This window comes from Neomonachus schauinslandi, chromosome 2 (genome assembly GCF_002201575.2).
Source record: "Neomonachus schauinslandi chromosome 2, ASM220157v2, whole genome shotgun sequence".
Lineage (NCBI taxonomy): Eukaryota > Metazoa > Chordata > Mammalia > Carnivora > Phocidae > Neomonachus > Neomonachus schauinslandi.
This window is the reverse complement of record NC_058404.1, coordinates 92,136,606-92,280,784: the sequence shown is the minus strand read 5'-3', so window position 1 is coordinate 92,280,784 and position 144,179 is coordinate 92,136,606.

Here is a 144,179-nt window from a genome sequence, read left to right as displayed (position 1 = left end):
GTCTAAAGATTCCATTAACTGGATTGCTCTTGTGTCTCTTTCCGTTGTCTAATATTTCTTTTGCTTTTTAGTGATATTTTCTTGACTTACAATATCAATAATTATATTTTTTTGTTTTTTGTTTTGTTGTTTTTTTAAGTTGTATACTTGGAATTGTATGTGAAAAAAAATTGTAGTAAAATTTGGTGAATAAAATGATGTTACCTTCCTTCAGAAGTCTTTTGTTGGCTTTCTGCAGGTGGCCATAGCCACAAGCAATCCCAGATAAACATAGTACATTTTTCTGAGAATGAGATCATTTGAACTGGGCTTCCATTCCTATTTGAATTCGACTGTTTTCTGTTCAACTTTATTCCTGGATGGTAAACTTGAAATATGCCGATCTACCAAGGGCTCATTTTATCTGATAATATTTAACTATCATCAAATCTCTCTTTAAAAAAAAAAAAAAAAAGTTTTATTTGTAGGCTTACCTCCCTGGGTTTTCTTTATCTTCTATACATTTGCTCTCTAATATTATAAAACAGACGTTGCAAAAGTTGACCTCCCACACCCAATTTAATAGTTTTCTCAAGGAGAGCTTTGGTTCATATTATGGTCTCCATTAGAAGGTCCCTCAGTGTTCCAGCCTCTTTGGTAAACAACATTTAAAAATTTTTTTATTAAGTGATAAAATAATCAAATTCTTTGATAAATGCTTTAAATATTTAGATTAACTTGGAGAGGATGGATATTTTGGCATTGCTTCATTTCCCATTTGAGATGTAATAGTATAACAGGTAAGTTGCATCCCTGTATTTGCCATGTCAAAAGACATATTTTTTAAAAAGTGGTATATGATGAGTTCACTATTATTTATGTTTTAGGACTCATACATAAAGATAATTATTCTGCTTCAAATCCAAAACCTGAAATGGACTAAATATGATGAATATCTACCTAAATATCATTGGGATATACATATAATCATTTATGCCTTTAATAATCCTCATAGATAGGATTTATGAGAAATACTAAGAGATATATAAAGTCCCCATTAGTGTCCATGCATTTAAAGTGATAATTGCTTGGTTGTGCTGTTTTTAATTTAATAATACAGATTTGGGCATTTTCTTCTTCCAAAGTCCAAAAACTAAGACAAATTTTTTATGTCCACCAAACTGAATAAACATGTAAGTCTTAGAGCTAGAAGTTTTATTACAAATATCCATTTGTCTGCTTTAATAGAAAACTTCCCCTTGACACTAAAGGGAGTGAAGAGTATAAACTTCTGATAACTTAGTGTCAGGGAAACTTACACAATTAAAAAAAAAAAATAGACCTGAGCCACTGAAGCTGCTAACAAGATGCCGGCAGCTACGGGTCACTACAGACAGTACCAGCCAGCTGCTTACACCGCAGAAAGATGGGCTTTGCGATGGGCTGCTCAGGGGGGCATGGCAGCCAGGGCGCTCTTCCGCATCTTTTCCTGTTTCCTGATCGGAAGGCAGGGTCAGGAGCTGATGGGCGGCATTGGGAAACCGTGATGCAGACTAATGGCACCTTTGGCACGTTCTGGCCATCAGGCTGGGCATCTGATGCTAATCAGGACAGTGATTGCCCATTACAGCTACTCCTTCCCATCAGTCCCAGCCCATGTACTATTATAAAACAAAAGTCTTTTAGAAAGTTTTCTTTCTAAAAAGAAATTTAGACAGTTACTTGTTATGACATATAATATAGCTACCTTAAAAAGGTAGACAAAAGTGATGTGCCTAAATTAAGCAGAAGTAAATAATAAAAATGAGAGCAGAAGTCATGAAATTTGAAAAAGGAAAACAATTTTAAAAATCCATAAAGCAAAAAGTCGGTTCCTTGAAAAAATGAATATAATTGATAAAAAATTCTAGCTAAACTAACCAAGAAAAAAAGAGAAGACAAAATTTATCAATATCAGAAATGAAAGATAAGTCATAATTATTGATCCCACAGGCCTTAAAAGGCTAACAAAGAAATACCATGAACAACCCTATGCACACAAATTTGATAAGATGAAATAAACTAATTTCTTAAAATACACAATCTATTAAAACTCAAGCAAGGAGAAATAAATTATCTCAGTAAGCCTACAAGTATTAAAGAAATTGCATCAATAATGTATAATCTTTAAAAAAAGATAGCCTAGATAGTTTCACTAGTGCATTCTATAAAACTTTGAAGAAAAAAAATCATACCAATTATCTATAATTCCTTCTGGAAAATAAAATCAGAGTAAATACTTCCTAAATCTTTCTATGAAGCCAGCCTAGGCATTTACACAATTGATTTGAAAATGTATGACCTTTAAAAACCTTCACACATAAAAGTTTATAGCATTTTTCTTCATAATTAACAAAAATGAGAAGCAACCAAGAAGTCCTTCAGTAGGTGAATGGATAAACAAACTGTGGTATATACATACAATGAAATATTATTTAACATTTTTTTTTTAAAAAGACCTAACAAGCAACAGAAAGACATGAATATGTATGTATAGTATGATACATACATTTTTTTTTTCTGTCGGCTAAGAAGTTTTTGAAACAATGATGCCCCAGTAACAATAAACATATTCATTTCTTAGTTTTTTTTTTCTAATCCTTTTCTAAAATAAAAAAAAAAAAAAAAAAAGAGGATTCCCTTGGAGAAATTATTGATTCTAGAACGCAATCAAGGAACAAGAAATATACAAGATGAGACTGGAGTATCTTAAAGCGTCAGAAAGCAAAGTGCTTAAAACCAACTTACCAATGAACAAATTTACATGGGAGTATGTCAAAGTGGTAAGAGCCAAATGAAAGTGGCCCCAAAGCCTAAAGTTGAAATTTAAGCAAGAAAATAAAAAACGAACTATTGGATTGTAACCCAAAGCATAAAATACATGTCCTTTAGTACATGCTGTTATAAATAAATGATTGAATGAATCACTAAATGAGGGCGAGGAAATAAATATCCTATTCAGAATTCTAAATTAATTATGTGGAGACCATCCTAATTGCAGGAGAGCATAAGAACCCACTCTTTTTTTAAAGATTTTATTTATTTATTTGAGAAAGAGAGAGTGAGAGAGAGAGAAAACACAAGTGGAAGAGCAGAGGGAGAGAGAGAAGCAGACTCCTCACCGAGTAGGGATCCCAATGCAGGGTTGATCCCAGGACCCCGAGATCATGATCCAAGCCAAAGGTAAATGCCTAACCGACTGAGCCACCCAGGTGCCTCAAGAACCCACTCTTTAGTGTGTCTTGACTTCCTTCCACAAAGTACGGTACAAAAAAGGAAAAAATAATATACAGTAATCAGGAGAGCCAATGTTACTCCTTTTGAATGTGTTATTATATAAATTAAGTACAAAGCAAGAAATACACTACTTTACTGGGGATAAAGGATAGGATATGCAATCAGGAATTTGAAAACTTCAATGGCAGAATGTCTTAGTCTTTTTGATAATCTTTGCTAATAAACAGTGACACAACATGGTATGTATTTAACTGACTTAAATTAGTTTTCATTAAATGAACAATAATTATTTGAAGTAAATCATAAAAACTCATGTTTCAGAATTAAAATAATTTGAAATTCACAAAGCCTCTCATAAAAAAAAAGAACTGATGACTTGGAGAAGAAATTAAAAAATGGAAAACAAATCTTGCAAGAATCAAGTTTTCTGCATATTAAATTAAATTTGAAAGTTTTAACAATAACAATTCAAATTAGAAACCCCATGTTGCTGACAAGACACCTTCCTTGAGCAAACTTTAGTCAGGTTTCTCTGAGTGGCCTTCTCAACTAGGCTTCTACATTTGAACTTCTGTGTTCATCTTTGCTTCACCCAATTTTAACAAAATTTCTGCTGAACAACTTAGGAAGAATCCCCACCCTCGGTATCTGATCAAAATATCAGATATTTCGATGTTCTCCACTCTTAGTATCTGATTAACTTGGCCAGCTTCCAGCATAAGTTCTTTCAAGTAGTGTTGTCCCAGTCCCACCTTACTTACCCCTGATGTTTCCCCTTAGTAATTTCTGAACACTGACCCTGCTCCTTGACTATAAATCCCCACTCAGCCTTGCTGTATTTGAAATTGAGTGTGGCCCTCTACTAATATCTCTCTTATCCTTATAGCAGTAGTTCTGAATAAATAGTCCTGGTTTTACTGCTTTAATTACTGTCCAGATATGGTTTCCCCTTGGTAATGCCAACAAAGAGAAAATTGATATGTTTCTGACTAAAAACATATAATACAAAAGTTCTAATTACACCTAGAATAGATAACCTAAAACTATAGACAATCTGAGAAAGCAAAAAAGCACCATGTGGTTTGTTTTTGTTGTGGTGGTTGCTGTTGTATTTTTAAAATATATATCCGGAGAAACTTGCTTCACTAAAGCAAAATATGAAAGTCTGGAATATGAAATCTAGGTATTAAAAACAATTTCATACCAAACTTGAAGACAGACCTTATAAGAAGTCATTGAAGCCCCCCCCCCAAAAAAAAATGAAGCAAGTAATTCCTCTACTACAGTGTTTCTCAAGGAATGGACATAGACATCTCTATGTTTGACCCACCCAGAATAGCCATTTGACAGAAGAATTTCTGGACTCCCCCCTAATCAAATGATTCAGAACAGCAGAGGGCATTCTTTTTTACCTGGGTTGAGAACCACCTTTGAAGGGCCACCAAATTGTGAACCTAAATAAATACTCCGTAAATTCCACGACTATTATTATAAAACAGAGGTGGCCTTGAAATAGGGATTTTTGTAAAGAATAAAATGTTTAACTAACTATACTGATTAAATTCATACACTAATTATTATTCAGCTTTTTATTTAAAATTTTTTGTATAAGTACACAATTTAAGTGGAAATTTCCTAAATCTGATAGAGTGATCTATCCTTCATTTTGATACTTCTTGGCTCTTCTTATCCTTTTTTTTCTATAGTAACTATCTATCATACTTTCATGCACTAATAATAGCAATTGAAGACATTTAGGTTTTGAAGCAGTAGCTGTAATTATATTACTTTTCCTATAAATAACATAGGGATTGATGCTTTTATGATGAAAATGAACCCAAGTGATTGAATATTTATGAATTAGAATCTTTTTGGAAGAGAATATGACAGCATTGAAAACACGCAATTACCAGAAATACCTACAGTGATTAAAATGTTAATTAATGACAGTTTCTTTTATTAGCATAAACAAAATCATACTACATATAGGAAAAATGAAATTCTCTTATAATTTTTAACACTGAAATTTATTCAATCATTGAAGAAAATGTACTTTCAAATCAGCTATGTCAAGAAAGTGAAATAATCTGTTTTAATTTCCTTCTGGACATCAAGTAACATAAAACTCACCATCTAATGCTCACATAATAGGCTTACCTAAACACCCACAAATTATGATAAAACATTTTAAAGCTACTGAAAAGTTGACTGTTGTTATTCCCCTCCATTAAAACCAAAATACTTTGGAATAATTTAACAGTATCATGTAATATGAATACTAAATTTACTCTAAGAATTTGCATGAAAATCAATCTTCTAAACTAGAAAATATTTTTGTTCCAAATAATTCAATATACTAACTCAATATAATTCCCTATTTATTTTCATTGTTTCTTGAGTAATGATTTTCTTTCTCTTTCTGCTTATTCAGTCACAACTGAAGATTTTAATGTTTTGAACACTCAAGTATTTCTTTAATTTATCTCAAAATCAGGGGGATTGATAGTTGAGAGTATAGGTTTCATTATTCTAATATTTTATTATATGTGTGTTTCTCTTTAGGATAGAATAACTTTGATATAGTGGTGTTTTATTTGAACCTTATAAACCCAAAATGCTATGGGCATATCTGGTATAAAACATTCATGGTTCGGGTGCCTGGGTGGCTCAGTTGGTTAAAGCAACTGCCTTCGGCTCAGGTCATGATCCTGGAGTCCCTGGATCGAGTCCGGCATCGGGCTCCCTGCTCGGCGGGGAGTCTGCTTCTCCCTCTGACCCTCCCCCCTCTCATGTGCTCTCTCTCATTCTCTCTCTCTGAAATAAATAAATAAAATATTTAAAAAAAAAACATTCATGGTTCAATAATGATGATAAATTTGACAAGGTGCTTGTTTGTTTAGTAGAAGAGATTTCTTGATACTTTTCTTCTGGAATCTTGTGTTACTATAGTATAGTTACTTCATGGATTGAGAATCATCATATATACGTTTATATATCACTGTCCTTCATACTGAAATGTCAGATCCTGATATATAATTAGTCTATTTTAAAATCTAACATGTCTTCATTTCTATTCTTTTTCAGTTTATATTTCAGTGTTCATCAGAAATAATTCCTGACACACATCCTCAAACTCTTTACTTTTACCATAGCCTACCAGATTTTCTAGCTACTGTCATCACCTCCTCTCTTCTCTTTTCTTTTTTTACTTCACTGCAGAGATAATGGTTTCATTGCTTTTATTCAAATCAACCAAAGACTCTTAAAAACAATGTATTTGTCCTTGATCTTCCTTCTGTGTGGAAAACCTGTTTCCTGGTTTGTTCACTCATCTCCTTCAGATCTCTGATCATATGTCCCCTTTAAAAGTGAGGCTTTCTGTGACAATATTATTCTTTTAAAATAACCCCACTCAACATTCTGTCTTTGCTGGCTACCTTATTTTTCTCCAAAGCCCTTATCACCATCTGTCTTACTATTTATTCTTATTCCTACTATTTCTTCTCAATAATGTTTATATTATTTGCCCTCTTCTGTGTAAATATAAGCAGTCAGGAGCAAGTAGACTGTGTTTTGTTTTTTTTGTTTTTGTTTTTTTTTTCCACTAGTTAAACTATAATACATTGTTTGCACTCAAAAAATATTTGTTGAATGGATTAACAAAGATTTCCATTCCATTCATTAGCAGTTTTCCCTCATAGGGTAAAATGACTACATGATTACTATCAAGTTATTTTATACAAAAAAAAAAAATCTTTTCTGGTCTTCCTCTGTTTTTCAATAGTGAAGTACTCTATTGTTTCAACAATAAACTATTTGAAACATTAGCTGAAACCACAAACATATTTAGCCTCTTTGAGTCTGATTCTTCTCATTGATGTGATAAAAGAACTAGGTACTCCTTCAATTTACATGCATACTAAATAGTACTAAATAATATTTTTAAAAGGTGGTACTTTTTTTGTAGGACAAATTTGATGAATAAAATGCATGAAAATCTTGATATTCACTAATATCAGCTTAGATTCCACTTCTTCAAAGGGCTTTTCCTCAGTCTCAAAGCTTTGTTTTCTACAACAATCTCATGTATCCTTTAACCAACTTTCAATTTACTTTTCTTTATCTTTTTTTAGATATCAGTATTCTTTCAGAGCAAGAGGCATCAATTATGTTAGCTATTTAATCATTAGCACCTTTCACAAAGCACAGGATATAGTAGAAACTCAATAAGTATGTCTTATTAATAGCTGACATTTATTAAGCGTTTTCTGTTGGGCAGACACTATTCTAATTGTGTTACATATACAAATTCATTTAACACTCATAAGACCCTACAAGTTTGTTGTTGGATCGGCAAGGGATTTGATAAACTTTTGAATTTATGAAATAGGTTGAGAACAAAATTATTTAATGGGAGAAAATGGAAAATTTAAGGTTGAGAGATGAACGCAGTAGACCAGAAAGCAAGAGAGGCTTTGAAACTCACTGTTAAAATAGGAAATTTAACTTAAAGAAAAAAATAGGATAATAAGTTAAGAAGACTTTTGTTTGTTTGGGTTTGTATGGAGATACAGAATTAGCTAAGGAAAAAGCAGTTTCTCCATGAAGGAGAACTAAAAGAAGTTCAGTACAGTTATGATGGTTTCCAATAATTAAATATATATGAAAATTCTTCATTATCACTCTAGAGTTAAATAAAATAAAATTTGAACTATTTCACAATTGTTATACGTTAACACCACAGTGAAATTCCTGATAGTTTAATAATTACTTGAAATTCACCACACCTAGTAAAATTGTGTAACTAAAATCTATTGCACAGTTGGTGGGTATTTTGATTTTTATAGTCTTTACAGCTAGTGCCCAGAGAAGTCAAATTTTTTAACTGAGGTCATATGATTTTATACAGCTGGGACTTGAAATCTTATCCATCTGATTTCCAATTCTGTGTCTATTAACATTCTATTAGGTCTTATCTTTTTTTTTTTTTTTTTTTTTTGGAGGGACGCTGGGGGCATTGGGCAGAGAGAATCCCAAGCAGGCTTCACACTGGGTTGGATGCACAGTTTGAGTCAGGGTTCCATCTCAGAACCCTGAGATCATGACCTGAGACAAAATTAAGAGTCGGTCGCTTGACCGACGGAAGACCGAGGCACCTCAGGTCTTGTCCATTTTAAACAACAGATTCTATATTGATTGATTGCTTGATTGACTGATTTTTGTGTTTTGTGCTTTTTTTGTTTTGGAGGGGTTTTTTGTGTGTTTTGTGTTTTTGTTTTTGTTTTGTCTGAGAAAAATCTTAAAAGGAAACCAAGTAAGTGAAAGAGCTAAAAGATCATTTACTACTTTTGGAGCTCCTTAATGGAATCCCTAAGTAGGGATACCTGGGTGGTGCAGTTGGTTAAGCAACTAACTCTTGGTTTCAGTTCAGGTTGTAATCTCAGGGCCATGATCTCAAGGTCATGATCTCAGGGTTCTGAGATCGAGCCCAGCAATGGTCTCTGGGCTCAGTGCAAAGTCCTCTTGAGATTCTCTCTCCCTCTTCTGCTCCCCCTGCTGTGTGCTCTCCCTCTAAAAGAAATAAATAAACCTTAAAAAGACGAAGAAGAGGAAGGAGAAGAAGAAGGAGAAAGAAGAAGAAGAAAAAGAAGAAGAAGAAGAAGGAGGAGGAGGGAAGAAGCAGCAGCAGCAGCCCCTAGGACACCTGAGTGGCTCAGTAGGTTAAGCGTCTGCCTTCGGCTGGAGTAGTGATCCCAGGGTGCTGGGATCAAGTCTCCTATCCGGCTCCTTGCTCAGCAGGGAGTCTGCTTCTCCCTCTGCCTGCCACTCCCCCTGCTTGTGCTCTCTCTCTCTGGCAAATAAATTAATAAAATCTTAAAAAAAAAAAAGAATCTCTAAGCTATTATACTTCCTTTCTTATAAAAGCTCATCTTACTAAAAGACTCAATCCAAAAACAATTCTTAAAAACTGGAAAGTGTCATGTGAACCTAAATAAAAATGCTGTGATTACTTTAGGATAAAAGCATAAGTACTATGATATTAATTAAACAAAACTTGATATTCAATAAACTACATATATTTTATGTACAGCATATACAGAATCAGCTAAACAATAGCTTCACTACTCCTAGACTTTCATTCTGACACTTTCCAGAAAAGCATTCTCTGAAAACCACTATAATGAAAGTGACTGCTGAATATTCCCCAGCAGCAGTGTGCTTGAGTTGGCTCCTGTCTGTCCCCTGCACGCAAGAGGCGTTGTGTGCCTATCTTCTCTGCTCTGCATTTAGTGGCATTACATTGGTAGGGAGAAATCAGCCACCACAGGAGAAATTACATCATGAAAATGGAAAATCCTACAAACCATTACTGTTTTCACAGAGTACCAGTTAACAGTTGCCAGCACACCAATGCACGCTGATACATTCATAAAAAAAAAAAAAAAGGCGGGGGGGCGCCTGGGTGGCTCAGTCGTTAAGCGTCTGCCTTCAGCTCAGGTCATGATCCCGGGGTCCTGGGATCAAACCCCGCATCGGGCTCCCTTCTCGGCGGGAAGCCGGCTTCTCCCTCTGCCACTCCCCCTGCTTGTGTTCCCTCTCTCACTGTGTCTCTCTCTTCAAATAAATAAATAAAATCTTTAAAAAAAAAAAAAAAGAAGGGTGGAGAAACAGTGGTATATTAAGTTACTTTATCTCAATTTAGAATATTTCATTTTTTTTTTACCTTGAAACATTTTAATTCCAGTATAGTTAACAGTGTATATTACATTCAAGGGTACACTATAGTAATTCAACAATTCCATACGAGAGTATCTTACTTTAGAAACACCTCCTTGACATGTGAAAAAAGTCCTGATGTGGGACATTGCCATTGCATACAGGTTTGTGACAATGGACTAATTGGATTCAGCATTTATTTATATAAATCAAAAAGTTTTTGGTTCTAAAAGCATAGTATACTTTATGAACTGATATGAAATGAGTGTTACATTTCATTTTCACTAACTTTTCAAAGTGATTGATGTAGAATTTTAATGTGTTAATTTACAGAATGAATTCATATTCAAATAGGTATGCTTGTTAAAAAAGTGAAATGGTATCAAGGTAATTTAAATGATGCCTGAAATAACACTAGACAATCTGAATTATTGGTCTGAATAATATTTGATTTTTCATTGATTTTTGCATTTGTTAAGAAGCCGAAATATTCAAGAGCAAAAATAATCAGACACAATTTAAAGAGCAATTGGTAAAAATAGGTATATGCTTGTGATTGAGAGTCAAGGAATATGAACCTATATGTTAAATCCTCACTTTCTGTTATTTCAATAAGCACCATTCAAACTTCAAGCTATCTAACTTTCAGCAATATAATAAATTAAAACTCTATATTTAAATCTTGAATCCAGCAGATCTTGTAGAAATGTGTCAACATTCTATTCATACTTCTAGGCTAAGATTTAGGTGTCAGGGTGAGAGTTTAATGTAAGTATTATTTCATTGTCTTCACTCAACTTAGTAAAGTACCAATAAATTTTTACCTTCAATAAAAGCTAACAAATTTGAACTTTTAGTGTATGTCAGGTATTCTTCTAAGCTTTTTCATATATTATGACATTTAATACAAATAGTTCCTCAGTTTTTTGGTGGAAGGACTGTGACACAGAGTTTACATTGCTAGTAGCTGAGAGAACTAAAGTTTTAACTGAAGTAATAGGATTATAATGTGCTTTGTTTTAACTCCTACACCATACTGCTCATCAAGTCATGTGCCATTTCACTTATTTGAAAGATGTGACAATGAATAGCATGTGTATAATGTAAAGCTATATATTTATTATCAAATTAATTAGGAATAAATAAAATGCCTGTTTTTAACATTAATGAACTTATTAGGAATAAATTCGTCTGGTAACTAATATTAAAGAATTTATTTTTAAGTAATTTTAAACTTCAACTTTTTACTTGCAAATTTTAAAAGTTAGCTTTTTCCGGGTGCCTGGGTGGCTCAGTCCGTAAAGCCTCTGCTTTCGGCTCAGGTCATGATGGTCCTGGGATCTAGCCCCACGTCGTCGGGTTCCCTGCTCAGTGGGAAGCCTGCTTCTCTCTCCCTCTCCCACTCCCCCTGCTTGTGTTCCCTCTCTAGCTGTCTCTCTCTCTATCAAATAAATAAATAAAATCTAAAAAAAAAAAATTAGCTTTTTAGAACAGGGATTATACACTGTGATCCCAAACTGAATGAAGTATTCCTTGCTGTGAAGAACATTGCTCAGGCACAAGGAAGAGGACAGCATGTTACCCAGAGGTATTGCACTTGAACCTACTTATACCAACTGGCTGGCGCTTTGGATTTCCACATGTTGGAAAGGATGAAAGTAAGTTTCATACAGATAGAAGTACATTAAAAGTTTTCATTTAAGAGGGAAAATGTAAATCAATGGCTTATTGGCCAAAGGATCTAAGGTAGGACTGGCTCCACAGTATCCACTCTATCCCCCCTTTCTTATTTATTGGGTATCTACATGTGAATAAGTTGTTATTACAATTCGGAATGTTTATGTTTTCTGACATTTAGCCAGACCTTGCAGCTTGGAATTTCTCTCTCTGATTGCTTCTGAGAAATTATGCCCTTAGCCAAGCATACGGTCTTCCAGATAGCCAGGGAAATTTGTGATTTTATGTTTAAACCTGGTTTCTTAAAATGTGCTCTTGGATCATTGTAGCTTATTGTTCAGCCAGTATTTGGCCAGAGGTTTTTTTGCTTAAATCCCTTATGCCAGCAATATTTTATCTTTTGTTGATAGGTGTGTGTGCAGCTTGGGTAATGCTTTCAAGTTGCCCCCTGTTCTTCTTTGATTGTTCCTGAATAGTTTCAGTCTAGTGCAAACAGAGGATTCCCAAACTCAAGGTTGAATGTAGACCCAGAAGCATTCTCCATGGATGTCTCTTCCCCTGGTTGTCTCTGTTAAACTTCTAGATGTAATGCTTTTATTTGTTCTCCACCAATGTCTCCATTCTTTTCAATAATGCTCTTAGGCATGGAATTCTTCAAGCTGTGGTCCATATAAAGTCAATCTCCTCTAATATGGCTATGCAGCTTCTTGTCCTTATGGCCAGCCTCCCACATTAGGTAGAATCTCTGCACCATTTCACCTAGAATGGAAGCATTGCCTTAGGAACAGCAGGCTAACGTACTGGACAAAGATCGTCCCTGCCTCTGCTCCAGCCCATTTGCAGAGCAGAATTTCCATACTAAGAGGGGCAAGCTGACAAGACCAAAGAACTTATGCACCATTTCCCTCTCCCTTTGCCCTTAGGTGTACAGGTTTCAGCTGGGAAAGGGAGCCTGGGTCTTTTCAATTGTACCTGCATGGAACGGAACTTCTCCAACACAGGCCTTGTTTGGGATTGGAAACTTTTCACCTGCCCTTACTGAGTGAAACTATAGTCCTAGAAGAAGAGCTACTGGTGGGTAGAGGGAGCTCTGGTTTTCTTATCATCCCACCTAGAATATAGCACAGGAGTAGTTTCCATAATATGGAACTAGAAGTGTGGCAGAAGAGAGTATTTAATCTTTAATTACACACTTGCACATGGATTAAAAATAATACTGGATTTAAATTTTGATGACTTAAATCCCTGTTCTCATTGTGGTCAGAACACATCATTTAAATCTCCAGGCTTCAATTGTTAAAATGGGAAAAGAAAAAATTAGATATGAATAACTTTTAATATTACAGATCTAACTACAAATTCTATCATTTTTAGTTTCATAAGCCTCTACTCTATTTCAAATTCATTCATTTACTCATTTACTCATTCATTTATCCAACAGATTTTGACAAAGTTTCTGCTATGACCAGAGCACAGCTACAAACACATTTCAACAACCATTACAAGAAATTACCTTTAGCTTCTGGATTATAATTTTAAATGCATAATGAAGCATACACTTAAACTCAAATTATACTATTTAGGTTGGTCAAACATATCTTCAAAATAAAGAACACTAACAGAATAAAATGGAGTTAAGAGAAGGAAAGAATCAGGCAATTTAAATACTAAGATTTCCAGATATCTCACTAAACCCCTGCAAACTGAACATGTTAATTTATCAATTATTTATTCATTTGATTGAACTGCTGAATTATATTAGACTATAATTTACATATTGAAAGTCCTTTCACAGTAAGATTCTTGAAGATTATGAAATCCATTATTGTGTATAAATGCATATTGAGAAGATTTCGATTATACTAAAAATAAAAACTATTTGACCCTCAAAAATTCAAAGTGTTCTTATGATATTTTGCAGATTGAGTCCCCATATAAAATTCAGTACTTTTTATCTGAGTTTTTTTTTTTTTTTTTTTTTATTCATGAGAGACAGAGCGAGAGAGAAAGGCAGAGGGAGAAGCAGGCTCCCAAGGAGCAGGGAGCCCGATGCGGGACTCGATCCCAGGACCCTGAGATCATGACCTGAGCCGAAGGCAGATGCTTAACCATCTGAGCCACCCAGGCGCCCTGAGTTTTTTTTTTTAAAGATTTTATTTATTTATTTGACAGAGAGAGAGAGAGTGAGAGAGCACAAGCAGGGGGGAGAGGCAAAGGGAGAGGGAAAAGCGTGCTCTCTGCAGAGCAAAGAACCTGACACGGGGCTCTATCCCAGGACCCTGGGATCATGACTTGAGAGAAGGCAGACACTTAACCAACTGAGCAACCCAGGCACCCCATTTATCTGAGTTTTAATATACAGCTTCAGATATATCATATGTTTTTTCCAGTATCTCCATTGTGTGTTGCTGCTGAAGACTAAAGCTACTTTGGACCCAATGGGCTGGTCTTACATATCTGCTATTGTTTTGAAAGTTTCAAAATGTTTTAAGATTAATTTACATTTACAATTTTATTTTAGGAAAATATTCTATAACTCAAATATCTCATTTGCCTTAAGTTAGAAGAATAAATGGTCTATGATTAAAAAACAAACTGAAAAATTATAAACTTCTACGATAGATTCAGTTAGTATGTATGCTATAGACATAAAGTTAAGACTCTGCCCACTCCCATGAGGGGCTTTCAATAATAAAGACAGTCATATGAGCATAAATATATAAGTCAAATAAAATAGCCCAAACGGGAATTTTTTTCTAATGGAAATACCAAGATTTGGGAAAAAAAAAAATATATATATATTTAAAGATTTTATTTATTTAACAGAAAGAGACACAGAGAGAGAGGGAACACAAGCAGGGGGAGTGGGAGAGGGAGAAGCAGGCTTCCCGTGGAGCAGGGAGCCCAATGTGGGGCTCGATCCCAGGACCCTGGGATCATGACCTGGGTGGAAGGCAGACACTTAACGACTGAGCCACCCAGGCGCTCCTGGGAAAAATAATTCTTGCTGTTTAATAGTTATATACTCATTCAATTCAACAAATAATGGGAAGCCCATTTCGTGCCAGGCACTTTACTCAGAAGCTGAAGATGACCTTAAAATTATTAGTTTATGGGGCGCCTGGGTGGCTCAGTTGGTTAAACGACTGCCTTCGGCTCAGGTCATGATCCTGGAGTCCCGGGATCGAGTCCCGCATCGGGCTCCCTGCTCGGCGGGGAGTCTGCTTCTCCCTCTGCTTGTGCTCTCTCTCTCTGACAAATAAGTAAATAAAATCTTAAAAATTTTTTTTTTAAAAATTGTTAGTTTATTGTGAAACATAAAAATTTGAAATCTTAAAGAGTAATATCTGATGATGCATTAATATAAAATGTGCTCATGCAACTTAGAAGATGTAACATTTAAACTATATTTGGAAGGATGAATTGGAAGATCTCAAGTAGTGAACAAATTGGGATGTGTATTCAAAGAATGGTGCTAACATTTGCAAAGTGTGCATAAGCTTTTTAAGGCAATTAAAAGAAAACTTGGCCTTATTCTGTAGAATATTATAGGTCATTGTTAATAATTATCGGACAAATCATTTAAATTGGCTAACAATAGGCTCAGACAGTTTTCTTTCTTCCTTTTTTTAAAGATAGCAAGCAAGAAACAATTTTAAATTTACTTTAGCCCTTGATAGATTAAGCTGTTGTGTGCAAATTTTCCTTGTTTTATTTGGCAAACAAAAACAAAATATTGCTTTAATAACTTTAAAATAGCGAAATAGCCTGTTTTATTATCTATTTATTAACAGAATGAAGGAAAACATATCATCATTTTAATTAATGTAGAAAGGGCATTTGACAAAATCTAATGATAAAATACTTAATGATAAAATGATAAATTTTAATGATGAAATACTCAACAAACTAGAAGGAAATAATCTCAATATAATAAAAGCTATATAGGAAAAACCACACATAGTCAATGGTGAAAAAGTGAAAAATTTTCCTCTAATATCAGAAGCAAGACAATAGGGGTGTCTGGGTGGCTCAGTTGGTTAAGTGTCCAACACTTGGTTTCAGCTCAGGTCATGATCTCAGGGTTGTGAGATCAAGCCCGGTGTTGGGCTCCTCATTCAGCAGGGAGTCTGTTTGAGATTCTTTCCACCTCCCTCCTCTTCCCCCTGTATATCTCTCCCCCTACTCATCTCCCCACTGCTCGCATGCTCTCTCTCTCTCTAAAATAAATAAAATCTTTAAAATAAAAAAAAAAAAGAAACAAGACAAGGGTGCCCACTTTCTCATTTGTATTTAACATAGTACTAGGATCCTATGCACTAAACACTATGCACAAGAGTTTAAAGGCAACCCATGAAATTGGAGAAAACACTTGTAAATCCTATATCTGATAAGTCTTCATATCCAGAATGTATAAAGTACCTCTACAACTCAATAACAACAAATTAACCTGATTTAAAAATAGGGAAAGAAAAAAAATAAAATAAAATAAAAGCAAGCAAAGAACTTGAACAGTTATCTCTCAAAGAAAGATAATGCAAATGACTAATAAGCACATGAAAAGATGCTCAACATTACCGACCATTAGGGAAATGCAAATCAAAACCACAATGAGATACCATTTCACACCCATTAGGATGGTTATTATAAAACAAAACAAGGGGTTCCTGGGTAGCTCAGTTGGTTAAGCTTCTGCTTTCGGGTCTGGTCATAATCCCAGGGTCCTGGGATGGAGTCCAGCATTGGGCTCTGTGCTGGGCAGGGAGTGCTTCTCCCTCTCCCTCTGACCCTCCCCCCTGCTTGTACTCTCTCTCTCTTTCTCTCTCTCTCTCTCTGAAATGAATAAATTAAATAAAAAATATCTTAAAAATAAATAAAAACAAAACAAAATAAGCAAATAAAAAAGAAAACAAGTGTTGACAAAGATGTAGAGAAATTAGAACCCATGTGTATTGCTGATGGGAATGTAAAACAAAGCAGCTACTATGGAAAACATGGCAATGCCTTAAAAATTCAGTACAGAGTTGTCATAAGGCCCTGCAATTCTAATTCTGGTATGTACCCAAAAGTATCAGAAGCAGGCACTCAAACAGCTGTTTGTATACCCACTTTTATAGCAACATTATTCACAATATCAAAAAGGAGAAAGCAAATCAATTGTCCCTCAATGAATGGATGGATAAAATGTGATCTATACATACAATGGAATATTATTCAACATTAAAAAGGAAGAAAATTCTGACACATTCTGCAACATGGATAAACCTTGAAGACATCATGCTAAGTTAAATAAGCCTGTCACAAAAGGACAAACACCACATTATTTCACTTACGTGGAATACCTAGAGTAGTCAAAGCACTGTCAGAATGGTGGTTGTCAGGGACCGGGGAGAGGAAGCTATGGGGAATTAGTGTTCAATGGGTACACAGTTTCAATTTGGGAAAATGAAAACATTCTGAAAATGGATGGTAGTGATGTTTGCAGGACAATGTGAATGCACTTAATCCCACAAAACTGTACACTGAAAATGGTTAATATGACGTATTTTATGTTATGTATATTTTACCACACTAAAACAAATAAAAAAAATAACAAAACCCAGGTGCCTCCGTCGGTTAAATATCAGATTCTTAGTTTTGGCTCAGGTCATGATCTCAGGGTCAAGGCATCGAGCCTTGCGTTGGGCTCTGTGCTGGGCATGGAGCTTGTTTAAGATGCTCTCTTTCCCTCTGCCCCAGCTCACTCTTTCTCTCTCTCTCTCTCACACACACACACATAAGTAAGTAAATAGATAAAAGATATCCATGGTTTTATTTTCTGCCATTTCTGTTACTTGTGGCCAACTGCAATCTGGAAGTAGATGGTTCTCCTTCTGATGTATTGTCAGGTCAACAGTAGCCTAACCTATGTCATAACCTAGGCTTATATCATTCACCTCACTTCATCTCATTATGTAGACATTTTATCATCTCACATCATCACAAGAAGGGTGAGTGTAGTACAATATTTTTGAGAGAGAGACCACATTCACAAAATTTTATTACAGTATATTGTTATAATTGTTTCATTATTAGTTATTATTGTTAATTTTTTACTGTGCCTAATTTATAAATTAAACTTTATCGCAGATATGTATCTATATATATAAAACATAGTATATATATATATATGGTTTGGTACTATTTGTGGTTTCAGTCATCCATGCCCTGGGGATCTTGGAATGTATCCAGCATTGATAAGGGAGGAGGGATCTACTCCACCTCTAGTTTATTAGCCAATCTCCATGACTACATTCAATTTTAAAAGATCACATTTTATAGTTTCCATTTTCTAAGTAATAAGGAAATGCTTTTTAGCTGAATTTGTAGCAAACCAATAAAAATATAACTCCAAGGGGTGCCTGGGTGGCTCAGTCAGTTAAGCATCTGCTTTCGGTTCAAGCCATGATCCTGGGGTCCTGTGACTGAGCCCCACATCTGGCTCCCTGCTCAGCGGGGAGTCTGCTTCTCCCTCTCCCTCTCCCTCTGCTGCTCCCCCTGCTTCTTCTCGTGCATGTTCTCTCTCTCTCTTTCAAATAAATAAATAAAATCTTTAAATACATATATCTCCCCAGTATTTTGTTGAACATTCTAAAATCCGTTCCAGGTAGTATTAACTCTACATTTGAACTTGACTAGTTATAAGTGTATTTTCAACTGTATGCAAATATTTCCTGGTAGCGATTTGCAGTATTTATCAGTAACCTCTACTCACAAATACTAAAATTAAAGGCTTTTAAATATTTTGAGATTCCATAAAAATTATTTCTGTCTGAATTCTAAATGCAAATACATTATACCATGATTTGTGTTCAGAAGTTCATCTAGGTGCAACTTAATAAAACTAATAAAGAGTGTCTATTCTTTTACCACTCAAATATGGAAAACATCATGCCAGAAAAAATATCCCAAAGGAGTGATTATCACATGATAACCATATCCTCTCATCTGGCTTACTGCTAATTAAATTAATTAATTAAGTGGTCTTCCCCAAGTGGACTTGATTTAATGTGCCACATGTAATTAGCAGCTTAGGAAATGGAAATGAGATGATTTGTTCATGGTTATACAAAGCCATGATCCAGAGGACTTTCTGATAATATAAGTGGAGAGAGATTTTGTTGTTGTTGTTTTTTTAAATAAAAGTGCTCATTGTTGGAAAAAGATAGCACTGGAAGATAATTATTTTTGGCCAGGGTCTACTAAACAGATATAATTGATATTTGTATAAAGCTGCTTGATGCAATAGAAGCTGTTTGGGAATATAAGATGGAATTTGTATATTAATATTGATGAAATATATTTTACCTATTAACAGGTAGTATAACTTGATGTTTAAGAGAGCTGATTCTGGAGCCACACCTCCTAGGTTAGAATTTCAGCTCTGCCATGCAATGGCTGGACAATCTTTGGAAATGTACATCATCCACACAAGACTAAGTCTCTGCAAATATGGATAATAATAATGCCTAAATACTAGGGTTATGAAAGATTAAATGAGTTATTACAGATAAAACAGTAAGAACAGTGCCTGGCACATAGTATATATTAATGATTTTTATTATTATTTATATCATCCTATTTATTGAATTACATATATGTATATAGAAAATAAGTCATTGATGCTTACATCAAACTGTTGATTCATAATAAGATGAATACATATCAGGAAAGATAGAAAGCAGAAAATAGAAATTTGCCACCCAATATCTAGAAAAAACTAACCACAGTACTTATCTACTTTTATTAAACACCTTGAAATTATTTCTTCTTTAAAATAGAATAGGACTGCCTGGGTGGCTCAGTTAGTTAAGTGTCTGTCAGGTCATGAGCTCAGGGTCCTGGGTTCGAGCCCCATTTGGAGGGAGCGTCCAGCAGGGAGTCTGCTTCTCTCTCCCCCTCTGCCCCTCCCTCCCACATGTGCACACTGCTCTCAAATAAATAAATAAAATCTTTATAGAAATAACAAAAAAGTAAAAAATAAAATAGAATATATAAAAAATAATAAAGTGTGAATTTTCTTACTATTCTTACTATTCGCATTAACTGAATTGGACCATGTATATATAAGATAAAATCAATGCTGTAAATAAGTCAAACCATATTGTTAGCAATCTCTAATGAACACATTTCACATTTTAATGTATCCATTAGTTTAAGAAGGCACTGTGGGGCGCCTGGGTACCTCATTCAGTTAAGCATCCAGCTCTCAATTTTAGGTTCAGGTCATGATCTCAGTGTCCCCAGATCGAGTCCTACAGCAGGCTTCATGCTGGGAGTAGAGCCTGCTTAATATTCTCTGTCTCCTTCTCCCTCTGCTCCTCTCCCTGCTGGCTCACTCTCTCTTTCTCAATCTGTCTCAAAAAAAAAAAAAAAAAGCATTTAATAAGTTTAAATGTTTTAGTTTATATTCCTTTCTTGTGCACATAGATGGATACACTCAATACAAAAATACAACAATTATCTCAACTTATTCTCAAGTGTAGCTATGTTTCTGTCCTTTGTAACTTTATATTTTAAACTGGTCTGCAACATATCTCTCTCTTTCTACCATCAGCACAGTCTACCATCTCCATTTCTTATCTGATAGCCTTCGCACTTGGTCCTTTGTCGCCCTCATTCCTTCAACATTTCTATTTCTAGTTTGTGGAAATTCTATTTGCTGGTCAACCTATTATCTTATCGTCATCAATTCTAGTCCATTCTAATGATATCTTTGCCTCACAGATATGGAAATTTTATTATTGTATTATGTATTGCATTGTAATTTGCATTTATGAATTACAGTGTTTTGTCTCTAATGTATCTTTTTCTTCAATGGCCCAAATTTATTTTTTTTAAGGTTTATTTATTTATTTTAGAGAGAGAAAGAAGGAGCGAGAACATGAACAGGTGGGGCAGAGGGAGAAGGACAGAGAATCTCAAGCAGACTCTGTGCTGAGCTGGGAGCATGCTGCAGGGCTCGATTTCACGGACCTTGAGATCATGACCTGAGCCAACCGAGAGTCCAGTGTTTAATCAACTGCACAGTCCAGGGGCCCCTGGCCTAGATTTATTTTTTTCATGTTGTTTAAACTTCTACATTTTCAAATGTGTTATTTCCCTAAATTATGAAATCACTAAATGCATACACAAGTGAAAAATTTAGAAAAGCACAAACAGATGAAGCTTACATATATTTCTAGCATTGAACCCAAAGATATTTTTATTAACATTGGTATATGTAAATACCTACATATATAACATATGCTGATATTTTTATATATGTAATTCATATTATTAAATTTATATTTGTATATTAAGTACATATATAAAATTGGCATATACATAACATTGGCATTTTATATATGTGTATGCTATATAACTACATAGTGGAATATATATATTGTGACTATATATATATATACATACATATATATAGTGACTATGTATGTGTGTGTATATATGTATACATACACACACACACACACACACACAAATTACTCCCATCTTAAGTATTCATAATGACAAAAATCTTCTTGAAGCTTCAGCCTGATTTTCCTCACTTTGGTCATTACATGGGCTAAGAGATCTTAGTACTGGTAGATGTTAATGATCAAGGCAGAAAAGCTGGGATTTTAAAAAGGGGTGAAAGGGTATATGGTATAAACTCCAACTACCTTCTATTTCTCTTAGTACATAGTGGCCAAACTTTGTAATTTCTCTCTGAAAAACAGGGCTGTTAAATAGGCATGCAGTTTGGGCGCCTGGGTGGCTCAGTTGGTTAAGCGACTGCCTTCGGCTCAGGTCATGATCCCGGAGTCCCGGGATCGAGTCCCACAATGGGCTCCCTGCTCAGCAGGGAGTCTGCTTCTCCCTCTGACCCTCCTCCCTCTCATGCTCTCTGTCTCTCATTGTCTCTCTCGCAAATAAATAAAATTAAAAAAAAAAAAAATAGGCACACAGTTTATACTTTCCTAAAGCATGACTTATTTAATATAAAATTATTTCATCTCTTTATTTCAGTATGCTTAGAATATTATTTTTACTCCCTTTAGCCAATAAAGTATGTCTACATATAGTATATATGTAAAGAGGTATCACACTGCATTTAAAACATTGTTTTAAAACTGCCTCTTAATATAAAATCAAGTATAGATAATTCTCTATGCCATCAGTTAACAACATACAGTTACACGGTGTACAAATATATAGTAATTATATGCCATTAATGTTAATGATGTCATATTATTTTAGTTTCATGTCTTTATGAGTTTTAATAGTTTTACTTTTTATGAGTGGCATGATAAATATCATTACTCAATTTCCAACCAACCATGCTTTCTTTATTTCTGAAATAACACCTAATATTTTATTATGTATTATTCAAATACTTCACTGTTGTTATTGTTTGGGTAGTACTTATCTAAACTACATTAATCCTCAGTATTTTCTAATAACTTTCTTTTTTTTTAAAGATTTTATTTATTTACTTGACAGAGAGACACAGAGAGAGAGGGAACACAAGCAGGGGGGAGTGGGAGAGGGAGAAGCAGGCTTCCCTCTGAACAGGGAGCCCAATGTGGGGCTCGATCCCAGGACCCTGGGATCATGACCTGAGCCGAAGGCAGACACTTAACGACTGAGCCACCCAGGCGCTCCAATAACTTTCATTTTTAATAAGCTTTTCATAATGTCCAATATTTATCACAGATAGATAGATTAAAATATTTTAATTAATTTTCCTTAGGATTTTTTTTTTCCCTTAGGATTTTAAGACTTCAAAAAGAAACATGCAAGTCTGTGGGGACTTTTCTTTTTTAAAATTCTTTGGCAATACCAAAACTTTAATTCATGAAGAATCTTCTAGGTAAATTTTCTATATCCTTGAATCATATCTGCTCATGTATGATTTTCTGGAAACTACATATTTAATAATATCTTCAAACATGTTGAAATGCAGAAGTACATATATGTATTAAACAAGATGTTCTCACTTATTCCATTGGTTATACCAGCTGCTGTTTTATTCATTTTGATGATTTTTTTAAAGAACATTCTAGAAGATATTTATCAACTAAATTGTTTTTATTTTACTATTTCTTCCTTTTGATTTTCTTAGATTCTGTTGATGTTCTTCTAACAATTATATTGCACTTTTATACTATTTATATTTCCTGTTGAAAGGTAAACCATTTAATTATTCTATGAATATAGTTTTGGCTGCATCCCATATATTTTAATGCAACTATTTTTTAATAACATTTATACTTATAATACTTAATTTCAAAATGGCCTGCAACTGGAATTTTAATATTTTCTTTAACTCAAGCTATATTAATCTAATATATTTTCTTTAATTCTAAGCAGACAGAATCTCTTTATTTTCAGTTTAATATCCAGCTTTATTGAATTGTTGCCCAGCAACATGACCTATAATCTCTATGATGTTTTTGAAATCTGTTCAAATTTTTTTGAGAATTATAATAGGTGGCCATTAAAGAAAGGATCTTGTATAATTGAAAAACTAAAGGATTATATTCTCTGCATTGATGGAAGATAAGATGCAAAGTAAAGGAAACATTATCATCAGCATTCATAAATCCAGTAATTTACCATCCAGTTATACCTACAAAAGAAAAATTGACAGTACACATTAGCATTGGAATATTTAATCTGTCTCATTTACTCACACATCAATTTGGCAAAACATTAAAATAATACAGAGAAGTGGATAATACAATTAATATTATTGACTTCATCTATATCAATGTTGTATATCAAAATTACTTGTTAGTTAACTTCTTATCTTTCACCTCTTATTTAAGTCTTTGCTTTCAACAATTTGAAACCATTTACTAACAACAATAAAGTTTAATGTTTATAAATCTAATATCTGTTCTAGACTATGTTCTTGAATTAATAAATGCTGTGTTTTTCTTCTTAGTTGGGTTACAGAATCGTTCCAAAGATCTCATTTTCTTTTTTGTTCCTGGTATTGTTTTTGTACCATTTACTAATGTTTGAGCCATCTTTCTTATTTGTTTACTACCAACACTGTGAAATAATATTCTTTTACGTCTTCTCTGTTCTTTGGAAGACTTTTCACACATTTCTTATAGCTCTATAGCTGAGATAATTATTTACATAGATCTGGGTTTTTTTATTTTGTTTGTTTTGTGGGGTTTTGTTGTTGTTGTTGTTGTTGCTGTTTGCTAATTTGTTTGACACCCTGGGGAATTTGGGAGAGATCTGGGATTTTCAGTAATTCCAAAAAGAGGTATTTGTTTCTAACAATTTTGTTTTGTTTTTCTGTCTTTTGTTTGATTGTTCAAGCCACCATACTCGGGCCACCTTTCAATATCTGTTACTGCTCAACCCTCTTCTATGACAAGTGCATTGTGGAACTTGGTCTGAAATGTTTTCTAGTCCCACTCTTAACTCTCTCCAGACACTCCCAAGTCATGGAATATAGATACAAATCTTTTTGTATCCCCCCAAACTACTTTATCAAGGAGCTATTTCTGAGCCATTATTGTATTATTTATCTGTGGTCCTGCACTGTATCCGACAAAGTTTATGACAACGAATGATAGTTTTCTCTAATGCTGCACATTCAATGCAAGGTTCCTCCAGTTTAATATTTCTCTCTATTGTTGAAAGCAGAGGTTAGGTGGTGTCCTCAAAATATGAGCCTCAAAAGTTCCGTTTCCCTCAGGTTCATGCTAAAAATATGCAAGCCCTTTGTTTTGAACAGTTGCTATGAAGCAACATTATTGATGACTTTCCTGCCAGAGTTTAAAGTCTTATTTTGTATCATTTGACATAACATTTAGCATTACTAACTTTACTTTTGAAGTATTTTTCTGTGTAAAGATCAGATTATATCAAAGGGTAGATGACATATTTCCTGCACTCGTTCTACTGATGGAATATTTCTCCTTTCCTGCAGGATTCTAAATAAATCTGTTTTTAATTCACATCTGTGCTGTTTGTGTGACATGGGCTGGACATCTCACCCAGATTTACTTCTGGTATTTTACTATTTTATCTAAATGATCATGAGTGCCTTTTGCAATTCTGATTACCCAGGGGATTACTTGTCTCACAACCAAACTGCCTGCCCGCAAGGAAATTATGCTGCGGTTGCACCAATTGTTAAGATCTATTTTTTTAAAAAAAAAAAAAAAAAAAAAGATCTATTTTCTTAGAGACTTTACTATATGTCCTTATGATCTCAACCATTATATTAGTAAAATATATGTGGAAAAATTGAAATATATGTTTATATAATATCTTAATCCCAACAGCACATTCTTATGTCAACTTTATATTTAATCCTATAGGCCAATATACAGTCCTGGTGAACACTTCTACCAGAACCTAAATCTGTGCACATCTTAAGTGTTGAAACAGAAGTAGTATAGCTGAAATTCTAAATAAAATATTGGATGTTAACAAAAACTGTAGCCAACCCACCATCTCAAGACATAATAGTTACTTTCTTTCAGAATATTGTTAAGAACTATATTTCTGATCATGAAGAAGATAGGTTTTGGCTTTCTTACTACTCAACAACATAATAGCACTAATAATAACTTTGAAACCACTAACATAAAAAATTCATACTCTATAATCCATAATTATAAGATTTAGGTAAAACTTCATAGAATTTAAAATATTTTAAGGCAATTCATAGAAATAGTCTTCCCTCTTTTCCCCCTAATATTAACCTATTCCATTCTCTCTAAGGAAATATATGTGAATATTCCTTAAAAAATATAATAGAATATAAGTATGTGTTAATTTTATATATTATATATTTAACAAATATATACTAAATATATTTTCATATTCCTTAAGGGAATATATACATATAGTTATTATTATTCTTTTTATATTCCCTTAAGAGAACATAATAAAGCATTAATTTTCTCCATTATTTTACCCTTTCCAATCCACTAATACTAACAATAAAAATTGATAAATATATGCTTCAGCTGGAAGTTCATTTCTAAAAACTTTCTTGTTGATAGAAGAGTACATGGAATGGAATGGAAATGGGATTCTATTTCCCATCTGATGAAAGCACGTTGAAGCAAGCGCAGAGGTTTAATAATGTCATCAGGAAGCCCGACATTTTTTATCTATGTGCTCTGCTTTTTCGGGAATATGCCTATTGTTCTAACCGTGTCTTGATCAGACAGGAAGAACTGGAAGGACCAAAACTTTGCAAATGATAACATGTCTATATCTTCAGCAGTTTGATTCTTTCATTTAATTATATATTCTTGGAGGGTTTTTTGTTTTTGTTTTTTTTTTGAAGATTTTATTTATTTATTTATTTTTATTTATTTATTTATAGCACAAAAGCATGGAGAGGGGCAGAGAGAGAGAGAGAATCTCGAGCAAACTCTGTGCTGAACGCCGAGCCCAACACAGGGCTCTATCTCACGACCCTGAGATCATGACCTGAGCCAAAATCAAAGAGTCGGATGCTTAACCGAATGAGCCAGCCAGGGGTCCCTGTCTTGGAGTTTTTGATAAGCACTCATAGAGCTGTCCCATTCTTTAAAATGGATGCAATAAATAAATAAGATGGCTGCATACTGTGATATGAGTGCATATTACTTAACATGTTTTATGCTGTTCAACATTTATATTTTTTCAATCTTTAACTAATACAATGTTTTTTTAAAGATTTTTATTTATTTATTTGACAGAGAGAGACACAGTGAGAGAGGGAACACAAGCAGGGGGAGTGGGAGAGGGAGAAGCAGGCCTCCCTCTGAACAGGGAGCCCAATGTGGGGCTCGATCCCAGGACCCTGAGATCATGATCTGAGCCGAAGGCAGACACTTAACGACTGAGACACCCAGGTGCCCCTAATACAAACAATTTTTTAATGATTACATTTGCACTTGTGTTTTACAGCATATATGTAAAGACATTTGTGAGAAAATTTCCTAGGATCTGTATAGTTTTGAAAAACAGTGTGTACATTTTAAATTGTCGACAAGGATTTAAGTTGTCATTCACGGTGTTTAAAAGTTTACATTTCCACCAAAAATGTATTAAAGTGTCATCCTACTAACACTAGGCTTTTCTATTTACATCACATTTTGACCTTTACCAATCTGGTAAGTGACAAACAGTGCGATATGTATGGCTTTGTTATTTGCCCCAGAAATAGATTCCTGCCTTTTCTTTTTTTAATAGACCCTGAGTACCTAGATCTAAGGTCCATTAAAATTTCTCTTTAGGGTCACCTGGGTGGCTCAGTCAGTTAACTTCTGCTTTCAGCTCAGGTCATGATCCCGGGGTCCTGGGATCAAGTCCACATTGGGATCCCTGCTCGGCGGGAAGCCTGCTTCTCCCTCTGCCTCTGCCGCTCCCCCTGCTCATGCTCTCTATCTCACGCTCTCTCTCTCTCAAATACATAAAATCTTTAAAAAGAAATTTCTCTTTAACTTAGTCTCCCTTAATCACCCTGTTTTATCTCAACGTCTTTCCTTTATCAAATCTTCAACCTCCACAACCCAAGGCCTGGATCTCTCGTTGCGGCTGCCATTCTGAATCTTTATAGCAGGTCACTGCTAACTTTGGCAGTGAAAAAGTTAGGTTGACAATGCTTCTTATTTTATTCATTGAAAACATTTTTTGAAGTTCTTCCATCTTAATATGTCATTTGGCCATTATAAAATCTCTAAAACCTCAGGCTGCTGTTAAATAAAATGTCAAATCAAACAAAATAATCTTACCAACTCCAGCTGCAAGTACGCATGATACCATTCCCTCTTTCTACTGCTTCATTGTCCTGAGTGCTTTCTCCTTCCACTACTTTCGTATGCATAGCCACGACTACATCAAGTCTATCCACTCTGAAACAGACACGGGGAAGGGACCTCGGTTAACAACCAATAAGAAGTCAATTTAAGGCCATTTTCAAGCTACTTTTTAGAATTTCACCAACTACTTTTCCCCTGCTCTCAGGCAAGCCAGTTGTGAAGTATCTGTGTCTTAACAGTCTCGTGCAGAAATTCCATCACTCAGCCCAATAATAATACTAAAGTATCAGTAAAAATTGACTCTAGTATTTTATCTATTGTTCTCAACTTTGCTTGCTCAAATTTTAATTTTGTTCTTGGTCAGATAATCAACCTGTTACCATCTCTGCCTCATTAGTTTCACATTTAATATATAATCCTATGACATCTATTTCCTAATATTTTTGAGATGCTGTCATTTTTATGAGGAAAGAAACTAATAAGAATGTGGAAGGGTTACTGAGGGAAAGCAAATGGCAGTAATTGCTGTAAGCTAGAAAGGTGCCACTGGTCTGGTTTTCTCTTGTGACTCAGACTTCCATTTCAGGGGAAGTAGCAACGTGTTGCTTATTTTGAATCAATTAATCGTTTCACCTGCTACTGTAGAGTTGTGCTTTGTTGCACTCTGAGGAAAAGAAACTCGGACATGTGGTTTCAGACAGGGCACCTTTCTTTGATCCAAATGATTGTGGAAGTAGATAGATATAAGAAGACACCTTTTACAGCATCATGCCAGGAAGGTTAATGACTTTTTATGCTTCAAAGTCACTCTCGCTGTCTAGAGAACATCATGCCTAAATTGGAAAGGGCACATCTTTTTGGTTTAGCTGTTGTTGTCTGATTAATAGAGGAAGTCAAGCTAGTTGTTTTTATTGTTACTTTTAACCATTTATGGTGTATCATTCTACATTCTGTGTAGACAGAGAAGCAGCTATATCTGTTTCATTCATGTAGGTCCTGTAAATTAATTGAAAGAATGAAAATTATCAAAAATTATAATATAATAGACATTTACTATGCTACATATAGAATTATAAAATATTTACATGCTTCTTTATTCTCCCTTTTGGGTGAGAGGGGAAAGATAGATTGCCGATCTTTTAATTTGGCTTATGTTAAGGTCAAGGAAAAAATGAAACATTTACTGGTATTTAGAGATAGAGTTCCACACGTGTGTGGTTGGAAATTGAAGTCCTTTTGCTTGCTCCTGTGTTACTCTCTGAATTCAAACCTCCCCTCCTCTACCCCAGGATATCAAACTCTCTTCTTCGGATTTAGTGAACTGGGAGCTAGTAGGTACGTCTGTTGGAGGTCTTGTTGGTAGCTACTTTAGAGGCTGCTGCTGGGGCTGCCATTAGCAGACGAGTTTAAAAAATAGATATTCTGCTTCATTAAATGCACAGTCTTTAAATCCTGGACATTTGTATTCACTCTATATTAATTTTCCTAGTGCCAGTATTCAGATGTCAGCCAAGATTCTGCTGGCATTTTAATATAGTCATTGTATGTAAAGATCAAAGAAACCTCACGTGGAAAATCCATAGATGTCCAGTGAGGGAGATTCCATGGTCTTCAATAGGCCCTGGACGCATTTATAAAAGCGTATTCATTTGCTATTAGAGCATAAAAATTACCACAGGCTTTTCACTTTCAAACAATATCTATTTAGGGGCACCTGGGTGGCTCAGGGGGTTAAGTGGCTGCCTTTGGCTCAGGTCATGATCTCGGGGTCCTGAGATCAAGCCCAACATCTGGCTCCCTGCTCAGAGGGGAGTCTGCTTCTTCCTCCCCCTCTGCTGCTTCCCTTGCTTATGCTCTCTTGCTCATGCACGCTCTCTCAAATAAATAAATAAAATCTTTTAAAAAAGAAAAAAATATATCTATGGCCAAAACCCAACTCTCAGACAGTCTGGGCACTTACCTGGAAGCTGTGACAAAGAATCCCTCCATTCAGGTTTTTGGTAGAATTTTATCCCCGGTGGTTGTCGGCCTATATCCCAGGTTCCTTGTTAGCTGTCAGCCAGTGGTCTGCTCCCAGCTAAAGTCTGCCCATATTTCTCGGCATATGGCTCCATCTCTCTTCAAAGCCAGCAATAGCACCTTAAATATTCAAACCTTGTGCTTTGAATCTAACCTCACCTTTACCTCTCTTCTTTAATACCAGGATATATTAGAATCACCTCATTTCTTCCTTTTATGTCTAGAAAAATCCTAGAAATGGAGTCTGTTTTATATCAGACTAGAGAGTAAATGCACCTCAATCTATCTCCCTTTGACAATTAAAACATGGCAATTTTCATGGCCCATTTGTCATGTGGAAAGTAATGTAGCAATGTTCTTCCTAAAGAGCCAAATGATTCCTGGAAGATTCTGAGAGACCCTTGACGTTCTAAGGCTGTTGCCAACCAATGTCCTGCAATATTCTGGGTGAATTTCATTTCAGACTTCCACGGAAGAGATCTCCTTGGGCCAATACAACTTTACAGGGATTAAAAAAAAAAAAAAAAAGTAGAAATTAAAAAAAAAGGTGTTGGATATTACATGAACCCCCTAGGAACAAATAAATCAACCTCTGGGAAAAGAGTGCAGATATTTGCATTTTTTACTAAGCATTCAGTAACATTTTCAGAGGTTACATTTTCAGGACCATTGTTCCAAATACTGTAGAAACTGTTAACCTGTATTAAGGGGAATTTCTCTGTGATTCTAATTTACAGATAATTATCAGCAGTGTTTTTCCACAATCACATTATTTGGCTAAAATACATTTTACCCTTTCATATGGAAAAAAGTGCCATATTTTTTAAATGGTGATTAAAAAAAAAAAAACTTACAGAAAAAAAGAGACCAAAATATATGCCTTTACAAATTGTACATCATAGCAAATCATCCTATGATCTTAACATTGATTTTTAAAGTATTTGCATACATCCTTGAAAATTCTAGTTTATATTTAGCTATTTATTAAATAGCTGTTTTCTTTCAATGTCTGATTTTCTTTCAGTGATGCAATATTTGATTTCATTCATCTTTCTCTTTTGGGTAATAAAACTAAAAAAGTTTGAGGCACCTGGGTGGCTCAGTCGGTTAAGCGCCCAACTCTTGGTTTTGGCTCAGGTCATGATCTCAGGATCAAGAGACTGAGCCCTACCTCAGGGTCTGTGCTCAGTGAGGAGTTTGCTTCTCTCTCTCTCTCTCCCCCTCCCTCCCTCTGCCCCTCCCCTCCACTCATGCTCTCACTTTCTAAAATAAATAAATAAATCTTTAAAAAAATACAAAAGCTCACTAAAAAAGTGATTTTTCTCAACATTTCACAAAATTATTTAAAACCCAATTTATTAGTTTTACTTTGGTTTCTCATTTAGTTTCAGTCAATATAAGACTTAATTTAAAATTGTGTAGTTTGACATTTCTCTCAGTAATATTTGAGAAGTGGATTTCTGACTCAATACTTCCTAACAGGATAGGCAACTTCATTTGGGGATAGGAGCTTCATGTATATCATAATTCCCCTGCCGAGTTATCTATTACCCCGTAGGATCATAAGTTATTTCTATATTATGTAAAATGCAGCATGCATCAAAGGTGACATATGCCATTTGGGGGCTTTATTATAGTTCACCTAACAAATTGTAAGGACAGTGAAGTCAAGATAGCACTCATGGTAGTGGTTCACCTGATGTGCTGTTCTATTATATGCTTGTCCTGTCGCATTGTGGGGATGTCTCCTTAGAGGGAAATATGAAAAGTATCACTCAGTTTTTCTCTCACTAGGTACTACTTGTACATTTGTGATTCTGTAATCTCATTTTAAGTGTCTCTTGCAAATTGAATCATGTCATATGAGGACAGATACTGTCATCTGCAAGAAAAATACATAGTTAACCACAAACTATACTCCTCACACATGGCGAAATATATTCTCTAATACATTCAGGTGAAAATAGATGTTTCTTCTCTATGAGGTTGCATTATTTTTTAATGTATTTTAGGCATATGGCTGAGAGTAAAATACTTCCTTCTTATCTTAGCAAGGTAACATTAAATTTGAAATGGTGTTTTCATGCAAACCCTTAAATATGACAATTTATTTGCAAGTGACAGCCTTAAAGAAAAGCTTTCTCTTTTATTCTTTAAAACCCTGTTACTCATATTTTGACCATCTTATTATGTTTCTTTAATCAAATATTCTCTATATTATATATTATATAATGCATATATTATATACAATATTCATAAACATTATATTACATATAAATATCATATGTATAATATACATATTATATATATATAGTATCAGTGTATACAGAATACTATCCTGTACTGGTGGAAGTACAGAGTGAATAGAGAATGAGAGAATATGGTTCTTTTTCTTATGAAACTTGTATCTAAAGGGGAAAAAACACAAACAGGTACTGCATTTAAAACAACAAAACTGAAACAATTTCCAAACAAAATGAATTTTATTTTTAAAAGATTTTATTTATTTATTTGAGAGAGAGAGAATGAGACACAGAGAGCATGAGAGGGAGGAGGGTCAGAGGGAGAAGCAGACTCCCTGCCCAGCAGGGAGCCCGATGCGGGACTCGATCCAGGGACTCCAGGATCATGACTTGAGCCGAAGGCAGTCGCTTAACCAACTGAGCCACCCAGGTGCGTCCAAAATGAAATTTTTAATCAGCTATTCACTGAAGTAGTAGAAAATTCAGAAGCTGAAGAATAAAAGATAGAGTGTAAGTAAGCATAGCCATGGAAGGATTTCTAGTGAATTTTGAGCTGCCTGAAAGTGCAATATATTGAAATCAACTAATACGAAAAAAAAAAAAAAAAAAAACAAGTAGAATTACATCTCATAAGAACTGGATTACATACAATCATTGCCTTGGCACTATTTTTCTTTTGATTCATTTGATTCATTTCCCATTATCTCTGCCCCATCTATTGAAGACCATTATTCTGAATTGCATAGGAACCAGCATGAACCTATACTCACTGAGTCTCTCTGATATCAAAGCTTAAGCCCTCAATGTTATTTAATGGACTTAGTTTTCATGTCCAAACCAAATTTTCAGAAAAAATGATATGTTTGGTATTAGGCCCACTTTTTGGTGGCATGTCTCATTCCTGAAACAATCATTTGTGGTTAGTAGGGATAGGATAACTCAGAAAAATCATGTCCTATTTGGTCAACTCCTTCCATAGGTCATATGGGCAATTTCTCTCAGTGAAGCTGTGTATAAGAAAGCAATGTCTGACTTTGATATTACAAATAGTCACCTGGAAGAAATATGGAATGAGCTTATTTAAATGAGTCTTGGGGTGAGCTGGAAGGAGAGACAGTTTGCTTTCCTGTGTAGGAAGAATGTCCATTGTTTGATGATTTGTAAGTTGGTACTTTTAAAAATGCATGTGTATGGTATCAAGTAGGTTAAACTAATTAATTCTTGAGAATAAAATATGGTGCTGTGAAAAAAGAATGTGAAAGTATCTTGGAAGTAAAGCTCCTGTATCTCAGGGATTTGACTTATACCAGGGCTTTGGAAGTCAATGATAAAAGAAAAAAAAAAAAAAAGAGTATACAGATAATGCATTGAGGAAGGGTGGGTTTTGATTGTTTTGATTTTGTGTTTGATTGTTTACAGTGGTTTCAACAAAAAATAAAGTAGAAGGAAGCAAAACTAGAAGACAATTTCCAATAAGAGAATTGGAGCAAGGACCATATGCTAAGACATTTCTTCATCTATAGCACAATTTCACATTTTAGTGCCTGGATCATCAAATTATTTTAGAAGGATTCCAGTTGTTCAGATACAGTAACTCCAATCATGATATTATATTTCACTAAAATGCTTAATTTTATTATTATTTTTGTTTCATGATCTCAGTTAACTGAAGCAGTTTTGACCATGAGTAGATCACATTTGAATTAAACATGGCTGGAACACTCCAAGTATCAGTTCTATAAAATAATAGTTATTTCTAAGAAGATTATGTCACAGAATAACTATCCTCACCTGTCAATAACCTCCTGCCCTCATCTATCACTTTATTTATGCAATAGACATTTGCCACAGCCCGAAGTCCTCTACATTTACAAACGGCAAGCAGAGCAGAATCTCAAAGAACTTGATGTCAATCTGTTGTAATCACCAGAATAAACACTTGACAACTACATGTTTGTTCAAATGCACTCTTACCTGCCTTTGCTAATATCTTGCAGATCAAAAGGAGCTTTGAGTCATCAGAGGTCTGTAACTAATTCACCATGTATAGAAGGGCAGAAGAACACCCAGCTTTGCTTTAATACAACACTTCTTCAGATAACTGTGCCCTGAATTCATTCTCATCCCTCACCCTCAAAAAGATCCAAATAATATCATATTTATATAGCATATGTATATATATATGTGTCTATATATATTTAAGCTCCATACTCTCAAAGCTTTATATGTTATGATACTATTGATTTATGCTACAATGTGAGCATAATCATTTATATCTTCCTACTCAAGTTCCAATGAAGTGAATATTAAGATAAGTAATTTTCACTCTATCTTGAATTAAGAATAAGAAGCAAGTAGAGGAACTAGAAAAACATCTAAATTCCTAAATCCAAAATATCACAGTGGAATTCTTGCTACAATTTGAAAATTTGACTATTAGCTGAAATTAAGACTAGACATATACCTTGTTCATTTGTAAGCACTTTCTCCCTATAGAGCTCTGATTATACCAGAAGACATAAAGAAATAAGTAAAAGGAAGATCTATATGCACTCCAAAAGAAAAGATCATAAAAATAATTAATGACTGCATTTACAAAATCATTTTAAAAACATGTTGGACTCCCATATGAAGCATTATGGTGGATTAAAGTACTCAAAGTACCACTCCATTGAGGGGAAAATGAACTTAAGAATTGGAAATAAGTAATAAATGGTTTAAATTAATCACCTACCTAGGAATATGGAATCACAGAAGCCAAAATCAAAGTGAAAGTAATAACTCTCTTGAGTAAGCACATACCCTAAACATCTTCACCCTCAGGATAACAGAGAAAATCATATTAACATGAGTCATTTTTTTGATGACTGGATGGGTAGAGACAGGAGCTAAAGTTTAAGTCCCTTCTCCAGCAATCGGGAGTTTAAAAAAAACACTTTTCCATTAATCTAACCTTAAATGAGAACACTTACGGTGCAAAGGTGAAAAGAAGATATGATTCTGCTCCCCAGAAGGGCTCAGCAAGGAAATTTTCTTGTCTTGAATTTGTGGCTAATGTACAACACACACACATATACACAATCCTTGAATATTCATAAGCACGATCCAGGGATCATGTGAAATTAAATATAATATTCACACTTCCTGTATGATTTAAGTTTAGTAGTCAAACTACAGTGATCTGAGATAAACAGTTACTCCAATGATTGGGAGAAGCAAATGCAAATCTTGTCACAGCTTCTTCCAGGACTTAAATGTTTCCCAAGGAAAAAATACCTAGAACATGGGTTGATAGTCCAAATTCTCAAAACAAGGAACCAGGAAAGAGAGACTGGAGAAGAAAGCAGGTACCTGAGTCAGATCAGCATTCATTTCAGACATTAGACCTATCAAGAACAGAATATAAAATATTTACTATATATACTATATATTAAGATATAAAATATAAGCTAGAAACAAAAATTAATCAAAATGGCAAACATGAAAAAACAAATATAATATCTAGAAACATGCATTATCTCATTTAATTCACTTTAGTGGAAGACTTAAAAGGGGCTTTTAATAACAATAAGAAATTGTGAGGAATGTAACAGCAACCACCCATTCTATACATTTACAACTACTGGCTCTTTTTATTCTAGAGGAGATAAAAAGAGTAAGAGGAAAGGGAATATTCGCATGCATTCTGAAGTATAGATTATAAAGGAAAATGATTAATTAATGGAACCACAACATTAATTTAAAATAGATCGGAAAAAAATGTGTACCATACAGCACAAATAAAGAAATATGTTGCATACATCTTAAGACACATGGAAGATAAAGGGAAAAGATCTGATGTGTGTTCACTTAGAGCTCTAGAGGATGATAATTACATTAAAGAAAGAATGAAGATAGGGGTAGTATTTGAAAAGAAAATGCTTGTGAACTTTCTGAAAAACACCAAATTTCACATTCTGGAGACCTAAAATTTTAATAAAAATAAAGAAAATAGAAATACAGTCATAATTTTGACAAAGCCAGAGAACACCAAAAAGAGCAGGAGGGAAACAACATAGCAGCTAAAATGGAATGATCGTAAGACTGGAGGTCGGCTTCTCCACGGCATCAATTTCAGCCAGAAGACCCTGAAATAAGACTTTTAAATTAGTGAGAGAAATAGGCATTTTGAATTGTAAACCCATGGAAGTTATCTTTCAAGATAAGGGTAAAATAAAATATAATCAGACAAATTAAAACTCAAAGAAATTACCAGCTACCAACGTCTATTGAAAGAAATTCTAAAGGATGTATTTTAAGAAGATAAACAATCACAGTAGAAAGGTCAATGTTGCAACATTATTATAATTAATTAATGCTGAACAAAGAGGCAGATACAATAAAAACTTGAACAAATAAAATTTTTATTATTGGCAAAAAAATCGTTAGAACATAAAGTAAGAGTTTACACTGACAATAACTTTGAAATATATATTTTCTGGACATGTATGATAATTCAGCATGTAATATTAACAAGAGCCTGGTAGAAAAACTTACTGAGAGATATGTAAGAAAATTTGAATGAGTAGCAAACATTGTTTTCTAGAAATAAAATAATATCAAAAATGATATATGTTGTTACAAGTTAATTTTTTTTATATTATGGGAATTGAACTGATAAAATGATTACAAATTTATCCAGATAAAAACCTGGGATATTCTAAGACCTTTTTTGAAACAACATTGTAATGAAGGAAGATCGTCTCAATAGAAAATTAAAATATACAAAAATGAAAAGTTTTTATTGGAACGGCACATTTAATAGTCTACATAAATACACATTTTGCATATATATGCATAAATAGCTACATATATATGTTTTATAATATAGATACATAATTAATTATATATGTCATATGTTATATGTATGTTATAAAATATATGTAATATATTTATAATATTAACTATAAAACATTTGATATAGCATGTAAATATATCAGAGTAAATATCTAAATATATTATATGCAATAGTGTAGTTTATTTTTTATCTATTACATTATGTATTGTATAGTATATATTCTATAATGTACTTTGAGCAGTTAATATATTATGTGCTATAAATTGAAATATATTACACTACTATTTCTTACATATCTTATTATATCCATTTTGTATAAGTACATACAATACACAACATGTAATAGCCAGGAATAATTATTAATTTATAAAATAAATTCAAGACTTACAAGTTGTCTGAGATAAAAAGGGCATAAATCTCCACTTCCTAACATATACTTTAAGAAAAGTACACCAAAGAACAAGAAGAACTATACAACTAACATAACATAATAAAATTTAAAAAAAAGATATATGAATAAAATGCATGCCTTGAACAAAACAAGAAGACAGCCTATCCAAATTTAAGATTACTGTAAATTAGAAAAATAACCACCAAATTCCAGAGAACAGTATTCTATTTTGCACCCCAACCCCAAACCTCCTCAAACAGCAAGTGCAGTTTGTGAATGAAAGCAACACAAAAACAAACAAACAAACTTTGCAGAAAAGAGAGAAAGGGAGTTATCAGAAATCCTACAATTAATCTACAATCATAGCCTGAAAGAGAAATCTACCCTAAGTGTGAAAATACGGGGAAGGTACAGTGGTAGCTCAGAACACGACTGAAGGGGAAAAACTTAGACATAAGAGCAGGACCTGAGGTAGTAGCTGTGGGAAAACAATGCTTCTGGCGGGGAGAAGATTCAACGGAAGAAGGAAGAGGCAACCACTGAAAACTGATGAAACACAAAAGATAGGGGCTTTTAAACGCTTGAAGATGAAGTATATCTAAAACTTAAACACAGAAAATATCTCCTCCCCCAAAAAAAACCATTCAGTAAATGAATTATTCTTTCTTCCCTGAAAAAAAAAAGAGGCATTTCTGAATTTGAAACCCTGTGCTTCACTCCACACCACCAGCTTTGTCCTCAGAAGCACAGTCAGTGTGTATACAAAACATTTATAAAAAGAAGAGTGAAAATGGGAGTCCACAGAATTCAGCTGACAAAAACGCTGAAGCCAAAGAAAGTTGTAACAACACTTTAAACTTAAATTCCCTGCAACAAGTATTTGGAACAACAACAGCAAAAAAAAAAAAAAAAAAAAAAAAAAAAAAAAAAAAAAAAAAAAAAAACTTGAATGACAAATTCAAACAGAATGGGCAAAAATGATAAATGAAACTAGGATTGACTGACATTATAAAAAGAAATGGAAAAGAAAAATAACATTAGTAGTAAAGACTAAATATCAAGTTGGCAGAGGGCTTATAGGTCAAATAAAAATGTAATGAGGGCGCCTGGGTGGCTCAGTCGTTAAGCGTCTGCCTTCGGCTCAGGTCATGATCCCAGGCTCCAGGGATCGAGTCCCACATCGGGCTCCCTGCTCGGCAAGAAGCCTGCTTCTCCCTCTCCCATTCCCCCTGCTTGTGTTACTGCTCTCGCTATCTCTCTCTCTGTCAAATAAATAAATAAAATGTTAAAAAAAAAAATTAATGAGAGGAATTGAAAAAAAGGAAAACCACTAAGTTAACAAAAATGTGATAAAGAAAGAGTAATTGGTTGAAATGAAAGACAAACTAAGATAGTCTAATTGACTTAGAGTTGGACTTCCTGAAGAATAAAAATAAAACTATGGGATTTTCTGAAAATACAAAAATATTTGAATCTATAGATAGATAGATTCAAATACATCTACTCCTACGTAGATTCAAATACATACATACTTGCTCCACAGGGCATTAGTAAAAAAATTGTCCTGTAGTGATCAACCTCATGATAAATCCTGATAGAACAATTATACTTTAAAAATAAGGCATAAACATTTAGGTCCTCTAGGCAGATAGATAGAGTAATTTACATGTGTAATAAAATTAGGCTGGCATCAGGATTCTCAAAATCAACACATAAATCAAGTAAAAAATGGAGCTATGTTTTCAAAACTATAGGAAACAAAGGGAAAGAACCGTTTAACTTAGGATCTTATATCCATGAAGCTGTTCTTCCTTTAGCAAAACTACAGAGCAAGTTTTAAATATCAAGAGTGTGGTATATTTTATATCAGTGAAGCATTAAGATCTACCACAAGTATTATGCTGAGTGAAATAAGTCAATCAGAGAAAGACATGTATCATATAATCTCACTGATATGAGGAATTCTTAATCTCAGGAAACAAACTGAGGGTTGCTGGAGTGGTGGGGGCTGGGAGGGATGGGGTGGCCGGGTGACAGACATTGGGGAGGGTATGTGCTATGGTGAGCACTGTGAATTGTGTAAGACTGATGAATCACAGACCTGTACCTCTGAAACAAATAATACATTATATGTCAAAAAAAGAAGAAGATAGTAGGAAGGGAAAAACGAAGGGGGGTAAATCAGCGGGGGAGATGAACCATGAGAGACTATGGACTCTGAGAAACAAACTGAGGGTTCTAGAGGGAAGGGGGGTGAGAGGATGGGTTAGCATGGTGATGGGTATTAAAGAGGGCACGTTCTGCATGGAGCACTGGGTGTTATACACAAACAATGAATCATGGAACACTACATCAAAAACTAATGATGTAATGTACGGTGATTAACATAACATAAAAAAAAAAAAAGATCTACCACAAGAAGAATCTCTTCCAAACAAATGATGACTAGAGAAACAAGCAACATGACTAATGAAAATAAGTAAGATCCACATGTGGGGAGAAATGCTAAAATCAAATGACTTGCAATACTTCAGTAGTGAAACAACCACACTGTGAAGATGAACAGAAAGAACTAAATCAATGAACTCAGGAACATAGTAATTAGACTCTATGCCCTAAGGCTAGATAAGTAAAGGTCTTTAAGCAAATAATGAAGCATGGTTAGAATGCTTCTTTTTTGCAAAAGCATAGATTAGCAATTCTTAAAATAATTTTCTACATTTTAAGATTAAGTGCCTAAGTAAATATGTTGTAGATGATGAAAGCAAAATTTCTGTCGTCAGTTACAAATATGAAAATAGGAAGACGAGAATAACCCTGTGGTGTTGAATTGGAATTTAAAGTGTCTGAATTCATGCTTATTTTTTTTTTGCTATTTCTGGGCAGGGGTGGGGGAGCATGAAGTATTTAACTCTACCTTGAATTTCAATGTCTAAATTCTAAAAGAAGTAACTAATTGGTAAAAAACAAGATATATTCTACATAAAGTATTTATATTTTATAAAGAGAAATACTGAAGTGAATAACAGCCTCAGCTTAATGACAGAAGACTAGTACATACATATTTACATAATAAATACAGCGGCTAAAGTCTAAAAAATGATTTCCAATTTCTATGACTAACTGTATTACATTCCCCTTTATTAGAATCTTGCAAGTTGTCACTACCAATTGTCACAATCCTTTTTTTTTTTTTTTAAGATTTTATTTATTATTTATTTATTGGACAGAGAGAGAGATAGCGAGAGCAGGAACACAAGCAGGGGGAGTGGGAGGGGGAGAAGCAGGCTTCCCGCCGAGCAGGGAGCCCGATGTGGGACTCAATCCCAGGAGCCTGGGATCATGACCTGAGCCGAAGGCAGACGCTTAACGACTGAGCCACCCAGGCGCCCTGTCACAATCCTTTTTTAAAAGAACTGTCAATACTTGAGAAATCCTTAATGGAACTTTGTTGCTTGCAGGCGAAGAGTCTATTAAGAAATTTTTCAAATATTGTTCAATCAATATACTATTTATCTTGCAAATATTCCACATATATTTTATTTTTTTATTATTATGTTATGTTAATCACCATACATTACATTGTTAGTTTTTGATGTAGTGTTCCATGATTCATTGTTTGCGTATAACACCCAGTGCTCCATGCAGAATGTGCCCTCCTCAATACCCATCACCAGGCTAACCCATCCTCCCACCCCCTCCCCTCTAGAACCCTCAGTTTGTTTTTCAGAGCCCATCGTCTCTCATGGTTCGTCTACCCCTCCGGTTCCTCCCCTCATTCTTTCCCTCCTGCTATCTTTTTTTTTTTTTTTTAACATATAATGTATTATTTGTTTCAGAGGTACAGATCTGTAATTCAACAGTCTTGCACAATTCACGGCACTCACCATACCACATACCCTCCACATATATTTCTATCTAAATGTATTGTAACAACCGATATGTTCTTAATTAGTAAAGAAAAAGTTTATGTCGAAGTGCTGTATTGAAACATCTTTTAAAAACTTCACCGCTTGATGTGAAAGCACAAGATAATAAACAGAATAAACCCAATGTGATATATCACATATATCTCTGAGGCACCTAGGGAGCATGAAAACTGTAATTTAAACAAAAAATTATTTATGCAAATTACTAAGATAAACATTTCAAAGAGATTTTTTTATTTTGTTTTCACAAGTTGTCTCTAACTGTTCATACATTTTTTTTTTTTAAAGCTAGAGAAAAGCATGATTTTGCTTGAATGTGACTTGGAAACAAGTATTCACTGGTCAATAGAAAACTCTGAACTGGGTTTAAAATGAAAAAATGGCAAGACTATCTCCTTAGTTATCACAAGTTAATATTAATTTTGTCTTTTAGTAGATTATATGGAATGAGTACAAAAACAGTCTGAAAAATGTGTGTGTGTGTATAAGCATTGCCTTTGAAAAAATGATTTTATTTAATGTTATTTAGCAAGATAGTTCCACATACAGAACAACTGGTTATAATTTTTTTAGGTAGTGACAAAGTATGTGCCATTACCTATTTAATGTACACAGTAAATGGTGCTCTTCAGAAGGCATCCCAGGTTTATGTTTTGTTTCAGCAGTAAATAGAACTATAATTGAATTAGCAGTTGATTGAATTCACCTAAACTTTAAAATAAAAGATAGGACTTTCAAAAATCTGTTATTCACAGTTCCCGGTAATATATATCTAGATAATTTAAGGTGGAAAATTGAACAAATATATAGTGATTGGATCAATGAATATACTCCAGAAATTTTGTTCCTCATTTACCCTTTCAAACTTCTCCTTACTCAGTATAAGTAAAATTATTTCCCTGTACTATTTTCTTCGCTTAAATTTGCATTTTCTCACCTAAACATTCAATATACCATGAATATAACTTTCATGGAAAAATTAACATTAATTTATTATTGAAATATAATAAATGACATTCTACACAATATCTGACTTGAGAAAAAATAATTTCTATTGTCAAGTCAAATTTACATTGATCGCCCCCAAATGACTGGCTTGCCTGTGCCATCTGGTTATTTGCCTATAAAAATTTGCCATTTACAATATGCTGTGATATTCCCAATAAAGTCTATGCAAATGCAGAACATAATAAATATTAAATCTTCTTTGAAACATTAATTGCAAAATAATAAGGAAATACCAGACAGATATAAATGAAAGCAAATATAGAGTATTTCAACATATTACTGAATCTTCGTACCTCAGCCTTTGCTTCAGTCTTATAAGACAAGAGTTACAATTTCAGGGCCTGACTTTAAACTATGAACCTACTCAGCCACACACACACACACACACACACACACACACACGAGTACACATTTTGGATTATTAAAAAAACAATTATTAAGGTAAGGGTACACCCAAATGAATTTTCCTACTATCCCACTGTCCCCCAAATCTCAGGGATGACAAGAAGAATTGCCTGGTGCTGGGAAAAAGCCATCAAGCCACAAATGTGGAGTACAGTAGTCACAACATAACAGAATTTTCATGTCTCTGGCACAAACAAATTCACTTCTTCTGTGGACAAAAGCCCATTCACCCTAGGATTTAAAAATATTCTACAGAAATATTTTCAAGGACAATTGAACATGAGAGAATTAAATATAAGTAATGCAAGAGGATTAGGCTCCAAGTTGGTAACCATTTAGTTATAGACCTGCAAACATTTCAGATAATAACATTCTCAGTTATGAATCACTTTATACATGCTGACAACATCAAATGCTGTTGCTAATTAGATATATTTAAATTCTAGACATTTTGAGACTGATTACTATGTTTGAAGAAATTAATGTCTAGCTTAAACATATCTGCAGTGAGAACAAAAGTAAAATTACTTAGTGGAAATGAAAAAAATAAGCAAATGTATAAGAGCAGAATGGGAACAAAATGTAACTAAAACTTCAAGGAGTGATCTAAAACAGATTAGATACAAATGGAGAAAGCATTAGTGAAGTGAATATGACAGAAGAAATGATTCTACTCAGTGTAGTGCTGAAAGGCAAAGAGATGGACATAAAGGTTAGAATAAGTTCTAAAATATATTTAACCACATTTCCAGAAGGAAAGACTGCAAAATTTGGTTTGAAGTGATATTTGGAAAATGATGGCTGGGAATTTTTCAAATATGATGAAAGGTATCAGTACAAAATTTCACATGACCAACAACCACCCTGCCTCCAGGCAGTTTAAAAACAGGATAATCTATCCTTTAAAAAAAAGAGAATATAAAAAAAAAGAGAGAGAGAGAGAGAAGATTTGAAAAGCAGGCAAGAGCAATGGTGACAAAAACAAATTACCTTCAAATGAGAGGAGATAAGCTGGACGTCAGCAGCAAGTGGAATGGTCTTCAGTAGGTTGAAAGAACTAACAGCCACCAGCTTTATAAAATGCAGTACCTAGGGAAACTGTCCTTTTTGAGGGAGTGCAAAGTAAACATAGGTCTACTTTTATTTACTATTGTGACTTCTAATACCATATATTTAAAATCTAGGCATTTTGAAACTGTAAGAGATAAACTTTGTCATTTCATCATGGTTACATTTGATTATAAACTTAATAATTTTATGATACAAACAAATATTTATGTATTTTTTAAAAATTTTTCTTTCACACAGAAATATATCTGTATATCTATCATCTATCATCTACTTAGCTATCTGTGACAGTGTGTGCACGTGTGACCCAAATTCATAACAGAATAATGAAGAAATACTTGTAACTACTATAACCTTCTGGTTCTCACTTCTAAAATGGTCACAGACATAGTACCTTTTTTTCATCACCTGTTTCATATTCCCTTTGTCATTAGAAAGAAACTCAGCTGATTGTGGTTCTTTCCTAGGTGAGGTGATCCAAACCATAATTCCTTAAAGTTTTGGGCTATTAGCAGTCTTGTCTGAAGTGGATTACTATAGTTTTCCACTGACTTTAACCACAGTATATGGTAGTACTCAGAGAGTACCTTAAGGGATCTGCTATATTCCAAACATATCTGTTCTTACCTTCACTGTACTGTAGCAGTGAAATGTCCCATTAGTAATCAGAATCAATCATCACAGACAGTACACTAACCCACTTCTTTGCCTATTGATTCAGATGCATGAGGAGCCCAAAGTGGCCAGGTGGCACTTTCAACTTGCAGTTTAATGGAATCATTTTTGTGATCCCTGATGGTTACTGATTCTTGGTGGAAGCTTTCCTCCTTTTTTGAAATAAGACCTCTAGACCAACATGGCCTAAACTTAGAGACAAGGAAACAAAAATTTTGATAGTGGATTATCTAGGGGTAATAGTGAGGGGAGCCACTGCTCTTTCCATTGTTTGGTTCCTGAACCAGTAAATCATTTTATGGGAGAAATAGCACTATTTAGTGGACACTGATTTACAGCATATACAGCAACCCAGAGGAGAGTGCTCCAGCTCTGAAAAGTATTGCTACCTAAACTAGTGTTGTAACTCAGATTTTAAAAGGCCAATTCAGCCTTCAGTGTAGACAAGTATTTCATGACTGAGAACGTGGTAATACCAGCAAACTACAATCATGGGCCCATTGCCACATTGCATTTAATGTGAAGCAAATTGCTCAATTAAAAGCAATGTAGAATATCAAGATGATGAATAAAGCATTCTCTAAGCCCATGGATGGTGGTTTTGGCAGAAGGCAATATCCAGTGTATCTATTCCAGGAGAACAAAGCACTGTCTTTTCCATGATAGTAGTAGCCCAAAGTAATCAGCCAGCAAACAAGTAGTTGGCTGTTCACCCCTGGAAATGGTTATAAATCAAAGACTCATTGCTATTATGTGCTGTTGGGAGATTGGACAAACAGCAGGGCTATAGCCAAGTTCACCTTGGTTAGTCGAAAATCAAGTTCTAGAGTCCATACAAAGCCTCCATCCCTGTCACCATGGCCACCTTCTTCATAAGGCCATTGAGCAATGATAGTAGTGTCTGGGGAATGGAGGCTGATTGGTGTCTGTAGAATGGGTTATACAGGCTTATATTATTAAAAATCACTCTATTAAAATCATCTTTTGATGAACACTTAGATGATATATAAATATCTTCATATTCTTTGCTCATTCAGAGAAGTCTATCTATAAATTCTTTCCCCATATTTGCTTATCATCAATTTTATAATTATTCTTCCCAAGTCCTTGACTTTACAGCCAAATCATTGGCCATAGTCCATGCAAGATAGACCTGAGCTGAAACTCCACTTATCACCTGACCACCATAGACCGTATTCAGACTGGCAGGTAACAGTAATATTTGGTATCTTCAGGAATTACTGTTGGTTCAGAGCCATTTGTTCAGTAATTCCTAAAATTTCTGATTATTTCCCTTTTCTCTATGCAGTCACCTTAGTAAATGGGCATAAATCTCTTTGGGGAAGTCTAAGAGTAAGATTAACAGAATACATTTTTTGACAATGTACCAGGGTCCTTTCTCAAAGGGACATGGCCTCTCCTTCATTCAAAGGGTTCCAAGTCTATAAACTGGCTCAAATCTGGGAATTGATTGAGGGCTGTCACTCTCTGTTTTGATGATTAAAATTAGAATTCTGTTCGCTAGACCTAGAAATCTTCTGCTTATAAAGAAGAAATTATGAAAAAAAAATTGTGTAGACCATCCATGTTTTTCTTTTCTAGGGATACCATGACCATGATCAAATAGTTAATGTCGTAGGTCTCTAGTCAGCTAATCCATGTTAGATCTTTGACTCCTTTGTCAAATGTAGTAACTACACATTCCTTCTCTTTGGCATTAAGTGCCAACATTTGGCCCTCATCACCATCTATTGTTCCTATAGCATTTAGGAATCCCAGTGCAATGAAAAAAAAAAAAAAAAAAAAAAAAAAAAAAAAAAGGAATCCCAGTGCAATGGTAGAAGTAGCCATTGTAATTCCCGGCCTGTAAAGAAAGCAACCACACCATTCTTAAAGATGATGGAGCTCACCTCACAAATTTATTTCCAAAAACCGTGGTGTCCCCTGGACCTTTACAGGGCATGATAGGAGGTCTTATATAATAATCTTGTTCCAATATTCCAATATCCATAAGTCTCTGTATATCTTTCACTACGGTAAACAAAGGCAGCTCTAGCTCAACTTCATTTACTGTCAGCTAACTTGAATGCATGTTTCAGCCCATCAAACTATTAGAGCCCCTTCTAATCCCTTGAATTTAAAGAATGCATCCAGAATCTCAGTTTAAGAGGACTGTATCGATAAATTCATACTGATCCAACCTTATGTTCTTTCTACCATAATTCCACATTCTTAGGATTCATTCTCACACATATTACAAGATTTCTGTCTGTATAAATTTGAAAAGTCATGCAACTCATCATGAAATCACACTTTGTGCCTCAGCCTTTTGGGCATGCTGGAACATGAATCTAGTTATATGTCTAAAAACAAAGAAAGTATTAGGGTAGGTCCTGAGGGGAATCAGCAATGCCTTGCAAGGCCATTATAAACTCTTCAGGCAAAGGAAGACTAAACTCCTCAAGGATGGGTGATAGAGCAAAGAATACTCATCAGAATTCAGACGAGCAATGTCTCCAACTTCATGAGGATTGCCCCATATATTCCTATTCCAATTTTCAGGTTCCTATTTCTTACCAATCATGTCTTCATATTAACAGAAATCTGTATTGTAATTTAGCCCCTCAAAGAACTAAACTTTGAGGTTCGTTTTCAAAAATAATGGGCTGCAGCTACAGGAGATAACGGGTTTTGTCAAGGCAGATACAGAAAGTTTCAAGTAATTTATGTGGAGATTGAACTTGGAATTTAGAACCCTGAGTTCATTCTTTTCTTTGCCCACTTTCTCAGTGTTGTTTGAGGCAAGCACTCTAATTATACTCCCTATTTAACTAAAACATTTTAGATTAGCAAACAAGTGACGACCCAGAATTTTGCTGTTTATAAGTATTTGATTAGAATTATTCAATGTCAATTTCTATTGCCACACCATGCCATGGACTTTAAGTTTTTTTCTTTACCACTAGAAATAGGCAGAGTGTGATGGGATTATCCAGATTATTCAGAATAATATTCCTTACTTCTAGTTGACATTGTTAAAATCATTGGTTATAGATTTTAATCACATCTACAAAATATCTTCACAGCAACACCTAGGTTAGGGTTTAATTGAATAACGGGATTGTCATCTAGCCAAGTTTACATATCAGACACACTATCAGAATATCTATGAAGAAAAAAAAAAATGTCACATTTATAAGAACTTCAGAAAAAAATTTAAATTAGCATGTTTGTGTTCTACATAATTAGTGTCCTTTTTTTGGGCAGTGAGAACCTCAAATATTTGTACTCAAATTTAATACTTATTTTCTATATTTTGAATTTTTAACCAAGTAGCACAATAAAAAATGCTGTCAAGTTTTGTTTATAATGCATTTTACTGTGATGAAAAAATATAAGTACAATATAGTGAGGTTTATTGGGGTAAACATCTTAGCTCAGTATGACTTGGGGTAAATCTCTTTACCTGTTTACATAGAACTTCCTTGTTTATTGCTCCTTTTGTAATTTGGATCCCTTCATAATTGTCTCACTGCCTTCACTGCCTTTTTAGTCACTCAACAAATAAGCCTGTGGTTACATGTCAGTATCATACTCATTCTTGGGTTTGCACACTTTTTTTTTTTCTTCTCTTTTCTGGTGTAAGTTTCTTCTTCTTATCTATTCTTATCATTTTATCCAACTTTTATGCATGTCCATTTCATAGTGTTCCCCTGTGTTCTCAAAAGTTTCTAAAATATACTAATCACTCTCATGAGAATAAATCTTGATTTACAGGTTAATACTTTCTTGTATACTAAGTACTTTCTATATATTACTCTTATCCAATAAAGTTACATTTTCCTTTTCTAGATCATATCCTACAGAATATTTCAGAAAAATCACTCCACCTTGTAGACATAGCACAACACTCAAGACCAAAGCAGTATCAGGTACTAGTAAAGGCAGATTGAGCAGAACCATCTTAATTTCATATGACTAGTACCTTGTAACTCTGGAAAATGTATAACTGAAATTTTCCTTTGCAAGAGGGTTTTGCCCATTTTGGTTAAAGTCGGTAGTAGCGACTTCCATGAGGCTAAAAATTCATCTACCTGCTGAATTTGGCTTATAGAGCAATTTCCAAATAGGCTTGTTTATTTATTAACTAGGTTGAGGAATTATAAACTTTTTTTTTAAAGATTTTATTTATTTATTTGACAGAGAGAGAGACACAGCGAGAGAGGGAACACAAGCAGGGGGAGTGGGAGAGGGAGAAGCAGGCTTCCCGCAGAGAAGAGAGCCCAACATGGGGCTTGATCCCAGGACCCTGGGACCATAACCTGAGCCAAAGGCAGACCCTTACTGTCTGAGCCATCCAGGTTCCCAGAGGAATTATAAACTATTAACATTTACTGATCTTAAAACATGCTAATTTATAAAAGTTTTCTACTCTGAAAATTGCTTGAAATTTTTGTCATTCTTAATTTTGCATTTATGAATATAAGGAATACAAGTTTTAGATTAGAAATTATTCACAAGTAAATCAATGACTAAATTATTGGAGTAATTATTTCTGCTGTGTATACAAGAGTGTTCCTTCTATGAAAATGTTGTATAGATAAATATGAATATTCCAACAGAATTTTAGTTATATCTATTTTATTTCTCCACAAATCAGTCTATTTTACAATTAGGAAGATTTAATGAAAATATTTAAAATACAGAAATTAAACCTAATTATCATGATCTTACTGATTTTTTTCTGCCACTATTTTTTATCCTTCTCTCTGCTTTGATAAAGCTCTTTGGATAAGAAAAATTAATTTGCAAATATTTAACAGCTGTTTTGGATATTTTCAAGCTTTTTTTTTTAACTTTTGGTTACACTTTTATGTGCTTTTGTATTATATTGTCTTGTTCTTAATATATGTAATCCATGTCTGTATTAAGAGAATGCTTGGCCGGGCGCCTGGGTGGCTCAGTTGGTTAAGCGACTGCCTTCGGCTCAGGTCATGATCCTGGAGTTCCTGGATCGAGTCCCGCATCGGGCTCCCTGCTCAGCAGGGAGTCTGCTTCTCCCTGTGACCCTCCCCCCTCTCATGTGCTCTCTGTCTCTCTCATTCTCTCTGTCTCAGATAAATAAATAAAAAAATCTTAAAAAAAAAAAAAGAGAATAGTTGGCCAAATTTGGTATGAATTGTATTACCATTCAGCTACATGAAGACAAGTGCTACATCAGCTTACAATTATTGTTGTCTTTTTTTCTTTCATCTGAAAACTGGCACTAATCCTGAGAGTGCTAAGGATCATAATGGTAGTGACTTTAATTAAATTTAATATATTGATCCTGCCAGAGTTAGTTCTTGAATTTTGATTCATAGTTATTAAACAGAAATATACAGAATTATACAAGCATTCGATCTAGCTCTCTGTGATGTTATTTTTTAGAAAAGAAGAAACAAATCAGAATGCAGTCCTCATGAAATAAATATCTGAATTCCAATATCCAATGAATGAAATCTGTTTCACAAATATTTTAAGTAAGGTGTTTAGATGAAATCCAATTTATTAGCATTTACTAACACATAAAATGAAAATAAGAAAAGTCTCTTTTTTAGTATTTATTCAGTAATTTTCTATTCAGTTCTATCAATTTAACCTTATAGACTACATTTGAACATAACATCTTGTTGAGTTCTCTCTCATTCTCATCCTCACTTCTGTCTCTCTGTTATACATATATACATATATTCAGTCTCCACTGAATCTCTCTCCCAGCCTTTGGCAACTACTAATCTGCTGCATTAATAAAGGCATGAGTAAATGCCCAATTTAATAATTATAATTATGTTGAGATTTTTATTATGGCCCATTTAGTTAATTTGACGTGGATAAAGCATATATCACTTAAGTATATATAGAGAATTACTCAGAAACACACAAATACATATGTAACCATCACCATGTAAAATACATACCTTTTCATTCCCTCTTAATTTTCCATTCTAATTATTTTCAATATTCACAAACGAACTGTAGTCTCATACAATTCAAAATATTGACCTTGGTCTGTTTGTATTTTCCCTTCTCTTTCAAACTTCTCACTGTACATTACCTATCCATCATATATGGATCTTGCAGAGTGGAGATAATGTCACTAATTCAGAACTGTCTTCCCAAGCTCTTCCAGGTACATGATTTTGTAAAATACGCCATATCTCTATGTAGCCCAATACAAACATATTTAGGTGTTTGTTTTTTTTGTTTTTGTTTTTTTGTTTTTTTTTTAAGATTTTATTTTATTTATTTATTTTAGAGAGAGAAAGAGAGAGCAAACAAGCAGGGGGGAAGGACAGAGGGAGAGGGAGAGGGAGAGAATCTCAAGCAGACTCCATGCTGAATGTGCAGCCCCATGGAGGGCTTGATCTCACAACCCTGAGATCGTGACCTGAGCTGATATCAAGAGTCGGACAATTAACTGACTGACCCCCCCCCAGATGCCCAATATTTAGGTGTTTATTATTGTCTTCTCTGTTACAAATCAAGCTTCATTAAGAAAAAAGCATTCAGGGCGCCTGGGTGGCTCAGATGGTTAAGCGTCTGCCTTCGGCTCAGGTCATGATCCCAGCGTCCTGGGATCGAGTCCCGCATCGGGCTCCCTGCTCCTCGGGAGCCTGCTTCTCCCTCTGCCTCTCTCTCAATCTCTGTCTCTCATGAATAAATAAATAAAATCTTTTAAAAAAAAAGAAAAAAGCATTCAGGCATTATCAGATCTAGCACAGTGCTTTGCACATTGTAACTGCTCAAAAAAATGTACTGCATGATGAAGTGCATGCATAATTTTTTAAAACACATTTTTTAATCTTTTGGCATCTTAAAGTATCTATCTGGATATTCTTCAAGTCTAAAATACACAATATGACTATTCTTCACAACCTGTTTCCCCCTTAACATTCTCCCCTGCCAGATAGCTAAGTATTTTTTAATTGAAGTGAAATTTGTATAGCATAAAATTAACCATTTTAATTTGTGAACTTCAGTGGCACTTAGTACATTTACATTGTTATGTAACCACTGCATGTATCAAGATCCAAAAATTTCCATCCCCCCAAAGGAAACTTCATACACATTAAGTAGTTGACTCTCATTCCTCACTACCTTCTCCAACCTCAGTGCAACCACCAATCAGTTTTCAGTCTCCATGAATTTACCTGTTTTGAATATTTCATATAAATGGACTCATGCAATATGTGAACTTTATTTCTTTTTTTTTCTTTACTTAGCATAATGTTTAAAAGGACCATCCACATTGCAGTCTGTATCAGTACACCATTCCTTTTTACAGGTGAATAATATTCTATTGCATGTATGTACCACATTTTCTTCATCCATTCATTCATTGATAGGCCTTTGGGTTGTTTCCACCTTTTGGACATTGTGAAAAGTGCTGCTATGAACATTTGTACATACATATTTGTTTGAATACCGGTAAGTATTTACAAATATTTTAAGTAAGGTGTTTAGATGAAATCCAATTTATTAGCATTTACTAACACATAAAATGAAAATAAGAAAAGTCTCTTTTTTAGTATTTATTCAGTAATTTTCTATTCAGTTCTATCAATTTAACCTTATAGACTACATTTGAACATAACATCTTGTTGAGTTCTCTCTCATTCTCATCCTCACTTCTGTCCACTTCAGAGTGGAACTGTTCAGCCATATGGTAGTTCTATGTTTAACTTTGAAGAGCCACCAAACTATTTTTCCACAGTGGCTACATCATTTTACATTTCTACCAGCAATGGGCAAAGGTTTCAATTTCTCCCAATCACATTGTCTCTCCCAATAAATGTGATTTCCCCTTATTTTCTTCTATCCTGTGGGTTTTTTACTTTCTTGATATATCCTTTGATACACAAAAGTTTTTAATTTTGATAAAGTCCATTGATCTATTTTTTTTTAATTTTGTTATTTATACTTTTGGTGTCCTATCTCATATCCATTGCAAAACCCAAAGTCATGATGACTCACTTCTATGTATAGTAGTCCCTCCTTATCCATGAGGGATACATTGCAGGGCCCCAGTGGATGCTTGAAATCACAGATAATATCAAATATTACATATACTATGTTTTCTCCTATACATATATACCTATGAGAGAGTTTAATTCATGAATTAGGCACAGTAAGAGAGTAACAATAACTAATAATAAAATAGAACAATTATAATAGTATACTATAATAAAGTTATGTGTTGCTTGCATGAGAAAAAAAAAAGTTATGTGAATGTGATCTCTTTTTGTCTCAAAATATCTTATTGTACTATATTCACCCTTCTTGTGATGACGTGGGATGATAAAACAACTTCATGATGAGACAAAGTGAGGTAAATAACATAGGCATTGAGACATAGTGTTAGGCTACTGTTGACCTTCTAATGATACATCAGAAGAGTCATTTGTTTCTGGACCACTGTTGATTGGTCATGGGTAACTAAAAAAGAAGAAAGTGAAATATTTATTTATTAAGCTAATATTTGTTTATCTTTTCCCAAAGGACAGTGTTAGAGGTAGGTACAATGTATGGTTCAGTGATATCAGAGAGCTGTGAACACCAAATAAAATACTGGATATGATATTGGAAAAGAATACTTGTACTGGAATTGTCAAAATACATTTTCCATAAAGTGATTCTTTGCCAAATATTTTCAAGTGCTTTCACAGGTAAGCATGTAAGGAGGGATTTACAACACATTAAACACATTATCATACAACACATTAGAGGACATCATTAATTAGCTATTTTAAAACCATTCTAATTTGACTTGATTTTCCATAACATCATTTCTTTAAAATCATCTCTTTTTTTTAAAGATTTATTTATTTGAGAGAGAGAGAGACAGAGAGTGCACAAGCAGGAGGGGCAGATGGAGAGGAGGAGAGAATCCCAAAGCAGACTCCATGCTCTGAATGGAGCCCAGTGTCGGGCTCAATCTCAGGACTCTGAGATCATGACCTGAGCCGAAACCAAGAATCAGATGGTTAACTGACTCTGCCACCCTGGATCCCCTACTTAAGATCATCTTAATGTGAGATTAACTTTTCAAAATCTGTATAGCTAACTTTGTTTACCTGTTTCACCAATTTATTCCATTATAAGTAAAGACACTTCTGATTAGGGTAATGGTAGTCTCTGACTTTGCAGGCTTTGATAAATGAGTGCATTAGATACACCCCACAGCTAATGAAATTCCACACCTCAGTTTAGATGACATCGAATGTGCCACAGATTGTTTATTTTCCTGAGCATAATTACTAAGAGAAAAAAAAAATCCCTCATATATCATTATGGTGCTAAATAATGCATATCTTCATTGATTTTTAATAGATAGCTTACTTAAAACAACACTGTGCAAGCTTATCTTTTTTGATGCAACAGATGTTGGGTTTACACAATACAGAAATAAACCCAGGATTCTATACTTGGAATACCCATCTAATTTTAAGGATAAGACTTTCCAGTAGCAGATGGTATTCCACACAGTCTTATAAAATAGGAAAAAAAAAAATGTTTGCCTTGATACTGTAAATTAACAGATTGGTTACAACTATGCATATATGGATTAATACATTTTAAATCTGTTTCTTAGAGAGAGAGAAAATTCCCACACAGGGCTATATGAGAATTATTAGGCATATCTTTATAATCCTTAGATTGAAACATCAATATAAATTCACACGCCTTGCTAAACATGTATTTATATCCTTGGATTGAGCTGAAATTAATTAACAATAAATCTGACCTTTTCTAGGGGGAAATTTATCATTTGGCAATATGCCAATTTTGTATCTGATTCTGATAAAAACATGTATGGTGTCACATTATGCGGTTCTTTTATCACAATTTTAGAAAAAACTATATAAAAATGTCTTTTGATCACAGAATTACATTGAGTTGGTAAATCAACTACTAAAACATTTTTGTAGCAATTTTAGGTAAAGCCCTCTCCGTAGAGCCAATGTCCCTTTCTACTATACTACACACCTCATTTTTTCATTAGAAAAGAACTTGCTTTTAATAAAAATGTAAGCATAAAATTGTATTTCTATTGCCCTGTCACCATTAAAGTGGTTTAGCCTGTCATTTTTCAATAGTCTATTGTATTTCCTTAGATTATCAAAGCTATATTATGAAAACATTCATTCCAATGGAAAAAATTAGGACAGTAGTTAAAGTTTTATATCCCCAGAAAGAAAGTCATCTTTTCCTAAATTGCAATAGTAAGAGTTTTATCATTGCTATGAATTTTTTCTTTTGTATAAACATATGTTTTATTGAGCTTAAACTTCAACATAGTAGGAATGAGTCCATCTAACACATACTCACAAGCAATGGCTTTTTTCCTATATTCACTTGCAGTAACTGTAGTACTTTCTCTTCATTCTTACTTCCATTAAATAAAACTTGAAACCACTCAAATATATTATCTCTCTCTTTTTTTTTTTTAAAGATTTTATTTATTTATTCGACAGAGAGAGAGATAGCGAGAGCAGGAACACAGCAGGGAGAGTGGGAGGGCGAGAAGCAGGCTTCCTGCTGAGCAGGGAGCCCGATGTGGGACTCGATCCCAGGACCCTGAGCCGAAGGCAGACGCTTAACCACTGAGCCACCCAGGCACCCTATATTATCTCTCTTGTATCTTTCTAGTTACTTGAGATTATCTCACAAAGTGATTGTGCTATAAAGATCACTGTATATATTACAAATTGTGTTTCAAATTGTCACATTAGGTTCATCTTGTGTTATGAACATTCATCCTTCTACTCAGCTAGAATGGTGGTATCTACTCAGCTAGAGACTTTGATCCAGGTTGACAAGACAAATGAGGTGGACTTGAAGGTACAGGAAGTAGCTGACAAAGCCATAGAGTTGACACACAATTGGGGGAGCCAAGCAAAATGGGTATAATAGATCTGGACTTGATTCCCCTTTGGGGTTTAACTGAAATATTGAGAAAGCATTACTCAGAGGACATAAAGTACAACCTAGTTTATCTCTTATCTTCCCTTTATATTTAATCAGTGGAAAGATTTCCTCTGCCCAGGGCGGAAAATGGAGCAATTATGACTTCCCTAGTTACTCTTAGTTAACAAACAGTCCCAAACTTAGACTTAGTGGTCTAGCTGGTTATTTGAGGAAGAAGTTTCATAGTCTTTCTCACTCACTTCTAACATTTGCCAAATACATCTTCTGAGATACCTATGTTAGAGTACAGGGACTGAAAAGAGGGAAAGGGGAACAAAGAAATTTTATGTTTAATTACTAATCCAAGTAGGTAACCAATCCCCCTCTCCTGTCATCCTGATCTTGGGGTTTGTTTGATCACAAGTCCACGAACTTCCCAGTGCAGACAGACATCATATATATGCAGAGAAATACAGTGTGACTACAGGTCATGTCAAGGGTCTTCACAACACAGTAAGAGCTCTTATCTGAGAATTTCCTCTGGAAGCCCTCTCTCCATTTACCTTCTCTACATTTTTGTAGTTTTGATCCTTATCAAGGGTACCTAGGCTTGGGGCCCAAGCATTGTGAAACCAATTCTAGCACCTATTCTGAAGTCTATGTTTTGTTTTGCCACCTCTCCTTTATACCATCTTAATACAAATGTTATTAATCAAGTGAGCATTTAGGCAATTTTCCACAATCTGATTCTATTTATCTTTCCTACTAATTACTAGTCAATCATGCAATTCAGAATCCCAGATTCATCATTAGGCCTGGAATATATATTGTTCATCATACTGTGGCTTTTCTCACAATGTTCTATGATCTAGAATGTCTTTCTGTTTTCTCTCCACCACCTAAAATGTTAGAAGTTTTCTTAGACATTATGGCATAGATCATCTAAACAAATGAGGGCTTGGGCTTAGGGTGATGACAGCTAAGTGAAAATTGAGTCTGAATAAAAAAATACTCAATTTAATATATTTTAATCTTTTTTTATTACTATATATGCTGCCTATTTCACCAATAAATTATCCAGTTGAGTAAGAAACTAATGAGTTTAGACTAGTTAACACCCAAGGGACCTTTCAAGTACATTAGCCTGCCAATAATCATTCTTAAAAAGTGATATGACGCAGGCAGTTTTCACTATTTAAAATTTGTATTTCACACATGCTGGCCAGTTAGCTCAGCTGGTTAAAGCGTGGTGCTAATAAAATTTGTATTTCATAAAAATTATGTAAAGCTTAAAAACATGAATTAGGAATCAAAAGAGAGTTTAGATATCTATTATCACCAAAATAATATAAAGATAAGAATCATTTGCAGCATGGATGGAAAAATAAAAAGCAGTCTATTCAAGAAAGCATAGACATGTATCCATTAACAAATTAATTTATCCATTTATCTATTATCCACATTGAATTAATATTAAAATTTACTAAAATATAATACAAAATAATGTAATAACTATTATTAACTAATACTTATTGAGCACTTTTCAATATTATGCGTACATTTCTAAATGCTTTACAAGCATCATTATATTTAATTTTTATGACTACTTTATGTAGCAGTTATTCTAATATTATATGTAATTACATATTAATATAATAGTTAGAAAAATATGCCTAGAGACATTAAATGATTTTCCCAACCTCATACAATTAATTAGCAGCAGATTCAAGCAGATTCACGAAGGTCCATCTGATTTAAAAATCTCTGCAATAATCTTAACAGACACCTCACAGAAGGAGATACAGAGATGGCAAATAACTTATGAAAAGATATTCCACAGCATATGTCATCAGGAAAATGCAAATGAAAGCAACAGTGAGATACAACTACACACCTATCATAATGGAAAAATATGAAATACCAATAACACCAAATGCTAGTGAGGACATGGAGCAAAAGAAATTCTCATTCATTGCTGATGGAAATGCCACTTTGGTAGATAGTTCTGCAGTTTCTTACAAAATTAAACGTATTCTTACCATGTGACTCAGCAATTGATATTGCTTGATATTTACCCAAAGGAGTTGAAATTTATGTTTGCACAAAACTTGCACATGGATGTTTATAGCAACTTTATTCATAATTGCCAACATTTGGAAGCAATCAAGATGTCCTTCATTAGGTAAGTGGATAAATAAGCTGTGGTACATTCAGACAATGTGCACTAAAAATAAGTGAGCTATCAAGCCATGGAAAGATATGGGAAGTAAGTGGAAGAAGCTAGTCTGAAAAAGGTACATACTATGTGATTTCAACTACATGACATTCTGGAAAAGGCAAAACTATGGATGTCATAAAAAGATCAGTGTTTTCCATTAAAAGTTGGGCATGGGGAAGAGAAATGAATGGGTGGAACACAGAAAATCTTTAGGGCAATGAATATATTCTGCATGATACTATAATGATGAATATATATCATTATACATTTCTCAAAACCCATAGAATGTACAACACCAAGAGTGACTCATAATGTGAACTATGGACTTCAGATGATTATTATATGTCACAATTATATTAATGATAGGAAATGTTGATCATTTGAAAAGGCTTTATATTTGTGCAGGCATAGTGTATATGGGATATCTCTGTACTTTTCACTCAATTTTGTTCTGAGCCTGTAACGGCTCAAAAAAAAGGCTTAAAATACTAGATTTCATTTTTTGACAAATAATACCTGTAAACTGTACCTGAATCACCATCAAAGAAAAGGGATGTCTGTAATTATAAGACCCTTGATGGGATAGCTTTGTAGTGGAAATCTCAATACTTAAGCAATAGAAAGGCTAGCCTTTGGTCTTCTCTGAAAAGTGATTTCTCTACCTTTCTCAGTTCAACACCATACAAGATTATATTTGAAAAACAAAAAGTACAAAAGTCCATTTTTCCTTTTTGTCGTGTGCAATTTTCTTAACAAATAAATAATACAAAATAAACAACAAGTAGTAAAATGTAAGTATTTTCCAAATATGCCTATACGTTATTACATTTTGTAGAAAATTCACAAAATGTCCTTGCTCCTTTAAATAACTCTATGGTGTAACAACAAATATTAGATGCTTTGCATCAGCCTAGATACATGAGATACCTATATGATATTCTGAATTTTTTCAAAGAAAATTAGATTATGTGGAAAATCAAAGGGGACACACAGTGGTTCTTTCTCATCCAAATAAAATGTTCATAAGGGTCTAAACTTAGAAAGAGGCATTCATCTCAGCTTCTAGTATACAGTTACATAATATCAATCCAAGTTAATTTCATTTATTTTATTTGCCCCTAGTTTCACCCACATACATTTCTGTAAATCATGTGGAATCAGGTAAAAGATTAAATGGCTTCAATTCATTTAATGTGGGATCACTCAGACCCCAGATACAATTTACCAAAAGAGAAGTTGCATATATAATATTTCTATTGGAATATTTGAATAAGGTATTTGAATAAGGTATTTGAATAAATTTTGCTTTAGAAATATTTGAATACATTTTGCTTTAATAAATTAGAAAATGATAAGGCAGGCTCAATTTCTATCAAATAGAAAAATAAAATGCCAGTAATTGAGTTTTTTATCATATTTATTTTTCTGGTAATAAACTTGAACTCAGACTATCCAGACTGATTATGAGAAGTGGAAAAATAGAAAGTGAAAATTGAAACTTGGTGAGTAAAGCATCACGTGGCACACATTGTGAAGAATCGTTAGAGAGGGAAGCATCAGAAAAGGCTACACAGACATTCATTGCCAATGTAGTAAAGAACATTTCAGGAAAACGTGGCTTGACAGAAACAGAAATAGTTAAGTGTGGGTAACTCAGTGATTGTCCCGGCTTATTTCAATCACTTTTCTTTAGTGTTAAATTCCCCTTTCCACCATTTCAATGTATTTGTGCCAACACCTCAAGTGGAATGTGACCAACAGAAAAACTTCAAAAAAAATAAATAAATAAAAACCAACCTTTAAGAATGCCAAATTCTATTGTATAGTGTCATTTTTATCTACCTCCTCTCTTACCGCAAACAAATTACCCTTTCCCTGCCTTTTGTTTTCAGGACATGGTAACATGTTTAATGGAAAGTCAAGCTACTATCATCTTTTCCATCTTAGATTAAAATAGAGAAAGTAAGACATCATAGCTCCATTTGCATATTTTCCTAATCTGGAGAGAAAAATATTTTCAAGAGAAGCAGTGAAGTATGTTTCTTTACCACTGGGCCAATTATGAAGGATCAGGATAATGATTCTCCAGCTGGGCACTGCTGGAGTCAGGAGAAGGCCCCTGGAGAAAATTTTTCCAGCTCTCCTCAATTATAGATGGACAGTTTGTTGATACTGTAACTGGAGTGAAAGTTGAGCCAGTCACAAGAGATGATGTAGTTGTCGGGGTCTGTCAGGATGCTCTTCTCCATGCAGAAGATAAAAGTATTGTTCTGGAACATTCTACCAACTGTGAGTTGTCTGGAAAATTTATTTGAATTTGGACTAAATAGTATTATAAATAAAGTGAAATAATAGTACTTACATTTTTAGTATGTGCTCAGTTCATGGTTTCATTATTATTCTAACCTACTACTACTACTAACAATACAAAATAGTAATAAAACATTTCAAAATAAAAATAAAACCTGTTACTGTTATTATTATTATCTTTTCATTTAAGAGCAAAGAATGTGGACAATATACTTATATTTTCAATGCATAAAATTCAAGGCATAATTATTGCATCATGGGATCCATGATTCAATAAATATTAATTGGACATCAGATTGCAAATTAAAAAGAAAGCTCACTTGCATTTTCTAACTTTGTAATAACCAAAAGAGAAAAAACAACAGTTTCAGGAGAAAGCCTCACAGAACCTTTAAGTAAATTATTATATTCCTTTAGAATTTGGAGTAAAATTCTTCTGTCTTCTGCAGGTATTGTCCTTTTGAGTAAAAGTGTATGGGTTGCTATAGGTTCCTAATAGAAATGGAATCGTTTTCCATGGACCCAAAGTGTTAATTAGTGGTTAATCTTATTTCTCACTGTTTAATTTAGGGGGTAACAAAAAGGAGTGTGACTCAGCTAAAAAAGGCATGAATATCACCTAAAGATGTGACATATCTTCTCTGAAGGGAGAGTTAATATGTGTATGTATGTACGAGAGATAACTATATTATGTTTGGGGAAAACATTATTTTACTAATTTCTTATTTTAAATTTAAATATGTTAAAAAATAAATGTCCCAGAATGCCAAATATAAAGTGTTGTCATGAATGAGAAGTACGGTTAAAAAAGATGTGTCTAAATGCTAACTTGACAAGGGGTAGACTGTGCTGTGTCACTCAGGCTCAACTGAGAATTAATTTCACAGAATACCCTTCTCTGTCTTTTTCTAATTAGTGTCGGCCAACTTGGAAAGTTATGCAAGATTTGAAGGTCATTAATCAGTCCAATAAAGTGACAGATACAACAAGGCCTAGTTGGTTCTGGCTTATCCTCTCCTCCTACATATGTGCAGATATTTCAGATAAATGGAACTGAAGCAACTAGCAGGGATCCCAGCCCCACTGACCTGGGACCAGAAGGGCAGCAGCTAAATTTAGGAAATGGTTCCCTGTATTATACGTGTCCACAAACTCCACACAAATAATTTGTCCTCCTCCTGATCCTCCTATCCCTCCGCCTTCTTTTTCCGCTTCTCCTTCTTTCTTCATTCTCTTGCTCCTCTTTCTCCTTTCCCTTTTCCTTCTCCTCTCTTTTTCCTTCCATTTTTCTAATGTTGATGATGTTTAGTTAAGCTGAAGCTGTATTCAAGGGGGCATCTCTTTCAAGGATGAATTTCAGGCATTCTAGAAAAAACAACCCCAGAAATTTGCAGAAATAACTTAACACGTTGATATCCAGGGAGCTTTGGGTATGAGAGCTGTATAAAGGCTCATATCACTAAATATTATAGATTTACAGTGGAAAAAATGCAGGCTGCTGTCTATTTTCAAGTAATTTGGAAGAGCGATTTAAGGAAGAGAGAGGTAAATTTTATTAATTAAGAAAAAAAAAATGAGAAATTCCTGGAGAATAGGAAGGCTCTCCAGAAAACTACTGAATACATATCATGATTTAAACTTGGAGTGCAGAAATGAAAGCTTGAGGGGAGAGAAGATTAGATTAGAGGATAGCTTTTAATTTCTCTTCTCACCTTCTTCCATTTCAGTATCTTTCCCTTAATAAAATGTGTAGCAATAACATAAGCCTATTGTTTCAGGTGTGGTGATACTTATCACAACGTCCAGAGTGTGTTGAGCTGATGAAAACAGAGGACAGATGATTAGTCATCTTTAGCATTCCCATCTCCTCCTGTTCTTCCTCCAAAACCAGTGAGTTTTGAAACTAAGATAACTATCTCTTCTCAATGCTGATGCCTCTTAAAAATTTAAAAGAAAACCCCTAATCAGAGTTGGTTTGGTCCAGGGATGGCAAAATGCAGAATACGGAACTGTTTGACCTCAAAATTATGTGTTGCTTCCTCAATAATTTTGCCTGAACAACAAGATTAGATAAAAGTTTATATTATTCAGATTCCATGAAATATTTCAAACCACCTGAATAATGCAGACCTCTCTAATAGACAGAACAATACAAGTAAATGAGACAAATGGTTAAAAATAAGCATGATACATATGAAAGGTCTAGCTCGTGACAAGAAACTGAGGTGTGATTTTCCAGGCCCAACCATAGGCAAATACAAAGACTTTAGCTGGCAGACCTCATGAGGAATATACGCCTTCTCCACACCATAACTCGGGCTTTGCAGTCTCTGAAGAGCTGCCGACAGGCACTCAGTCTGGTCATGCTCTTATACACCTTCACATTCGTAGGCCAGACACTGTTCAACCAAGGTCTTCCTAGTGCCTCTGCAGAGGCCTCCTTGTGTGTATGTGTTTGGGGTGGGAACAGTGGGGACAGACAGAAAGCGGAAACTTTGAGGATACTTTTCTTAGTACTTTTCTACTTCTATTCCTCCCCCTTACCGAGTTTTGACTACCTGGCATTCAACTACAAGACACATAATAAACAAACAAAAAGAACCCTGTCAAGACATCAAATATTCAACAGAACAAGAAACACAAACTAGTTGGGGCACCTGGGTGGCTCAGCCATTAAGCGTCTGCCTTCGGCTCAGGTCATGATCCCGGGGTCCTGGGATCGAGCCCCGCATCAAGCTCCTTGCTCCACGGGAAGCCTGCTTCTCCCTCTCCACTCCCCCTGCTTGTGTTCCAGCTCTCGCTAACTCTCTTTCTGTCAAATAAATAAATAAAATCTTAAAAAAAGAGAAAAAGAAACACAAACTAGTAAGATGTTGAAACTATCAGATAAGGATTTTAATGTAACTATGATTCATATAATAAAATGTCTGATAGAAAAGGTGAATGTGTATGAACAAATGGGAATTTCCACTAGCGATAAGGAAAGTACATAAAGAGGCAAACAGAATGTTTCAGATAAAAAGGCATGGTGTCAGAGATGAAGCTGCTGTTCAGTGAGTTTATCAACAGGTAGAACAGCAGGAAAAAATCAATAACCTTAAATATCATTCAGTATAAATTTTCTATGTTAAAATAAAGAATTAAGATAAAATAAATTTAAAATAAAATAGCATTAAAGAGCTTTGAGACAAAATCAAATGGCCTAATGTATGTGCAGTCCTACAAAAAAAAAAAAAAAAAAGAATAAAAAAGATTTAAAAAAAAAATAAAAGGGCCTAATGTTGGGCAGTCCCAAAAAAAAAAAAAAAAAAGAGAGAGAGAATGAGTGTAAGATATGTTTGAAGGGATTTTAGTTGACATTTTCAAAAACAATAATGAGAAACAACAAACAATTGATCCAAAAAGGTAGAGAACTCCAAACGCTCTCAATAGATGCAGAAAAAGCAGTGATAAACTTTATCCATTGATGATAAGCACAACAAAATGCAAAACCCTCAGCAAACTAGTAGAAGAAACCTCCCTGAAATGATAAAAAATATCGTAAAAACCTATACCCAATATTATACACAATGGTGAAAAACTCAATGTTTTCCTACCAAGATCTGAAGCAAGGCAACCAGGTCTGTTTTCATCAGTTCTATTCAACACGATATGGATGACCTAGTTCAACAAGGCCATAACGAAAAATAAAGGACATGCAGTTTTGAAAGGGAGAAATAAATGCCTTTATTTACAGATGATGTGGTTGTGGATCCCAGAAAATCTACAAAAAATAATTCTTAAGTGATCTACAAAATAAGCTACTAAAATCAATAAGTGACTTAAATAAGGCTGCAACATACAAAGTCAAAACCCTAAAATTAATTTTACTTGTGTATATTATCACCACACAATTGGAAGTTGAAATTAAATGAAAAATAACATACAAAAGCATTAAAGCCTGCAAAATACTCAAGGATACATCTAGGAAAAGATGTGCAATATTTGTGCGTTGAAATCCACAAAACAATGCTGAAATAAATCAAATAAACCTATACAAATGGAGATATAAACCGTGTATATGGATTGAAATAGTCAATGTTTTTAAGATGCCAATTCTTCCTAGATCGATTTATAGTTTCACTGCAATTCCTGTCAAAATCATGTTACTTCACTTTCTTCAATGAAGTGGTGAAACTGAAAACTAGGTCATTGCCTGAGAATGAAAGTAGAACAGAAAATTTTGAAGGTTAGAGGAAAGAGAAGTTGTAGGTGAGTTATTTAAATGGGCAAGTAAGGGGAATAGAAATACAGGGCACACGTGAAGTTAGGGACTACAAGTTTACTATCATCTAAAGAAAAGAAAAAGAAAAGTTTAATAAAGAGAAAAGGGAAAAAAGTATTTCCATAAGAATCCAAAACTAACAATCTAGACAATTTAAGCAGGGTGACAAATCTAAATAGGAGAGATGTTAGAGTCATATACTTAAGTATTTGTCTTGTATGGGGAAATATGAAATACTGATAAAATCAAGAGATTCATAAAGACAAAGAAGCATTGGTAGGGCCTCAAACTTAAAGGCAAATACCAAAATAACAAAAGTAAAATATAACAAAAATAATGATCTATCCAGAAGAAATCATGAAAGACAGAAAGAAAAGTAAAATAAATAATATAAATGCCATAGGTTATTATAATAAAAATGAAAGTTCTAAAATCAACTATAAGTCTGTGACTTATGATAAAAATAATAGTTCTAACAGTATATTACATATAAAGGATACATATATCAAAATATGTGAAGAATATCTAAATAAATGAATTAAAAAGTATTTGTCATATAAAAATGAACTATAAGGATGAAGGGCGATACTGTCAACATCTGACAAAATAAAATATAAGGAAAATGTTCAAAATGTCATTAAAGGACATCATATGCTGGTTAATGGAACAATAGAGCAAAATTAAACATTTTAAATATAGAAATTCAGCAATGAAGATTAAATAAGGTAAAGCAAAAACTAATAGAACTTCAGGAAGAAGTGAATCAGAACTTTTAGCTAGTGACATTAACACACAGTTTATAAAATAATAAGTTAAGTAGATAAAAAATAAATTTATAACTTATAATTAATGAGCTCAATTTACATCATATAAATTCAGCCTTAATACCCTGAAAAGCAAAGAACATATATTCAATTTTAGAACTGAAATAAACTATGAGAGTCTTCTGAAATTGCAGAGAATGAATACTACACAATGTTTTCTGACATAATCAATTTAAAAAGCTCATTAACAAAATGATAGCTAAAAAAATACTCTTTGGAAAATAAATTATATACTAAATAACATTTATATTATGAAAGGAAAATAAGAAATCCTTAGAAATTGCAGCAATGAATTTCTGAATCTAGCACATGTTATAGAGAAATTTAAGTATTCAGTTACATTGACTAGGAAAAAAAAAAAAAAACATAAAATATTCAAAACAAGGGCGCCTGGGTGGCTCAGTTGGTTAAGCGACTGCCTTCGGCTCAGGTCATGATCCTGGAGTCCCAGGATCAAGTCCCATATCGGGCTCCTTGCTCAGCAGGGGGTCTGCTTCTCCCTCTGACCCTCCCCCCTCTCATGTGCTCTCTCTCTCTCATTCTCTCTCTCAAATAAATAAATAAAATCTTTAAAAAAAAATATTCAAAACAAGATACTTTGACATTCAACTTGAGATACTAAAAAAAGAAGAAAGATATCAAGAAGATTCAAATACTGAAATGCTGAATTAAAGTTAAAGGAGACCTACATCATAGTTCTGAATCGTCAGCCAGTGTCAAATACAATAGATCCTTAGCAAGCAATGCTTGTCACACTACTTAATACCAACGATGCCTAGAAAGTGTTTTCTCATGGTGTTTGGCTTACTTGAGTATACTGATCCAACCTAATGTAATGTATGTGCTAAGAAATGATCTGAGATAACATTAGTTTTAATTTCATTATAGAGGTCATGTGGTCCTATTTTTCAAAGAACAAATTTAAATGATATTAAACAAAATTAATAGTTGCTTGTTTTTGTTTAAACTATTATCTATTGAAGAACCCTTCTAGAAGAACATTATGATACCAGTGATGGGATTCAGCTATGATTCATGTACATATTAATTTATTAAGTTCAAAAAATGGAGCTAAGAATTTTAAGTTACTTGCAAAGATCACTCAGCTAATAACTGGTGGCCATGATTCAAACACATACAGTTTGGCTTCAGAATTTTCAATTTAAGCTCTTTTGCTACATTGACATTCAGACATGAATACAGGCTTTCAGGTGAAACAGCTTGACATTTAAGAAATGTTAATTTTTAATATTTTAATCTTGCATATCAGTAAACACTGGATGGGTCCCCAACAGTTATGAAACAAAATGAACTAGTTTATGTAAGAAAGTTGCATATATGGTTTATAAATATATCTGAGTAATGTAATTCAGCACTCCAGGCCAGTAAGTATTTTAGTTTGTATTACCTAGTTTTGCAACAATGACTACTATCATCTATCGGGTCATAGGGCCAGAGAGCTGGGGAAACACGAAACAGTCACATTTCTACATAAAATATTGTAATATTATTTTTACATAACAAAATGAGTTTTTTTAAAGGCTATAACATTGAATATATATGTAATATATATAATTGGAATTAAGACATCTACTTTTAAAATTTAAAAAAAATTTTTTTCAGTAGTCCCTACACCCAATGTGGGGCTCAAACCCATGACCCTAAGATGAAGAGTTGCATACTCTTCTGACTGAGCCAGCCAGGAGCCCCAAGAATTAAGACATCTTCTGACAAATCTTTGTCCCTCCCTCTTCCATATCCAGTCACTAAGAACATTATGATTTTTTTCCTATCTATCTCTTAAGTTCAAATCAAGTGCCATTTTCCAAATTCAATTCATAGCTATCTCTTTTTTACTCTTATTTTGATCTAATCCAATTCATCCTCTAAATTTCAGCTTAAGTTGTCTTCTTTCAAGCATTCAAGCTGTTAGTGTAACTCCTGTAAAATATTTCAGCAGTTACTCATTGTTCTTATTTTGGAGACAACATTTCTTTTTTTTTTTAAAGATTTTATTTATTTATTTGAGAGAGAGAATGAGATAGAGAGCATGAGAGGGGGGAGGGTCAGAGAGAGAGGCAGACTCCCTGCTGAGCAGGGAGCCCGACGTGGGACTCGATCCCGGGACTCCACGATCATGACCTGAGCCGAAGGCAGTCGCTTAACCAACTGAGCCACCCAGGCACCCTGGAGACAACATTTCTAAAGTGCCTTAGACAGATACTGAAATTATATAATACCACCACATTCTCTTCCTTGATTCCTTGAATGTATAATTGTGTCTTATGCTATAGAGACATTCACCCATTTGGTCCTTCTGATAATTTTTTTATATTTATGTATATAGATATTGTTAAAATTACATGTAATTATGTTTAAAGCTTAGATTTAGAATTTATATACATATGTACATACACATATGTTTATATTTAAAGTGCTATTTGCCAAATAGTTTTCTTTTTAAGGTATTTGAGAATTCAAAAGGTTGTTTTATATGGTTATAATGGCAGAACATAAGGAAAGAGAAAAGTATGTGTTTGTTATAGTTAGTACATATTACATACTATGCGCTGTTATGGACTGTTTGTGTCCCCCTGAAATTCATGTGTTGAAAACTTAATTCCAATATGATGGCAATGTGGAGTTCGGGGCCTTTGTGCGGTAATCATGTCATGAGGATGAATGTTCATGAATGGGATAAGAGTCCTTATAAGAAGAGGCCAGAGAGCTAGCTAAATCTCCTTCTGCCATGTGAGGACACAGCAAGACACCTGACAATAAACCAGGATAGGGTCCTCAGCAAGAACCCGGTCATACGAGCATCTGACCTTGGACTTCTCGTCTCCAGAGCTGTGAGAAATGTTTATTAAGTCCCCTAGTCTATGATTTGTTTAGCAGCCTGAACTAAGACATGTGCAGATAGTTTGACTTTCATCGTATACTTAAAAGTATGGAGTTTACATTTAAATATGAATTAAGTGTAATTTAAATTTAAACCCTATTACATCGTGTGTGTAAACATGTGTGTGTTTATCTTGTGTTTATTCAAATTCTTATTAACTCTTCCTTTCTAAGATCAAATCTTTCCAGACTCTTTATCATATAACGTTTTTCCATAGCAATTACTTAAGACTCTATTGAGTTGTAATTTTACATTTATAATGCATTCATTTTATGGTTTATCCCACTGTATTATAAATTTCATTACTGCAACCGGTACCTGTTTGTGCTTTTGCCATTGCAGTCCTACTGCCTGACAACTTATGGTCAATAAATATTTAGATGGATAAATGATTGAATAAATACATGAATGAATGCCGTATCTTTCACTAGATCGAAAAGTATGCATATGTTAAAGTTAAATAATTGACAGTAATTGATCTCTGCAGTTAGAAAATAGAGAAAAATTATCATGATATACCCATTATTTATGTACTCTGATCAATTAAGTTAACTTAGAAACTATAAAACACCATTCTTTCTGCTATTAAATCTATTAAGCTATCTTACATCCTAATTAATTGCACAATAGACAATTCCTGGTTTGGTGCTTATCTTATGTTTGTCTTTCTCTTTTTAGATATTTCCTATATACTGATGCCACAGAAAAGTAAAATTATATTAGTATACAAACAAGAGAATACTGTCAAGAATATTCCTGCTAAAATAAGTTGATTTCAAGTCCTCCCAGTGAAATGTGAAAGCAAAGAGTTGCATACAAATCAGATATGTTTAACATTATTTTGTATTTGAAATGTTATTTGTAGCTTCTGTTACTAAAGAGACAATTTATTTTTATAATTAATGATTAGCGTCTTCCCAAAGGATTTATTTTTTATAGAAAGGAACCTTTTGTGGATTGCAAGTAATGAAATCGCTTCATCAAGGCTCTGTGGTGATTGATTATCTTAGTTCAGGAGATTTTCCTTATTCCTTGTCTAAACAATTCATTGATTTCTTTCATTTACTTTTGTAATGTCTCAAGCATAGCTTTTCATTATTTACTAGTAGCAAATGTTTCCTCTGTGGCGTACTATTGTTTCCATACTATTAAAAAATACATATTTATGCATACATGCATACAAATGTTAGCATTTAATATGTTATTTTCGTGCTCTAAAGAGTAAACATTTACAAGAAAGTACATCTCAAATAACCCTTTGTCAAATAGTTCTTTACGGAGATTTCAGAATTTCAAATGTTACCTTTCATGGTTCTAAGGGCAGAACATAGAGAGAGGTATAGGTTTATTATGTTTAACAAATATTTTGCATTATGTCTAGGTTGTATTGTTTTCATGATTTCTTAGATTGGTATCCAGAGGTCAATTTGACTGAAAATGAATATTCTTATTATTAAGAAAATCTAGCTATTATACATAGCTTTTTTCCGGAAATAAAAAAATAAAATCCAGTTTTTCTATAAGAAAGAGAATTGCAACACAAGACAGTGTTAACAGAAAGAAATGTACGTGTGTTAACAGAAAGAAATGTACGTATCTTACTCGATACATACATATATATTGTAGCATTGCAAATAATTAGTATATAAATCATAGGTAGCTAGATACATCCTAAATTCTGAAAAGATAATATAGTTAATAAGGAAATTAGGGAAACAAATTCAGGGGTGCCTGCGTGGCTCAGTCGTTAAGCGTCTGCCTTCGTCTCAGTTCATGATCCCAGGGTCCTGGGTTTGAGCCCTGCATCGGGCTCCCTGCTCCGTGGGAAGCCTGCTTCTCCCTCTCCCACTCCCCCTGCTTGTGTTCCCTCTCCCGCTGTGTCTCTCTCTGTCAAATAAATAAATAAAATCTTTTAAAAAAAAGTTCATTATAATTATAATAATATTATATATTTACTTAAAAATGCTTTTGTAACACTACACAAAGAAAAATAGCTTAGTCCTATACTCTGCCTGAATTATCTAAAATTTCAAATTAAATATTAATTAAGAAAAAAACTGGCAGGGTAACAATTCATTTTTTCATAGAGCATTTATCTGGCAATATTAACCATAAGACATGCATTACCAAACTTTGGAGGAAACTTGACTAACAACAATTTTTAAAAGTCTAGAAATATAGAAGAGTGGGCATATACATGTGCGGCACTCAGTATTAGTAGAGCACTTTAATAAATAATCATGATATCCTTAAAATATTTAAGAAAAAATAGACTGCATAGTTATTTGATGAAGGGACTATTTTCTAAGCAGTAATATTTGAGACTCAAAATCATTTAAAAAAAGAAAAAGAAAAAAATTTCTGAAAATCTCTTTTCTGATTCAAGGTGGTCACTGGTTAGCAGATATTGTTTTACATCACTTTCATCAATGTAAATGGAGAAAATCTGCAAGAAGGTCAGAAGTTAGGCCACAAAATATAGAGAAGAATCTTCAGTAACCTTTTTGCAGATGAGCCCTCGAAACAAAATCTAGAAAAAATAATGTGAAGAAGTGTCTACCCAATCCAAAGGTGAACCTCATAACTTTTTTTCTAGAGTCAAAGTCATGTCTAGCTTTGCAAACTGATACTTGCCCATGCTTACCTGCACAAAAGCCCTTCATTCTAGGGGCAACAGAATCTAATACAGACAAGAGTTCGGATTTTGTATGTCCTCATTATTTATCTTTTTACCATTATTTATCTTTTTACCTCATTATCTTTAACTTTTAACTTCATTATCATTCAGCATCTCAGACTTATTTATTTAGAGAATCACTTTTCCTCAAATTGTCTCTTGATATTTTGCATACGAAAAGAAAGAGTAGACAATAGTAGTACTTTTTTCCTTAAAATATTCTGAGATCATTCCGAATTTTTAAAATTCACTCTGTCTTTATAAAAACAAAAACAGAACAACAACAAAAAATAATACAAAACAAAACAACCAAATACTGATCCCCCACCTGTATTTCTTCTTTACTTTTATAATACACTTCATTTCTGACACTTCTGGTCACCAAATGTGTGTGTGTGTGTGTGTGTGTGTGTGTGTGTGTTTTCCCCACACCAAGCAATTCTCCAGGACACCAAATGGATGTCCTACAATTCAACTCAATTCTGACAACTATCTCCCTGGAGATAGCTTCAGATCCCACAGCTTAAGGGTCTGGTTCCACCAAACTGCTCCCACACACAATTTCAGGCGCCAGTAGCAAGTAGACCTTGTCACCTCTGGTTTTGACCTACTGATCAGTGGTTCCAATGACTCCCATCCTGGGTTCTATTAATTTGCTAGCGTGGCTCACAGTTTTCAGAGAAACATTTTATTTACCAGATTACAGGTTTGTTACAAAAGGATGTAACTCAGGAACAGCCAGATGGAATAGATGCATCTGGCAAGGTAGGAGGAAAGGGTGCAGAGCTTCCATGTCCTCTGTGAGCGCACTATCCTCCGACATATGCACATGCTTATCAACCTGGACACACTCTGAACCCCTTCTTTTATTTATTTATTTTTTGGCTTTTTATTACATAGGTATGATTGATTAAGTCATGTATATAAACTGATGACTTTAATGGTCAACCTAAGTGGGAAATTGAGTTGTGAGTAGATACTAGTTATCCCAAATCTGAACATCCCTGATCCTGAACATCACAGGTCTGAGAGTCTATCAACACAGAATCATTATTAGATTCTGCGTCTTAGATTCTTAGATTCAATGATGCTTGAGTGGTGTCTACCATGATGCAAAAGTGCATTACTAAGTGCTGGATAGTCTCAGATAGTGACAACAGTCTCAGAATGAAGCTTCCTCAATAAGAAAAAATCAATTCCCTGTGTTTGATCAAAGAATTGGATCCATTCTTTAGGCTAATTCTGAGCAGGACTCCTTCATAAAAATGGGCAGATCAACCAGGCTCAGGTCATCTTGACTAATAAGTAAAGTGATCTTTTAAGATTCACCTTAGAATGAAGATGAACTTGTGACTTACCTTCCAATTATTACATTCATCATCAAAGTCTTTGGGGATTCTCTATCATCAGTCTCCAAGGGACATTATTAAACATCATAAAAGAACAACTATATTGCTCTTACACCTGATTTCACACTGTATATGCTTCTAAAGATTCTAATTCTCTAATTTTAAGAATGTCTCCAATGTACTCCCTACCAATCATAATAGGTGAGTATCTCTAGCAATATTTCTAACCATCTCAAATTATGCTTAGGGGGTTATAAAGATATTTTTATACCTATGGCAATGGCAACACATACAGTGACCCAGATATATACTCCATACAGCGTCCAAAACATAATACTGGCAGTGAGTTCACCACTAGCTCTTAGAAAAAAATCCCATTTAGCTGTGTTCAGTCCCACTTCCGTTAGGAGTGGGCATTTCTCTTTGTACTCTTTGAAGCCTAAAACTCATCCAAACTCCCTGCCCCCCCCCCAGTATATATATTATATAATGTGTGTTTAAACAAAGTAAGCTAGAGAGAAGAAAATATCATTAAGTAAATTGTGAGGAAGAGAAAATATATTTACACCACTGCAATGTATTTATTGAAAGAAATCTGCATATAAGTGGACCTGTGCAGTTCAAACCTATGTTGTTCTAGGGTCAACTATGAGAGAGAGTATTCAAATAAAAATGTTTGAGTCATTGACGACATTATTAAGCCACTGAACCAACCCTGGGGCCTCTGTTATGGGGCTTCAATTATGTCCAACCCTGGGGCCTCTGTTATGGGGCGTCAATTATGTAATCATTAAAAGTTCTTATTACTTGCAAATGAAAGTTAAATCAACTGAACTGTATGCTGAATGTCTCTTTATCTGACTTATGAAATAGAGACCAGATTGTATATGTCACCTTTTTTTACCGCCCTGAAAAAAATCTCTGCCTGAGATTTTCCTGTCATATTTGCTGATTATTACATTTTCCTGCAACGTTAGCCTAGACAATACCAAAAAAGGATGTGGAAAAATACGTATTTCAAGCCTAATCTTTGAGTTTTTGCATGGAAATTCTAATTGTGTTGCAATTCAGGGAGATTTAGATTTAATTATCAAACTTTGACAGAATGGATGAAAAAGAGTGGATTGACACTAGAAGTGAGTGTTTTCCTTTGGATTAGAGCAATGTTTGGGGAAAAACCCTGACCATTCATTCAATAGCTGCTACCTTTTAAATGAGCAATTCACTGTGCATGTGCGTTTGTGTGTGTGTGTGTGTGTGTGTGTGAGGTGGGGAGTTTGGGGTGCAGTAGTGTCAGTTCTAATTCGGAAACAGTATTCAAATGAATTCTGCATAATAGTAAAACATCAAGTTTGCAAAAAATCTAAAACACTCATTCATATGTAACATAAACGTTGCCATAAGCTAAGGAAGTGGATAGTACCAAACTGAATGCTGGAATATCAGGGACAAATTCAAACGGATTCTTTGTCAGTGATGGACTACAATTGGGATGAAGGAGTTTCATGAATGTTTGAGGAGGAAAATCCAGTACAAAATGAGGTAATCAGAATGAAAGATGAAAAACAGGATGAGATCAAATTTTCTGTGCTGGGCCATAATGGAGCAGATGAGAAAGGCAGTAGGTGATATTGTGAGTGGTGGGTTAGAGTGGTATTTAGACACATTCTTGGAATTTTTGCTTCTAGTTGGAAGTGACCTTATGCAATTCATAAACCCAACAAGAGTGTCTGAACCCATAACTTCTAATAGAAACTTACCTACAAAGAGCAGTGGATAGAAAAGAATCTGAGAGCCTCGTTCAGGGGCTTAGGAATCTTGTGTATAGTCTGTAACTGGCCTTTCTCTATGCGACACAACAGACAGATGTAGCATGCATCAACTGATTTTCTAACTCAAATTCACAAGTTCTCTTGTACCATTTTCTCTCAGAGCATTCCTTCATAAGAAAGTGAAAGCATTCTTTCATTAATATGATCACTATCTCTATTAGGTGATTCAGTGTTCTGTTATTAAAGCATGCATTTAAAAACAGTTCAAAATCAACAATTAAGCATTCTAAACAGAAAACTCAGCGTAGCTATGAAAGAAAAATTGAACCTAAAAGGAAGAAATACAAATTGTCATCTAAGTGAATCCATAAATAGAGCAAAGTGTATTTATACTGTATACCTATTATTGAGGAAAAAATATACTTGTATGATTTCTCTTCCCATTCAAACCGACTTCTATTTGAAATCTCAAAAATTCTTTTGTATTCCTAGGCTGAATGGTAAATGCTTTGTATGAGAGAATTCTTTTATTCAAAATGTATAGTATTACTTGATATTTCTGAAATTTCCCTTATGCTTTTAGGCAGATCCCAGACATACTAAAACACTTGTGTTTTAAAATAACTGGTATTATAAGAAATAGGCACAAATTGAGTATCTAAAATACTTCATCATTATTTTTACTGTGAACAGAATCCACTTTATAAACTCAAAGCCAGTTTTTTCTGGGGGGAGGGCAATTATCATGAATACACATGAATTGTGTTAATTTTCCATTTATATTGCAAATAGTCAACACTAGAACTGCAGTATAACAACTTAATCAACAAAGCATAATGCTCTTCATTCTCATATGTCTAGATTTTCCTAGGCCAAAATGATTTATATGCTTTATATCAAAATTAAAGGTGCAATAATGGGAAACTCTTTTTGATGCTTTCTTTTATTGTAAGTACAAAACTAAATGTTTGAATTCTTTTAACTTACAAACCGGTCATGTTCCAAACAGCCACTTTAAAATCAGGTGGGTGGAAATAAGAATGCATTTTCTTACAAAAATAGCAGTTAAGCATCATAGCTGATTTGAGGACACTAAAGTGAAATTTTTGTCACACCAGGATTTATGATCAGAAATATGTACTTTCTCAGGGGAACAAGATTTCCCCTGTGTCCCCACTCCCCTTTATCTTTCATCAAGGTACTCCAGCTTCCTCTAATCATCAAGGTGATTGAGCAAGGGTGGAAGGTGGGCTGATGAGTAGGCTGTCACTTTCAAGTGGATGCAGGACATTGATTCTTTCAACTGATTATGTTGAATTCCCACCCAGCTCAAATGGGTCCAAGCATTAATTGGTACCATGGATGCTCTTAGAGCTCAAATTCTGCTCAATGACACAGACAATAAATACCAATATGATAAAGTAGCAGATCTTGATAGAAAAAGGTCAAGGTGATGAGGCACAGAGATGTTAGGTGAATTTTTAAAATTGAATGGTGAGGAAAGACCTTTTTCAGGAAATGACATTTAAGCTTGGGCGAGGAAGACAAGAAGGACTTGACTAAGTATATAAACTAAGTGTATCTGTGGAACTAAAGGGTTGTGGCTTAAGCCTAGTGACAAGAGGTGAAGTGATAGAATATCAGGAGGAGGCACTTCTGTATAAATTTGCAAACTCAGGATGTGGGGTTTGAGTTTTAATTTACATGTGCTGATATGCAAGTGAAGATTTTCAGGTTAAGTGATGTTGTATTTAATATTTGGAAAGAACACACTTACTGAAGTTAGCCCAATAATGAAGGCCTATTCTCTTTCCCATTTTTTTTTTCTTTGTGTTTTCTCCCTTTTATTTTTCCTTTCTTCTTTTTTGTGTTTCTCTTTCTTTTATATTTATAAGGAGGACAGATTTTAGAATTGAATTTCATAATGTCACTTAAGAACAAGCTGTATAATTGCGTTCTCAAACTTAAAATATTTCCTAATGTGTGTAGGCATCCAGTCATTTAACAAATATATATTAAGTGTGTTCTCTATGGGAAGACTAACATAGATACCAGGTATAGGGCAGCAAATGTGAGAGACAGGGATCTCTGCCCTTAGAGGGCAGAGATAGACAATAAAATAAAGCAAAATAACTAAAACATGTACTGAGTAAGATAGTGATGGTGCGCGTGGGTGGCTCAGTTGGTTAAGCGCCTGCCTTCCACTCAGGCCATGATCCTCAGGTCCTGGTATCAGCCCAGAGACTCCGGGCTTCCTGCTCAGCAGGGAGTCTGCTTCTTCCTCTCCCTCTGCCCCTCCCCCCTACTCATGCACTCTCTCCCTTTCTCTGTCTCTGTCTCTCTCTCTCAAATAAATAAATAAAATATTTTTTAAAAAGATAGTGATATATGTGAAGAAGAAAAATAAAGCAGGGAAGATAGTTGTGAAATATTAGGGGATGGGAGAAAGATTTCAATTTTATACAGGGTTGTCCAAAAGTTTACCCTTGTTGAGAAGATAATGTGTAAGTATGGACTGGAAAATGAGGAAGTGTATCTTGTATAAACCTGAAACAAGAATTTTCAGGTGGATGAACATGAAAGCACACACAGCCTGAACAAGCAGCATCAGTGCTGTGCTTAAGAAGAGCAAGAAGGCAGCATACATAATCCCAGGACCAGCTCCTATAGAGCTGTGAAGAGCATTGTAAGAATTTTGCTCTTACATTGAGAAAATGAGAAACTTTTAGGAAGTTTTGATCAGAATAGTGATAGGATCTGTCCCAGTTATAACAAGATCCCTCTAGCTGCTTTGTGGAAATAAACAAGAGAGGGCGCCTGGGTGGCTCAGTCGTTAAGCGTCTGCCTTCAGCTCAGGTCATGATCCCAGGGTCCTGGGATCGAGTCCCACGTCGGGCTCCCTGCTCGGCGGGAAGCCTGCTTCTCCCTCCCCCACTCCCCCTGCTTATGTTCCCTCTCTCGCTGTGTCTCTCTCTGTCAAATAAATAAATAAAATCTTTAAAAAAAAAAAAAAAAGAAAAGAAACAAGAGAAAGGCTAAGATGAAACTAAAAAGATTAATTAGGAGATATTAAATAACAGAGGCAAGAGATGAATGTTGCTGGGCAAAGTGGAAGCTTAGAAGAAAGAAGTAGCAGATTCTAGATACGTTTGCAATAAGTTCCTATAGAATTGTAGAGGAATTGGATGTTGGATGTGAGAAAAAGAAAAAAAAAAAAAAAAACCGAAACAGTGATGATTCTAATTCTTGGCCTAAGCAATAGGAAGGAAAGGAAAGGGTTAGCTTTTTTTTTCTTAAAGATTTTATTTATTTTTTTGAGAGAGAGAGCACATGAGAGGGGGGAGGGTCAGAGGGAGAAGCAGACTCCCCGCTGAGCAGGGAGCCCGATGCGGGACCGGATCCTGGGACTCCAGGATCATGACCTGAGCCGAAGGCAGTCACTTAACCAACTGAGCCACCCAGGCGCCCAGGAAAGGGTTAGCTTTAACAAAGAGGAAGAATATAAGAGAAGCAAAGTTTTATTTATTCAGAGTAAGAACTAGAGGTAGACCTAGGGCCTTGTTTTTAAACCTTTTAAGTTTAGAATGCCTATTAGAATCCAAGTGGAGATGAAATTTAGGCAGTTATATGAATGACCAAAGAGAAGTCTATAAGGATGGTATTTGGAGTCAATTTTGCCCTTGCTTCCCTTGCCTTTGGCGATGTTTCTTGGAAGAAGCTGCTGCAGCTGAGGTCGAAGAGGTTGCTGCCTGTGTTCTCCTTTAGGATTTTGACGGACTCCTGTCTCACATTTAGGTCTTTCAACCATTTTGAGTCTATTTTTGTGTGTGGTGTAAGGAAATGGTCCATGATAGAGGTTGAGGTCAATAAGAAAACAAATGTAGAGTAAAAAGAAATCAGGAATAGATCCTTGGGACACTCACAAAATTCAAGGTCCAGAGATAAACTGTTGGTTTTGCAAAGGCGATAGACAATGAGATCAATCCAAAGCAAACAGTATGAATGTACTTTACAGTTAAAGCAAGAAACACATAACCAACTGTGTTATTTACTATAATAAGACTGATTTAGACTAATAATTGAAAGCTGGGGTTTGTGGCACTGGCAAAGACACTGTGAGGGAGTATCAAAATTAAAAAGAATGCTTAGAGATGACTCAACAGAATCAGATGAGAGCAAATGAAAACATTGACTGTAGGCATCTTTTCTGAGGTATTTGGCTTTATCCAAAAGAAAAGAGGAGAATCTGTGAAAGAGTTTAAGAGAGAGCTTTTGTGATTTTAGTTTTTAGTGGAAAATAGAAATATTCTTATGATTGGAAAAAATCTATGAGATAAAGAATCACAGGGAATGCAGGAACAGAAGAGGAGAGGAGCTAAAATAATATCCTTTGAGCCTATGAGTGAGGGTGGAAGGTGTCATATGCGAGAGCACAGAAAACTCTTACCATTACAGTAACAGAAGGGACTAAATACATGAAGCTAGAGGCAACTTGTGGAAATTCTCTTTTGATCAAATCCATTTTTTTCTGAGTTAAATATAAGGCAAGGCCATTCACCTGAGAGTGAGGGTGGGAAAGAGAATTGCAAACATTGTGGAGATGTAAAATCATTCTCTAAGAGAGTGGGAGGGTCACTGATTCAGGGAAATGAAGAATGACTCCTGGGAGACAACTTAAAGATAGTGATCGTTAATTTTAAAATCTGCTTAGCTCTAGCCATTTTCAGGTACAGAAGTGAAGCTTTGATACTTCCATGTTCTACTTTAATTATTTCTCCACTAATCAAATTGTTGTTATACGTTCTTTGTTTTATCTGTATTCTCTCTTATCTTATACAACATATACTTAATATTTTGTTTTAACAACACTTGTTTCTTAAACCTCGAACATGTGCTACATCCCATTGACACAACACTGTTACAGCATGCCTGTAGACCCAGAGACTAACTATAATGTAGTTCATCACATTTAGAGAATGATAAAGCTCACCTGAAGAATGTGCTCACAAGATCACCCAAGATCAATGGAATAAGTTCATATTTTAGGACTAATGACTTCTTTGTTGCAAGAAAATTGCTAGATGAACATATGGTCAACATATACAGATAAATGGCGGGTGTAAGTTTAGTAAATTCTAATAATACATATTTTCAAAATATTACACAATGGTTATTACGTTGTCTAGCACAGGGACAGAAATCAATGTTACCAAATAGTAGTAGCAGTAGCAGTGTTATTACTATAGTTATTAATAATATGTTTATTCCCCAAACTATTTACTTAGGATTTCCACAATTATACCAAATTGCTCTGCATTTTATCATCATCAACTCTTCCAATTTTGTTACTTTCATTACCTACTTGTTAGTCCACTTTCAGCATGCTGGTTTTGGACTGCAGCTGCAATACAACCCCCTAATTGTCACTGCCGTCTCTCATTTCAGCTTCGTCAATCATGCTAACACCGATTAACCAGAATTATATTACTAAAATTGTGAATCTAAACAAAACTTAACTTACTGATGTTTTTGGTGGCTGCCGGTCACCTCCCAAATATCCTATGGGACCCTGTGTGTCTTTTTGCTATGCCCTCAAAATAATTTCCCTTGCATCCCATACCCAGCGATGTCAAATTGTACAAAATGATCAGAAAATTATGTGTTTTGCTCTCTTTCTAGGCCCGACTAACTCTAACTCATCTCTTCAGGTTAAGATCAGGTATTACCTCTATAAGGCAAACTTCCTTAATCACAGGCAGTTAATACTCTCTTAAAATCATAAAATAACTCATTCTTATTTTTATTTAGCACTTAACTGGTTCTGAGTTCTTCCAGAAAAAAACTCATGTGGTGTTTATTTCTAATTCTCTGCACTTGAAACAACACTGGCAGTGTTAGAAAGGTACAATAAACAATTGTTAAGTGAGTGAATTAATTAATTAATTAATTAAAAGGCAATGTAATCTTCTTTTGAATATTAAAATAAGCAAGAACAGAAACAATGAAAGGAAACACTACTCTCAAAAAGTAATACTAACTACAATTATTTTTTAAAAAGGCCCAAAATATTTCAAATCAAATCTATAAATGATTATGGTCAACTTTTGGAAAACCCTTTAATTTTAGTAATTGGGAAACTTTCTGTTTAAGAAGCAGGAACAATAGAGCAACACATTTTCATAGACATTTTAATTAGGGTATTACAGACAATTAGCAAGCTGAAAAAGTAGCTGACATAGCTAATGACATTAGTGGCATCTAATTCAACATGTGAATAAGGTAAATAGTCCCCAAAGTATAAATATGATGGATCGTGAAATGGCCTGATTAGGCTAAGCAAATACTGTAATTTTGACCTACCATTGAACTTCCAGAGCTAGTCATCAGATACTTAATTATCAGTTTAAATACCTCCAAAATTATGCAGAATTAATTGCTATTTTAATAAGCATTTTCAGACTAACAGGTCATTGCACCCATTTTGGATGATTAGTTTAAGGACATAACACCTTTGAGAATAACAACATAGTGATTTTATAAATAAATAAATGTAACTGTCTTTCAAAAATTTGATGAGCAGTAAGTTTTCATGATGTTTTTTCTTAAATGTTGTATTGATTTTATAGACAAGGGGTAAGGTTATACCACTACCCTGTGTTTTTGGAGAATCAGTTAGTCTTCTAACAATATTATCTATGACAATGTTAGTGTGGCCCGGCCTCCTGCTTTTTTGACCAGAGCACCATTTTTAGAAAGTCCTCCAAAAGAATCTCAGAAAGAAAATATTGTCTCTTTTTTCTCTTTTACATGATGTTACCAAAGTGCTTGTGATTTAATCAACTGTGCTTAAAAACATAAGTGATGCATTCTACAATAAACACCTTACTTTCAAGACTTCTGTCATTCCAGAAATACTATACAGGATCTTAGGTGAAACCTTTCTCCTGTCTTTACATTTCCATAAGCACCTTCTATTTAATGCCTCAAGAAGAAATAGACTTCACTGAGTATAATCCATCTTTCTTCTCTCCTGTCTCATTTCCTCAAGACTGAAAGTATAATTTAGCTGATTTTAAATATTCATATATGTCTGTTGTTTTATAATTTCTGCTTTTAATTCATTGAGACAATCTCTTTCAAGCACATTTGAGAAAATGGAGATGAATAATTAATATTAATTAGCTATTGCTATTTCTTTAAAATACATTTTTATGTTATAATTCTTTTCTCATTTTGCACACACACAAAAAATATGTATAGGTCCTGTATGAGTTGTCTAGGGCTGTTGTAATAAAGTACCACAAACTGAGTAGCTAAAAAAACCCAGAAAGTTTTTTTTCTTGGGTTACCTGGGTGGCTCAGTTGGTTAATCCTCTGCCTTCAGCTTAAGTCATAATCCTGGGGTCCTGGGATCAGACCCTGTGTTAGGCTCTCTGCTCAGGAGGGAGCCTACTTCTCCCTCTTCCTCTGCCTGTCGCTCTACCTACTTGTGCTCTTTCTCTCTCTCTCTCTCTCTCTCTCTCTGTCAAATAAATAAAATCTTTAAAAGAAAAAGAAATTTATTTTCTCACAGTTCTGAGGTTAGAAGTCCAAAAAGGTGTCAATGGGGCTACACTCTGAAAACTGTAGGGGAGAATCCTTCCCTGCTTCTTTTTTTTTTTTTTTTAAGATTTTATTTATTTATTTGAGAGCACCAGAGAGAGTGAGAGAGAAAGCACAAGTGAGGGGGCAGAGGAGAGGTAGAGGAGGGAGCCCAACACAGGACTGGATACCAGGATCCAAAGGCAGTCACTTAACTGACTGAGCCACACACACACCCTGCCTTCCCGGCTTTCATGAAGCTTTTGGTGGTAGTCATCAATCCTTGGCATACCTTGGCTCACAGCCGCAGTGCTTTCATCTCTGGGTCCATCGTCACTTGACGTTCTCCCCTGGTGTCTCTGTGTCTTAATATGCGATTTTCCTCTTTGGAGGATACCAGTCATATTGGATTAAGACCCATACTAACCCACTCCAACCTCATCATAACTAAGTGTATCTGAATGGTTCTATCTCCCAACAGAATCACCTTCTGACATCCTAGAGGTTAGGACTTGAACATAACTATTTGGGGAACACATTGAACTCAACCATGCAGCTCCCTTTGTGGTTATTACGCCTTGTTTTATTGTGGTCTGCTTTTTGATGAAGAATTGCATGAACAGAATGTTTTTGGAGAGTAATAGGAAACAGAATTTAGAAACTTCAATTCAGATTTTTTGTTTGTGTTTTACTTTTAGCTTTTATTTTAATCTTGAGCACATTTTAGATGAAACTACACAGTTTAAGTGCCATGGGTGGGCCCATCTTCCCTTCGTTTTCAACAACATTCAAAATGAAGTTATGGCCAACAGCTAGCCCATTCAGTCACCAGTGTTTTACATTGACACTTCCTCCTGCTTCATCCCGCTTCTCATCCAACAGTTTTCCTTAGGTAGGAAGTTAGGTGAAAACAAAAAATAGCAGCTTAATCTCCCAGCCACTCCAACTTGTTGAATATTGTCTCTACAAGAGCATTCTTGGTTTCATTCATGGTTTTATCTCCCCTGAATATCATTGCTCTAGTCAAAAGATCATTTGAAAAGAGTTTTCAGTATTATAAAAATGTGTATTTAGAAAAATCTCTGTTCTTGGGTTTTTAAAAACCAGATGCCAATTTTCATCAATTATCTTCACCTTATTCTACATTTCAAAATATTTGTCAATTAAGTTTCAAAGTTTGTTGGTAATGATAATGTCACTGAAGATGAATGTTGTTTTATATCTTTATTTCTTCGGAAAAAAAAATTTCAGGGGGATAAAAGTCACATTGAGTTAATTCAAATGCTATTAGTGGTAATATGGAATTAATAGTAAAGACATGTGAGTCATATAATATTTCTCAAAACATATATATAGACTAGGTGCATATTACTGAAGCATAAGTATACTACAGTCAATCATAAAAACAACAAACACAGTGAGCATATTTGCTTAAGAAAAAGTAAGTACTAAACTGCTTCTTAAATTTTATAGTAATCACTCTTACTATAGATAAAATGGCATGTGTATTCACAGAAGATATCCACTGCTAGATCTCAGCATTGTTTAAATCAGCAAGAAATTTTAGTCAAGTTAAATGTCCATCAATAGGAGATTTTAGTACATAAATATAATTTAAAAAACACTATGTAATAATGAAGTTTGTATTTTATGAGAATATTTAATGACATGGGAATTTTGTAATTATATAGTTAAGTATAAAAATCATTGAAAAATGGAGTGCCTGGGTGGCTCAGTCGGTTAAGTGTCCAACTCTTGATTTCTGTTCAGGTCATGATCTCAGGGTCATGATCTCAGTCACTGTCGTCAGATCAAGTCCCACATCGGGCTCCATGCTGGGTGTGGAGCCTGCTTAAGGTTCTCTCTCCCCTTCCCCTGACCCTCCTCTTCCACTCTCTAAAAAAAAAGAAAAAAATTGAAAAATACTATATATATTTCCTAAATTTAATATTTATAAACCTGAATAAATCTGTTATATGAACATATTACATATAACAAAAATATAAAAATATTAATAAATTAATAATATGGGTGTTCTCTCTGTTCAATTTTTTAGTAGACTTTATTTTTTAGAGCAGTTTGAAGTTCACAGCAAGGTTGGGTGGAAGGTACAGAGATTGTTCTTATACCCACTGGCCCTATGCATGCCTAGTCATCCACATTATCAATATCCCCCACCAGAGAGGCACATTTATTACAATTGAGGAACCAACATTGACACATTATTATCACCCAACATCAATGCTTTTTTTTGTTTGTTTAAATATGAAAAATGCTGTTAGCTGGCTTTTTTTCAATCTAGGGAATATATGTGGGCTGCCTGCTATATAAATTAAGTAGGCTAGTTTATGCTCTGATAACTAGTTAAACCTTATTCTCAGTTGCTTAACACAAGAAAAGTTTATTTCCTGCTCACTCCATAGATTTCATCCCAGTTGATAAGTGGAATTGCATTCTATTCCACATGGTCATCAAAAACACAGGATATTGTAGAATTCTCTGACATTTCAAATCACAGTCTGTGGTCACTGTTACAGAGAACAGAGCTCTGTAGGAATCATCCCTTTGTTCAATTTTGATCATACAGGCATATCAGGTTTTACTGCATTTCTCTATAATGCACTTCCCAGATATTGTGTTTTTTTACAAATTGAAGGTTGTGGGAACCCAACATCAAGTAAGTCTTATTGGTGTGGTGTCATTTTTCTGATAGCATTTTCTCACTTCTTGTCTCTGTATCACATTTAGGTAATTCTCACAATATTTCAAACTTTTCATTATTATTATATTTGTCATGGTGATCTGTGATCAGTGAGCTTTGATGTTACTATTATAATTGTTTTGGGGTGCCCCAAATCATGCCCATTTGAGACAGCAAACTTAATAAATGGTATGTATGTTTTGACTGCTCCACTGACCAGCTGTTCCTCTGTCTCTCTCCTTCTTCTCCCTACTACCTGAGACAGCACAATATTCAAATTAAGCCAGTTAATAGCCCTACACTGACCTCTAAGTGCTCAAGTGAAAGGAAAGTTGTATGTCTTTCAATGACTAAGCTTAGTGAGGAAAGCATATTGGAAACCAAGACAGGGTGAGAAATAGGCCTCTTTCACCAAACAGCCAAGTAGTGAGTGCAAAGTTAAAGTTCCTGAAGGAAATTAGAAGTGTTACTCTAGTGAACACACAAATGATAAGAAAATGAAACAGCCTCATTGCCCATATGGAGGCTGGATAGATCAAACCAGCCACAACATTCCCTTAAACGAATGCCTCATCCAGAGGAAGGCTCTAATGCTTCAATGCCATGAAGGCTGAGACAGATAAGGAAGCCACAGAAGAAAAGCTTAAAGCTAGCAGTGGTTGGTTCATGAGATTTAAAGAACCATACTATCTCCAGAATATAAAAGTGTAAGATGAAGCAGCAAGTGCTGATGTAAAAAGTGCAGCAGGTTCTCCAAAAGATCTAGTGAAAATCATTAATGCAGGTGGCCACACTAAACAATAGATGTTTAATTTAGACAAAACAGACCTCTATTGGGAGAAGATTTCATCTAGGACTTTCATAGCTAGAGAAGAGAAGTTAATGAAGGGCTTCAAAGCTTCAAAGGACAGGCTGACTCTTTTGGTAGGTACTACTGCAGCTGGTGACTTTAAGTTGAAGCCAATGTTCATTGACCATTCTGAACATCCTAGAGCCCTGGAGAATTATGCTAGATCGACTCTGCCTGTGCTCCATCAGTGGAACAACAAAACTTGGATGACAGCACATCTGTTTACAACATTGATTCCTGAATATTTTAAGTCCGTTGTTAAGACCTACTTCTCAGAAAAAAAGATTCCTTCCAAAATACGACCACTCATTGACAATGCACCTTGTCACCCAAGAGCTCTGATGGAGATGTATATTAATGAGATTAATGTTGTTTTCAGGCCTGCTAACGCAGCATCCATTCTGCAGCCCATGGATCAAGGAATCTTTTCAACTTTAAGTTTCCTTATTTAAAAAATACATGTTGTAAGGGTATCACTACCACAGAGAGTGATTCCTATGATGACACTGGGTAAAGTAAATTGAAAACCTGGAAAGGATTCACCAATATAGATGCCATTGAGAACATTTGTGATTCATGGGAAGAGGTCAAAATACCAACCTGAAGAGGCATTTGGAAGAAGGTGATTCCAACCCTCCTGGATGACTTTGAGGGGTTCAAGACCTCAGTGGAGGAAGGAACTGCAAATGTGGTGGAAATAAGAAGAGAACTAGAATTTGAAATGGAGCCCAAAGGTGTGATTGAATTGCTGCAATCTCATGATAACACTTTAATGAATGAGGAGTTGCTTCTTATGGATTGTGGGGATTCATGGTGCCTGGCCAGAGAAGATTTAATAAACACATGCTTCCCTGGATGACACTAGTGGAAAAGCGAAGAAGGAGTGCCCAGAAAACTGGGCCCCCTTTAAGGTTTCTGGGCTGAAAACAACCAGATCCTCATTGCAGCTCAATGCACTCATCCAGGGAGTAAATGCTTGACTTCAGAGAAACATCTATCTTTGGAGCTCACGTACTCCATGCACTCCCCGTCTGCACATCTGTCATGAGCACAGCTTGTTCTGTTCACACGATACTCCCTATGCAACCGTCTTGATTATTACAGCTTCCCATTCCTTTCACATTCCTTCTTCTTTGTCTTATTCCATTGTTGTATGGATAATGTTCACAATGAAGGTGGAGGCAGAGTCTGTCCTGGGACCTTTCACCAGTAGAGCATCTGGTCCCCAGGCCTTTCCTTTCTCCTATGGAGGTGTCGAGAGTAATCTTTTCATTCACCGTCTCAGGGTTTGCTGGCCAAACCTGACAGTGGATGAGCACAGGAAGGGGTCTCTTGCAATGGAATCTACTCCTGGTGAAGATGCTGTGAAGATGGTTAAAATGACAATGAAAGATTTAGATTCTTACATACACTTAGTTAATAAAGCAGCAGCAGGGTCTGAAAGGATTGACTCTGATTTTGAAAGTTCTACTACCAAATAACATCACATAGAACAGAGAAATTGTGAAAAATAGTCAATCAGTGTAATAAATCTCACTGTTGTCTTATTTTAAGAAATTGCCACAGCCAGCCTGACCTTCACCAAGCACCACCCTGATCAATCAGCAGCCATCCACATCGAGGTTTCCACCAGCAAAAAGTTGATGACTCACTAAACGTGCAGTTGATAGCATTTTTCCGCCATTAAAAAAAAAAAAATTCAATTAAGGTACGTGCATTGCTTTGTGAAGGCATTATGCTATTGTACACCTAATAGACTAGAGTGCAGTGTAATAACTTTTATATGCACTACAAAAACCAAAAAAAAATTTTGACTAACTTTATTGTAATATTTGTTTCATTGCAGTGGCCTGGAACCAAACCCACAATATCTCTGAAGTATGCTAGATTAATCATATGGAAGGCTATGCCCAGGAAGAGGGATGTAGTGAATACATAGTATTGTCTCTGTGACATATAGAATATTTAAAAATCACATTGCTGATACATTTAAGGGACAGGTAATATTTTAGGAGTAATAATCCAAAGCATGAGATTCCTTTGTGATAGCTGACATTATGAGGCAGGCTATATATTTTTTTATGACATTAAGGAATGATCAAATACTAGTGAATCATATGACCACTACATTTAAAATTATATAAGCAATTGCTTTTTCTACTTGAGGTATAATTGACACATAACATTATATTAGTTTCAGGTATACAGTGTAATGATTTGTTAATTGTCTATATCGCAAAACGATCACCACAATAAATCTAGTTACCACTGTCACCACAGACAGTTACAAATTTCTTTTTTCTTGTGATGAGAAATTTTAAGATCTGATTAGCAACTTTCAAAACCACAGTACAGGGTTTTTTACTATAGTCACCACATTATACATTACATACTCACTTTATTGCAGTATTTGTTTTATTGCAGTGGTCTGGAACCAAACCCACAACATCTCTGATGTATGCCTGTATCCCGTTTGCCAGATTAATCACGTGGAATGCTAGAAAATGACTTATTTTCTCTGAGTTATTTATTTTATTTTATTTTATTTTATTTTATTTTTTAAAGATTTTTATTTATTTATTTGAGAGAGAGAATGAGAGAGAGAGAGCATGAGAGGGGGGAGGGTCAGAGGGAGAAGCAGACTCCCTGCTGAGCAGGGAGCCCGATGTGGGACTTGATCCCAGGACTCCAGGATCATGACCTGAGCCGAAGGCAGTTGCTTAACCAACTGAGCCACCCAGTCGCCCCTCCGAGTTACTTATTTTATAACTGGAAATTTGTATGTTTTGACCCCTTTGACCCATCTCACCCACCTGCCTTTGGCAACTATTAATCTGTTCTATTTATGATCTTATTTTTTGTTTTTTTTTAGATTCCATATATAAATGAGGTCATATGGTATTTATCTTTCTCTGACTTCCTAAAAGCAATTGTTTTTAATTGCATCCTTTTCTGTTTAACCTAGTTGCTTCTTACATGAACATTATTTAGCTGCCTGATTCAGTAGCAACAGGAATTCACCTAAGCTTTGCTAGATGGCTTTTAGTTTACATCTCATGCACATGTGTTTGCTCTCTCACTTTCTCCCTTCCTCTATGTCTGTCTCTTTCTCTCATGTTGCCATGTACCTATATATTTAAGACTAAAAAGTGAGACACCAAAATAATAATAGTGAACTCAGGATAGTAAGATAGCCAAAAAATAAAGAAGGAAAGAAAGAAAAGAGTCTGGATGCTTTTCTGTATTTTGCAAATAAAACACAAATTAATTACATTATGTGTAACTTAGAGAAAAATCACTAAAATGAATTCAGATGTGCCTGTTTAATTTATATCATATTACAACCATATAAGGTTTTCAGAAAATCAATAACAACTTGTCAGCAATAGTGAAAGCAGAAGGGGAAGGTAGACAAGCATTATCTGTGTTAATCTAATTAAAAAAGGAGCCCATTAGACTGATGTGGCTTTGATGCCATGGTAGCTTATGTAAGCAAACCAAAACCTAAGCCTATAAACATTTTAAGGTTATGAAGTTGAAACCTAAGGACAACCAATTACAAGCAGCCAACTAGGCTTTAAACTTGGTCAATAATCTCCTTATTTTGCTTCTTCCTTTACTTTATAAAAATCTCTCCTCCAAGTTCCTGTGGTGGAGCTCCTAACAACTCCCAGTTTGGCAACACCCTATCCGAATTGGCTTTTGTTCAAATAAACTCTTAAAATGCTTAATAGACCTCGGTTTATCTTTTAACACATGTTCTTTTGATGGCATGACCAGTGTGATTTCATTTACACTAAATGTGGCAGAGAGAATGATAATACACTCAAAAATTTCCTCTACCTTCCCTAGCCTTCCATGCGACTGATTTAGCAAATGGGCAAATTTATAATCTGAAGTTTTGTTTTATTTTGTTTTGTTTAAGACCAGAAGAAATATTGGAGTATTTTTGGAATCAAGATAATAGCCTCAAGATTCGGTTTCGAAACTTGGATAAAAATAAATGAGTTGAATTATATAAACTTTTGGCCTAAAAATATGAATATATTTGACAAAACAAAAAATACACAATAAAGTAAACCAAGTATCTTTCCTTCTTAAAACAGACATTATATGGAAACAAATTAGCTATTAGAATGACAGAATCATCAATGATACATGGTTGTCCTCCTTTATCCATGGGAGATACATTCTAAGACCCCAGTAGATGTTTGAATGCTATATAATATTGTTTCCCCTATACATACATACTTCTATAAAGTTTAATTTATAAATCAGGCAGAGATTAACAATAACAACCAATAATAAAATAGAACAATTATAACAATATACTGTAATAAAAGTTATGTGAATATGGTCTCTCTCTCTCAAAATATCTTACTGTACTGTAATCACCCTTTTTCTTGTGTTGATGCAAGGTGATAAAATGCCTACATGGTGAGGTAAGTGAGGGGGATAGCATGGACGTTGTGACATAGCGGTAGGCTACTATTTGACCTTGATGACATGTCAAAAGGAGGATCATCTGCTTCTGGATCCCAGTTGACTGTGGGTAACTGAAACTGTGGATAAGGAGAAACTACTGTACTTCCTACTTAAAATCAATATGAATACATATATGTTCATATTGATATTATATACATATGATTATATATTCATATTTATTATTTGAATTTAATTCAACTGCTAGATATTGATTAATTAAGTAGAGTCATGAAATGGTACATTTGCCTTTATTTAAAAAGCACAGACTCATGGGAAGATTTATAAAGGCATTTAAAGCTGAAAATTAGCAAAAAGAACAAAGCTCATCTTCTATTACCTAGTATATTTTGTTGCCAAAGCAATAAAAATAAATAAATACAAATAAACATAATTATAGTGCATTGTATCCTTATATACTTTCCTATAGTGTCCCAGAGAGCATTAAAATATCTTTGTGTTGCTTTATGAAGACTTCTCATAACATTTTTAAACCCACTAGAACTAGTTGCTTTTTAGAAAAATGTTTCTGGTTTCCTTTATGAAGAAAACTAAACTTATGTTTAAAATATGAGTAGGAAAATAAACTTTCTTATATCAAGATTTATAAGTCTTAACAAGTTTTTGCTAACTTTTGAAGTAATTTACATACATTCACACTGGTTTTGTTTGTTTGTTTTTAGTAAATCAGTAAGCCCCACTACTATTTGGGCTATTCCATGATGATTGTACTTGTGTTTCTGTGAGAAAATTGGCATTAATACATTCAGAATTTTATTTTGAACTATTCTCCTTTTCAAAGGTAACAGCTACTACCTGGAAATTTTTAGCCTTCAAATTAATAAAATATAACATATAGCAATCACATAATATATATCAATATAACATTAGCTTTTTAGATTCTAGGACCAAAAATTTTTAAGAATTAGTCTTCTCTATGGGAAGATTGGGTTGGGAAAAGTGAGGTATTAGGGGAACAGGGGGAGGAGCAGAAAAGGTGTCAGGGAACCAAGAGACAAATAAAATAAGTTACTTAATGCCCTAGCATATACACAAACATGAATTTTGACACCTTAGAAAAAACTGTCTAATTTTATAACCTATATGAGTCTTTTGCTATTTTGCCTTTTAACTTGAAAGTATCTGCTAGAAATTCTTAAATGTAAAATATTCAATCTTAGCTACTCCATGGTTATTTAACTTAGCAGGATTATTTGTATAACTCTACGTATTTCTAAAAAGTCATAATCTTTTAAAGATGACTCTTTTTATCCACGGCAGAAATTTAGAAAATTGAATTATAAATTTAAAGTTTAGCTAAGTAAAATCTAGTGAGAAAAGTAGATGAATATAGTTGATTCACATGAGAAATAACAGTGCAATAAAGAAAAAATAATCAAAATTACTTACTGTTTTCTCTTCCCTTTAGTACTTTAGGAAATATTTGAATTCTCAGTACAGTGTGTGCCACTTAATAAAAGACTACAAAACTTTTTAAAAATATAATTTTAAAGCCAAGCAATACTTCAGAGACTCTATAATTATTCTGTATATGAACATTTAAATCTTGTTGAAACAATGATAACCAAATCATTTCAACTCACACACAGAGTTCTTTAATGAAAAACATGTGAAAACAAGGTACAAAGTAAAACCTTTGTCCTAGGAAAAAGAATTGCAGTAATCTTCTAGAAGATGCTACCCCTCCCTCTTCCACTTCAGTATTAATACCTTTCAGACAGCAGAATCAGTTATATTCTGTTGTGCTAAACCATTCAGTCTAACTGAAAAGAAATACAAGTCATCTAAAGCACAACCAAAAAATGCAGTGAAAATGTAATCTTTCATTCTCTTTTCTAATGCCATTTTAAAGAGGTATTAAAGCCAATGTGGAAAGCATCTTATTTCTCTTGTGGTGTCATTTTTTTTTTTTCCTCAAAGAAATCCCTAACCACCAAATGACAAATTTGGTCTTATACCTAGAAAAAACACTCAAAGCTCAGTTTCACCTCTCTTCGAAGAATAATTTTTCTATCATAAATTAATCTCATTTGGAAATGACTTTTAAAATATGATTTATGCAAAACAAATCCCAGTTCCCAGACTAACCTGTATTTGTGGTTGTTATGCCACAGCTAGAAGAGAAATTACTGATCAGCGAGCTGTTTCAGAATGGCAACGTGAACTGCAGCTCGGATTAAGGAATCTGATGAAGCATAACATACCATGAAAAATAAAAACATTTTATAGGGCTCATGGGCATGATAGACAGCTTTCTGCTGCTTTTTGGATATGATTCTATTCAGCAGGAGATCTCTTTTGTAAAGAACCCTTTATTTAAACATAATAAAATGCCCCATTAAATTAGGGGAAGCCCCAAATGCTTTCCTATTAATATGGTTCTGTGTAGGGAATTGTTGCTATGAAATATTTGGAAACACTTTCTGGCTTACTACATTAAACTAAAACTTGAAATAAAGAAAATAGATATGTTTTTTACACTATGTAGGGTTTATTTATATTTGAAATTCAATAACAATTTGCACAAACTAGTTTTAGGATGACATATTTCTTCAATTATGAAAACAACAGTACTTATTTTGTTAAATCTATACCACTCTAGCTAAGTTACTATTTCTGTAAATAAATACTTTATTAAGAGCCTAATTCTTTAAAAAAATTAAATGCTACATTCTTTGAAAATACAAGTTTACTATATAATCTTATCATGGCAGCATCATCAAGTCACACATATTTTCCAAAATGACTTGGTAAGTCTCTTTGTAAATGAGGAACTCACACACATGGTAAAAATGGAAAGCTTGATTTCAAATATGAATTTGAAAGAAGGTATTTTCCCTTTTAAAGATGAATGCATTTAACTTCTTTATGTCTCTAGTTTTCAATCTCCACCACACATCAAAATCACCCAAATAGATAGTAGACACCAATAGAAGAGTCCTCAGACTCAATATCCAGAGATTTTGATTCTGGTTATCTGGGCTCGAGCTTGGATATTAGTACTTTTTAAGAGTATGCCTAGGGTCCTGATGCACGCTGGGTATTAATAACAACTGCTCAAAACAAAGGGAGAAAACCAAGTGAATATGAGTGGAGACCATGTACGGCAGTGCTCAGTTCTATAGTGATACTCTCAGATTGAGAATCTTTTTTTTCTTTTCAGGTGAAGTTAAGATTCTATTAGTGGCCCAGGGATAAACTATCTTAATATCAGCAATTTTTTAACTGTCATGTCATATAACAATCGCCAAACACAATTGGAATGTTAGCACCAATTGTAAGTCATGTGGATATTTTTAACTCTTGGAAGTCAATATGTAAAAAGCATTCTCAGTTAATACGAAGAGATAACGTTTCTGGTACAAAGTGATAAAAGAATCAGTTTTGCAAGCTGACTTGAAAATTACCTTAGTTGTTCTTCTAAGAAAATTTTCTGAACATTTATATCTCTTAGCTACAATTCTGATACATTTCACACCTGCTATATGAAGTAGTTCACGGGACCCAATGTCTATAGTAGTGAATGAATGTGCATTAGCTACTTTACTGCATCCTATATATCTCATACAAAATTTTACTATAAAATTCTAAATCCAGTGAATTTATTTTTAAAATATGTATAAACCATTCAGTTTCAAAATCTAGCAAATTAAACGATCTAAAACTGTAAGTTATTAATATTTATGTCTAGGCCTTCACACTGCAGATTATTTTCTAAACTATATATAGCCAGAGTCACTGCAGTTTGTAATCTGCCAGATACTGATGTTGTTAAAAATGGTTTGCTATATTATCATCTTCTTCCACACCTGTTTCTTCCACCTCTTCATCATTATCACCTTGAATCTCTTTACTGTAGTTATTGTCATCTTATGAAATGCTTTCTTTCATGAAATAGAATATGAGTCATGAGACTATATATTCATTGAAATAATACTCCAATTGTTAATCAACCATTTTGACACTGAAAGAAACATCCTCAGGAGTTAGCATTCCATCCTCAGGAGTTACAGGAACATAAAACAGTTACAGTGTTCAACTTGCCACTTCTACTGCTTAATGATTTTCACACTATCAGTCTGTCTTTGTTGTCAGTTTACCTGCCCACCCTCTGCCACATGCTGTGTATCCTTTCTGTCCTATGAGAAAAGTAGAGATTAGAATTATCCGAATCAGCCTTATAGACTCTGGTTTTACTAGCACCTCATTTGGGAAACAACTCAAGTTCAAAGTGAAATTCTATTTTTACAAAAGCTTGGCAACATCTGAGAAACTGGACATCTTACAAGAGCTTTGGAATAATTATTTCATGTTTCTGAGTCACATATTTGAGCAAACATTCTTAAAATAGTCAACAAGCAAAGGAACAACGCATTAACAGTCAGGGCGGCCTTTTCCTTCACATTTTTTTTTTCTCCTCATCCTTGCATTTTCTCATAAATTGCCCTCTAACCAATTTGTTTCATTCATGTTCATCCTTTCTAGACTCGTAAATTGCATAGATCATAGAATATCTTTCCAAACAAGGCTGGATAGAGCTGGATGCCTCTTTTTAGGATTATTAACTTTCTTACAGTGTTTGGTTTCTATTTGTACAATTTCTACTTGAAGGTTATTAGGACAATAACTTATTGCTTAACAACTTGCAGCAAGTGCTAAATGTAGCCTGCAGATACTCCAATGGATTAGCGGGTCTTTCTAAAGAAATTTCACGAACAGAAGAATTGTTTTCCTTCTAACAGTTGATTCTTTCTCAATCTCTCGACTTCTTCCATAAGTCAACCTCCTCATTTTATGTAGCATTTTCCATCCGCATCACTGGCATGGTACACAGATGCTTGGTCTGGAGGTTTGTTGGCATTTGTAGAATCACGATTATCTTCCTCTTCATTGTCTTTGAAGCCAAACTAAAATTATATCTTGTATCTATGTGTCTGTGAGTTATTTAGGAATAGGATATACCAGCCTGTCAGCATTGCTTGGTATTGTTTTGTAATTGGATTTATGTTTGCACTTGAATTTGGAGGAGTCTAGGGGTTGGTGGGGAGGGGGCGAGTTCCAGGATGAAGGCCCTCTATGTTGCTAGAATGCACCTGCACATCAGCTCATGGTGAAAACTACCGCAAGCTGACTTTGAGATTCCCTTTGAGATGCTGACAGTGGCTAAAGACTTGGAGACAAACAATGTGCAGTGGTAGAAACACAAAGAAGCTTATTCCTGAGTTCTCAGGTTTCCTTCTAACACATATTCTTCCATTGTTAAAATCTGTACTTTGTAATAACGCTGCTCCAGGTGTATAAACTGGTGGAGTTCCAGAGTCCATTCAGCATCCAAACACCTAATTTGATCCAAGTCTAATTAACAATTAATTCAGTTCTTCATAAAAGACTATTTGTATGCAAAGACCAATAAATTTCCTTTGAATGTATTCCTATAACATCATAAATGTTTATTAGTGCTTTGCACAAATATATTTTGCAATTTTTTAAATTAATTTTTAGTGCCTAATTAAATTCCATGAGGACAAGAACCATATCTTTTTTATTTATATATGTGTCTGTGGAACCCAACGTGGAAATCAAAAAATATTTGCTGCCTGGTTAAAGAATTATGAAGTTGAAACAGAACTTTACAGATGTGAGGTAACAATATATTTATTTAAATATTATTGTGGAGTAACCAGTGGGGAAAGGTAAAGTTATGATGGGTTATGGTTAAACTGAAGAATATACTTCATGATGGAAGAAATGTTATCAATAGTACAAAAAAAGGGGGGGAGGGAGAATTTTTCTTATTAAAGACAAGTCTAATCAAATAGAAGAGAGAAGGGGAATAGTTTAAGAGATTCATATTTAATAAATTTATTTTTATTTGGAAGTAGGATATGAGATTTTTCTGCTTGAGTGAGGGGAGAGTATTAAAGTAGGAATTTAGAAGTTGATGGAAAAAATCTGAAATAAAAGCCATAAAGAATAGGCAGAGAGCCTTGTATATGGCAGCAAATACTAAAGTTATTGCCCAGCCGTTTGCAATGGGAATTGTTATACAAGGTGAGGTTTGTAGGGGAATAAGACTGTGAGGCATTGAATTTAAAAAATTAAAAAGGCATTACTGCTGCATACCGCAATTGTTATCTTTTTATTTAAAAAAGATTTTATTCATTTGTTTATTTGACAGAGAGAGAGAGACAGTGAGAGAAGGAACACAAGCAGGGGGTGTGGGAGAGGGAGAAGCAGGCTTCCCGCTGAGCAGAGAGCCCAATGCGGGGCTCGATCCCAGAACCCTGGGATCATGACCTGAGCCGAAGGCAGACACTTAACAACCGAGCCACCCAGGTGCCCCTGAAGTTGTCGTCATCTTAATAAGATGAAGTACACTGTGAATTTCCAAGAGGCAAATGTTACATCTAACATTTACTATGCTGACTTAAAAACATGTTTCTCAAAAATTATGGACAACAAGAAAACACATTGAGTTAAATTAATATAAAAAGAAAAGAAAATTTAGAAATCCGTACAAAAGCAATAAAGCTTTATTTTTAAAAATTAAGATGAAGGGATGATAATATGGGATTCAGAAAGGTGGTGACTTAGTTACTGGAATGCCAGGTGGTTGGACCAGAGTGGTCACGTGTTTATATGAGTCATTATCTTGATCGGAGATTTTGTTTTGTGGGATGGCTTCATGGGTGCTCTTTACATTTAGAAAAATAGGATTTAAAAAACTAAATTAAAAAAAATGAATATGTAAAAGAAGGCCAGGTATGACTCAATGACAATAGTGTTATGAAACAAAGATTAAGAATTATTCAAATGTGCATATATATGGGAAAAATAATCATAACAAAACAATTAAATAAAATAAAGTAAGAAGACACAATACTATTTCCAGAAAGAATTATATGTATATTTTCTCTGGCTGAATCACTGTAAATGATTTCAAAATATTTTGTCCAGTGTGTCATCTTTTCCTTCTGGCAATTCTAATTTACTCGTTGATGGATTTGCCCTACTTCTTTCTACCTACTAGGTCATTTATACGTGTCTTTATTATTGTTGTTATTATTATTATTTATGTTTCACTGAAGCTTAATATTGGCAGTTGGTCCGCACTCTGTGCTATAGGCTTAGCATTTAACTGAGAGCAAATATTTCTACCACAGTTGATTGTTGATATAGCAGTCATCAAGCTATGCATTACCTTTCCAGTGGACCATAATAAAGACACTCTGTATCTGATTTCTTACACTCTCCTTCCTTCAGACCTTTGGAAGACATATATCAAGCTCCTTTTCAGATATTTACAGCAGAAGAAAGACAAGAACTATCCTATGGGTCTGATGTGATCTTCACAAACAGGAGTTTACAGATTTGTCCCTATCAAAATTTTTCTGGGCATCGGCATAGCTGATGACCCTGATGTTTTCTGGTGCTGATCTCCAAGCTCCTGAATATCTTACAGGGCAGAAAAGTCTTCACAGCCATCTTCCCTAAGCTCAGCGTGAGCCTTATTTCAACCTACTGTCTGCAAAGCACAATGCAACATGCCTTAGGAAAGGTAGAAGAATGACGGAGATGAGTCTGACACTCATAGAAACACACAGCTCAGGGCGCCTGGGTGGTTCAGTTGGTTAAGCGACTGCCTTCGGCTCAGGTCATGATCCTGGAGTCCCTGGATCGAGTCCCGCATCGGGCTCCCTGCTCGGCGGGGAGTCTGCTTCTCCCTCTGACCCTCCCCCCTCTCATGTGCCCTCTCTCATTCTCTCTCTCTCAAACAAATAAATAAAATCTTTAAAAAAAAAAATAAAATAGGGGCGCCTGGGTGGCTCAGTTGGTTAAGCGACTGCCTTCGGCTCAGGTCATGATCCTGGAGCCCCAGGATCGAGTCCCGCATCGGGCTCCCTGCTCGGCGGGGAGCCTGCTTCTCTCTCTGACCCTCCCCCATCTCGTGCTCTCTCTCTCTGTCTCATTCTCTCTCTCAAATAAATAAATAAAATCTTTAAAAAAAATAAATAAAAAATAAATTAAAAAAAATAATAAAATAAAATAAAAAAAAAAGAAACACACAGCTCACATATCCTACCTGAGGGAGCACAGGTCACTGAGCACAGTTACTGCCCTTGTGAATCCACCATCACCTTTCTGCAGGCCACACTTCCCCATTCTAACCCAGACTGTGAGGCATTGAATTTAAAAAAATTAAAAAAGCATTACTGTTGCATACCGCAATTGTCATCTTTTTATTTTAAAAAGATTTTATTTATTTATTTATTTATTTGACAGAGAGAGAGAGACAGTGAGAGAGGGAACACAAGCAGGGGAGTGGGAGAAGGAGAAGCAGGCTCCCCACTGAGCAGAGAGCCCGACGTGGGGCTCGATCCCACGACCCTGGGATCATGACCCGAGCCGAAGGCAGACGCTTTTGAATGAGCATGGCTTGGGGATCTAGTAGCATAAGCCTACTACTTCAGGAAACTGCTCTCTAATGGCCACATTTGGCTTCATACTCAAGTCCGCTGCTCCAAAGTTTTCTTAGAACTATACTTTTGTCAGAGATTCTTCCTACGTGTTCACAAGGGCCAGACCCATTTAGTAGTCTGAAGGCTTTCCCGCCTACTCCTATACAACCTCCCCTTTATCCTTCACAGAGCATTTCCTGCAATAAATCTTGTGTCTTGGTGACTTCCTCTCAGACGTCCCAAACTGACACAACGGGAATGCAAGATTTATATACAATATCATTTTTCTTAGAATCTTTGCTATTTCTATAATATCAAAACGTATAAAAGTCAAATATATATTATGTCAAATTAGGGTTTATTCCAAGAAGGCAAGAAATTTACCAGTGTAATCCATTTCACCAACAAAGTGAGTTACCATATACTCACATCAATAGATGCTGAAAATGCATTTGATGAAGTTTCAAAGCCATTTCTAATCAAGACACAGAATAGAAAGAGGTGAGTTACATCACATATAATAAAACGCATTTACTAGAAGACATTAGCAACTATTATTCTAAATGGCAAAGCCCTGAAAGGAATCCAATTGAAAGTAAGAACTTGTCACGGATGCTTATTAAAATTATTAATATCTGTGTATGCCTCAGAAGTGATTGAGAGAAATATCTATAGGCAGAACTAAGTGATACAATGTAAACAGATCTTCCCCAATGTATGATGGGGTTCCATCCTGATAAACCTATCATAAATTGAAAATATTGGAAGTTGAAAATGCATTTACTACACCTAACCTACTGAACATCCTAGCTTGGCCTATGCTACCTTAAACGTGCTCAGAACATTTACATCAACCTACAGTTGGGCACAATTATCTAACACAAAGCCTGCTTTATAATGAAGTGTTGACTATCCCATGTAATTTATTGAATACCATACTGGGAGTGAAAACAGAACAGTTATAAGGATACAGAAAGGTTGTAAGTGTATTGGTTGTTCACCCTCATGATCCCATGACTGACTGGGACCTGTGGCTCACTGCTCCTGCCCAGAATCAAGAGACAGTATAATACTCTACCCTGGGAAAAGATCAAAACTCAAACTATGGTTTCTACCATATGATGCTTTACACCACCATAAATTCAAAAAATCTTACGTTGAACCATCATAAATTTGGGGCCATCTGTATTAGGGAGTTTTGATACGATACGGTAGTCGTAAAGATTATCATCTTTCTCCTCTACTTCTAGAAATCATAAAAAGTAATAAGAAAAAAAAAGAATCACATTCTCCATGTTCACTGAAACATGGAGTCAGATATGATTTACAGGTTCGAGAGGGTAAAGATTGTAAGAAATCAATCGAGTCTCTACAGATGTCATGCAGGAGTTAAGTGTGGAGGTTATTTGTTTGGCCTGTCGGTGGCAGGTCGCAGTATGTACTGCAAAAACATCCTTCCCACAGATAGAGGAATCACTTTGAAGGGTAAACACTAAAATCTCTTATTTGCAATAGCCAGATAATATGTAACTTCAATGGGTTGAGCCTAGGTAGAATATATGTCCAGAGAGATGAAGAGAGGAGGCATGCAGAGTGGAGAGCATCCAGGGACCTGGGCAGAAAAGGATTTCCAGTGTCAGGAAAATGCATGTCCTGAATTGAATGTGTTTACCATGAATTGAAGAAATCTGTTTTGCAGCGGTTTCTGATAAAACTGGGAAGTCCAGAGCTGTCAGGAGAAATCCTCCAGAATCAACTTTGTACGAAAGAAACACCAGAGATGGATTTTCAAAGAGCACACAGAGATGGCTTATTTGTAGGAAGCGATCAGTCTCTGGGTCAGAAGAATAATTCAGAGCTTTGACTTTTTCATCCCAAACAGGAAATCCTTGCAAACAAATAGTTTAATAAAAAACAATATATTCAATAATGAGTTATAATATAGGAAATGTTACACCATTGTTATTATATTATTAGAATAATTTGAAGAAAATAAAATAAACTTTTCTATTTCAAAGAGTTATGTAGATAGAAGTATTTTAGAGCAAGTGGAAAGAAACTCTTCTATCATGAGATCATGAACACACATGCTTAGGTTTGCAATTACTCTTATGAAAGGAGATCACAAAGCGGAAGTGTAAAAAGTCAGGGAAAATGTAAAACTTGAAGGGAAAAATAAAATCATTAGGCAAATGAAGACAAAACTAGAAGTGATACCAGGGAGAAATCCATTGGAAGACATACAGCCATACTTGAAGAATGAAAATGAGAAAATTAATTAACATGCAGTCAAAACTAATTTGGAAAAAAAGGTTTTATTTTTTAAATTTTTTTACAGGAAATGATCAAGATTTTCTTACTTATTATTATCTTTTTTTCATATTTCTATTATTATGGGAAAAATCAGTTCTGGCTACAAGGTTGACTTTTTTAACAATTAAAAATATTTACAATTAAACTATAGTCGCCACTCTGTTACAAACAGTGAAATGACAATGTGCAAATGAATATCTTAGAATGTGCTCAAAAGTAGGAGTTAGCAACAAGCCCGCCATGGAAAACACTCGCAGGAAGTCCTGTTGCCTGCACTTGAAAACCATCAGTAGACGTGCACGGAGAGTACCTATGTCACAGACATTCTCAGGAAAACACGCCGAAGACATACTGCATCTGCTTCTAAGGTTTTGGAAAGCTGGTCTCTGACTATGTAAATCCCTGCTATAGTTTATTTCCACTATATCCTTCTAATGGGATTTCCTGATATTATTTGTTACTTGGTGCCTTAGTTCTCTATGGCTGCAGCAACAAATTACCACAAACAACATAAATTTATTATCTTACGGTGCTGTAGGTTCAGAGACGGTACAGGTCTCACCAGGTATCAGCAGACAGCCTTCTTTGCCAGAGGTTCCAGGATTTTAAATGGGAATACATTTTTTTAAAAGATTTTATTTATTTATTTCAGAGAGAGAGAATGAGAGAGAGCACATGAGAGGGGGGAGGGTCAGAGGGAGAAGCAGGCTCCCTGCCGAGCCGGGAGCCCGATGCAGGACTCGATCCAGGGACTCCAGGATCATGACCTGAGCCAAAGGCAGTTGCTTAACCGACTGAGCCACCCAGGCGCCCAGTGGCAATACATTTTTAAGAGGCCCGGGGAAAATCACATTTTATATTTTATTGGTAGGAGTACAAATTGATACAACAGCTTTGGATAGGAATATCATATATATGTATATATATATATATATACATATATATGTATATATATATGTATATATATATATATAATTTGATCAGTTACAAAATAATGTACCCTTTAACCAAAAAAGTTTGTTTCAGAATTTATTATATATTATATATTATGATGCATTATACTTGCTTGAGTACTATTCATTATAAACTGTATTGTGATGGTAAAGTAGTAAAATCCAAGCAATTACATGGATTAAATAAAGTTTTACACATGCAAACAGTGGAAATCTTTTTTTTTTAAGATTTTATTTATTTGACAGAGAGAGACACAGCGAGAGAGGGAACACAAGCAGGGGGAGTGGGAGAGGGAGAAGCAGGCTTCCCGCCAAGCAGGGAGCCCGAGGCGGGGCTCGATCCCACGACTCTGGGATAATGACCTGAGCCGAAGGCAGAGGCTTAACGACTGAGCCACCCAAGCGCCTTTTTTTTTTTTTTTTTTTGGAAAATTTTGTAGGCCCAAAAAGTGTTGACAAATCTACATCCTAAAATAGGAGGACTTTTAAAAATATTTATAAGTGAAAGAAAAAGAAGTGCTGAATAGTATATATAATGATTATCTTTGTTAGAAAATAAGGAGGGAGTCAGATCTGTACTTGTTTACTTGTACATACATAAAGCAAATGTGGGCAGATTGAAAGGAATCTATGAAGGCATGCGGACAGACGATGAGGCAGAAATATGATAAGAACACATACTCATTGTTTAGCATTTTTAACTTTTAATTTGACTCATATGATTGCATTATATATATATTAAAAGATGCTAAGAACATGCAGAGTTAATAAATAAAATACAAAAGGGGTATTATGGGGTGGTTTAAGCAGTGGGATGACATCATCTGTATTTTATGTCTATATTTGTAATCTAATACTTTATGGAAACAATGAATCTGAAATAGTGTATGACTTTAGGGTAACTCTTGAGGGAAAAGCTATAGGAATCTTAGACGGCTTCATTTATTTATTCCTTCAGCAAATATTTATTGAGTACTTTATATGTGCCAAGGCTGTTCAAAGGCCTTGGTCATAAGATGTTAGTAGTGATGTGGAAAGGAAAAAGTAAGGGTGACTTCAGGGACATTTGTGTAAACTATCGGAAGAATAGAAGCAACATCGACTGATGAGAAGTGCTGGTAGAGGGAGAAACTTGAGGAGGGAGTTCCAATATGAATATACGTTAGTGATGTCCTTTTGACAGGTGGAGATGTTAAGGGAGAGTTGGATATATTAATACGTGAATTTTTTTTTTGTAATTCTTAAGTCTGTTTGACTTCTCAAAATACTTGTCTCTGAAAATATGGTGAGATATACTACGTTTCTCTGTGGGAAAACTCAATATTTTAAAAATGATAGTTCTACTCTTAATTGAACTGTAAATATAAATCAGCCCTGATTAAAGTCCTAGAAGGTATCAATGGAATTTTGAAAGTTTATTTTAAACTTAATCTAGAAAGAAAACTGTGTAAAATTGGCCAAGAAATTCCTTAAAAATTTGAATTCTTATCACACAAAATATGAAAATGTTATAAAACTGCCCTTTTTGCAGTTCTCTGGATTAGGTGCAGAAATGGTAAAAAAAGTGGTCTCATTGTTATTTCACAATCCTTAGTTAAAAAATTTGAATCTTGAGGGAATTGGCTAGGCTTTGAGCACTCTAAACAATTTTTTCTCTGAAACCTTTTTTTTTTTCTCTTTGTTTGGTGCCTTTGCTGGGGAAACCCTTAAAATACCCAGCTTTCTGGCAGCGTACACCTTCATTTTAGCTGATCCTACCTGCTGCATCAAGGGCATAAATCTAATAAGGGGTCATCTTTCTCCTTGTCATAGCTGTTGACATTGGACATGAACTTTGTAGCCCCCATGGTGCTCCGGCTTTCATAGCCTGGGAATCAGCATATATGAAATGGATTCCCAATAGTATGTGGCACATGGTTTACTCTTTGCCTCCAGATGGTACCTTCTAGCTTAGAAGATGTTAGTAAGCCTGTCAACTTGGCTCATTCATTGTCTGGTACTTCCTGCAGTGTACTTTTTTTTTTTTTTTTTCCCAGAGATTCCTGAAGAATTATGGTATGCATGTGAAGTCCTTAAGTAAACTATATAGACCCAAGCAGTACATTATTTTTAATATTACATGAGCTGGTTTTAAAAATTTTTTGAGGAGGCAGTAAGATACCTGTGTTCATATTATCATGTCAATAACATTTTCCCCTTATATCTTTATCAATAAAAAAGGCACAACTTTAAAAAATGAAACAAAAAGCCCACACAAATACACAAACCTTATCGTTTTCTCTGATTTTTATTATGCCACTTCAGTTCTCTTGAAATAAAGTGAACAACTTAAATAAATCAATAATTGATGAATAGTCTTTTTGATATTAGTTTTTTCATTAATAGGCCTCTCACAAATAAAATTTCTATTTTATTATAGATCATAACATGTATGCAGAAATATACATACGCATAATGCACATATTAATAAATTATTATAAATTAGACAATCTATTTCACAACTTAGAGTGTAGAAATAGAGCAATGTCAACACTCCAGGATCCCCAAGTACTCTCATTCTCTTTCCAAATTGCGATCCCCTCAGTTTTTCCTGTTTTTATTATAATAATTTTCTGCATATATTTATACTTACATGATCTCCTTGTGTATCTTTAAGTATAATGTTTGCACCGGTTTTTGTATTTTGTATTTTTTTGAGAGAGAGAATGGGGGAGGGGGAGAGAGGCAGAGGGACAGGGAGAGAGAGAGAATCTTAAGTAGGCTCCATGCCCAGTGCAAAGCCCAATGCAGGGCTCCAACTCACGACCCTGAGATCAAGACTGGAGCTGAAATCAAGAGTGGGACGCTTAACTGACTGAGCCACCCAGGCACCCCAGTTTTTGTATTTTGTATAAATGGAAGTGTACATTACATTTCTTGTAATATACATCTGTTGAAAATAAATTCTCTCAACTATTGTTCCTTTGGAAAATACATTTCATTATTTTTATTTTTGAGTGACATTCTTCCATGTTATTTAATTTTATATTTTTCCCTTTTATTTCTTTGAAGGTGTAATTCATTTCTCTAGCTTCCATTGCTTCAGATCAGATGTCAGTAATATTTTTTTATTATTGATTTCCAAATTTAGTATGCCTTTCCCCATCCATTTTATGCCTTTCCCCATCCATAATTTAGTACGCCTTTCCCCATCCATCTCTTTGTCTTTGGTTTCCAGAAGTGTTTCCTTCATGTGTCTAAACCTAATTGTCTTTGTCTTACTTGAAGTGTATTGAATTCCTTGAAACCGTGAATATATGCCCATCACTTAAAACAGTCTCTATCATTATCTCCTCAAATATTTCTTCTCTCCCATTTTACCATCCTTCATGAAATGTAGTAAGCATTGCGCAGGAAAGGATTAACTCATCAGACCTAAGGTGCTCCAAACCTGCAGGTCACCAAGAACAGCCTTCTTCAGAACTGCTCTTCTGCTGACTCCTGGGTGATCAGCTCTAAACCCTTGACTATAGGCCCTGATACGATCTTTTTTGTATGTGTGAGGCCCTGGGCTCAGAGATATCAATGTGATCTGAGAGTTAATGCTAAATTGGGACTTAAACACCTATTTTTATTCTGGCGGGCTGGAATGGGAGAAGTTGAAATCAGTCATGCATGTGGTATATGCCTACATGTCTGACCCCGATAAATGTTCTAGACACCGAGGCTTAGGTGAACTTTTCTGGTTGGCAATACCTAGCACATGTTGTCATACAGAGTTGTTGGAAGAAGTAAATTCTTCAAGGTGACTCTACTAGAATAGGACAGCTGGTTGTTTGCACCTTGCTTCTCTTAGAATTTGTCCCATGCATCTTTCTCTTTGCTAATTTTAATTTGCATCGTTTTATTGTAATAAACCATGACATGAGTATAACTGTTTCTCTTACAAACTTCTTGTAATTGTAGGAGTTATGCATGGTCTTGGGCTCTCCCAGCCCAATATAATTTTATGCCCAGCCTTATTTATCAACTCATTTGATTCTAATACATATAAATTTAAGGTTACAAAGGCTGTTTTAAAAATCAGTTATTAGCAGATTAATAATGACGTCCATAAAATTGGAAATTAACTTGAAATATAGCTAACAACTGAGTGATTTCTATATTCTAGACACCATAATGAGGGCCTTATGTGATAAAGCACTCTTTATGTTATGAAGTCAAAATCCATAATGTGATTTTATTTTATAAAATAAAATTGAGAAATTGAGAAAACTTGATCATTCAAAAAAAAATCATTAAGCATTCATTAGACATTAGGCAAAACTGACACCTGAGTCTTTGCTTTTAGTAATTATTTAATATGTATTTGGTATAAGGTGCCTCAGAATATTGATTGTAATGATGTCAATGAATCTTCTATCATATGAACACCTTTTAAACTTTAATAGTTTTAATTTGGGGCACATACTTTAAAAGTAATATGTAGGTATTATGGATCAGTCAGTGGCCATGCCTTCAGCAGAGATGTGGAAATAGAAATGGAGCAACAAAAGGTGTGGTACTATAAGTGAACACAAAAAATAACAGATAGTGGTCTATTTTTTAATATGTATTTATTAATGCAATTCATATTTTATTATATATTAGCTTAGAAATACATCTACACAATTAAAGTATGATAATATGATTTATGTATATTTTCAATTACATCTTTTGTTTATTTATGCAATACAGATATTGTTGATAACTATCTTGTTTGCTATTTATTCATTGGAATAACAATTTTGTTTATACCTTCAGAGCAGAAATTGTTAGAAAAGGACTTTTAAGGCTCAATTGCTTCCTTGCCCCTAGGGCACCATGACTTAGGTAAGCTTTAAAAAAGAATATAAGAACTGATTTAGCTTTTCTTTGGTTACTGTTACCTTGTTTTGGTTTCAAAAGGTTATTCAGTTCATTTTTAGAGAAAATTCTAGAATAGGGAGCATATTAAGGCAAAATAACTCAAGAAAAATCATGCTTTAAACAAGAGGGGTGTGTTTTTTGTGAGAAAGCATAGCCCCAAAAACTTTATGGCCAAAAAAACATAAAATATAATAGTTTTCATTTTATTATTTGTTTCATTGGTTTTCTTCTTTGTTACATAAAACGATAGTTGAATTTTCACTGTATCTTTAATGAACTAAACCGAAAGTGGTTGCAGTTCAGCTTCTCTTGATACTAAATAGAATTGATTTTTTTAAAATAGAGATGAGTACTTTCCTAGCAGTTTAATCCTCTTGTCACTATTTAATTTTCTACTCACTACTCCCCAAATATTACTAAAAACAAAATTACACAGCTCAAAAGGACTGTGAAGTTATGTTAGCGTCCTACTAAAAAAAAAAAAAAAAACTTACCCAAAAAAACACCTTTTCAGGTGCCTATATTCAAGCTATTCTAAATCTGAGTAATTATTTTAAATTATTATATTCATTTACAGCAAAAGACATATCTCATCATTCTTTTGTTTTAACACAAACGTAGATCTCACAGATACGTAATTCATCTAGTGGTAATTAAAACATCCTTACCAACACAACTTTAATGTTTTCTACAGTAAGATGATATAAGCAATCAAATACACATTGAAAAAATATTTAAATCTAGAGACTGTTTGTTTCAAATTATAAGAATTAATTAGAATTTACTAAATTTTGTTGATTTTAATTGATTTAATGAAAAATTCAAACATTTCATGATGTTCCAAAAAGATACTGAAACATTCTTGGGGTGTTTGAGTGACTCAGTTGGTTAAGCATCTTCCTTCAGCTCAGGTCAGGATTCCAGAGTCCTGGGATCAAGCCCCACATCTGGCTCCCTGCTCAGCGGGGAGCCTGCTTCTCCCTCTCCCGCTCCCCCTGCTTGTGTTCCCTCTCTCGCTGTCTCTCTGTCAAATAAATAAATAAAATCTTTAAGAAAAAAATAAATAATAAATAATAAATAAATAAATAAAATCTTTAAGAAAAAAAGAGAAGAAAAGTTTAAAAAAGAGACATGTGGGGCTCCATCCCAGGATCCCAGGACGCTGGGATCCTGACCTGAGTTGAAGGCAGATGCTTAACGACTGAGCTACCCAGGCGTCCCAAAAAGAGACATTCTTAAGTGAGCTGGTATGTATTAGAATTTGAGATAAAGAAATCCAATTATTATGATTATCTAACTATCACTACAACCTAAAATTTAAATAAGCAAATTAGATATAAATTAAATATTGTGAAGAGACATTGAGTCAATTTTAAAGCACTTTCTATTATTTAAGAATGATAATGCTATTGATAATTTTTATAATAGCCTTTCAATTTAATACCTGTATGTTAAAGTCTATGTAAAAGATGCTGGTGGTCTTGAAGAAGTTCATGAATCTCTAAGGACATAGGATCTTTATATGCAAATTGATTAAAGTGAACTGGAATGCTTCTCAAGTATTAATATGATACATGTAAGCTAAGTGTCTTGTTAAAATGCATTTTTTGATTTGGTACATCTGGGATGGGACTTGAGATCCTGTATTTCTAACAACGTCCAGGTAATGCCAAGGGTCTTGGTCTAAGGGCCGCAGTTTGAATAGCAAGAATTAGGTGACCTGCTGTTCATTTATTCTTTGATTCCTTAGAGGTCCAGATTTGCCTTAGTTTCAAAATAATGAGACAATTTTATATGATGGAATATTATTTTAATATCAGATGTAAAAATAAACTGGCTTATTGTCTAAGAGGAGATTTGAATTAATTTTGAAAGCTCTGCATAGAAAAAAAGCATATTGTTGTTAATATTGAAACGTGGGCAATCAGAGTGAAAAAGAAACTGGGAAATTTCGGGGGATTGGCATGTGGTGACTTGAGCTTACAATATACAAAAAAAAAAAAGAATAGAAAATTCTTTTGTCCTATGTTTTAAGTCAATCTTGTAGGCCAACCTAAGAAATTAAAAAGAGCAATTTGGTGCATTTTGTATAGTAACTATTTTTATGTTTATATATGTATATATTTTTTTAAAAATCAGAAAACGGAAACTTCAACACAGTAGCATTTATTTGCTCCATTTAACATTTCCCAGAAAAGAGTTTGTGCTAATTTCATATTGCATGAAAACAACTTTCAAATTAGTTCTCAATCCTATCAGACCCAATGTCTCCTCCTTATAACAGTAATATTTAGTGTTCCTTTTACTACACTTAAATGTACAGACGTTATAACCTAACTGCAACTATATTTTTAAAAATCATTATGATGCCCTAATTTTAACAAAAAGGAGAAATGAAAGGGAAATAATTTATATTTCAGTGTGTAAATATCTAGACTGAACTACATAAATGATAAGGTAGTCAGGTGCTTGGATCCACATGTGGATTAACTCTAAATGTAAAAGCTACAAATGCAGACCAATAAAGAAAGATTTTCCTGTTAATTCAAATACCATGAATAGTGTGATCTGTGATATAGCTAAGTGGTGAACAATATTTGGTAACATTCCCAAGCAAGGAAAGTATAATGTTCCCTCAATTTATAAAGGGATTGAATTCCTGGATAATTCTGTCTGTGTTAAAATCCTGTACCTAATGTCAGAGAGAGGTTCTAGGTGAAGATAATTAATAGATGTTTTTTCACACATAAGAATGGTTGATAGGATATTCAAACCATGTGCAGAATGGGGACCAGAGGTTTGTTGGCCACTCCCTGCATTGGAAGACATCAAGAATCTGGTATAAGTGGTGCCATCTTAGTGATTGTAAAAATCAAAAAGGACCAATAAGTTTCAAACTACCTAATGCTTTCTCAACTGATCAGGTCAGAAATGATCTTTTCAAGTTTAACTGCCATACTGTTGATTATGAATGAAATTGTTAACACAAGTTTACAAATGAGCAATATTTATTATTTCAGAAACACAAACCTGAGAGTTAGGAGTCTTATTTCATTTAAAAGTAACAAAATTATACATAAAAGCTCTATCAAATTTTCCTTTCCTAGTGAGATTTTTTTTTAAATATAACTATTTTCTAGGATATCAATTGTAAGGACTTCAAATAGTATACGTGTAATTATGTATTATACATTATGGAACATTTGTTTTCAGATGCAGACATTTATGCTGTCTTAACTAGAAATTTTGTTTAGTGTCCTTTCAGATTCTTTTGTCAAGTTATATAATTAAGTCAAAATCTCACTATAGACTTAATGACATTAAGATTCATTAATGGTGCTTATCAGAATATTGTGCATCATTAATGTAGATTAACACTGTAGGAGCTCTTTCTTAAACTGAAAACTTGGTTCTCCTGTGGGTTTAAAAACGAAATGTTGAAATTCATTTATAATGTGTATTAGTAAGTACCTGTAATTATTCTAAATATAGAAAATGTTAGATAAAATAATCTTTTACAATAGCAGAAACTTTATTAATAGCTTTGTTGATAAGGGAATGTATTATCAAGACAATATATTGTCAATTTTTAAGAAACAATACAGAATTTAAAAGCAGGTAGGAGATTTTTATTATTATACAATGTAAAACAATAAACACAAAATTCTTTCAAGGTGACTCATCTTCAAAATACATTGATTAGGGGCACCTGGGTGGCTCAGCCCATTAACCATCTGCCTTTGGCTCAGATCATGATTCCAGGGTCCGGGCGCCTGGGTGGCTCAGTTGGTTAAGCGGCTGCCTTCGGCTCAGGTCATGATCCTGGAGTCCCGGGATCGAGTCCCGCATCGGGCTCCCTGCTTGGCGGGGGTTCTGCTTCTCCCTCTGCCCTCTTCCCTCTCGTGCTCTCTGTCTCTCATTCTCTCTCTCTCAAATAAATAAATAAAATCTTTTAAAAAAAATAAAAAATAAATAAAAAATAAAAATAAAAAATGATCCCAGAGTCCTGGGATCAGCCAGGGTCTGGCTTCCTGCTCAGTGGGGAGTCTGCTTCTCCCTCTCTCTCTGCCACTCCCCCTGCTTGTGTGCTCTCTCTCACTCTCAAATAAATAAAATCTATAAAAAATGAATTGATTAAAAACATTTGAATCCATTCATCTATTGATAGATACCCATGTCTTGGGTATTGCAAATCATGCTTCAATGAACATGAGAGTGCAGATACCTCTTCAACATAGTGCTTTCATCTCCTTCAGATATATTTCCAAAAGTAGAATTACTAGATCATATGGTAGTTCCATTTTTAATTTTCTGAGGAACTTTCATAAAGTTTTTCATAGTAGCTGTATCAGTTTCTAATCCTACCAACAGTGCAAGAGGGTTCCCTTTTCTCCACATTTTCTCCAAAACGTTTGTTATTTCTTGTTCTTTTGATGGTAGCCATTCCAACAGGTGTGAGGTGATTTTACTGTGATACACACACGCACACACACACACACACACATACACAGAGGAATACTATTCAGCAATAAAAAAGGAAGGTTATCCTGCCATTTGTGATCACCTGCATAGATCTTGAGGGCCTTATGCTAAGTGAAATAAGTCAGTTATTTCTCAATAAAACTATAAAATAAATCTAACAATTCTGTGCAAACTAAACAGGGATATTTCTTGGCATTTGAGAGAGTGGAACCATGTGAATAGCAAGCAAAATAAAAAAATATGCTTTTATATCATATTTGTTACGTTATGCTGGGGTAGCCAGATCCAAGATGATCCCCAGTGATCTGTGCCTCTTAGTATTCACAACCATGTATAGTTTGCTCCTATTCTATATCAAGATTGGTCTGTGTGATCAATAGATTATGTTAGAAATGATTATTATTAGCTCATTAAAGGCCTTGTGCTTCCTTCTTACTCTCTCTCAAATCACTTGCTGGTGGGGAAGTCAAAAGCCACATCATAAAAAACATTCAGGCAAATCTGTGGAGAGGATAACATGGCAAGGAAATAAGGTCTGTCAATTGCCAGTAAGGTGGGTATTAAGATGCCTTTTCTCTTTATCAAATGACCTTATGTGTGACATAATCTGAACATAAAGTACTCTAAGGAGTTCCTCAGTTATCTCCTCTTTTTAAAATTTTACTTGTTATTATTTTTAATGGATTTTATTTTTAGGTCAATTTTAGGTTCACAGCAAAACCAAGTCTAAAGTACTGAATTCTCATATATCTCCGGCCCCCTACATGCCTAGCCTCCCCCATTATCTGTGTCCCCACCAGAATGATACATTTGTTATAACTGATGAACCTACATCAGAACATTATAATCACCCAAAGTTGTAGTTTATATTACTCTTCACTCTTGGTGTTGTATGTCCTATAGGTTTGGACAAATGTAAAATGATATCTATCCACCACTATGGTATCAAGCAGAGTAGTTTAACTGTCCTAATTATCCTCTGTACTCTACCTGTCATCCCTCCCTCTCTCCAAACTCCAGCCAACCACTGATCTTTTTACTGTCTCCATAGTTTTGCCTTTTCCAGAATGTCATAGAGTTGGAATAAAACAATAAGTGTAATTGATTTATTTTACTTAGTAATATGCATTTAAGCTGCCTCTATGTTTTTTCATGGCTTGATAGCTCATTTCTTTTTTAGCGCTGAATATTTTATTGTCTGGATGTACCACAGTTTATGTATCCATTCACCAACTGAAAAATATCTTGGTTACTTCCAGGTTTGAGCAATTATGACCTAGTCATCTACTTTATGCTAAATAAACACTGAAAGTTATCAGTTTACATACCTTCAAGCAACTCTAGTTATGTTTTCAGGAGATGCAATTTATTTAGAAATGTATGCAATTGAATAATAGAGATTTTATGCATGTAAGAATTTAAGAGATTAACATTTTAAAATGTCAATATTTTTATGCTGCTAGTAATTAGAATTAAAAAATGTTTTGCTACATGAAAGTAAAAAGTCATCTTTATTTTTAGAATATGTAAAAAGATATTTTAAACAATTCTATAAACTGATCTATATCTGTGATGTAATAATCCAAATAACACTGGACATCTGTGCTAGTTTATTGGAAAATTTTGCTCAAAAATCTTTAAAGCTTCCCTTTCTCTGAGGCATAGTTCAGGTCATGGAATAACTCTTAGCTCTATGACATCTTTCTTTCTTTCGCTTCTGCAATTTATTTACCAAAGATAAACTGATTTCCTTAAAATACCATTTTTGATCCAAATATGTTTTTTGTATCAAGCCCAAATATGTATTTTGAGAAGTCTTTCACATATAAGGAGTAGGGAAACAAAATGGTAGCTGGATGGTGTTATAAGGTTGCTGGCAGAAGAGGGGTGGTGCTTCACAGTTACGAGAGAAAAGAATAAAACATGGATGTGGGTTTCATACAAATAGAATTTTTTTGATGGAAAGTCAAGGACATTTCATATGATAATTTGGGCTCCCTCCAAGATAATGATTTACTTAATTGCCTTATGACTTCAGCTCTTTGATAAGTTCAGGAAAATATATAATTTTGTATCTTACTGGCTTTTTTATTTTTAGGTTGAGAGCAAAATTGCAAATTTCTATATCCTAAACATAAAGAGGTCCTTGCTCTGATTTTGGATATCTTAATGGTGAAATTGGGACGTTCCCCTCACCAGGCCAGGGAACTGAGCACTGAGGAACTGAGGATATTCTAGTTGACGACTGGGTGTTATATGCAACTGATGAATTACTGAACTCTATATCTGAAACTAATGATGTACTCTATGTTGGCTAATTGAATTTAAATTAAAAAAAAAAAAAACCTGTAACAGCCAAACTACCAGTTTGCAGAACTGTGCAACATTTCTCCCTGTTTTTCAGAATAAATTGCCAGGTTTGGGTCACTGGGGTAATCTCTTTGCAGTCTAGTGATTCCACATACTTGGATCCCTTTTGGCCTTCAGATCCCTTGGACTTAGAGGGCAGGAGTTCATGAACTCCTAGAATACTTTCCCTTAGCACTCCTGCCTCACTCTCAGATTTTTTTTTTTTTTTCCCTTAGCACTCCTGCCTCACTCTCAGATTTTTTTTTTTTTTTTCCTGAAAGCCTGGAGTTTCTCTGATTGAATTTCCTCAGCTCTCCTGCTCTGCTCAGATGCATTCTGAGAATAGCTGCCTTATATTTGACTGACTGAGTCTCTATAACATAGGGGACTGCTCAACTCTCTTTTTCTGCCCCAGCTTTTGATGTATTTCCAATGAATATTTAGAGGACACCTATGAACAAGAGGAAGCAGGTGGGTGCAAATTCACTTTGTGTCTGAGACTGTGGGATTTTAATCTGCCATGCCAGCCCAGAGACAGATATTGAAAGTTCCTTAAAAGTTCAGCTGCGTTCACCTTCCTTCATCATAGTGGACTTGTCATTTGCCTAAAGTTCCACCATTACAATAAAAGCTCTCAGAGGGGTAGTGATAACTTTAGTTGCTGAAATTTAATTCATTAAGTGTTTATCTAATTCCTCGTCCAGGGAGTTTTGATAATAACAATAATTAACATGTACTCCACACTTACTAAGTAACAGGGTTATCTTAATTATTGGCCACTATCATATATTCAGTATTGGAGAGGCTCTCTTAGGATATACTTCTGGAAAGACATTATTTCCCCAGTCAAACTTCTACTTATAAAGGGATGAAATGTATAAAGAGGAAGTATTCTAAAAATTAGAACCATCAAGTGCTTATTGGCAAGAGAAAAAAATAATTTCAAGCATTGACTTTTCCAGAGACTTAGATCTGTGGAGATCATATGCAGGGCTGCCTTACTGAATGTGAGGGTTTTTCCTTTAAGGCAAGATGAATCTGGAGAACAATCCCATCTTGACCTGCAAGACCCTTCCTCCGGTCACTACTTACACATCTTCATAGTACTTAGCAAAATGCTCTCAATTTAATAGCCATTTAATCTAAATATATTGAATTGATAAATAAATAAGATGTTGAATAAGAGTTTAATATCACTCCTAGGGTTCATGATAAAATGTAATTGCTAATACAATAATGAAAAAGATATTTGGACTAGGTCTGCTATAGAGTAAAAAGGTATAGTTTGGAATTTTAACATTCCCAGTCCTATAACCGACTCTCAAATTAAACTTTTGCAAGTAATTAACCTCTGTGTGACCAAGTTTGCTCATCTGTAAAACAGATACAATAATTATTATTGCCTACCCTATGGGCATAGTGTGAGAATTAATGAGGTAATTTCTAAAAGTGAGTTCCTTGAAAGGCATTTTATAACATCTTACTGTTCCAGTCTACTTGTTTTATTTTCATCATATACATCCAAAGTCCAAAAGCTTTAAAAATATTTTTTAAGAAAATTTAGGTTGAAATTTTACTAACAGAGACCTAGTTGAAAACGGCAATGATAACTGAAATAATCAATAATTTTGTATGTCTATTTTAGGATGAACATTCTTTTGAGAAAGTCATCTTGCTTTCTAAAATTGAAAAATTTAAAAATTTTCATGTTACATTTTTTTAAAGATTTTATTTATTTATTTGACAGAGAGAGAGAGCACAAGCAGGGGGAGTGGCAGGCAGAGGGAGAGGAAAAAACAGGCTCCCCGCTGAGCAGGGAGCCACATTCAGGGCTCGATCCCAGGACCCTGAGATCATGACCTGAGCTGAAGGCAGGCACTTAACCCACTGAGCCACCCAGGCACCCCTTCATGTTACTCTTTGATCCAATGGTTAGAAGACGAAGCCTGCTGTGATCTATCTAAAGAAGGGTTACTGAACCTCTGCACTACTAACAGAGTGGACCTATGATTTGTTATGGGGGGACTGTTCTGTGCATTGTAGGATGTTTAGCAACATCTTTGACCTTTCCCCACTAGATGCCAATAAGTATCTCCAGTGCTGACATTCAAAAATATCTCCAGACATAACCAATTGTCACCTGCAAGGAAAATTGCATTCAGTTGAGAACCACTGCCCTAACAGAATTAAATAGGCTGAATGAATGGCCTGTCCAAACTATGTAGTACAATCAATTTAAACAATCTGGACACTGCAGGAATGCATACACAGATGGAAGGTGACCATATAACCTGTTTGCCTGGTATGGTTCTGATTTATACTCGATATCCTAGTATCCAGTCCCATTATCATTTGTACTAGATGTTCAATTTTGTAATGGAGTATCATTATCAATCCATTTATTTTATTTATGATAAAATAAATGTCTGAGGATTTCATTGAACTACTATTTGCATTTCCAGTTTCTTCCCCCCCCCCCCCCCCTTTTTTTTGTTTTTCAATGGGTAAGATGTACATGCAGTGAACTAAAGTTTTACTTTAAGATATCATCAATTTGATTGTAATCCTTCCTTTTTTTTTTTTACTCTCCCCTTTCCTGAGACAATGTTCCCTTGTCTAATGCTTCCCTTCTAAGGCCACTAAGCTGAGCAGTATTGAAAGGATCTAGTGCTGCTAACAGTTCTTTCAGATATCAGATGGAGCTGGGATAATGCTCCTGCCCTGACAGCTAGTCATGCTTTGGCCAGTGCTATGGCTGAAATGGGCATGGAGTCTCAAGATGGTCAGTCACTGGGAATCAGTGGGAAAGGTGGGAACTTAACAGATTGGCTACCCAGGCAATCTGTGTAGAAAGGAGACACTAAGGAATCCTATCTCAGAACATATATTCTAGCTGTGGTTGTTTTTGATTTATCATATAGTGGAAATCTATAACAATTCATTTATTATAAAGTTTGAGTTTTTATTTTACAATAAATTCTTTTAATGGGAATGAGTATACAGAAGTAAATTATATATTTAAGAAAAATAGTGAATTAATGATCATGCAGTCTACCAAAATGTTTGTTGATTTCTATGATGCCATCAACATGGAGGACATATTGGTACCAATGATCAAAAAAGAATCAGAAAGCAAAATTCCTAAAGAAGCATCAGCAACAACTTGAAAAGCAAGTTTGTATTTTAGTTATTAAAGTGTATCCCATGTGATAACTTAACCCATACAATTTCAGAAAGCACATTTTTATATAACTCTTTGAACTTTAGTTTTTATTTTAATTAAATTACTATTTTTCTAATTATCTTTAATAACTTTTAATTGCCAGATTTCTTGTGCATGTAGGAAATGTGACATGAGCTTTTAAAGTTTGAGTCCTATAACAGGAGAATTTCACAGCTAAAGTTAGTTTATATAATGTTGGCTTTATATCAAAAGATGCTTCAAATAAAAAGACAGTTTAGGTTCAGTGCTTAATTTTGAGTTTTTCACCTAGTAAATGGAAAAAAGTGAAGTTTTGGAATTTATTTGATGAAAGTTGAAAATGAAGGTGCTTTTGAAACTATTTGTTGTAATAAACATAAGAATAACATAATAATTTTAGTAATATTCTTACAAATTAAACATCAAGATAGCAGAAATATATGTACATATTATTTCTTCAGAATCAGTTGGGAATTTTTAAAAACTTAGCCAATACAGAAAGCACCAATTTTTTTTAGCTTTTAATTATTTAATGAGCTGGAAAATAAAACATGAAAACATGGAGGTCTTGGAATTTATGTTCAAAAACACGGGACACCATGTGATCCAGCAATTATGCTCCTTAGTATTTACCTAAGTGAACTGAAAACTTATGTCCACACAAAAACCTGTACCTGGATTTTTATGGCAGCTTTCTTCATAATTTCCAAAACCTGGAAGCAACCCAGTGTCCTCCAATTAGGTGAATGGAGAAACTATAGTGCATTATTCAATGCTAAAAATAAATGAGTTATGAAGCCACGAAAAGACATGGAAGAATCTTAAATGAAAGTGAAAGAAGACAATCTGTATGACTCCAATTATATGAAATTCCAGAAAAGGCAAAACTATGAAGATAATACAAGAAATCAGTATTTGCCAGGGGTTAGGAAGGAGGGAGAAATGAAATGTAGAGCACAGAGGATTTTTAGGGCAGTGAAACAATTCTGTATAATACTACAATGGTGGATACATAGTCATTATGTATTTGTCCAAACCCACAGAATGTGCAACACCAAGGATGAACCGTAATGTAAACTCTGGACTTTGGGTGATGATGTGTCATTATAACAAATATAGTACTGTGGTGTGGGATGTTGATAATAATGTGGTAGTGCATGTGGAGGGTCGGGGCTGTGTGGGAACTCTTTGTACTTTACACTCAATTTTGTTGTGAACCTAACACTGCTCTAAAACATAAAGTGTATTAATTAAAAAATAAAAAACAAAAAGATGGGAGAATCTGAACAAATTAATAAAAGCACAAATGTGCATAATATTTATTTTGAAGCCTTAACTGAATCTTGAAACACCTCAACTCATGCGATAAACATTTTTATTGTGTTCTTATTTTAAGTGTATGTTAGTGGTTTTAATTTCTTTTAAATCACAGTTAGTTAGATATGTAGCATTCTATGCCTTCACTTTATGTAGATTTTTTTCTTTTTATGTATTATTTTGGAAAGAACTATTGGGATATGTGGATATAAGGGACTCCCATTTAGGTTATAAGGAATTAAAAATAGATTGCATGACAAGAAGGAAATATAAGTAAATATTTTGAGTATATGAGGTGAAAGGGAAGTATGGGAAATTAAAAGAGGCTTTTTTAAAAAAATAAGCCTTTTCCACATCCAATACAAGTCAACCTATGGCTATTCAAATAAAAAAAGCCAATGAAAAAAAAAATAATTGATGATCCTGGAAACAAAAATAACATTTGAAACAGTAGATTCTCAGAGAAGGTAAATGAAATGATGTTGGGGAAAATGTTAACAGTGATAAAAAATAATCGTACTTAGGGAATATACACGATAATGTCTTATTTAGTTAAAAGAAAATTGTTGTGGTTTCTGTAACTCTATCCTTAAATTACCAAAGAAAATACAATGATCTCATATAATAAATTTCAGTGTGTATATATATATATATATATATTGTAGGAAAGATTATGTCCTTACATATTGTAGAGAACTTCAGGTTGTTATTTAAAACAATATAGCTTGATAATTTGAATGACAGATTTTAAAATGCATTATTTGCTTAAACTTCAAATATTTTGATTCAAATATTATATAGGTTTATTGACATACATTCCTATATTGACAATTACTTGAAGAAAAATGTGTAGAATCATCAATTCCTTTATTGACTATAATATTTTTCATTAACAGACTATATTTAGAGCAATTTTAGGTTTACAGAAAAATTTAGCAGAAAGTACAGAGAGTCCTAAGTAATCACCTACCCCTTCACACATAGTTCCCCTATTGTTAGAATCTTAGAGTAGTGTAGTACATTTGTTACAATTGATGAGCTGATTTGGTAAATTATCATTAACTAAAGTTCGTCGATTACATTAGTTTGCTCTCTGTTGTACATTCTATGAATTCTGACAAACATATAGTGACATATATCCACCATTATAGAACTTCATATAAAATAGTTCCCACTGTCCACTGTTCTGTGTTCCACCTATTCATTTGTCCCTCTCCAGTGAGCCCTGGGAAGCCCCTGATCATTTTACTATCTCCATAGTTTTGCCTTTTTTGGAATGTCGTCATGTAGATGAAATCACACAGTACGTAGTCGTTTCAGATTGGCTTCTTTTATTTAGCAATATACATTGAAATGTCCTCTATGATTTTTCATGGCTGGAAAGTTTACTTCTTTGTATCACGAATATTCCATTGTTTGAATGTACCCCAGGTTGATTACCCACTCACCTATTTTAGGGCATCTTGATTGCTTCAAAGTTTTGGCAATTATGAATAAAGCAGCTATAAACAGGGGCGCCTGGGTGGCTCCACTGGTTAAGTGTCCACCTCTTGGCTTTGGCTCAGGTCATGATCTCATGGGTGTGAGACTGAGCCCCACGTCGGGATCCCTGCTAAGTGTGGACTCTACTTGAGATTCCCTCCTTCCACCCCTCCCCCCATTCACACTCACACTCTCTCAAATAAATAAATACTTCTTTAAAAAAAAAAAGCTGCTATGAACATTGTATGTAGGTTTTTTAATGGACATAAAATTTTAACTCATTAAGGTAAATATCAAAAAGTGTGATATAGTTAGTTTTGTAGGAAACTGTCAAACTGTCTTCCAAAGTGTATACCATGCTTCATTATGACCAGCAATAAATGAGAGTTCCTATGGTTCCATATTCTTGTAAGCATTTAGTGTTGTCAATGCTTTGGATTTTAACAGTTGTAATAGGTCTGCAATGGTACCTTATTGTGTTTAATTTGCAATTTTCTAATAACACATGATGTGGAGCATCTTTTCATAAGTGTATGTGCCATCTGTGTATCTATTTTGGTGGCCTCTCTTCAGACCTTCACCCATGCTTTATTGTCAGGCAATGCTGGTTTTCCTATGGTTGAATTTTAAGTGTTCTTCATATATTTTGGGTACCAGTCCCTTGACAGACCTTTGTTTTGCAAATATTTAACCCCAGTGTGTGGCTTGTCTTTTCATTCTCTTAACATTTTCTGTTGCAGAGCAGAAGTTTTTAATTTTAATAATATCCAACATATCAATCTTTTCTTTCATGGATTACGCTTCTGAAGTTGTATCTAAAAGACAACACTAACACTGAAGTCATCTAGATTTGCCTGTTATCTACTAAAAATTTAAAATTTTTGGATTCTACATTTAGGTCTATGATCCAATTTGAGTTAATTTTTGTGAAAAGTGCTAGGTTTGTGTCTACATTTTTTTTTTCTTCCCATGTGAATGTCCAGTTGTCAAGTATTATCTGTTGAAGTCTACACTTTTTCTATTATATTTCTTTTGGTCATTGTCAATGATCATTTGACTACATGTATTTTGGTATATTTCTGAGCCCTCTATTCTGTTCTAGTGATCTATTTTTGTCTTTTGTTCATCAATACCACACTACCTTGGTTACTGTAACTATATAGTAAGTTTTGAAGTTATGTGAGTATTCTGATTTTGTTCTTTGATACTGTGTTTGCTAATCTGGATCTTTTGCCTCTCTGTATCAACTTCAGGATCAGTTTGTTGATATCGACAATATAAGATGCTGAGTTTTTTTTTGTGATTTCACTGAAGACCCGTATTAGAAGAAATGACACCTCGACAATATTAAGTTCTTCTATCCTGAACCTTGCAATATCTCCCCATTTATTTAGAGCTTCTTTTATTTCTCTCATCATAACTTTACAGGTTGTCTTATTTAGTTCTTAAACATATTTTGTTAGATTTACATGTAAGTAATTCATTTTGGGGATGCCAGTGTAATGTTATTGTATTTTTAATTTCAATTTCCATTTGTTTATTGCTGGTATATGGGAAAGACATTTACTTTTGCATATGAACCTTGCATTATGCAACCTTGCTATAATCATTTTTTATTTCCAGTTTTGTTGTGATTGTTATTGTTGAGTCTTCGGGATTTTCTACATAGACAGTCTTGTCATTTACAATCAAAGAACATTTAATTTCTTTTTTCCAGCCTGTATATTTAATTTCCTTTTCTGAAATTATTGCATTAGCTAGGACTTCTGCATGTTTAATAGGAGTGGTGACAGAGGACAACTTTGCATTCTTCCTGGTCTTAACAGGAAAGAAATTGGTTCCTCAACGTTAAGTATGATTTTAGCTGTAGATTGTTTTGTAGATAGTCTTTATCAAGTTGAGGAAGTTCCCCTCTATTGCTAGTTTGCAAAGAGTTTTTGTCATTAATGAGTGTTGGATTTTGTCATATGCTTTTTCTGCATCTAATGATATGATCATATCATTTTTCTTTGGCTTCTTGATGTGACAGATTACATTAATTGGCATTTGAATGTTAAAATAGTGTTGCATGCTTGGAATAAATTCCACTTAATCATCAGGTATAATTATTTTCATACATTGTTGGATTTAATTTGTTAATATTTTGTTGAGGGTATTTATAGCTGTGTTCATGAGAGATATTAAACTTTAGTTTTCTTTTCATAAAATGCCTTTACCTGGCTTAGTATTAGGGTGATGCTGGCCATATAGAATGAGTTAAGAAAAGTTTCTATTTTCTGGAAGACATTAGATAATTGGTTTAATTTTTTCCTTAAATGTTGGTAGAATTCCCTTCTGAACCCATCTTGGTCTGGTGCTTTTTGTTTTGAAAGGTTTTGTTTTTTAGCTAATGACATATTAGCTATTTGGGAAAAATATATTTATTTTTCATATAAAATAACAATGCCTTCAATATTTTAATAATAATGTTTCAGAACCTAAAACTATATACATTTATATATAACTTTCCTAATATGTGGTCTTCTGACATCACTAAATTAATATCTGGAGAAATGATGTAAGGCTTACAATTTCTAGTTGTACTTCTGTTGCAGAAAAATAAAAATCAGACAGGCCAGAGACCAAGTGACCCTCGGAGAAGTAGGAGAACTCGGATTTATTTTACGCAGGTGGACCCAGATGAGCTCGTGCTCGAAGTTCTGGGCCCTGGGCAACGGGGTTCTAGGGCTTTTATAGGGGACTGCAGGCAGTCAGGTTCCAAGGGCTAGGCTGACTGCTGGTAGGTGGGTTTAAACTGGGGGAACGGGGGCTGCTTTAGGCGGGGACAGTAGTGCCGGGAGCATGTGGAGGGAAGCCTATTTACAAAAGCAGAAATGGCTGGTTATCTCTTGCTCCCAGTAGGGCTTCTAGCTTATTGTTAGTAACTTTCCATCTTCTGGGGCCTCCTGGCCTGGGCCTGCTCTGGGTAATTTTCCTCTTCACTTTCTTCATTTGAACAAAGTATTTCCTTTTTCTTTCTTTCTTTCTTTCTTTCTTTCTTTCTTTCTTTCTTTCTTTCTTTCTTTCTTTCTTTCTTTCTTTCTGAGAGAGAGCATGAGCAGAGGGAGAGGGAGAGAGAAACTTTAGGAGAGTCTGTGCTGAGCGCGGAGCCCAACAGGGGGCTCTATCTCATGACCCTGAGATCACAACCTGAACCAAAACCAAGAGTTCAATGCTTAACTGACTGCACCACCCAAGTGCCCCCAAAGTATTTTCTTTAAATCTGTTTTCTACCACATCAAAGAATGCAAAATCCACAGGTCTTGTTTTTGGCACAGGGAGACAATGTTTAAATGAGAATTATTTAAAAGGCATAAGTGACTTGGAAAAAAAAAGCAATGTTTATACCCTGAAAATACCTATATAAAATAGAACTGTTACTCCCAAAATATTATAAATTATTTCAACAGCACACATGTATTCTAAATTATTTACTGACAGTATTTCACCAAGATAAATCGTTGTGTTGATCCATAGTTATGTTGTCAGCTAGAAATTCATTAGAATACTCACCTTGGCTCCTACTACTTTTGGGAAATTCCCACAGACATTCCTCTGATTGGACCCAGTGTTGTGGTTAGACTGGTTCTTATTATGATTAGCAAGATACACAGAAGGAAGAACCAGTCAAGAGCTTTAAAAAAATAAAGTTTATTACTCACAAGTTCTGGAGGGTAAACAGCATGCCCTAGGGTTATAGCTAGATCTCAGGGAGAGAGAGAGAGAGATGAATTTAAAACAAGAGTGGGAATTAAAGTGCCGGGAGGGAAAAGCAAATGTCAGTTATCTGGGCTTTCTAAAATAGGACCTTCATGAATGGGGCAGCCTGGCTCTTTCTTTAGTTGTGTAGCTGACAGTATGTTTATTTGAGGTTGATGTCTTTGAGGTCCGAGTGCTTCAGCAATCCAAAGCTTAATGTCAGGCATTTACATTACAATCAAAACAGCTAACTGATAGATACTTCTTACTACAGAAATTCAAAATATTTTATTTGCTACACTTCCTTTAAAAATTGAAATTATTACTGAAAATCTTAAGTCATTTTGGATAGTGTTTTATTCTTTCCATTTGAGTGACACTTTTTTTTTCCAAATTTCTAACCACTAGATCAATAAACTTATGCATCTTTTTTTTTTTTCTTTGTAGGTTTTCCCATTGTCTTTGTCAGTTTAGGCTGCTATAACAAAGTACTGTAGACTAAGTGGCTTATAAACAACAGAAATTTATTTCCCACAGTTTTGGAGACTGGAAGCCCAAGATCAGGATGCCAGTATGGTTGGGTTCTCTTGAGAGCCTTTTGGGAAGCAGACTGGTGTCTTCTTGTTTCTTCATATGGCAAAAGAGGGAGAGAGATCTTTCTGACATTCCCTTTATAACGGAACTAATCTTATTCCTGAAGACTGGAGCCTCATAACCTAATTACCTCCTGAAGGCTCTACTTCCTAAAACCATTATTCCATTGGGGCTAGAATTTCAATATATGAGTTTTGAGGAGACAAACGTTTAGTCCATAATATGCATGTTCTTCTATATTTTCAAATCTAAGCATATTGGCCTGTTAAAAAAAAAAATAGTCTGGGGCACCTGGGTGGCTCAGTTGGTTGAACGACTGCCTTCGGCTCAGGTCATGATCCTGGAGTCCCAGGATCAAGTCCCGCATCAGGCTCCCTGCTCAGCAGGGAGTCTGCTTCTCCCTCTGACCCTCCCTGCCTCATGCTCTCTCTCTATCTCATTCTCTCTCAAATATAATAAATAAAATCTTTAAAAAAAATAGTGTTCACTCTAAACTGTTTGAGAGAAAATCCATGAATAAAAAATGCAAGATATATAATTATTTTCACGTTTAAATAGCTTGCTCTGCAGATGTGATATGCAAAGGTGACCTTTTAGCTAGTCATATTTTTCAAAGTGGTTGTGTGTTACTATAATAGTCATTTCACATGTAACAACTACTATGAAGTAATCCTTTTCTGCATTTTAATTAGGGAATTTTAACCTGTAGTATTATGTATTCATTTCCCCCCAAATTTGGGATAATGCAAAGGTCACCTGATATAAAAATTGACAATATTCAGATTCTATTTTGCTAGGATATAATAAAACCAAGAAAAGTAGCAGAGAATAATTATTGATTTACTGTCCAAAAACCCTCCTATTTGTATAGTGGGCATAGATAGGTGTAAAGAACATTCCAATCCGAGCTAGAGTATGTGTAAATACCTCTTATTGAGTGATGCATGTCAAGCAAAAGAAATTGAAGAAAACTAGAGCAAAGAGGAAAATTAGTGTACGATGATGCTAGGTGGGGAGAAGGGGCGTGGTGTTAGGAAGTTTGGTCTTTTTCCTAAAGTCTCCAGCATTTTAAGCTTGGAGATTGGTCTATTTACCTAATATGAAAATTTAAGTGTGGGGGCACCTGGGTGGCTCATCAGTCGTTGGGCGTCTGCCTTCAACTCAGGTCATGGTCCCAGGATCCTGGGATTGAGCCCCACATCAGGGTCCCTGCTCAGCGGGAAGCCTGCTTCTCCCTCTCCCACTCCCCCTGCTTGTGTTCCCTCTGGCTGTGTCTCTCTGTCAAATAAATAAAATCTAAAAAAATATGAAAATTTAAGTGTGACATAAACAGATTTCAGCTTTATAAACACCATTCTGTTTTCAGGATGGAGAATAAAATTTGAGTGAAACAAGAATGAGTATGTGAGCACCAACTATGTTTTTTCGGGGTCATAGGTTTGATATGGGACAAGATAGTAATTTGGTTTAGAGTCGTGATGATTAAAATGAAGAGAGGACTGAAAAGACACTTAGATTAGGATGACAGAGTGTCATGATGAAGAGCTGACTTTATTCAAGAAGAGAGAGACAATAGTGTAAAGAGTGAATTCTAGGTTTTGATTTAAATGACTCAACTCAGTAAGAACATAGTTGAAGAAGATCAGCTTTGGAGAAGACGATTAGAGATTTTAAGAGCTTTCACATAAGAAGTTGGATACAGGGATGTGGGCCTTGGAGGAGAAGTTTGGGTTGAAGATAATAGCCCTGTGATTCATATAGGAGTAGATGGCCCCCAGAGTCACCGACACAAGTAACACCATCTACAAGAAGATAGAATGAAAAAAAGGACTACTAGTAAATTTTTAGGAACATGCACATTTGTCTGCAGATGAAATAAGCCAAAAAGGGAAAATGAGAAGAAGGATGGATTCACAAGGAGGAAAAATCAGATGAAGGCAAAATCAAAGAAAACAGACAAAGAAAGTAGTTCAAGAAATAAAGGAGTAGCTAAGAAGGTTGAATAACGTTGAAAGTTATAAGAGGACTGTAACAGAAATCTCACATAATTTTTCAATTTTAACATAATTGCTAACTCTAGAGAGCTGTTTTGTGAGAATAATTGAGGTTAAATCAAAACTGCCATGGGCAGATGACAAGGAAGAGGTTACATCAGAAAAGAGAAATTGGAAAGGATGAGAAAAAAAGGAATCATTAAGAATTTTTTTTTTGTCATGAACCAGCCAAAGCATTACTCTCTTTATTAAAATCATCTTATAAAGTCCAGTTAAATCTTTATCCTATTAGGAAATATTGCACTGGTCTTAAATCAGTGAAATTATTTTCATTTGATGTCATTATACCTTGCTACTAAAATGCGCTGTATTTTAAACCAGATATGCCACTGCATGTTTATTAGAAAATTCACACAGTTCTATAAACTACCTCCATAATAGTGTATAAAAATTTATAATTATATATATGAAATCAATAACTTGGTTTCATGCTATGGAGATATTTATCTTACCTTATACATAATATATGTTGTATTTGGTGAGATCATACATGTGTATATATATATATGAGACAAAATTATTGATTGTTATTAAATGCCTTTTATTTTACATAAAAGAAAGTGCCTTTATTAGAATTCTAGAAAAGAAATATATTATTTATTTGGTTAAACTCTAAAATAAATTAGCCATTAAATTTAATACTACCTTGATACATTGTAAAGTGAAATGAAAGCTACATTTGCATCTGAGCTGATTATTATTTGACTTCACTAAGATATATGTAGATATCTTAAATGCCCAAAGAATACATTTTATGTCAAACCATTAACCAGTATAACATTGTAGCATAGGCATTTAGTTGTTTATGTTTCTCTTTCCTAAATTCATGGCAAATTTGTATCACCAAAGCAGTTCTTAAAAATCAATCAATCAATCATTTTTTTTTTAAGGCCAAAATCATAGAATGGGAAGAGGATTTTCTCAGAGGAAATCTTAGAGTATTTATATGATTTTTAAAAGATAAAATGGAAATAAATTTATTCTGATAACATTAGTAAGAATGATCTACTTTTACACTTACCAGAACAACAGCAACAAAATGTTTCTTAGAGAAAAGGCAAGGGACAAACAAGAAAATAAAGCTTAATTCAATTGTCAGCTACAACTTAGGGTTGAGTGGCCATGCTGGAAAAGAGAATGGCACGCAGGATCAAAATGCAAGGAGGCAGTTTAGTTCATAAGCTCTATTGGCACCCAGTAAATGCCACCGCCTCAGGCTAATGGATCTTTAGATACTGGCAGAATAAAAAAAAAAAAAATGGGATTAAGAGTATGGACAGCTGCTTATAGCTAGTGGCAATAGATTTGCTTCAATAGCCCAGCATTTCCGGCCTCTTTATTTGAATCCAGTAAAATGAGTTTTAAAATACAATGACATCTTGTATATAAAGTAAGCATATAAAAATCCGAGCTATTAGATGACCGCATCCAGGTGCCCTCATTCCATTCACCCTTCTATGTGTTTTCTTTTTTCCCTAGTAATACAGCCGATCTTGGAATCATGAGATAATAGTGTGATATGTCGGGAGCTTGTGCGACTTTACTCACGTTGAAGTGATGATATCCAAGCATGTCATCTATATTTTGATTGGCAAAGGTAGGAGTGTAATAGCATAACAGTGCATAGTTTCCTAAGTCAAAACTGGTAAATTCTAAGTCACTAAGCCCCCCAAAGTAAAAATAAAATAAAATAATAAAATAAAATAAAGAAGAAAAGAAACAAATACAAAAATGAAACAAAACTATAAAGAACTCCCTCCCTCCCTCATGTTCCTGTTCTGTATAGAAGCACTATGCTGTGATTACATCTACTAGATCAACAAGTACTATTTCAAGCCACTTTAAATCTCGAGAAGTGGTTAGTTATAGTTGAAAAATATTTTTGTCACACCTTCATGTACATGGCACTCTTTAAAACAGAAAGTTGAATATGAAATAGTACCCAGGAAAATGGATGGGATATATCGCATACTCAAATACCAATAATGGCCGGGTGCAGATTTTTAGATAGTTTCAAATGATATAGCTAAGATTTGTTGTTGTTGTTGTTGTTGTTGTTGTTTAGCTTAAAGAAGCTGTAGACTACTTAGAACAAGAATGAATGTACCTGAAGTGTTGGGTATAAGGAATTCCAGAAAGCAGAAGTGTGTACATGGATGCTGTGGCAGAGACTGCTAGTTGCCTAAGGAATGTGCAGTCTCCCTTTCTTTTTTAAAGATGGAACTGCAATTCTGTTCCAGGCAGCAAAGTGGCAACATTAAGGACTATATTTTGCAGCCTCCATTAGAGTTAGGATGAGTCTTACAGTGACATTATCTGAGCATGCTCTGATTCAGATGAAAGGGCACTGTTTTTATGACCTCTCTTTATTCCTTCTCTGACAAGTGTGTGGACAACTATACTAGGAAGCAACTTTGAACTTGAAGCCACATGCTGTTAAAGGTAGTGAACAATTAAAAGGAGACTTGGTTGCTCATGAGCATAGGGCTACCAAACTGACTGGGTACTCCCTCTGATGTATGTGTGTGTGTGTGTGTGTATGCATGTGTGTGTAAAAGAAAAGCAAACTTCTGCTTGGCTTAAATATTCTTTTTATTTTTAACTTTTATACAGCCAAGTCAAACCTGATTCAATTTCTATTTGGACATGTACAGTTGGAAGTAAAGTCATTCGGGCAAGAAAAAAATGCACCGCCCAGCAACAGCATATAGAGTGTAAAGTACAGGAAAAAGGAAAGAAAAGTGTTGCTCAGTGGCAGCTCCTAACCTCCTTGGTATTAAACTAGCCTAACAACATTTTCAAAAGACATTTTATGCATTCAGGTGGAACATCTACCCTCAGTCACCTTTGCATACTTCTAACATTTATTTTGCTCACCTAACCTCTGAAGGCATTTTAGTATCAGACATTTAACAGCATAGTAAGTAGTCAATTAAATTTGAACAAAGTCTGCATAGTGAAAAAAAAAACCAATTGTGGGCAGAAAATGGTAGACTATAAGTGTAGATTAGATAAAATATGTGGCTTCATTGGAAGTGTTCTAGGTCTGCCATATTCTTCTTATTATAGTTCGATCTTATGTGTTGTTCCAGTACAAGGAAAGGATTTTTCAGCAGGTATCAGCACTTTTTTTTTTTTTTTTAGCACTTTTTTTTTTTGGCAGGAAGTGAGTCTCAAACTTACATTAACCTCACATTGGCTGTTTAGGCCTTGTTCTCAGGAATGAGTCTGCAACAGGCTCCTCTAACCTGAGGAGAGATCCTATTCAGTATGTTCCCTTCAACTACCATCGCTTTATACTAAAATTTTCAAATTTCTATTACTTGTTTCTAATCTCATCAAAACCAACAAACCTCAAGGAGGGCAATTTCCATGAGAGAGAGAGAAGAGAGAGAGAGAGAGAGCAAAAGAAAAAATAAATAAAGGAAATAAAAAAAGTAATTTGTCGTATATCAGGTATAAAATCGCATATTGTTCTAAAATTGAATACAATATAGATTTGTGCTGATTAAGCAAATTGCAACAGGAAGGAAAAAGGGAGGCTGAAATAGGTTCAAGAATATATGAAAAACCCTGTTTGTGAGAGAGAAGACAGTGATTGACGTTAGGGAAATATTAAACACCACTAGGGAAGAGGATGATGTATGTGTGATAAACACCGCTAATGTTATCTATGGATACCCCGATTTCTAGATGTTCTGTATGGCTGTGATGCTGAGCGTGAGTGAACAGAGCTGGAAGTGCTCTGCTACAGAAAGCAGTCCCTACTGGCCTCTTCCCAGAAGCTCCATCCCCAAGGCTTTCTCTGTCTATGGGTGAGAGCGGGAGTGGCCTGGTTTCAAGCAGACTGCTCAAAAGCCGGATAATCTGAGCTTAGTGATCCAGAATTTACAGAATAGCTTGGTAAAACTGGTGGAAAAGAACTGGGTCTATGGAGAGCTGCAGTCCCCTTTGCCGGCTGTGGGAGCCTTCAGGTGGCGTGAGAATGACAGCAGACTCTCCTGCTGGGCTGAGGGTAGGGCCCCCCAGTTCCAACCTGCTCATTGCCAGATAATCGAAGATCCCTTACCTTAGAGCTGTTTTCTGGAGAATGCTTATTGTCATGTTCAGAAAGAAAGAGGGGGAAAGGGCAAAAACTGGAAGATATTTGAAATGCATGCAATTAACATTAAGTATTAATAACTGGAATACATAAAAATTAAATAAATAAAGATAAATCATCCAGTAGAATATAAAGAGATTTGGGGAACAAAGGAAGCTAGCTTTTATTAGCAATATTGGTGCAAAATTAAAGTCATTAGGTCAAAAATAATTAAAAGTCTGATAACATGTATTGGTTAAAATAGGAAACAAACTGGTAAACTGTTCATATGTGCATATATCTGCACAACTACCTTGGGAAATACTTTGTTGTTATCTCAGAACATTGAATTTATGTATATCCTATGACTCAAAAATGCATATATGTGCACCAAAAGATACATATGAGGATGTTCATTAAAAGCTTTGTTGCATTAGCCAAGAAACTGAAAATAATGCAAGCACCCATCAAAAGTAAAATGGATAAATATTCACACAGTGTTCTACATTAACATAAAGGAATGGACTGCAGTGATATATACTGGCTTAGACGAAACTCAGATGGAACTTAATGTTGAGAAAAAAAAGACAGATTATTTACATTAAAATAAGTGAACAACATGCAAAACTAAGCAACACGTTATTTAGGGACAGAATTTATAGAAAACTCTAAGGAAATTCATAGGAATAATAACTATAAAAATCATGGAAATGGTTGTCTCTGGAGTACAGGAGGATAGGGGAATGTGGTTAAAAATGACATAGGGGATATCAATTTTTAAATAATACAATTGAGCATACAATTTAGTAAAATGCAACTGATTTGTATTAGGCTCTTGAATAATAAAATTTTGTTGTATTTGATATAATTTAGAGTCAGACTTTCAGAAATATTTGTGCTTGTCTTGTGGATATATAAGAAAATAAATTCTGTTATTAGGAGGACATATACCACTGCTTTAAATGTGATAATAAAAATGTAACAACATTTACTTTTTTTTAGAGTTGACCACTACACTGCACATTAGAGATAAAATAAAGGTAATTTAGTAAAGTACACTTTACTGGAATTGTCAGATAAAATAAATCATTTATAAGCCTCTTCTATGTACACTTTTCTGGTTGAGTCATTTTAGACTATAAATGAAAAAGTATTATAAAGATGCCTATGAACATCTGCCACCTGGTGGAGATCACTTGGAACTACAAGCACAAATGATTTCCCCCCGCCGCCCCCCCTTTATTCTTTTCCATTCTGGGTAAGTTTCTGTATCTCCCTAAGAGGCAAAAGTGGGTGATGGAAGGAAAGGATTTCTTTGTTATCCTTACAGGCTATTAAATAACTAAAAATTATTTTGGATATATTATACAATCTCCTAATTGAATGCTACGGATAATATTGTATAATTTCTTTAAAAAGTATAATCAATAAAGTGCTATGAAAATATTACAATGTTATTTGTAATGTTTTATAAGAAAAATACTTACACTCTGTGATAATAGATGAAAATAAATCTGCTAAGTGCCCATTATTATTATTAATAGACTAGAATGGTCTTAAGTATAAAACAAATGTAACTACTAAATAATCACATTTGGAGCACATTTCAGCTATCACTCAGTTTTTAAACACAGAAAACGAAGCATTTCTTCATGGACTATCTTATGTAGAACAGTATCCTATGTATCATGATATTGAAGTCTCAGCCTTCATCTTTTTTTTTTTTAAAGATTTTATTTATTTTTTAGAGAGCGAGCGAGAGAGAAACAGCATGAGAGGGGAGAGGGTCAGAGGGAGAAGCAGGCTCCCTGCTGAGCCGGGAGCCCGATGTGGGACTCGATCCCAGGACCCCGGGACCATGACCTGAGCCGAAGGCAGACGCCTAACCATCTGAGCCACCCAGGCGCCCCAACAGCCTTCACTTTTGAGTCAGTTTTATTTGCACTGATAAAACAACATTCAGACTGCTGATTCAGCTGTATTTCTCACGCGATGCATTTCTAACTTAAAAATATATTTATTCATTGCATAATGCTACATGGATAGCAAAAAGCCCCATCTATTACATTCAATATTATTATATGGGAGAACCAGCTGAAGTAACAAGGTTTAATGGCTACAACAATGATTAAAACCCTTTTGGGAGATTAATTATATAAATTTATATATAAAATAAAGAGAAATATTCTATAGATTTTTTTAACCCCAAATAAAAGGTTCCTGCTTGTAAAATACCTTGATTTTGGTGTCTGACATGAATATCTTATTTCTAGAAAGATTCACTAATCTAAAGTAGTGTTATATTTACTTAAAGAGCCATAGTCCTCCTAAATTGAGAGAACAGACAGGTCTAATCTAGAGTGGGGAAAAGGGGGAAATCACATTTTATACAAATACACATCAGAAAAGGAGATATGAATGTGTATTTCAGAATATTTGGGAAGTCTAATTCCTTTCTCAACTAAATCTCCTCTTGATTTGGATTGCTGAGCAATTGGGTGAAGAAAATTCACCTAAGAACTTAGATTAATCTACAAAGGAGAAAAGTTTAAAAGACATTAGCCATCAACTTCTGGAAGGAGCAAAAATAATAATGCATAATAATGAATAATGAAAAATGACAAGTTAAGATGAAAATGACAGTGATGTTGTACCATTAATAAATCTGGTTAGGGGAGACTGAGATTTATTTATAATGTAAAAGTCAAAATAAGAGATCAAAGGATTTAGACTTTCAAACCATCAGTTGAAGGACTTATCAGACAGTAAGGGTAAGATAGCTGCAAAACAAATTATATATAGACAAGAAATCAGGAACAGATCCAGGACACTTTCTCTGGATGTAAGAAGAAATCTCTATGCCCTACAACTGCACAGGAAAATCAAACCACAGTAAAAAGGGACAACTAGGAAAGTTAGAGAATTGGCTATTAGCAGTAGTATCTTTAGGCAAAGAGCAAATCTTCGAACAAAAATCTAAGTATAGAAGATTAGAAAACGTTACTTTAAGTTTCCCACCTAGTATTTATGTTACAGTGATGTCATTAACCTATTCAAACTTGAACAGAGAATGGGGGAAATTATGGGCTATCTGAGTCTAGATGATCAGAATTGTATCCTGTTGCAGCTGTGTGGCATGCTCCCGCTGACTGTCCACCAACACACACTCCCTAGAACCGTTCTCGCTGACATATTAATTTGTTGCTGCAGATTTAGGAATTCTCATTGATGTATGCTTCTTGAGCTCCTACCTACAGTAAGCTGGCTTATTTGGTTAAATCAATCTCTTTCTATGATTTTCTGATTCGAAGACAAAAATGAATATTTTCCACCCTTTTTATGGTATCACTCCCCCCATAATTCTTAATACCTTTCTAATTTATACTGTAGTAATTTAACCAAATAAAAACCTGTACTAACTTGTGAATCGATCTTTACCTGTAAAATAAATTGAAATAAATTATGTGTTTTCATACTGTTTCTGTCTTCAAAATTCAAATGAGTTTTAAGACTTTGAGATATATTTGTGTGTATCTATATATACAAGCATGCTTGTTTGCTTGCTTTCCGAATGTAGAAATAGGAAAATACTTTCCATGCTATAACTAATACCATCACTTCTAATATGGATATTGATGACCCTCCTGAGTGTGACCTACTCTAACTATTGAAATTAAAGATAATGTAACTGGCAAAAAGAGGCTATGTGATTCATCCAAAGTTATAGTAATCATTAACGGAACTGGGTTTATAATTCAGGAATGTTGAACTGAACGAGGTTTAAATCAGAATCCACAGTGAAGTGATACAATCAAGGTTTAATCAGGAAAATGGTACGCAATATCAAGAACAATTTTGGCTATAACCCTCGGTTAAAAGCATGTCTTTTGATGGGAGAAGCCAGCTCATAGTCTGCATCATTTTCCTAATTCATACACGTACCTATTCATACACATAATAAGGCTAAATTGCATTTTGAAGTTCACATCGGGATTCTAAAACTAAGGAGAACTGAAGTAAATAACAGAAAATTAAATCAGAATGGCATCTATTTAAATTGAGAAGCACAGCCAAGGTTATGGGGAAAGTCTGTACTGAACCAAGACCTTCTACAAACCCATTTCCCATGTTCATAGTCATCACTACACCCGGAAAAGATACTGGGTTCCATTTATTCATTTGAGAACAACTATAAGAGATAAGGATTGTTAGGTGAAATATTTTTTTTTCTAGATTTTTGACCTAAAATTTCATCATTGGTTTTTGATGGTTAACATTCACCAACTTTTCTCTCTTGCATAATTTCTTGACTCTGAGATCAAGGGGTGCTGATTAACTCTCATTTCTTCAGTATTTAACAACTTTTAAAAAGCAAACTATATACTCGATTTTTAGGTAATAAACCCCAGATATAAGTCTGGACTTGGGTCATTTTAAGAAGCAGAGATTTTAGTCCCAAGAGCAGATCAAGAGGTTTGAAGATGCACCAAGGAACTCAAGACGTGTCAAAAGAGATTTTCCACCTGTCTACATCTGAAGCCTTGTTATTCCTTGCTTTATAGTCTGATGTTTGGCTTTTTTTCAGTGTATCATATTTTAGTTTTCCCCTTCCAGTGTGACACAGTGCTCTTGGTCTTGACTAAAGGCTTGACTTCGCTTTCGGGAGTAGCTTCCTCTGTGATTTCTACATAGTCCCTGCCACAGAAACCACTCTTCTAATTGTTGACCACACCTTGCCACTGGAATAGTCGTCCTTTTTTGAAGGCTTTCTGAGGGGTAACTTTTGCTCAACCAAGCCAGCTGCTCTGTTTCCCTTTGCTTCCCCCTTCTGGCAATAACTAGTCATTGCAGCTAACCTCTCAAGTTCTGTTTGCATTCTTACGTATTAGTCTTAGTTCCTGACTCAGTTTATCAATTTATTCATTCACCCTTTCCTTCAAGAAATATTTAGAATACCAACCGTCGGACACAGGCAGTTGTACAAAATCATATTCTTTCTTGACCCTATTGACCCTATAGTGTGGTGGGGAAGGTAGACATTAATCAAATAATGCCTTGTTTATCATCTGCATTGCTTCCTGGATCCCTGTTATCTATAATTATCTTAATTTCTGGGATTGTTTCTTTTGGATTTCGTGACAGTTGAATGATTAATTTTTAATAATTTTTTTCTTTAGATTTTATTTATTTGAGAGAGAGAGACAGAGATAATGAGAGAGCACAAGTGGGGAGGAGAGGGAGAAGCAGGCTCCCCACAGAGCAGGGAGCCCGAAGCGGGACTCGATCCCAGCACTCTGGGATCATGACCCGAGCCGAAGGCAGATGCTTAACCGACCGAGCCACCCAGGCGCCCTAATTTTTAATAAATTATCTTACTTATTCACTTATTCTTTCATCTGCTCATTCAATATTAATTTATTAAATTATTATGCATCAGGCTCAAAACACTGAACATGAGAGACCTCTAGCATGAAATCTATCATAAAGTCTAACAGAAAGATAGCTATTAAGATAATTAAAATAAATTTGAGAAGAAATTCAGAAAAAACTCAGATTACAGGAGAAGTAACACTTGAAATATGTAAGAAGTATTTATTATCAGGGGCACCTGGGTGGCTCAGTTGGTAAAGCGACTGCCTTCCGCTCAGGTCATGATCGTGGAGTCCCAGGATCAAGTCCCATATAGGACTCCCTGCTCAGCAGGGAGTCTGCTTCTCCCTCTGACCCTCCCCCCCCCATGCTCTCCCTCTATCTCATTCTCTCTCAAATAAATAAATAAAATCTTTAAAAAAAGTATTTATTTTCAAATATATACTTTCGATATACTAAGGAAATTATTCCAAAATTTCCACTAGTGTTTGCACCTGCTAATATTATCATCTTTATCTTTGTGTGTTTGTATGTGTATACTTTTTATATGCATGCCTTAATTTGTATAATTATAGTATATATATATTTTTTTAAAGATTTTATTTATTTATTTGACACAGAGAGACAGCGAGAGAGGGAACACAAGCAGGGGGAGTGGGAGAGGGAGAAGCAGGCGTCCCGCCGAGCAAGGAACCCGATGCGGGGCTCGATCCCAGGACCCCTGGGATCATGACCTGAGCCGAAGGCAGTCGCCTAACCAACTGAGCCACCCAGGTGCCCCTAGTATATATTTTTGAAAGTAAGAAAACCACATGTAATAAAATTTTTAGGCTAGGGCACCTGGGTAGCTCAGATGGTTAAGCGTCTGCCTTCAGCTCAGGTCATGATCCCAGAGTCCTGGGATCCAGTCCCCCATCAGGCTCCCTGCTCCTTGGGAGCCTGCTTCTCCCTCTGCCTCTCTCTCTCTCTCTCTGTCTGTCATGAATAAATAAATAAAATCTTAAAAAAAATAAAATAAAATTTTTAGGCTATAAAAATTTCTTATTAAAATGTTCTTTAATATGCTGAGTTGAAAAAATTTGTAATTTGCTTTTAAAAGTATTAAATAGTTAATAGTATCATAGATTCTATTCTAAATGCTTTCAGAGGCATGCAGTACATTCAAAACAGCTATGAGGAGATATCCCTTTACTTCTCACAGAGAAGGAAAATGATCCTCAAACAAGTTTAAGAGATTTGCTTAAGACTAAGTACCTAAAAAGTGGTAAAGATGAAGTTTCTTTTTTTTTTTTTTAAATATTTCATTTATTTATTTGACAGAGAGAGAGAGACACAGCAAGAGAGGGAACACAAGCAGGGAGAGTGGGAGAGGGAGAAGCAGGCTTCCCACGGAGCAGGGAGCCCGATGCGGGGCTCGATCCCAGGACCCTTGGATCATGACCTGAGCTGAAGGCAGACGCTTAACGACTGAGCCACCCAGGCACCTCAGAGATGAACTTTCAATTCAGAGTTCATGCTCCAATTACTCACCCTTCTCACTATATCAGAAAATGTTGATGATGTTATTACACCATCAAGGTTATGCCCACAAAGAGTTCTTTAAATCACCTTTAGAATTATGCAACATTTTAATGATGTAACATCTCCCTTTTTCCCACTTCTACTTTAATTTTGTAAAGGCTAAATATTTAGCCGATCATGAATCTGTACTAGATTCTGCCATGTGTCAAGTCTCCAACTGGAAGGTTTGTTGCTGTCGTTCCTAGGAGTGCCGGTGGCAAAGAGTCTTCTATTTCCCTCTAGGGATTGTCTCAGCTGAAGAGAGTCTCCTCTCTCGAGGTCATGCTCCTTTCTGAGGTGGCATACGTTCCATCACTGATCAAGTCCTGGCAATTTCAATTCAAACTGGAAAGATTCTGAGGGACCCTTTCTTTCCATATTTCCTTGTGGGTTTGGCAATGTGTTCATTGCACCTGCATTGCAGTGAGACTTCCCCCTTTGCCCAAACTTCCTCTTCCTTCTCTCTTTCACATGTATTGATTCCACAGAAAGGCACTCTGAGCACATATTTAGTACCTCAAACTTCATCTCAATTGAGTCTGCTTTCTGGGGAGTTAAGCTGGAAACAGTTGCACCAGCCATGGTCCAAGAAAGTAGATACAGCATATTTCAACCCCGGAATTACTGGTCTGAAAATTGACCGGGTGACATGAAATGCTGCCAACTTTCAGTGCAGCTCAGAACAAAAAAGGGTTCTGAATCATATTGAGACTGTGGTTACAGCAATTCTGTCTCTTAGGCCTCATGACTTAAGAGGCCCGTTAGAATGAGAGGCAGCAGTAATTGAAAGAGATGCCTCATAAAAATTATGGCAAGCCCTAATAGTAAAATCATAGCATAGGCCCGTAGCATTCTGGAGTATGGCTGTGCCACCTGCAGCAGAAAGTCATACACCTCTAAACACAATTACTGGGGGTCCAGTGGGGTACAACAGAGGTTGAGCATCTAACTATGGGCACCAAATGGCCATGTGGTCATGACTGCCTACCAAGAACTGACTTATGTCAGATGCCTCAAGTCATAAATACAGGTGACCCAAGCAAGAATCTATCATTAGAAGGCAGGAATTCATTCATCCTTCAAGTACACACAGAATGGGAGAGCGAGAACAAGTTGCACAGGCTGGCTCCCATGTTGTCAACGATTACTGCACCAGCTCCCCTCCCTTGGCTCACACTTATGGTAGTATACAAGGATACTAATGACTACCTGATGGAAGAGGAGAAAGAGAAAATCCAGTGTATGGATATAAGCCAAAAATGGATGGAAATCCTCTATAAATTCATGCAGTAGTGACCTTGAAAGTCAAGAGAAAATTCCCTTAATGAGCAGAGCATCTTGCCAAACACTTTGTGTGGAAAGAGACATGGTGCTAGTTTGAAATCTATGCTTATTAATAGACACGAGCAAATAGAAGGAGAAACAAAGGAAGGTCATGAAAGGGAAGTCTGGGTTAGAGGAAACAGTATTATATGTGAGAGTAGGCACAAAGTATGAAGATTTCCACATCACGTGTTAATGGTGACCAGAGAGCTTCTATCATGAAAAAGGCAATAAACAAGCAGATAAAGTGACTCATCCAGTTGACATCAGCTTGCCTCTTACTGGCCATCATGGTGCTGGCAGAAATAGACTATTCAGGGGCCCAGAAAAATAAGCTTCCACTTACCAAGACTCATATAGCTGCAAGTGTCCAACCTGCTAACAACAAAAACCAGTGCTTAGTCTGCATTGTCACATCCCTTGATCATACCAATTGGTTACATAAAGATAAATTCACTGGACGCCTGGGTGGCTCAGTTGGTTAAGCGACTGCCTTCAGCTCAGGTCATGATCCTGGAGTCCCTGGATCGAGTCCCGCATCGGGCTCCCTGCTCGGCAGGGAGTCTGCTTCTCCCTCCCCGCTCTCGTGTGCTCTCTCTCATTCTCTCTCTCTCTCTCAAACAAATAAAATCTTAAAAAAAAAAAAAAAGATAAATTTGCTATATGAACATCTTCTGTCATGGGTCTGGGAACCAAGTTGAAATAGGAATGGCCTCATTTGCCTTCACTCCCAATAACTCACCTAGGAAATTTACACTTCCTCTGTCTGACCTTGAGGTCAACTCTGAGGTCAAGTTAACTTTGTAGCTCATTATGGGTATGCCCATGACTACTGGGCCTACAACATGAGCATTCTGTGATTCAATTTCACAGTTTTATTCCTCTCCTTCTAATTTTGCTGGGCATTTCCATATTTAGTTGGACTAGGCTGATATGTAACCGTTTTACCTGTTAATGTTTTCTAGTATATAACTAGCATATTCTTTATGCTAGCATTTGATATTCTCTAGCATATTAACTATTCTCTCAAAATTTGACACATTTAGTTATATAAAATCACTTTCGACCACTCTATATATTCTACAGTTTTCATTATCTTTAGCAATTATGTAAGCCCTACAGTTTTTTTTTTTTTTTTTTAACTTCAGTACCATTATTCTGTCATATACAAATATGTGCATGTGTTTATGTGGGGTTTCATGAAAGTAAGAGGGTGAGAGTAATGCATTATAAGTAGATAGATATATTTAGGATAAGAATTCATGGATACTATTATCTACACAATTTCTAAATTTTTAGATTCCTTTCCCTGGTTTGAATGATCATGAAAATACAGTCCTGACAGTGACATATTTCAAACTAACTCATAAATATTTACATGGAAATGACTCCCTGAGCAAGTACTTTTCTAGCAAGTTTAATTTATATGTAATTCTAATTAAGTCAAATTATCTACATCCACCAATGCAAATTATTGTAATAGCAATTTCATGAAATTTTAGATATATTTCCACTAAGTTTGTAATTATAATCATGCTTTCTCTAATCCCTGTTTAACTTTTTATCCCCCTATATAAGAGTGTGCATGTTGGGGGAAAGGGGATCCTACCACAGAGATACTTTTTCAGATTTTATCAGAACACAGATAAGTAAAAGGAATTAATTTACATATTGAATTTTTACAAATACAGAAAAATTGAAAAATAATAAATTAAGCACCTGTGTATGCACCAACTGGACTAACATTTATTAATAATTTTGCTAATACTTTGCTACTTTTGATATTTAGGCAGCCCTCACTTTGTACCCTCACAGGGTAACTGGAATTTAATTTCAATTATCACTGGAGCTTGGAAAGCATGGATTCCATTCTGATCTGCATGTGTTCAATTAATATGATACTGTGCAAAATAAGGACTGCCTCTGTGTGTGTGTATGTGTGCATCTATTTATATATACCAATAGAAAGCAAATTGTGGACATCATGACTCTTCACTTCTAAACGCTTCAGTTCACATCTAAGAAAGAGAACATCTTCTTACAGAACTACAATGTAATAATAGCCCTAAAATATAATACCTAAATTATAATTCAATCTTATCTCATATAATAATGTATTTCATTTTATATGTATACCACTAATAATAATTTATGTAATTATTAATACTAATAGTGAATAATGTATTTCAATTTCCCCAATAATTGTCCCTCCTCTCAGTCTGGGGCCCAATCTAATTTTACATAATATATTTAGTTGCAATTTTACTTTTGTCTTTTAAAATATAGTTTATTTATACCTTTTGGTTGTTTTTTATGACTTTTCCTTGACTCATCCAGGTCAGTTATCTTTGATGATCTGACCTCTGAGTTCTTTCTCCCAAGTGATTTTTGCCTTTAAAATAGTTTTATTGTTAGAAACACCCATATAGACACAATTCTTTTCCACTTCTATTATCATTAATAAAAGATGCATTGTATTCAAGTCAGTTCCTTTACTGGAACCATTCATAGTTCTCCCACCCACTTGCTTTGACGTATATGGCACTTTTTTTCTGACAGCAAACTTCTATTTCTGTATACTGCATAGAAAGCCCCTTTATTGAGTGGGAACCGAAATTAATTTTTTGCTGTTGCCCTACCAAATGAGAACTCAGGTATTATTAAGATTTTTTGTTCCAAAAGGTTGAGATCGGCACAGATATTTTTTCTTCCATTATAAATACTATTCTCTTTCCTTTCATTATGTTATCTTAAAGAAGAAAGAAAAATATAGAGCAGTATTAGCAACTCAGTCAGGCACCAAAATAATATTCGAGGCTTGGCATACTACAACCAAAGATTTGTTTCTTTTGAATATCTCTAATGTGCTTTCATATTTCCTGATACATCTGCTGTAACCTCACATACGCACAGTCAGGTCCTGGGTATGTAGGACAGGTTGGGGGGGGGCAGGGGCTGGTACTTTTATAACCTCTCACATCTGCTTGTACCACAATAATACACATGTGTGATTTCAGTGACTTTCCTAGCATGTATTTAAGAACTATATATGCCATATGAAAAAATGTACAGAATATAAGATGTGCTGGGTTTTTTTTTTTTCATATTAGTAAATGTTAGTTATCCAGATATGCAATTAATATGTGTATATCCCATGGATCAAAAATTTGTATTGTTTTTAGATTTTATTTAAATTCAAGGTAGTTAACATACAGTGTATTATTAGTTTCAGAGGTAGAATTTAGTGGTTTATCAGTTGCATATAACACCCAGTGCTCATTAAATCAAGTGCCCTCCTTAACACCCATTGCCCAGTTACCCCATCCTCTGACACACCTCTCCTCCAGCAATCCTCATTTTGTTCCCTATAGTTAGGAGTCTCTTATGGTTTGCCTCCCTCTCTGTTTTTATCTTATTTCATTTTTCTTTCCCATCACTTATGTTCATCTGTTTTGTTTCTTAAATTCCACATATGAGTGAAATATATTTTTATATGCAACAGTTGATATGCGTTTTTTTTTTCTCCTATGTTAAATTTTCAGTAAATTCATAGATCTGGATTCACCATTTCTTGATTTGTATCATCCAACTTGGAATTTTTTTAAGGAACAAAGCATATGGGAACATCCTGGTTTTTACAAGAAACAATTCATGGTAGTTTCTGTAAATTAGTTAATATACAATTTAACTTAGTAATTTCTATATTTTGTGATCATTGTATAAGCACATCTATGTTGTTCCAGCTATTTCTGTCTTTTGCATAGGCAATTATTAAAATCTAAATTTGTAGTAAGTGCATTTTCCATGGTCATATGGTAGAATTTCATTTGCCTATATACTTTTCTGTTCAATCCTCTTGTTTAACCATAGAAAAGCTGCTATAGTAAAGAAGTGATATCACGAGGCAAATCCAATAAATGCATAGATATAACTGGACATGAATATGCCTAAATAAAATTACACCTTCTGTTTTTCCAGGAGTAAAGGTTTATTCACCACACCACTGCATTATCTAACTGAAGAGGAAAATTGTAATATACAAATCATATTTTTTCTGTCTTGATATTATTGAATATTTAAGGGAGACAGTTAAAACAATTATGATAGTCTTTCCTTGTCAACTTAATAAAGAAAAGGACCCATTTAATAGAGATGTTTTCTATCCTGTATGAATGTGACACTATGTCAAGATGGAGCAGAATATGGGAAGTTGTTATAATTTTCAGTTGGCACATTGGTTCTCTTCAGTGTAAAAAAGAATTTATTAAAATCTGGCGGGTGCCTGGGTGGCTCAGATGGTTAAGCGTCTGCCTTCGGCTCAGGTCATGATCTCAGGGTCCTGGGATCGAGTCCCGCATCAGGCTCCCTGCTCCTTGGGAGCCTGCTTCTCCCTCTGCCTCTCTCTCTCTCTCTCTCTCTGTCTCTCATGAATAAATAAATAAAAAAAATCTTTAAAAAAAATAAAATAAAATCTGGCTTAAGTATAAGGAATGGAAGTAGAAAGTACTGTGTATTTTTATAGTGACAATGAAGTGTTGGGGTTGGGAATAATTAATTGTTTGTCTTTACAAAACAGCAGGAGTTCACTTAGACAAATAACCAGCATTTGTAAGTACTGGGGGGGGGAAAAAGAAAAAAGTAAGACAAACTTACCAGCAACTACTAATCTGAGAACAAAGACTATAATAACAGCTGTAAATAGTCTTTATTTTCAGACATGCTATCACCAAAATGTTTACTTCTCTACAAAGAGAAGTAAAGCAGCTTTTGGTTAAATATTAACTTCTGTGAAAAATGGGTACAGAAAGTACTTTACAATAGCAAATGCGCTTTCCTATTATCCAAATATGCAATACAAAAATTTGAAAATTCTATTTCTCTGAATAATATATTAATACAATGTACATGTGATATGTTCTAAATATCAACATTTGAGTAAAGGCTTTCTGAACACTCAGGTATTTCAGTGTTTTTGTATTAAATTGGCAAATAGGTCATTAATATATTAGGATTTGGTTTACCGCATCTTAACCAAAACATTTCGGTATACTTTAAAAATATTTATATAGGGGCACCTGGGTGGCTTAGTTGGTTAAGTGTCCGCCTTCAGCTTAGGTCATGATCTCAAGGTCCTGGGATCTAGCCCCGCATCTGGCTCCCTGCTCAGGGGGGAGTCTGCTGCTCTCTCTGCCCCTCCTCACCCCCTCCCCCTGATCGTGCTCTGTGTCAAATAAATAAATAAATGAAATCTTTAAAAAAATATTTATATAATATTCTAGGACTCAAATAGAACAATAGTTGAGAATGATTCAGGAAATTTTTTCAAATTCTGGCTTGTTCCAATTTACAAATGTGCATTTACTTTCAGGAATGACTCAGTCAACTCATATTTATCCATTGGTAGTGAGATCAAAAGAAAATATTTGGATTTAACTTAGTTTCAGTTCTTTCAAGTTCATGTTCATCTCCTACAATTTCATGTTTCTGATAATAGCTCAAATACGTGTCATTCTCTAGTGATATCTTAAGCAATTAGAGATGTACTTTAACTCTTTTGCTCTACTAATGTAAAATTATATTTATCTTATATTTCAATTCATAAAAAGAATTTTGTGTGCCTGAATATTTGTACTTAAAAGTTTTATTCTAAGGCATATATGGAATAAGGTATCATGTGGTCTGGATAAGTAGCAGTTATATGATAAAATTCTTTCCACTGTGGAATGTCAGTAGAAAAGACTTTAGGAATCTTATCCATGTTTAAATGATAGAAAATATTTTATCCAGGTAGATGAAATATAGCGCTCATAAATTTTAGAGAGTGTGACAAGGCTGATTCGTAGTGTTGAAAGAACCTAGAAACTTGAGAAGCCTAAGCGAGGGGGGTTACCACAATATTTTCCAGTCTGGAGCCTGAAGAAGCCACATGAATTCAGTTATTCCTTCCACAGTTCTCTCTTTGGCCCTGAATACACAATGGGGATACAATGTGGGATTTGAGGGCTATTGAACTAGTGCTTCCCAGTCAGCACTGGAAATAAGAATTTAAAGAGAGCGCTTGTGCTCTCTGGCTACAAGGAACTCAGCTGCCTTGTAGTTTAATAGCAAAGAATATTGCAATATCACCCAGAGCTAAAAAGTCCTGTGTGTGGAAAGTTTACATTTTTCTATAATCAAAATATTGCTCAGCTACATCTATTCGCTAAAGCTGAAGCTGTATTCTGAGGCTCCACACACCTGCTGAGGCCCTTGCTATCCAAACGCATATATCCAACATAGTGCAAGTTAAGCTTCAACAGCCAGATGCCTTTGGATGATCTGCTCCTGCTAGAGACCTGTGCTTTTGCTGAGGGATGTGTGGCTGAGAATTACAGACCATGTCTGCTAACGTTGCCCTTACAGCCATCCAGACTCTCACAAGGTCCAATCTCTCTTGAGCTCCAAGACTCTGCTAAGGCCTAAGAATCTTCTGAAACTCAACACTTTTGGGACCTGTGCACCCTTGTTTTAGGTCATTGGAGCCCAGGTTTCATTTGTTTGTAGCCAGCCACTGCAGTCTGCCCTCTCCAGAAGGCATCTTTCAAATCAGGGCAAAGTCACTACGGATTGTAATTACCCTCTCAACTGTCCTGAGTACACAGCAATTAAAAGTCTACTGCATACCTTGTGTGATCCTCAGCTCCTCATATATTAGCTCTTACCAACTGCCTAGGCAAAAACCTCCCGCCCATACATGGAATTCCAAACCCCAGAGCCACATGTCCTAGACTTACTCAAAGCTTCTCCATGCGTCTAACTTGCTCTCCTAATACCCACTCTTATTTTATAAATGTGTCAAGACTATGCACCAAATATTAGGGTCCCTGAGGTCCCTCTTTTACCTAAATTCTGATAAAGAAAATGGGAATTAAGACTAGCATATGGAAGCCAAACCATCAGTTTTCTTATGGATAAAGCCTAAGCCAAATGGAACAACTGCTTCCCAGAAAGGCAGATTTATGCACATTAGACTTGGGGGCTACTCCCCTTGAAGACTTCTCAACAAAAGCATTCCTTTTCCCAGTGTACACAGTGGGTTCCAGAA